General features: G+C 36.6%; 1 long non-coding RNA gene across 1 annotated transcript; it reads right to left on the reverse strand.

Moving 5' to 3' along the window:
• Window positions 1-127,038: 127,038 nt before the first annotated feature.
• LOC143594829 (uncharacterized) lies at window positions 127,039-127,311 on the reverse strand. Its single transcript, XR_013146412.1, has 2 exons — window positions 127,254-127,311; window positions 127,039-127,162 (listed from the first exon to the last, which is right to left on the reverse strand). It is a non-coding gene; the product is annotated as an uncharacterized LOC143594829 (long non-coding RNA).
• Between the last annotated feature and the right edge of the window lie 16,868 nt (window positions 127,312-144,179).

Below are 144,179 nucleotides of genomic sequence, written 5' to 3' on the forward strand. Positions count from 1 at the left end.
TCAGAGGACTCCTGGATCGGATTCAAGGCAGGAGTTAAATGTATTATACTTAAGAATTGAAATGAAAACTAACAAGGATGAAACTTACACATAGGAGCATGGAACTTCCTGTGATTGATTAACGGCTTTACCTTTGATTGATTCCAGTTAATCTTAGGCTTTCAAAGGTGTGTTTTGGCTGTGATTGAAGGGTTTTGGCCTACAATGAGTTTAGAAGAGTTCAATGAGCATAAAGGCTTTTGAACTCACAAAACAACAAAAGTGCAAACTCACGTATGATGCTTCTAGAACTCGTGACTATTTTGGACGAACTTTGGGTCATTTCTGGTCATCAAATGCACCTGGGAATTCAACCAAAATATATATTATCAAAATCCTTATATGTAGGAAAAAGAATCAACGATTTTGGAGTTCGTTTGATACCTTAAACAGGATGACGAATAAAAAGTATCACTGCAGTTTCGGTTCTTGCGCATTATTGACATATAGTCGATTTGGAGGTCGAAATCTTGATAAAACGAAGTGAGGCCGGTATGAATCTTTGAGGATGAGATTGAAGGTTATTATAGAAGAAGAATGGGGTCATTTGGTTGAGTTTGGAGTGAGATATGAGTCTTGAAAGTTGACTTTAGAATGCTAGCAGAATCTAAGAGAGAGAATAAAAGATTTTGTTGAGATTTAGAGAGATTTCTTGATTTTAGAAGATATGGGAATATATGGGGAGATTTGATGTAGGTATTTTGAGTTAACCAATATGATGTTAGAGTGTAATCTTGTACAAATAATTTGAGTTGAAAATAATATGTATACTTGTGTATGTATATGATTTGGAGTGGGAGAGAAGACAAGAGAGTGAAAGTCACTTGCTATAGGGTTGGTTCATCTTGTGTTAGTAGAGAATCTTAACAAGATATTATGGAGTTTTTATAAAATAGGTCTTCTACACTTGTGATTTATATAAAATTAGTGTAGTTAATAGATATCTTTATATTACTAAGTGATTATTTAAAATAATATGTATGCATGAGTATTTATAAGTTGTTTGGAAATTTAATCTTGAAAATAATACTATATATATACATATATACCAAATAAACACGCCCAATAACATGAGTTATTTGTACAAGTAATATGCAAGTATGTATATATTTTGATACGATTACCTAATATGATAATTATGTAGACTTGTTTTGTATTTGTTTCATGAATAAAATAAATGTTGTAAGGTAAATATTTTAAGTGGGTTTAGTAATTGTGTGGGTTTGCCCAACAGTGTGATGTTGAGTGCAACATGTTTTAAATTGTATTAATTGTTTTCCTAGTTTTTCTTCAATCTAATAGTTCTTTCTAAATCAAATACTATGTAGATAACATTAAAACAAAATTAGGCCCAAAACCAGGATTGTTACATTCTCCCATTGTTACAGAAATTTCGTCCTCGAAATTTAATCTAGGTTATTGTTTAAAATTCTTGTTTACAAATCTTGAAAAATAATGAGAACAGTTGGTCCATAGAGGAATCGAAAATTATCAACTAATATTACAAGGGATAAAATGATGAGCAGGGACTTAGGGATTTAGTTAAAGGAGGTACAAGAAGTCTTGGTGTTTATTAAGGAAAGAGTTGATGGCAGTTAACTACAACATGGATATAGTATTTTCATTGATTAGACACGTACGTGTTCGTGATGTGTATATGGGTTATACTAAAAAGAAAAGAAGAAGAAGAAAAAAAAATGTGAGCATGACTAATATTCTTGAATCTAATTGTGCTCCTATGGATGGAAGAAGAAAAAAAATGTTAACCTATACATTGAACTCTATTGAGTTCATCTCGAATATGTTATTATGGTCATGAGGTTAGGATATTGTGTTGTCACAGGATAAAAACAAAATCAACTGGTTTTAGCACTCAGATTATAACAAAAAGATAGGTTCTAAGAGACTACAATGTTAGGGCATAATAGGAAAGCTACAAGATGACTCGGAACTTTAGTTCAACGTGACATACATTGTCATTTAGGCTATTGTAGTGAGGAAGATTGTTTCAAGCAACTAATTTTATTTTTGTACGGATTTGATATACCGGTCGAGGGCTTTATCGAGCCATTCATAGTGTATGTGTACGCATACCTAATGAAGTGAAATTTTGTCCTGGAATGGAAAATACGATGTGGAATCTAGGTGAGTTGTTATTCCAATACGGGGAATAAATAAATACCAATATATAACTATAAATCATATTAATGTTGTAGAAAGCAAAGCGGCACTACTAACATGAAGTCAACAAGCTAAGCTACTAAGATACGCGGAAATATTAATCTTAAGGAGATAAGTATCTCATGAAAAATGAGCAAGGTAAGGATTAGAGTTTTGGAAGTTTTGACTCCCAACAATCTTGGAGAAAATTTTTTGGAAGTTTTGACTCCCAACAATCTTGGATGGGACTCCATATTTAAAGGTGATGAGCAGAAAGGGAATCAGAGAATAATATATTTTTGGAAGACCCAACACCAATTGAGATCACCACTTGACGTAGGAAAAATAGAATTGAAGATGGTCTCCAAAATCATGAGAGGCTAATTTACCGGTAATCATTCACGGGTGTAGAGTCTTGTAAGTGTTAGGGTTTTTCACGTCAATGAATTGAGATAATATTTATGTAATCGTTTGGTTTGAACATGAATTTTGGGACTTTTCACTACCATGAACTTATGTTGTTAAGGATTTCTTGCGCCATTGACCTCATAAGATGATAATTGCAAGTGTCCATGATATGTATTAGGGTTAATTCATGTTCTTAATCTATATTGCATATATTTGTCCAAGATTCTTTACATGAAGGTTTTCTTGCACCATTTGCTTAAGAGAGACGAGTATTGATGTTTTTTTTAGGAAATTAATGATTGATTGTAAATAACCATGGTGATTACATGAACTAATTATCACACTAAGTAACCGCAATTGCTTATAGAACTTGAACCCCGTGTGTGATTTGTTTCATAATCATTGTTTACAAATCAATTATATTTCTTAAAAATCATTACTTGATTCTATTAACTTAAAAATAATGATTTCAAATCCAAATGATATTTGGTCTATACGACTACTTAAAAAGCTTCATAATCAGTAATCAATTAAATTTAGTTCACTGACTACAAATTCTTCGTGGTTCGAACCCCCTTTTTACTATAACTAGTTTAAGGTGATTAGGAACGCACTTCTCTATATTTTTAACTGGCCTGACGATGACCGATCAAATTTCGGAGACGTTGCCAGCGAAATTGTGCACTTAGTGTTTTATTTTTAGTCGATTTTCATGATGATCTATTTAATTATTATTTAGTTATTTGTCTTTTACTTGTTTACACTAGGTGTGTTACGTGTGTTAAGCGACAGAAAGTCTGTACCTACCCGCTCGACAACAAGGAATTCACCCTTAGATTTTGAACCGGAAATCGAACATTTAGAAGACAAAACCAAAATAGACAACAAAAATTAAAACCCACATCACCCGAACCAACAAACATGAGCGACCACTCAATTCGCAATAACCATTGACCTCCCACTAATGCCCATTTAATCCAAACCACAACTATAACGAAACCTAAATTCCAATCAAAATCAAAATCAAAATCCCAATAATAACCGGAGAATCCCACAACATCAAACTTCTCCACAACAAAATCTTTTTCCCAAAAATAATAAAGAAACTGATGAAGATGAAAACATTAGTATCACACTATTATACATTACAACCGGGAGATACAAGTTATGATGATGATGAAGGCGATGGGTTTGGGTATGCAGATAATTATGGGAATGGAGATTTTGATCATGTGGAGGGGGGAATATATCATAAAGATGGGTATGAACAAAGTAAAAAATTATGGGGAGTGGAAAGGTAACGAGTTCGCGTCCTATAGGTACGGGAGCGGATATGGGGTTGATAATATCCTTCCAAACAATAATCGGAGAGGAAACCAGATCAGCATCAACAATAACAATCTTTATGACCAGGTTCGTAATCCAAATGGTTGGGGTAGAAATCAATTCCAACATGTTCCAGTCAACAATCAAGGGAGTGGGTATTTAGGCCAACCATAATTCACCAAAGAAGTCATGATATGGCACCAGTTCATGGAGTCAATGGTCGGTTTAGACCGGCTATTTCGGATAATACTTCACCAATTTCCCCACCAATCCTGAGTACAATAGCGTTTAAATCAAGACCTAATTACATAAACGTTCTTCCACATTTTCATGGCATAGCCATCGAGATCCATACACACATTTGTCCGATTTTTCCGTAATTTGTTACATAATTGTTGATCAAAACCTTGATCAAGAAGAAGCAAAATTGAGGTTGGTTTGTCACTTTACCCACCAATAGTATTCACTCATGGGATGAAATGCAATAATTGTTTTTGGATGAATATTATTCGATGGCAAAGATGTATGATGCTTGTATTGAAATCCAAACATTCCAACAACAATTGGGCGAATTACTTCGGGGCTGTTTGGTAGCCTCTTAACAGTCATTAAGAGGCTACCTCTTAATGGCCCGTAACCTCTTAATGATTAAGAGGTAACCTTAAGTCTGAATGGTTAAGAGGCTACCTCTTAGTGGTTACCTCTTAACCATTCAGACTTAAGATTACCTCTTAATCATTAAGAGGTTACGAGCCATTAAGAGGTAGCCTCTTAATGATTGTTAAGAGGCTACCAAACATCCCCTAAGTAAAGGTAAAGTATGTGATAAATTTCACATGTAAAGTAGAAAAATGAATGAATGTTTGCGTAGTTGCTAAATTAAGAATGCATGAATGCTAGCTTAATTGCTAGGGATAGGAGTATATGATGATATGAACTGTTTGATTGTCTAACTGTTAGAAGTAGAACTAGAACAAGTGGACTCACAAAAGGAAGTGTATAGGACATGGAGAGTAACATGATCAGCTAATCAGAGCTGGCCACTGTTATTACATGCAAGCCTTACTATCCATGTACTAAATGGTTCCTTAAGTGATGATGTTGTGTTTCCTTATAGAATACGTATGGCTAGAGCTAAGAAAGCTGCTGGAAGGGGAGGACGTGTGGGACTTCATGGTAGACCACGCGTTGTCCAAGAACCGTCAGTAGAGGCAACCAATAACAATGAAGGCGAAGGAAGTGCAGCTGGTCGAAATCTGAGTAACAACGAAGGGGTTCAACTGGATCCCGCAATTCAAACTGCCATTTCTCAAGTGGTAGCAGCTGCTGTGAAAAACATGAATCCCGAAAAGTCTGCTGAGAAGTCTGGGGAAAAGAGTAAGAAGGATGATGAGGAGGAGAATGAGGAATCAAGTGTGGTTAAGTCGGTAAAAGTCGATAATAGGAAAAGAGGCCGAGGCGGATGCAACTACAAGTCCTTCAAGGGCTGTGATCCCAAAGCTAACTGGCTTGGGAGACGCAATCGCTACTCTCCAATGGATAACTGTGATGAAAAAGATTATCCGAATTAGCGAGTGCCGTCCCGACCAAGCTGTGGGTTACGCTACTCAGTAATTCAGTGAAGAAGCAATGTACCGGTGGGAGTCGGTTGAGCAGAGGAAGAGTCGAGAAGAGATCAAGTCTTTGAGATGGGATGATCTGAAGGAGTTAGTGATGAGGCGATTATATGCGGATGCTGAGGTTGAAAGGGTTGAAATGAAATTTCTAACTCTGAAAGCGGGTAAGATGACACACCGCGAATACACCACTGAATTCAACCGTATGTCAAGGTTGGTGCCAGACATGGTGAACACTGAGGCCAAGCGGACCAAGTGTTACCTTAGGGGATTGCTGTAGAATGTTCGCGTCTTGGTCAAGGCTGGTAGACCAGGTACTTTTGATTCTGCTGTAGGGTTGGTAGAAATGGTTTATAATGACTTGTTGACAGAAGAGGTAGTACTGGAAGAAAGGAAGATAAGAAGTGGGTCGCACCTGCTAAACGACCCGGCACTCAGTTGTGGAACCCCAAGAATAAGCAACCGAGAGCTTGGGAGAAGAGGTCGTGCAAGACCTACGAAAAGATGCACGGTGGTGAGTGCAAGTGAGTCGGAGTTATGATGTTTGTAGCAAATGTGGAAAGGCTCATGGTGGGGAATGCAGGATGGGGTCTAATGCATGTTACAAGTGTTGGAAGGTAGGGAATTATGCCAATGAGTGCGGTAAGAAGCCAACATGTTATAAATGTGGCAAAACAGGCCATATGGCAAGAGAGTGCACCGAAGGTGAAGCGGGAGGAAGTGGAAAGAAAGATTTTGATCAAGCGAGGCCGAGGACAAGAGCCTACATGCTGACCCAAGAACAAACCAGACAGATTCCTGATGTTGTGATCGGTACGTTCTTAGTAAACGGTATTTCTGCTTCAGTATTATTTGATTCGGGTGTGAATAGAAGTTTTGTAGCTATGACATTTAGTAAACTAGATAAAATGAAATGTTGCCAAGGGTCCGAAACCTTTACAGTAGAAACCGCAAGTGATACTTCAGTTATAATAATGAAAATGGTTAACGATTGTAAGATAGAGTTAGAGGGGCATGAGTTCCCTGTTACGTCGTATGTCATGACCTTGGGAGGGTTCGATGTAGTTTTGCGAACGAATTGGCTGTCTAATTTCGAAGCTCAGATAGTGTGTAAGAGTAGGATAATAAAGCTAAAGTCCTTGGATGGTAGTGTGGTGACGGTTTATGGTGATAAAGAAAGTTCGGGGCTTAAAGTCATTTCGTTGATAAAAGCCGATGGTTTGTTTAGGCAAGGGTTTGGTGCCTATCTGGCGTATGTTGTCAATGCTACGGCCAAGATGAAAGAAATGAAAGACGTTCTTATCATGCGCGAATACCCAGAAGTATTCCCTGAGGATCTTCCGGGGTTGCCGCCGGAGCGAGAAATAGAATTCTAGATAAATTTAGTACCAGGAGCCCAGCCCGTCGCGAAAGCACCTTACCGTCTGGCGCCGTTTGAGATGAAAGAACTGATGACTCAACTGCAAGAACTCCTCGACAAAGGTTTCATAAGACCGAGTGTTTCCCCTTGTGGCGCGCTAGTGTTGTTCGCGAAGAATAAGGATGGAAGTTTGAGATTGTGCATAGACTATCGCGAGCTGAATATACTTACGGTAAAGAATAGATATCCTTCGCCAAGGATTGATGATCCGTTTAACCAACTCCAAGGTTCAAGTTGTTTCTCACGAATAGATATCAGATCAGGCTATCATCAATTGAAAGTGAAGGAAGCAGACATCCCTAAAACAGCGTTTTGGACGCGGTATGGACACTACAAGTTCCTCGTGATGTCATTTGGTCTAACAAATGCTCCTGTAGCATTTATGGATATGACGAATAGGGTATGTGGGCCGATGTTGGACAAGTCAGTTATCATATTAATCGATGATATATTGATTTACTCAAAAAGCGAGTCTGATCATGCGGAGCATCTAAGAGAAGTATTAGAGACTTTGAAGAAACAGAAGTTGTATGCTAAGTTTTCGAAATACGTGTTTTGGTTGCGAGAAGTGCAGTTTCTAGGTCATGTGATTAATCCTGAAGGGATTACCGTGGACCCAGCTAAGATCGAGACGATAACAAATTGGAAGACTCCGCAGAATCTGACTGATATACGAAGCTTCTTAAGGTTAGCTGGCTACTATAGGAGATTCATCGAAGGTTTCTCCAAGATAGCTGCACCGTTGACCAGTATGACCCGAAAGTCGATAGTATTCAGTTGCGGTAAGTTTCAAGAAGAAGCCTTGAGGAAATAAAGAAAAGACTCACGCAAGCTCCAATCCTTGCTCTACCCGATGGTGACGAGAATTTGGTTGTTTGTACTGATGCTTCGTATTGTGGGTTAGGTTGCGTGTTGATGCAACGAGGAAAAGTAATAGCCTACGAGTCTAGACAGTTGAAAGTCCATGAAAGTACTTATCCGATGCATGATTTAGAGCTAGCGGCAGTAGTGCACGCTCTTAAGATATGGAGGCATTACCTCTATGGTACTAAGTGTACCATTTACACGGAGTTTAAAGTACTTCTTCAAGCAGAAATAATTGAACATGAGGCAGAGGAGGTGGTTAGAATTGATAAAGGATTATGACTGCAATATTAAGTACTACCCTGGTAAAGCTAATGTGGTCGCCGACGCGCTAAGTCGTAAGAATGAGGAAGTCATTGCAACAGTGAAGTCATATCAGCTGATTATGAATTCAAGTCTTTTTGAAGAAATAATCAAAGTACATTCAGAAGTGCTGGTAGATGAATGATTAGTGAAGAAGGAAAGGATTTTCGGTCAGCTAGATGAGTTGATGGAAAACACTCATGGTGTTAAGACTAGGTTTAACTGTATGTGGATCCCACGTCATGGAGATCTCAGAGGTCGAATCTTAGACGAAGCCCATAAGTCAAGGTATTCGATTCATCCAGGAACTACTAAGATGTATCAAGATTTGAAAAGAGACTACTGGTGGCCAGGAATGAAGAAGGATGTGGTAGACTATTTTAGTAAGTTCTTAACTTGTTTACAAGTCAAAGCCTAACATCAAAAGCCGTATGGGAAGATGCAACCCTTGAAGGTACCAGAATGGAAATGGGAACACATCACCATGGATTTCATAACTAAACTACCTCGTACAGCTAAGCATCGTGATACCATCTGGGTGATTGTGGACCGTTTGACTATGAGTGCTCACTTTCTACCTATACGGGAGGCTATCTCGTCAGAAACGTTAGCAAGCTTGTCCATTTAAGAGGTTGTATCTAAGCATGGAGTACCGTTATCGATGGTGTCAGATAGAGATACTTGATTTACTTCTAGGTTTTGGAAGAAGTTCCATGAAGCTATGGGAACGAGATTGAACATCAGTACGGCGTATCATCCCCAAAGAGATGCATAGTCTGAAAGGACGATCCAAACCCTTGAGGATATGCTACGTGCTTGTGTTTTAGACTTTGGGGGAAGTTGGGTTGATAATCTACATCTGGCAGAGTTCTCTTATAACAACTACCATTCGAGTATTGGTATGCCACCGTTCGAGAAGATTTACGGTAGATGATGTAGAACCCCGGTATGTTGGGGAGAAATTGGTCAGAAGGATATTGGAAGTTTAGTAGTTGTGCAAGAGACTTCTTCAAAGTTCGATCAGATCAAAGTAAGGATGAAGGCTGCTCAAGACCGACAGAAGTCATATGCTGATAAGCGGCGACGACCGATTGAGTTTAACATTGGTGACAATGTGATGCTCAAGGTCTCGCCTTGGAAGGGAATTATTTGTTTTAGGAAGAGAGGAAAACTGAGTCCGAGGTACATTGGACCGTTTGAAATTTTAGATCGATAGGTGAAGTGGCTTACAAGCTAGACTTGCCAGAGGAGTTGGAAGGAATTCATACTACTTTTCATATCTCCCATCTTAGGAAATGTTTAGCTGATGACACGTCTCATGTGCCATTAAGGGACACTGAGGTTGATGAACAGTTGAACTACGTTGAGCAACCAATCGAGATAGTCGATCGCAAGGAAAAGCAGCTTCGTCGTAAGGTTATAGCCTTAGTGAAAGTGATATGGAAGAATTGCAAGGGATCAGAAGCTACATGGGAAGCTGAGGATGAGATGCGCAAGTTTTATCCGAATTTGTTTATGTAATAGTTAGGTTTCGGGGACGAAACCTCTTTAAGGAGGGAAGACTTGTAACATCCTGTTTTTCTAGTTTCGGTTAATAACTGAAAATATGAGATATTATGAGTCGGGCTAGTGTTGGGTTAAATGGATATGGGTTATGGACTTGGGTTATAAGGGAAAGAGGAAAGGACCATGGGCTTAAGCCCATGATCCACAATTATATAAACCTTAAATCACCCATTTAATTCATTTTACACATATTCCATACACCAACAATACACACACTTAAGCTTTCTCTAGTTTCTCTCCTTTTCTCTAGCTGAATCAAGATAGAAAACCGATCCTGACCTTACCAGAATGTTTCCAACATTCATTTTACACCAAAATGTATGTACAAGGTAAGGGAATGTCAGAGAATGTTGACCTTACCCTAATTCGTTAACAGAAAGTTAACGAACTAGGGGTGATTCGTCAAGTGATTCATTAATGAAATCTTAACGAATTAACCTTAGTTCGTGTCCCAAATCGCTATGGAAAAAAGATATCGAATTACCCCCGATTCTCTATGACCGTTCGTTAACGAGATAACAAATTAGAAAGTCCAGTTCGTTACCTGGACTAATTCGTTATATGGACTTATTCGTTATATGGACTTGTTCGTTATGTGGACTGATTCGGCAAGGGACCAATTCGTTATAAGGTCCAATTCGTTAAAAGGACCAGTTCGTTATGATAACCCAATTCATTAAAGAACCAAGTAACGAAGTAGAAGTTTAATGGAATTACAGAATGGTCCCTGGACTAAGAAGGAGAATGATTTACTTACAAAGAAACCCTTGAACTTTTAATTTAGCAAATTAATTAATGATACAAAATTCTAATGGAAAATGTGTTAAGACAACTCGACCCCAGCCAGGGGCTCTGCCCCTTGGACTGTGCTAGGGGCTGCCGCCCCTAGACCCCGCTGCCAGGGGCGCTGCCCCCGAACCCCCGTTAGTTGAGGGTTATAATTAAACTAGAAATACGATAATCAATAGCGATAGGGTTTCAATCAATTCTGATAAGATTAAGTGGAATGTCTTCGTTAGTGAACACCTTTTTTAATGCCTTTCAACTTAACACTCGACCAGTGGTTGGCTTAGAAGGAACCGGATTGACGAAATGCATCAAATCCTCATCAGAAATCTTTGGTTTTTCTAATTTCTTAGCCTTACACAACCTCCTCAACAGATTTCTACAATTTCACCTTTGATGCATTTGAACCATACACAACCTCCTCAAATTCATGAGTTTCACATAAAATGTGATTTAATCTTGGAATGTTCTGGTTTTTGTGCCCAACTTTAGGTTTGAATACATCCTCAATGATTAATTTATCAACATTTTCAACAAATACCTTGTTACTTTGAATATGAGGTTTTTTAGGCGAAGTTTGAACATTAACATTGTCATTTTTAACCAATTTTGGTTTTTCCTCAACAATGGTTGGTTCATTAACAATTTCCACCTTTCCCGCGAACAGATTTGGAGTATAATCATTATGAAAAGATTGTGGTACTTCAACAAAGCCCACACCTTTCTTTGAATCCTTTTGCTTACCATACACCTCAATGATTTCATATAACAAAGACGAATAATTTCGAAACTTTCCTAACTTGCTTTTCAAGTCAAGAACTTCATTTTCAGGTTCAGTTTTCTTAGTTCGATGTTTAAGAATCTCTTGAAATTGTTGATCATCGTTTGTCATTTTTATTGACAATTCAGCTTTTTAATCATGGTTACTTATAGACAGAGCTTCTATTTTCTCCCTATACCTAATTTGTGATTCTAGCGATTGTCTATATGTATCCTTGATTGAAGTAATTTTTTTACCAGTAAGTCATTATGCTTTTTCAGTGAATCAAACATAGGCTTAATCCTTCCTACTTGATGAAAGATGTTATCGGGTAATGCCATAGTCAAAGTAGAGTATGCTTTAGTCTCAATCTCTAAAGCTTTCTTTTCCTCTTGCGAGTATTGAGAAAAGGCTTTTGAAGTAAACCCATACTTTCACTACCAATCATTGGAACTGTGTAGACATCATCAAGACATCGAGAACAGTCAAGATGAACATAATTAAGATGTGCTCGAAAGCGTGGTTCCCATTTAGCAAAATCAATAAATTTCATTTAAAGAGGACATTTCGAATGAGAACCTATTTCCGCATCAAGATGTAACATTTGTTGCATTAATACGTTCTGAGAGGCCAGTGCATAATAACCAACCATTTTTAGTAAATACAAGTTCAAACTTTAATAAAATTCAAACTTAAGGGTTTAAATTGAAACTTTGATAACGAATGAGTGATAACGAATCAAGAACATTAATTAAAAGAATGACCAGTGACTATTATAATGAATGAAGTGATTTAAGGATGACGAATGAGTGAACGATTGAGTAACGAATGACTTAGACGAATGAGTGACGAATGAGAAGACGAATGGTTAACGAATCAGTGATGAATGAGAGAACAAATGGTTAACGAATCAATGACGAATGAGTAGAGAATGAGTGAGCTCGAATTACCAATTTTGAATAACGAATTAGCTACAGTGACGAATGATCAACACTAATTGATAACAAATTGATGATGAATGATTTTGTTATTCTGTTGTAACAAACTGCAAACGTGTCACGAATCAGTTAGGAACTAATAACGAATGACAAACACACGTGTAACGAATGAATGATAATATTGATAACGCGACTAAGATCTTTAAATCTTCAAACCTTCAAACTGTGATTTCCAAATTTCTGGAAAATTTCCAGATCCAAAATTTGCAAAACAACAAATTATTGTTATGTATTACTACGTCAATTGTGCACCAAATCAGCCAAATAAAGGCTCAAATTACTCGTATCAATCTCGCGAACATCCATATCTTATTCCGTAAACCTCAATTCGATCCAACGATCACCAAAATTCAATAAACCAATCACCAGAATCCCCTGTTCCGTACACAACTCAAATCCACATCAAAACCAGCTCAAACATACTTAATAACTCAATTCAGTCCTTCCAATCCTTACACAATCCAATCCGAACACAATTTCACCAAAATCAACCTCCAATTATCATTTCAGAATGATAATTTAAACAAATTCAATAAACTTAAAATTAAACCAAATATTAACGAATGAACACTGAATTCTTTATCAATTCATACCGAAATACCTTAAATCACAAGCAATCTAACCCTGGGGCTCTGATACCACATGATAAACACTGGATCCAATCAATACCAATTCATTGTATATTGATTAGATAATAGATCTAATTATGTGATATGCTTTAGATTAGGTAATAAACGATTAATATTTAAGTGAAGTGATTGAGAGAGATCAATTTGATAGAGTTTCAGTAAAACCTTAATCAATACTTAAGTTATCCAAGGCTGAACAAGCCTTATAGACAATGGGATGCCAATCGTTACACATCCCATAACGAATGGCCTCAATTCGTCATCATTTACATAAACTACCTTAAGGCATAGCGAATTGCTCATTCGCTATACCCCATTCGTCAACATTCCATGACGAATGGATCAAATACATAACGGTTGAGGTCCATTCGTTAATTGTACTTAACGAATGGACAATTACGAATAACGATTATGGTTCGTTCGTCCAACATCCTTAAAGAATGAACTGTAAATAATAGCGAATGGGCTCATTCGTTAAATATCCTTAACGAATGAGCCTTACATAACGAATAGTTTCATATTTCCATAAATATGCCTTTAACATTAAAATAATAATAAATTATAAACGATAATTACAAAGACTCGAGACGACAAAACTGTGAACTAACATAAATCAAGACTAGTTTAATTTAAATTATTTGTTTGCCTTATTTCTAAAGTATGTACTTTGTTTACATTGATTTGTTTGAATATTTAAATCAATTAAATAGATATTGTCATTTTATTTATTGCATGATAGTACCTTGAGAGATGTGAGCAATCAGCTCACGCCCTGACATTTCCGCCTGAGATTGGGTGTGATAGATTGGTATCAGAGCCGAAGGTTTAAGATAGGTCGTTAGTGGTGCCTAGTAACATGCTTAGGAGCCCCATACATGTTTATTTGTTTACCTAATGTGTTTTATTTGATTGTTTACAGCTTACGTAATTACGTGAAAGATTAGGTACTTATTAAACTACTTAGTTAATTGTTTATTTTATTGTCATGCACACACAACTCCGAAGCTATGCTTCATCATCAAAATATTTTTATTACTCCAAGACTATGTCTCATTCTCATAATATTTTATAACTCCGAGGCTATACCTCAATCCCAAAAATGTTTTTTTTATTTAAGTTTATTAGATTTCCTTTTATTCTCTAGAATTCCCTTAAGAAATTCCAAGCTTTGTTTTTGCTCTTTTTCACTTAAAACTAGGGAGTGTGACAAGATTCCTCACCAGAGTGGAAATTGTCATGCGACCGACACTTTAAGCATTTAACGTAATTTGCTAAATGGTTACACCCTTTATTCTGTTTTATTGTTTTTAAAATGTCTAGTTGGGTGTAAGACCCATGGGACGCCATGGACACGCCAACTGTACATTTGCACATTTTGTTATATTTGCGATATTTTGTTGGAATATTATCATCCGTGGTGATACATGAGATGTTTAAACTACTTATGATTGAGTTCGTTTATTCGTATCTTCGTTTGGTTGGTTAAATGGTCATGTAACGCGCACGGGCCGACAAACTCCATTGATTCGTTAATTCGTTAATTAAGTTGCGCCATTCACACATTTTTCTTGGATTTGGTACGCTAATAAGTTGGGGAAACAAAATGCCTTGCAAAGCTCATGAGATTCCCAACATACCGAAGAACATTCGTTATTTGTATTTGTTTGTTAATTTGATTTTATAGTAAACGATTTACGATTTGATTTAATTATATAATATTCAATTATCTATTATTCAATTATGCAATTAATCAATTTCTTACTTACGAAATCATTTTTTAATCAAGATCTATTGATTCGATCTATTTATACACTCAAAACATATTTATTTTCTTGATCGGATACAAGCCCTTCATTAAGACTCGGTTATCACTAGCCAGTCAAAACAATTTTCACTCTATTATAAAATTGGTTTTCACTTATTCATCTTATAGAAATTTCAAGCAATTTAAAAAATATTATTGTTAATAATAAAATGGATTTCTTATACTCATGGTATCATATACATAAACTATTAAACATATTTAAAGTATTCAACTTCAAATTTTGATTTTTTAAAACATGTCAAACTTTGATAAAACTCATTCACTCATCAAATTAACTCATTGACTTTCAATTTAGATTCTAACTTATCCTTAAATTATCAATAAACATCAGGGTAACTAAGTTTCGTTTTACATAAATAACTCATATGAAATCTACACAACTATCCAATGTTCTCATTTAAATCACATCTTTATTAATCATATAATGTTTTCCCAACATTAAACCACATCAATCATTTATTTTATATAATCGCCTCATGACCACATGATAGTCAAGCAGATAACTCATGCGTCCTCTAAAATATCAACTCAATTTCCAAAACAAAAATGCAATCAATTCAATCTTGTTCATCAACTTCATCGCTAATAAATCAAAATCATTTACCCATACTTATTCTCAGAACAACAATAATAACAAACGCAAGCCTGAACATCAACTATATGTTTTTAATCAAATTAACAACTAATCTCAACCAAAATCGTAGCGTCTCGAACAAGAAACTTTATGTCAAAATTCACCCGTCATGCTTAACTTGCCATTATTACTATTCAATTCAATCCTCATATCATTTTGTACCCAATGTAATCGTTCGGTTATCTTGATAATACTTGTCACGTACCCCAAGACGTTCCACAACTGTCTATTATGTCAAAATCTAAAACCCATGCTACGACGTTTTCTCAAATTTTATACTCTGCTACCAGTAGTTGCTACAGCTATGGAAATCCTAATCACCTACCCCATGTGTGTTCTCGATTCAATCATATTCATCAAGCTCAAAATTCTCAAACTTATTCTGTTAAATCCTACATTGAAACCTAATCAAAATATTTCAACTCAATCAACTTCGATTATTCAAATTTTTGTAAGTCTAAACAATTAAGTTATTTTAAATTAGATAAATCAAATCAATCATAATTAAGTTTATCGATGAAGTTGTTTTTGTCAATTTTATCTAAACATATTTTATCTTTCTCAATCGTAATTTATAACAAACCTTTATTCTTTTTCTTTGATTCAAACAATTTCAAATTAAATAATTTATTAATTTTAAGTGATTATGCTCATGCAATAAAATTTATTTTTGCAAAGACAACTATTTGCAATACTTTCAAAAGTTGTTTTGAAATTTTAATATTTTATTAAAACAACTTAATAAAATTCAAATCATTTTTATCAATATGTTACACAAATCAAAACGTATTAAGATTTGCTTCGTCTAAAAATCATGTTCCTCAAACGTTTTGTAACTCACACGATGGGACGAGTTATGTGGACCATCCAACTATCTAAGTAATTATGGGTCGACACGTAATTACCAAAGTCCTCGCATGGAAATCATAATCCGAAAGATTGTGTGCCATAATATAGAATCGTAAGTAGTGGAAATAATGGTACAAATGTAAAGATGATAAGGACATGGTGTATACGTCGCTGGTGCATCCTATATATAAGTGACCTTATTGTTCATTTGAAGCATTGCTTCAACGAATCAAAATTCTGTATTATGATTATTTTTTTTTAAAAAAATTATCTAAAAATTTTCCTTTCCTCAAAATATAATGGTTTTGTTATAGTATCTTTTAATTTAGGGATGGAATTCCCTAAAGTATGGGAGACTGTAACAACTCGGATTTATAAATTATTATTTTATTAAACGTTACCCGAACCGTTTTTATATTCGGGAAATTTATCCAAGAAAATTATCGTGTTATTCGAGATTATATTATTTAATTAATAATTTTATTATACTAATGTAATATATATAAAGTAACTTTAAAAATATTCAAGTTTAGCCCTCACACTAAACTTTAACCCTTTAATGTCTCCATCTCCATTCTCCAAGGACCTGATCGCAAATCCTGTGTATTATATTATTATAACCCGTTAACACATGGATATATCCATACCCGTTGACCTGTATTGGCTATCCAGATGCCCATTTATGTTTCTTGAAGCTCAATTCTCGTCTCAATCTTGGAATCAAATCATTAATCATATTATACCTTCCATTTACAGCCTACCGACACTCGTTAATTATGTTATATTGATCAAACTTATACGTATTGCTATATAATCAAGCCGTCCTTAATCAAAATTAGGATTAAAACTATATCGATCATTATATTTCAATTAATCACCACTGCATCATCCTCAAACCATCGCCGTCCAAACCATTATGATTAATTTGATTGCCGAAGCCGTTTCGTCCCCTAACAAGATCGTGTACAGGCCGTCAACTGGTCGTCATCGTTCATTGTACATACAACATCGTTTATGGTAATTATTACATGTTTCCAGTTTGTCTTTGATCAATTATCTAAATCCCCAAACTAATTTTAACAAATTTAAAACGGATTGATCGATATTGGTTTCATGGGTTTATGATCAAATTGGTTATTGATCAGTTCCATATATAATGCATCCTTTTCAGTTCATAACCAATTGAAACCCTAGCATAGATGTCTAGGGTCTATATGTTAAACCATTGAGCCGGTCATTGGCGCGGGTTCGAGTCCCGGCCATGGCAGTTTTAGATTTTATTTCTTTTTAATTGTTGTAAGTTGTTTAAAGTTCATAAAAATCAATATTAATTATTAGAATTATTAATAAAACATTATTTCATTAACGCCGACATCTTAGAGTTTATGTTTTTGGTCAAATCTCGTTAAAAGTGTTTGTTTACACGCACACATATATATATATATATATATTTACTTATATGTTTATATATATGTATATCTATACTATATTAAAATAGATATAGGATGGGCTAAAGAGTCATTTCACAAAAATTCTTAAAAATAAGAGTTTTACAAGTTCAAAGGCATAAGGTACAACTGGTGGAGCATCTCATAGAAATCCTGCTCATTAATGATTTCATGAAGGTTGGAGACATTTCAAATTTTTAATCCAGATATGCTTTTATTTCTCAAGTCTATCCAAAATTAAGAACATATTTTTTTTGCGTTTCTTTCTCTCTGGTGGTGCAAAAAAATTTGATAACTAATGTTCATCACAAATGGGAAAATGCATACCACCTCTGGCTACCACTCTCGCTCCGTCGAGCACAAATATCAAAACCTTATTATGCCAAAGGTCCGTCTAACTGTTATATTTCTCCTGTTCTATTAATTATTATTTGACCTAATTAGTCTTTTCAATTGGGGATTCCTACCCATATGCATTCGATTTGTTATCCCGTCAGCTGGTATGAGTATCGGTGTAAGAATGTCCAACACGAGTTCTAGCACCGTCAATAGCTCACCAAACAGTTAGGTGTTGCCACTGGGGAATTAAATTGCGAGGTGCTTCACCAAACTTGATTTTTAAACCGATACTGATATGGGTATGAAAGGTTTAAATTCTTAGTTATGACAGTTTATTTGCTTCTAAGGTTAAATTTGTTGATTAATTTTGCTGTTCGTTTATGTTATGTGATGGTATTTATAAAGAAGCTTCGTTAATACCTAAAGCAGAGAAGAGAAAGTTAGAATTAGATAGAACTCTCGAGGCGTTCAACAATAAACAGGTAATTTGAAACCCATGAATCTATTATATATTGTAAACGAAAACCAAAAATCTTGTGCACGAATTGCTAAGTTTCTACATATTTAACATATATTTCTTGTTATTTATATCTCCTTTTTTTTTAAGTTAAAATATGATTTTGTATATATGTTACAACTATTTTTGTCTTTATTTTGCAGCTTATAGAATTAAATATCTAACATGGTGCAAAAGGTTCCTTAGGTGGAAATGTTAGAAAGATATCTTAACTTAGGCTTGATTGTTGAATTTAGTGAGGTTGACTTAGAGAGGCAAGGCAAAAGGGTATATAGTTTAGTTGTCAACAGCAAATATATATGGTTTCCTACGCATTGATAGAAACAAGACTGGGATAAACAAAAGTGTATGTTCACCCTTTTTATTATTAGTAGTTTATAATTTATTGGAAATGATTATTATTTATTTATACATAAAATTTCATTGTTAAGGCGCATATAGAAGATGAGCCGGAAGATAAGCGACAAATGATCTATGTGACACATTTTTGGCTGTTAATTTTGTTATTGAAACTCGAGTAGAAGCAAAGGATGTAGAATATGAGCTGAAGAAAATGATACAGAGGGCTTTTCTTCTCAAGTGCAAGTTTTATTATGTGCAAAGTCAACTTGTCGGAACGATTATGCTTTTATTTATATGAAGTTTAATAAAATATTTAATTTTCAAGTTCAGGTAACTTTTTTGTTTTCAAATTTGGTTCAAAACTCTAATATCCCCATTTTCCCCAATCTGCAGGTCGAGCATCCACTTCAAAGAGCGCAATACGCTTTCTCTAATACACTCTAGTTTTAATCAAGTTATTATTATGTCATTTGTGGTTAGCATGTTTTTGCTTATGTGATTCGATTGGTTTATATTGAACCTGGCAGTTAAAAAAAGGTCCAGGGAACGATCCAGTGAGTGAGTATATACTGTCAGTTATTTACCATATACATACATATTGATTTGTGTTTGCGAAATGATGTAATTTTGGGATTTAGGTTCAGTAACTAAAGAACACAAAGAGCCGCATTGTTTTCAGTCTGAAACTCAAGCAATTCGTGAGATTAGGTATTTAAAAAAGAATACCATTAATCTTCTCATTGTTGCTGCTCCTTTGTTCGAGGTTCCCTACACTGAAGAGGTACCCTGTTTGTATTATCGTCAAAACACCTTTTTTATTTGTTACACAAAAACTAAATAATGATTATTATTTTTTCGTTTGTTAACTTAGATTATTCATCATCCACACTTTGATTTTACGGAGAGGGTACAAAACGATGTAACTCAAAGTATGAGGGGAGTTTTAGTTGATTGGCAGGTAGAGATTCGTTTATGTAATCTTTGTGGTGAATTAGTTTCGACACGTTTACTTATTAAGCTGTCCACAAACATTTACTGAAATGCCCCTGGTGCATAACGAATTTTGACTAACGAATCTATTAACAAACTATGGTAAACAGAAACTGAACTTGCTGCTTCATTAATATCACAAATCGCATTTTAAGTGCAATGAAATGACCAAAACACCCTTTTTGTTAATAAATTAAATATAAATAAACCAAAAAAGGAAAACTAAAAATCTGTTTATAAACAATTAACCCAATAGTTGATTGTAAGTTGCAAACAGGTGGCTTGAGCTGGGTTGGGTTGTGTTGTGTGACGTATGGCGGTATGGGTCTGGATATGTTGTGAGCAAAATAGACTGTTTCAAAAATGATCAACAGGCACATTAACCTCTTTTATAAAGTTTGTAGGACTGATGTATAGAATAATGTAGCATTCACCATTATATATAAATTTCCTATATTATTGACCAAGGATTGAATTGTGAAGGGTAGGCCAAACTGAATAAATGGTGTAGTGTAACATCCCGAAATTTCTAAGGATAATATTAATTATATTAATTAATATTAGTGGGAAAGTTTACTCGGGTTAGTGGGAAGACAATAAAATAAAGTAGGAGTTAATATGAGTCGGGCTTGTGTTGGGTTAAGTAATATGGGTAATGAACTTGGGTTAAAATGGAAGATAGACCATGGGCTCAAGTCCATGACCCATCATATAAATACCTTCATGATGCCTAAATCATTCATTTACCCATATTCCATACACCACCAAAACACACACTTAGCTCTCTCTCTCTCTCTCTCTCTCATCCTACTCCCTCTCTAAGCCGAAGCCAAGAAGAAGATGAAGGAGAACCGATTTTCGACCCGAGGTATTGATAGTATGATGCTGTTTGAACTCAAACCCGTTAGATCGAGTCATGAAACGACGAGCCGACACCGTTAAACTATTAAATTCACGAGATCCGGGTGGAATCGGGTATATAACGAACCTAAGATGAGCTTAGGTGTCACCTTAGCTTAGATCTGGATCGAACGGGGCGAAAAACGGTGAAAACGGTGATGGAATACGTTTTTCCGGCATGGTCGGCGCCGGAAAGGCGGCGCCGGAGGTTAAGTCACATCAAGGAATTGTCTAATGTGACATCTAACATCTGACGAACCCTAACCCTAATTCTTTACGGAACATTAACGAACTTGTCTCGATCGTTAAGCAATTCGCGTGTTAATTCGTTAGGATGATTCGTTAAGGAAAACAATGAACTAGCCTTAATTCGTTATGCAGTGCATTATGATCATTCGTTAAAGCCAATTCGGTATGATAAGTCAAGATAACGTATCAAGTGATTCGTTACTCGCTCAGTTCATTATCTTAAAATAACGAATCAGGTTATTCGTTATTCACCAGTTCGCTATGTTAAGATAACAAATCCAGCTGGGTTCTGAATAACGAATTAGAAGTTTAGAAGAACTGACGAATGAACCCCATTTTGTTAAGGGTTCAGTTCGTTTAAGGGTTCAGTTCGCTATGTAGTTCAATTAGTTAACCAAACCATACGAATGAGGTCCAATTAGTTATGATGACCAGTTCGTTATATACTCCAATTCGTTATGCAGTGCGTTATGATCATTCGTTAAAGCCAATTCGGTATAATAAGTCAAGATAACGTATCAAGTGATTTGTTACTCGCTCAGTTCATTAGGTTAAAATAAAGAATCAGGTGATTCGTTATTCACCAGTTCGCAATGTTAAGGACTGGATAACGAACTAGAAGTTTGGCAGAATGACAGAACAGACCCTGGACTTAGAAAAGAATGAGATAATTACATATTAGCCCTTGGACTTTGATAATTTATTAAATATAGCTAGCTATAAAGGATTAACAAGTAACGATTATGTAACCCGGTAATGATTCAAGGAAGTAAAACCGCCTTAGACGCGTAAGACTAATTAAGTAGCAATGAGAATGGCTGGTGTAGTATTTGATATATGTCATGATTAAACAGTTAGTCGCGCATAGCTCAAGAAGGGGATAACCGTTAACGGAAGAAGTAACTGAGTTCAGGTGAGTTTCTAGCCTCATTCCTTGTTATGTTTACGGGGCTGTGTGCATACTCGATGTGATAGTTAATACACTCACCTTTGGTGGTAAGTGTATGGCTTGTACGATTTATGTATGATGATTGTTTGATGATGCATGAATGATCTTCGGATATTGCAAGTACCGTTAAGTGATAGTTAATGGTATGATTGATGTGTATATATGATATATGAATGATTGATTTTTGTACGTGAACGATCTTTGGATATTGCGTGTAATGTCAGTTTATAAATAAAGATATAAATGTCATATGTAATGTATGGATGATGTGTGAACATTATAAGTGAACACTCGTCGGGGCGTGAACGATCTTCGGATATTGCACGTACCGAAAAGGGGTATGACGGTTAAACGAAGGATGTGAAGAACGCCTAGCGTGTTCTTATTCTACAGTGTACTTATTGTATATCTATACATGTACGTGAATGGTATGTAAGTTCTACGTCCGACATAGTAAGTTAGGACGGCAAATCACTCTAACTTCTGTTGTACATAGACTTGGCATGTGGTGGCGTAGTTAAGGACTGCGGGCCTTATACGTGAAACTGATGATAGATGTGAACGTAGATAAGGAAAGTGGGCCTTGCACGTATTATAGATAATAGACGTCAACGTAGATAAGGATTGTGGACCTTATACGTATTGGAGATAGACCCCGGCATAGGAAAGGACTGTGGACCTTTTGCGTGCTGTATTTGTGTTGTGGTAGCATAGGGGAGGACTGCGGACTTCGTACGTGCTATGGTTTAGGTTGCAACATAAGGAAGGACTGAGGACCTTGTACGTGTTGTTAATATAGGATGGTATAGGGAAGGACTGCGGACCTTGCACGTACCATAATTGGTGAACATATGTAAGGACTGCGGACCTTTTACGTGTTCACGACCTTGAGTACAGGTATAGACGGCGGACTATCAATGTACTCTCGGTTGACTGAGGTTAGTGATTGTAGATATGTATGTATGTATAGTAGTAGGGTAACTTATAAAGTATGGGTATGTATCCTCGGATATGTATGTATGTATGATATACGTATGTGTTGTATGTCGTCTGGTTAACTAGAACTCACTCAGCGTAGCTGACTTTTAGTATGCACGCGGGTGATCAGGCTAAAGAGTTAGCATGAGGATGACACGTGGCATGGATTGAACGGCTGGCATCTGAAGATGAAAGAAATGATGTTTTAAATATAATGTTTTATGTTATGGGTTAAAAGAAAAGATTAATGTTATGTACCGAATGATTAAAGTTAACGTTTCCACGAATGTTTTTAATTAACAATGATATTTAGAACTGTGTTTATGAGTAAATCCAACGTTAAAGTGAGGAACTGGGAATGGGGCCTTACATGTAGCTGCATATTATACTTCAAATACCGTGGAGTGTCTTTTTTTCTTTTTAACCATCTAGATAATTAATTATCTTATTACTTTATTGGGTTCTATCAATAGCAATGATATTAATATTTTAATTAATATGTTATCATATCTTGATTTTATACATAAATCTCCACTGCAGATTGTTTACAATGCAAAAAAACTATTAAAGTGGCATACTTGCTGCAGTTGTTTGAAGGTGCCGATGCTGATGATAGGCATAATTGTTGTAGTTGTTGGAAGTCAAGCCATAAATACCAAGACCTTTTTGATACTGGCTATAACGCGCTACATTGCTTATACTGGTGTTGTACTCACTCAACATGTGTTGTTGACAAACCTTTCTATGTTATACGCATATGCAGGTTATTGTTTAAACTAGTTGCAAGATTTGGTGAAGACGTAGTGAAAATTTAAGTTAGAAGAAATTATCAAGAATAAATCATGACTAGTTTAATTTAAATTATTTGTTTGCTTTATTTATAAAGTATGTACTTTTTTACTTGGATTTGTTTGAATATTTAAATCAAATAATATGTATTGTCCTTTTATTTATTGCATGATAGTAATTTGAGAGCTGTGAGCAATTAGCTTACGCCCCGACATTTCCGCCTTAGGTTGGGGTGTAACAGTTCGAATCCGGGTCAAGCCGTTTTTTTGTTTTTATTTTAAAAACCTTTTTCTTTTATCTTTTTATAAATCAATAAATATATCAAAAATCATTATAATTTAATAAAATTAATTTAAGTTAAATAGTATTAGTTATAAGTTATAAATCATATTTGTCACTTTTCACCTAAAAACCAACTTTTGTCACATCGTTAACTTTATAACACACTAATGTAATTGTTTTCAAGTTGAAATTTCTGTTAAAATCAATATTCCACAAACGTTATAGTTAAATAATATTAAAATAAAAATAATCGTTAAAAAATCCTTTAAAGCTTAAAATAATATTATAATATCAGATGCCATAAAATAATAAAATATATATTAAAATAGTGCAAAATATCTAAAACCAACGTTAATTAAATCCCGGTAGCTAGTCTTGGTTTTCTTTATATGTTCATTTATTGTTCGTGACATTTGACCGCTTCGGTTTCCCTTAAACTCGCTTTCGGCTTTCTTACAAGTTATCTCCAATCTCATAGATGAGTTTATCACACCATTTTTTTTATGCTTTTATACATTTTGGGTTATCATATATATTCTATCAAATCAATTATTTATTTATTCTTGTAACAAACTACAATTTGCATCATGGACTAGTGTGTGACTTGTTATTTGCTCAGAATTTCGTGCATGGTTTTCTTCGATAAGTATGATCATAAGCCACCTTTGCACGCAAGACCATGTTTCAAGTGGAAATGGGAACCCGATCCAAGTACGTTGGTTGGTACAAACAGGAAAGGACCTTCATTTATTCTTTACACTTAGGACCTTGATTCGAGTGTAAAGAACCCTTACTTGTGCTATTTTTTCACAAGTTTCATGGATTTGTATTATTTTTATGTATTTACATCTAACATGTGTGAACTCACAAACTATTCGATGAGTTGACTTTGTTTTATATGTATGTTACAGATACACTTATTAGAGGATGAAATGGCAAAGACATTAGAAATTAGGATATTTAAATAAATGGATAACTTGTTTCATTGTTTTTAGTTTTCATGTATTTCTTTAGTTTCGAACTTGTATATTTGAAGATTAAATCAATCAATGATAATAATGACACATAACTGTGTCACATGAGTTTTTAGAAATTTGTACGTCACACTTAGGTGTTTCCACTTTAGCTGCCTGTATGGCATGTGCTCAGTTTCATAAAATCTGTTGGAAAATTGAATAATGTGAATGGAAATTTAGTAAATTATTAATATTAATTTCTATTAATATTGAATTCTTCATATGGTGAAAAACTCTTGAGTAGAGCTCTTTATGTATTGAATTAGTCTTTATTAGACTTTATGTCTCTAATTGAATTTCTAGTTAAGAGATATTATTCACCATCCATAACTCTTATACATAGTAGGCTTTGTGCCTCATTTTTAGAATGCTAGAAAAAGTATTAGCTTGAAAATACCAGAAAAAAATGTATGCATACATGAAGAGTTCTTGGTGAAGAAGAAAGTTTTGAAGACCCATATGTTGAGAACTTATAGAGATGAGTTTCTATAGTCGATTCCTACACTTCATTCCTTTTGTATTTTCACAAGTTCTATCAATAACATTTACCTGATGTAACCTCGGTCGCGTGTACATCTCTGGCAGTACAAACTGTTTTGGCTGTTGTACCCTGGGAGACATACATGTTATCTTATGTATAGGCGCGGAATCTATATTAAGGGAAGCGTGTTGAACACGTGCCTCAGCCACAACGGTCAAATTTTATATTGTTCATTCTTGCAGCCAAATAGACTACCAGTTTCCATTGTTGTGGTAAAAATTGGAAATGATATTTTTAAGTTTTTGCCACGGAGATTACAAGAAGATGTTGCTGAATAACAAGTTAAAGACTCTATCATATGAAGTTATAAAGTTGAATCATTTAACATATTTTTTTATGTTTTTCTTAGTTTATTATTATTTTGTATCACGGTATTTGTAATTATTATTTTCTCATGTAAATAACGAGAGTATCGTTATTATTAATTTTAATATAAAAAGTGTCCCATATTCCTACAATCTTAAATGAGATTTCTGTGAGATTGTTATGGCAATCTTAAACCTTTTTTACTAAGGAGATTGAATTCACAAAAAATATTAAAATTATTTTGTGATTGTTGCAACAATCTTGTATATTTGTTTTTGATAATATGTATGTAGTAAAAATTGTTGTTTATGGATTTATAGAGATTTGGTAAAATCTTAAATCCTAAACCGTGAAACAAGATGTGGATATGTGTGAATGGAGTTCTATTTGAGTTAGCACCTCAATACGTGGCTTAAAATGATATCATTGAAATGATTTTAATCGGGTGATAAAGGTGTTGAAGATAATGTAACACTTTGAGATTTGATGTCTAGATGTCGTTTATTTACCCATTTGAATATTTATTAATAAAATGTGTTTTACATTTTATGTTGTAGTTTTAGGTGTATTATTATTATGTGTTCAATATCTTCGGATAACACGTGCAATTTTACAACCAAATACAACAATATTTATTGTGACGTGCAAATTATTTTATAGGATTTTTTTATTAAAATGATAAATTTAAATGGACAGTGCAAAAGGAATTTTGGTTAAGAAACAACTTGTGAGTTGTTGCTTTGACTAAAGTTTAAGAAGACATATCAAATTTATAACCACATCATTAGAGGGTCATGAAAAATGTGATGCGTGTATTAAGATGAAATACTCGAGAATGCAATATTTACCTCCATGGAAAAAAGTAAGTGTGAATTAATATATGTTGATGCGTATTTAACTTTTTGGAGATTCACAAAATGTGAATTGTTACATAATATCGTTAATGAGATATTTATTTCATTGGATATTCATCTTTGAAAATTCACCGAGAGTGAATCATAACAGATCTGTAATGTTATAATTGTAATTAAATTTATGTAAATCTTAAGAGATTTATTATAATATGCTTATATTAGCAATGAATAAATAGATGTTTCTACTGCCATCCATTTTTGAACTATGTGAAAGTTTGTCTTTCCTTTTGAGAGTGTATCTCAATAAATAGTTTCAAGAGACAACAATCAAATGTATAAATCACTTTATGCTAGTGAGAATTCAAAGAGTTTGAGTGTCAATCTAGTTAACTTTATCTCAACATAATAGTGATTGTAGACGAGTAGCGTTCAACTTGTTGGTAATAAATGTATTCATCAAAATGATTTGGGTTAAGACTCATTTTCAAAGTCCATATAAGTCAATGATGAAGCCTTGAACATCAAAGGCAAAATGTTCTATAAATGAATGGGAAAATTATGTAATGTCTATATACAATAACTTGTGAGACTTTCCTGAATAATAAGGTTTGGGGATTGTGAATAAGGCTCATGATTTTTTCTAAGCAAAAGGGTTGAGTGTTTCAAAGTGATATTTTAATGGCTGTGAAGGATCAGAATGATGCATCTTCTGTTCACATTCTAAACTATTGTAGTATAAACCATGCTAGACTAATAATTGTTAATTATTGTGCTTTACGAAGACTATTTAACGCGAAAATTTGAAGCATCAACAACACAAGAATGAATTTGTGTGTAGACAAATTTAAAGAAATTTTCAATCAGTATAAGGTAACAATATAACTTATGAGGATCTTGAGAAGACCTCAACTTTTTAGGGTTTCCTTGGAGGGTGATTTAGAATCCTTCTAAGCTGGTGATGTTTGATAACAAACTTTTGACAAGTGTTGCTTTATTAGTAAGAATTGATTAACTTATTCAAATGTGGGAGGAAGCCATTTAAGAAACTACTCTTTAAAAGTGTGTAGATATGGTAGTTGATATGATTCATCAAACTTGTGTAGAAAGGAAGAACCTCTCTTTACCCCATTATGTTATCCAATAGCACTTAAATGTGGAGGTGTCTTGCATTTGTGTTAGTGTATTTTTGTCTAATTCTAGGTCTAGTGGGCTTAATATGTCATTTTGTATTTTGTAAAAGGCTAAACTGTTATTAGATGAAACTTTGTAAATTGAAACGTATAAGTAAGAAGACGTATAAGCTTATACGCCCGTATAAGCTTATACGAAGCCTGATCTTATACGTTGTCACTAATCATCTATATATAGGACTTCTCATATTATATCCACATCAATGAACTGATGTATTTCACTTTGTACATTCAAGTCATATCAATATACTGAGTATTAAGAGTGTTTGTGTTGTGATAGCTTTATGATATATTTCCGCTATCTCATATCGTAGAGTAAAAATAATCTTTCGTTCCTATTCGTTACGATTCTACGTAGATGATGTTTAGCATGATTAGGATCACGATCTTACAAGTGGAATAAGAGCTTTTGGCTCATATTTACAACTGATTACAGCACATTCGAGATCAAATTGAAGAATTTTTGAAGTTTTCAAAGTCAACGAGCTTACCGAACACTAATTCATCAATTATTCATTGATTATTGGAAGAATTTTGCAATTCGATTGGTCAATGTGATCGTAATTACAGACTTGATGTTTCTGCAAGTTTCAGTTTCAAACATGGTCAACAGTGTCGTCTGGCGTATATCTTTTCTATTAGGAAGTTACACGTACGTATAAGTTTGAACGCATAACTTGTTACGGCGCATAAGAGGTTATCCTTTTGTGGTTACACGCTGATTTCAAGTTGATGTGTTGTAAAACAAACTTAGTTTCCGTACCTTTTTATTATGTTTTAATTGCTTCAGCGGCAGATGGTAGAAATCAGGGAGCGTCAATTCAGAATCTTGAGCGGCAGATGAGAGAGTGTAACATTCGTTACTTTTCAAACCCGAAAACCCGGCCCATTTTAAATTTTCGGTTTTGTTTCTATTTAAATTCATATACTTTAATAATATTATTAATTAATCTCAATTTTCGTTATTTGTATTTTATGTGATCATTTCTATCCAAATATACTTTTTAGTATCATCACCGTCATCATCATTATTATTACGGTAATTATCAATATGGTTATTATTAAACTTTTTTGTTATTATTATTATCGTTATTAGTAATGTCATTATTACTAGTATCATCGTCACTACTATTAATATAATAATATTTAAAGTAAAATATTTGCTTCAAACAAGTTTTTGAAACTATTTTTCATTCAATAATATTTTTATGATTAGTAATATTATTATTACTAGTATTATTATCACCACTAATAATGTAATTATTATTTCAAACCATATTTAAAGTAAATTTTTGTTTCAAAACAAGTCTTAAGCCCTATAAGGCTATTTTTCATTCAACAAGTCGGATACTTTGACGATCATTTCTTTCCTTTCTACCTAGGTCGCGGGCCAAAAGAAAACATTTGTTTTTATGTGAAAGTTTCATAAAATTTACAACTCTTAGCGATAGCTAAAAAATTTTTGCCTAAGTAAAATAGAATAAATTTTATTTTATCATGAGTTGAATAAAAAAGAAAAAGAAAAAAAATGGCATCACGATTTACAACCGATTTTTGTAAATAAAAATATATGTGACATCCATTCCTTTCTTTCCCCTTCATTAACGCCAATGAGTTTCGGCTAAGAAATCATGACACCATCTCTTACGTCAACTTTCATACCCCAAACAAACCGACACTTGAGAAGACAAATGTCGAAAGCTACATTTACTTTTCTTTAATTTCTTCTTCAGGTATGTTTCGAACTTACCCAAAGTTATTTTTATATCCACTTCTTTAGAATATTGTTTACGAAGTTATTTCGATTGTTCATTGATCTTTGATCCATATTAGTTTGTATTTTATGAAACACAAATTCGTACACCATCCTTAGTCGCATTTTGTGAATCGGTTTACGTTTGTTACCTCGGGATCTCTAACCAATTTCCTATCAATGTAATCGTTAAGTGGAAATTGGGACTATGAACATGTATGTGTACATAGTTACCTAATAGAAACCGTATTTTCATTTTTATTTCTACATTTTACTATCGGTGACCGATTCTCCCCAAACGAATCCGTTTACTTAGAACCCCGAACTGTGTCCCATGTACATGCCGAGTTTATGTTACGTTATATTTTTGCACAAATTGTTTTGTTTATTCGTGTACTTCTCTTTCCATATTGTGATATAGCATACTTCATATCTTTAAATTAATAATTTAGTAAATTAATTAATTATGTTACAAGAAGAAACAGAAATTGGTTAATCATAAATTATTATTAATATTGTTATTTAATCTTATATTAATAAGTTATAATTATTTATTTACAAATTATTCTTCAACTAATAAGCATCAAATAATTTATATAAATTTATTCATTTTTGTTAAACTCATTACAAATCCCCAAGTCCCCATTTGTCATAGGTTAATGAAATATATATATATATATATTAAAATTAATTCCTCATTCCTAAAACTAATATTATTTAATTTTATAATCCCAATAGTTAGGCTTTTTAAATTTTTTATTTCCTTTTTAATTCTAGTTCGTGACGTTCAATTGCTTCGATTTCATTTACGTACTTCCGGTTTTATTTCAAGTTTGTCTTCAACATCAAGGTGAGTTTCTCACACCCCCTTTTTACTCTTTTTAACTATTTTGGGGGTAGTATATATATCCTATCAAAAATTCAATTTATTTATTTATTATCTACAAACTACAATTCGCATCATGGACTTGTGTGTTACTTGTTACTTGCTCAATTATTACGTGCATGGATTGTTGTGATAAGTATGATCAAACGCCCCCCTTTGCACCCATGGAGTATTTGTTTCTAGTGGAAAAGGGACTCCGATCTGAGTACGCTGGTGCACAATCCCAACCGGAAAAGACCTTCATTTATTCTTTACACTCATGGACCATCGTTTCTAGTGTAAAGAACCCTTATGTGATTTTCACAAGTTTTCATGGAATTGAATGGTTTGTATATATTATTTTCAACTGTGTGAGTTTCTCACACCCCCTTTTTACTTTTTTTTTTAAACTATTTTGGGGGTAGCATATATATCCTATCAAAAATTCAATTTATTTATTTATTTTCTACAAGTTGTTACTTGCTCAATTATTACGTGCATGGATTTCTTCGATAAGTATGATCATATGCCCCCCTTTGCACCCATGGACCATTTGATTCTGGTTGAATAGGGACTCCGATATGAGTACGTTGGTGCACAATCCCAAATGGAAAAGACCTTCATTTATTCTTTACACTCATGGACCATTGTTTCTAGTGTAAAGAACCCTTATGTGATTTTCATAAGTTTTCATGGAATTGTATGGTTATTATATATTATTTTCAACTGTGTGAACTCACCAACTATTCAGTTAGTTGACTTTATTTTATATATATGCTACTGGTACTTTCATTTGAGGATGAATTGGCGAAGATACTAGAAGTTAGGTTATTTAAATAATAAACAACAAGACATTTGTTTTGTTTCTTCTTGTTTGTGTTTGTTCATTTGAAATAACTTGTGTACTTGATGCTTTGGAATGAATTAGTGATAATATTGTCACTTAATAGTGTCACGTGTGTTTTGAGCGATCTGTACTTCATACTCAGGTGTTTCCGCTTTAGCCGGGGTGTTACAGAGAGATAGCAAGTCGTCTGAATGAGAGGTCGCCAGGAAAATTCCAAGTAATATCGAAATAAATCCGAAGGCATTCGCGAAGGCTGTGAAGACGAGGAGCGGTGCAGGGGAATGTTGCGAGCCCGTGATTCAGGAGGCGACGAGAGGAGTCATTTAAGAGCCTGCGATAAATGTAGCGGAGCAGGTAGATGAGGAGATTCAGTTGGAGTCTCCACCGGAAAAGGTGCATCAGAGGAGCAGCCCAGGAAGTACAGCACAGGCCGAGATCCAGCCATTACCCAGCACACCAGCTAGAGTCCACAAACCTAGACTCCCATATCTCGGGAGAGTCCGTAGGGACAGAGACGAGGAGCAGAACTCCAAATTTCTTGATCTTTTGAAGCAGCTTCATTTAAACATTCCATTCCTTGAGGCACTCACACAAATACCCGAATATGAAAATTTCCTTAAGGATATTCTTTCGAATAAAGAGAAGTTAGCTGAAGTCTCTTCCATTCATCTGAGTATTGGTTGCTCTGCAGTCTTACAGAAAAAGTTACCAGAAAAGATGTCCGATCTTTGGAGTTTCACGATTCGCTGCATCTTGAGTGATAATACGGTTATTCATGCATTGACAGATCTTGGTGCCATTATTAATCTCATGCCGTATCCCGTGTATCGCAAGTTGGGTCTAGGCGAACCACGTCCGACCCGTATGAGTATCCAGCTTGCTGATCGTTCTGTGAAATACCCCCGAGGGGTGGTCGAGAGCATGCTTGTTCGTGTCGACAAGTTCATCTTCCCGGTGAACTTTGTTAATTTGGACATGAACGATGACGATAGTGTCCCACTAATCTTGAGCCGACCATTCCTTGCCACTGCACAGGCTTTGATCGACGTCTACGAGGGTAAGTTGAACTTAAGAGTTGGGGATGAGAACGTTACCTTTGACGTTCGACAGTTACTGAAACACCCCAAGTCTGTCGATGACTCCCTGTACTTCATTGATACCATCATGGAACATGTTGGAGAATTTTTCAGCGAAATCTGTGGAGGATCTGCCTCCGATACCCAGATTCTCGATAGGGAGATTCCAGAGATTGAGATGGTTTCCATGACTAATCAAACCTTAGTTGACGATACCAAGTCGCATATCCCAGAATCTGGCGTGTCTGCTGAGATCGTACGAGACGATCCTATGGACCGAACTTCTGTCGAGAGTCCTCTTTCTTCCTTAGAGCTTAAGGATTTGCCTGCCCACCTTGAGTATGCATTTTTAGATGAAGAGAGGAAGCTGCAGGTTATCAATGCATTTTCTTTGACGGAGGTCGAGAAGGAGAAGTTGTTGAGGGTGCTACGAGAGCACACAGAGGCTATTGCATGGATGATTATCGACATTCAGGGTATCAATCCTTCGTTTTGCACTCATAAAATCCTCATGGAGGAAAATTTCAAAACTGTCGTTCAGCCGCAACAGCGGCTTAATTCGAAAATACAAGAGTTCGTGAAGAAGGAGATCATTAAACTCCTTGATGCATGGATCATTTTCTACATTTTTGATAGTGCTTGGGTGAGTCCAGTCCAGGTGGTTCGTAAAAAGGGTGCATGACTGTCGTCACCAATGAGAGGAACGAGCTTATTCCCACCAGGACTATGTCGGCATGGCGACTCTGCATTGACTATAGCAGACTAAATGATGCCACCAGAAAAGAACACTTTCCTTTACCCTTCATTGATCAGATGTTAGAGGGTTTAGCAGGTCAGCAGTACTACTGCTACTTAGATGGTTTCTCCGGGTACTTCCAGGTTCCGATAGCTCCCGAGGACTAGGAGAAAACCACTTTCACTTGCCCATACCGAATGTTTGCCTATAAACGTATGCCGTTCGGACTTTGTAACGCTTCAGCCACATTCCAGAGGTCTTTGGTGGCCATTTTCCATGATATGATCGAGGACTCCATGTAAGTTTTCAGGAGGGATGGCAGATTCTAAGCCATTGTCATGTGGGACCGACAGGAGGTCACCACGGTGCGAGTTCGATGGCAAAGAAGGTGTTTGATTCTGGGTTCTATTGGCCTTTGATTTTCAAAAATGTTCATTTGTTCGTTAAAAGCTGTGATCGATGCCAACGTGTCGGTAATATCTCATCCCGGAATGAGATGCCGCAAAATGCGATTCAGGTATGCGAAGTTTTTGACATTTGGGGTATTGATTTTATGGGCCCGTTCCCGTCATCAAGAAGGAACAAGTACGTACTTGTGGCTGTTGATTACGTCTCCAAGTGGGTCGAGGCCAAAGCTCTACCCACTAACGACGCCCGAGTTGTGGTGAGATTTTTGAAGAATCTTTTCTCTCATTTTAGAGTCCTGAAATCCTTGATCAGCGATCGAGGTACTCACTTCTGCAATTCGCAGATGGATAAGGCGTTACAGCGCAATGGGGTCACCCATCGGCTTGCGACCGCCTACTACCCACAGACTATTGGGCAAGTGGAAGTGAGTAACCGGCGAATCAAATGAATTCTTGAGAAAACGGTTGGTTCAAATCTTCAGGATTGGTCCGACAAATTTGATGACGCTCTGTGGGCCTTCCGTACAGCCTACAAGACTCCGACTGGTTCCACACCATTTCGGATGATTTATGGGAAGGCCTGTCATCTTCCTGTTGAGTTGGAACACCACGCTTCATGGGCCCTTCAGAGGGTTAATCTTGATTTATCTGTCGCAGAGGGCAATCATTTCCACCAGTTACACGAGTTAGAGGATCTCCAGGATTATGCGTATTCACAGTCATTTAAGTATAAGGAGCGAACGAAGGAACTGAATGATAGAAAATTCAAGGGTAATAAGCAGTTTAAGTGTGGGGATAAGGTCTTACTGTATAATTGCCAGTTGTGGTTATTCCCGGGAAAGTTGAAATCCCGATGGTCGGGACCGTTCACGGTCAATGAGGTATTCTCGTATGGCACTATTGAGAAACAAGATCAGAGCGGGAAGTTTAAGGTGAATTGTCATAGGTTGACGCATTACATAGGCGAGCCAGTTGCTGATCAGACAGTCGAGGTGTTCTACCTTGACTCACTCACCGAGGCGTAGATATGTTGGATGCATCACTCGAGAGATAGCCCGAGTTGTAGAGTGTGTATTATGATTTTCTTTATTATCTGTTTTTATCTTTGTTATTTATAAACATAAAAATACAAAAAAATTAAATGTTTAATAAAAATCAAAAAAATTAAAAAAATACAAAAAAACAAAAATATGTTTATTTCTTATGTTTTTGTTTTCTGTTTTGTACGCCGCTACATGCGAGCGAGTTTGAGTTATTGCAGGTATTATTATGAGTATGGTAGCTCTGATGGCGTTTTGGAACTGGTTCTCCTAAGGTTGCAGCCGCGAATGAATTGCTATACGGTGGTTCGATTGATACACAGCTGATGAAGAATCTGCATATAAACCAGGGGAGTAACCCGTTCTCTATTTTACTTTTGCTATTTTAAGTTTTAATTTTATTTCTTTTCCTTGTTCTCATCGAGGAAGATTTCGTTCTAAGTGTGAGGATGTGAATTTACTTTACTTAGTTGTAGAAAAAAAAGTTAAAAATAAAAATAAAAAAGTTTCAAAATATAAAAGAAAGTACCAAAAAAAGTTATATATATATGTGTGTGTGTGTGTGTGTCCCTTGAAAATTGTTTTTGTTCTACGTTAAGCTGGAAATGATATTATTACCAATGTGCTAACGAACTCTCGGAACTTTTGAAATATATAATATAATAATAAAAAAAGGGATGGTTTGCATATCTGATTTGGGATGTGTCGGTAGGTCCAACTAGCTTTAATAGTCCTTTTTAGCAGTTTTTATATATATAATAATTTAAAAACGGTGAAACCGAATTTCGATTCTTAGGGAGGATTACCATAATCTGAAAACTTTGAGATGGTTATACTTAGATGAACTCAAACCAGCAGACACCACATGTCCATCTTTTTACGAGCTTAGAGTTAGTTATATATTTTAGGGTGATAAAAAAGATTGAAAAAAAAAGATGAAAAAAAGTATGTTTTGAAAGTTTGTTATGAAAGTTATGTATTGTATTATCAAAAGTTGTTCAAGAAAAGCAAATGCTTGTGAAGAAAGTTATGTATTGTAAAGTGCTAAATAAGCATTGTTTAAAGCTAGAAAAAGAGGCCAAAGATGCACATACTAGACGGGATTTAGAGTTTACGTGTTACCTTTGGGATGGTGACTCTTAGGATACACTATTGGGGCTCGAAGGTTCTTAGTCAATAAATATGAAATTAGGAATTTATAGAACAAAGTCCAATAATATTTATGAATAGCTTGTACGACCCTCACATAACCATTCATCCATCAAAATTTCACAGAGTGCATCTAATTAGTACCATCAACGAGTCCTTGGCTTATGGTGATTTGTTGAACCAATTTGCTTCGACTCTAGTATTCTAGCTCTCTTTGTATGAGATGGGGTAGGTGTAGCCTTAATATTTGGACTTAAAATGTTTAATGCAAAATGGGGGGTTTGATTGGCTAGTGGCTGGGTTTAAGTGGACAACAATATCGGCAATCGCGGTCAATATGTCAGGCTGTTTCTTGTGCTTTGGAAATGATAATAATCTGAGAGTTTGTTGTTTTTCACTTGGTTATGATCCTGTGTAGATTTCTTTTTCAGGGACGAAAAAGTCTTAAGTGTGGGGATGTTTGGTGTGTTGTAAACCACACTTACTTTCCGTACCTTATTATTATGTTTTAATTGCTTAATCTTTCAATAAATAAGAGTTTTGGATTGTTTTTGCTTAATTTTACAAAGATTTATAGTTGATTGTAGGTTTTGAGTTTTTAATGGAGAAAAAGTGTCAAATTTGAAGACTCTAGGGGCTTTAATGATCAACTTTGAATACTACAAGTCAAGGCCCGACCCAAGCCAACAAGTTACAAGCCTTACATACATATTATATTAATTAAAGAAAAAAAAGAACCCTAACATCACCATAAAATTCCGATCAGAATTTAGCAAAGAAAAAAAAAGATATAAAATACCAAGTTGTTTTGGTTTTGGTTAAATAATCACGTGGGCAGCAAACAAATTAACGAAAGAATAAAAGTATTAAAATCCCTTTGGGGTTTATTGGCGATAGGAACAGGAGGCAGCCAAGGGAAATCTTTTTTTTGAGCTTTTTGGTGGCTAGGAGGGGAAGGTGATCGTTAAGGAAGACTTGGTACAACAGCTAGGGTTCATATTCATCCATAAACTCAGCCATATTATTAAGATTACTCTCATAAACTTTGTTCTTTTAGTTCAAGATTGTTAACTAGTTACTTTGATCTTTTGCTATGAATTGTTTTGCAAGTAAAGTGAAGATTGACTTGTGTTTGATTGTGTTTGAATCTTGAATTAGTTTAATTATGTTTATGTTGATGTTTGCGATGATTAACTTAAGTATTAGCTGCTGTCCAAAACTAATGTTAGGCTAAACTAGTTAGTTCTACCTAGGTTAGATGAATATTGTTAGGCTTTAGTAAATAATTTGGATTGCTGATCATCATGACTTGAATTGTTAATGAAAAGTTTGGTTTAATATTGAATTAGGTTGTGTTTAGTGGCTGTGTTTTGATTAATAATACTCAATTACCTCTTGCTTTGATTGATTGAATCGGTTTTGGTTAACTTTAGCTTGTTTGAACTCTTTACTTTGTGTTTACAGATTGTTTGCAGGGTGATCAACCGTAGGGTTTGGTTGGGTATATTAATTAGTTAAAATCAGCTGGTAGGCACCTTGTTAGAGACCGATAGGTGATAGGAAGTAGGGTTGTCTCATAGCTTTTACTTGTTAGGATTAGGATAGCGCGAGAGCGGGTTCGGTTCTTCTCGGGTTTGGGTTTGTGAGCGACTAGTTGACCTACTTTAAGTTAAACTAAATTGTTCATGTATCCTTGGTTGTGTAGTATTTGTCTCCATTAGGTTGTTGTGTCGGTGAGACCGAGAGGAGGGTCGACATTAGAACACTTTAACAGTTCGTTACCCGGTTAGTTCTTAAAATCAACTAAGTATAAGTTAGGGTTTGTTACTGACACCGAGAGGTAATCTAGCTTTCTTGAGCGAACCTTAGTTGTGTCATCCTTAGATACCGGTGTCATGAGATTCATCAATCCATTAGCTTGTTATGCCTTCAATAGGATTCTTACCTAGGTAGACATTTTTTCCATTGATAAGTCTTATTCTCAAAGTTTCGTCTAGTTTTCTTAACTTAAGTCTTTTAAGTTAATTCAAGTAATTTAGGTTAAATAGTTAATAATTAAAAATCAATTAAAAAATATTTTATTCTTAGGTGAGTCTTGGTTAGGATTAAGTACTAAAAACGTTATCTCGTGTCCTTGTGTTCGACACTCGGACTTCCTTAGGTCTATACTATTAGTAATCGGTACACTTGCCGATTGTGTGTGGATTCGTTAGGATTTTCATTTATAAATCTAAAGCTTAGTTGTGAGTTATTTAAAAAGGGCATTCAATAAACACGCTTAGTTGTGAGTAATTTAAAAAGGGCTTTCATTAAACATTCTTTACAAGTTATACGTTGGTGTAACAAGGTTTGAAAGTTATCCGTTAAATCAAAGTTATAAGAGTAGTAAAGGTTATACAGTTCTAGGTTATACGTTGTTCCTCGTTACACGTTTGGAAAGAGTTATGCGTTTAACCAAGGATATATGGTGATTCAAGGTTATACGGACAAAGAGGGTTATACGGCTTGATTTTTACTCAAATATGGAAAATTTAAACGCGTTTGTTTCACATACTTCACCGATTATTTAGAACATTAACTTGGAAAATGAAATGGGGACTTCAAAGAAGCCCCCGAAGCTGCTTAGAATGAAAGATTATCCTAACTGGGCTAACTAGTTTGAAACATATGTTCAAGCTGTGAACTATGATGCATGGGAGGCACTTGAAGTTGAGTATATCATACCAAAGAATGAAAACAGCACATGTCATAGGTTATCACAAATTCCTGATTGAGACAAGACTAGTTTCATGCATGAGAAAAAGATGATGAACTTATTTCAGCAATCCATCAAATCAGAGATTTTTCAACTCCTGCAACATAATGGATCTTGTTATACAATATGGGAGGCTCTTATGAACAGTGATCGTGGTAATGCTGACATGAGAAAATCAAAGATGAATTTGATCAAAAAGGAGTTTGACATATTCACCATGGTTAAAGGTGAAACAATGCCTCAAATGATTTAAAGATATTGTCATCTAGTGAACGAGATGAAAAGACTAGGAATTAACAAAGAAGATTTTGAGTATATTGATAAGCTAGCTGACGATTTTCCTGATGACTGGAGTACTTTAATCATGATTCAACAATCAAATCTAGTAGCTTATGCAAGACTCACTTTGGCTCGATTCATTGAGAAATTGGAGGCACACGAACTTGAGTTGAGAAAGAAACAAAAAATGAAGAATTCATATACTGTTCAAGACATTGATCTGTATTTCAATTCTTTACAATTCGTGATTGCACAAAGTCAAAAGAGTCAAACTTCGTATGTGACTAATAGCAATTTTGGTGGAAGTTCTTCTCAAACCAACATACCTCATCTCACAAGTTCTTATGATGGTACCAATGCTTCAACCGATGTTCCAAAACAATCATTAAAGATAAAAAGTCCACCTTCTGATGTTGTACAATGCAATATCACTGTGAATATTAAAAACAATAATGGACTTACTGTGGAGAATGTTCAAGAGCACATGGCATTTTTGGGTTCTGTATTGGAGTCATATGAATGCTTAATCGCTGGTCGCATGGCGAGTGATTATAACCAGATTGACCCAGAAGAGATGGAGCTGTTGGACATCCGTTGGTGCATGGAGAGTGTGGTTTGGAGGTCTCAGAGTTTTAGCGAAATCATTGGAAAAAACTGGTTGGATGGAACTACTGCTAAGTTGGGTTTCGACAAGTCAAAGGTTAGATGCTTTAGATACAAAGAAAAAGGGCATTTTAAGAGGGAGTGTACCAATCCTGAAGTTGGTGATTCAACACTTAATCCGTTTAGCCGAGACTACAACCGACAGGCAATTTATCATCAAAGCTCACCAACACAAGCTGAAAAGAAACAAGAAGCTTCTTCTTCAAAGGTTTGTCATCCTCAACTTGAGGGATTCAACTGGAATTCGGTGGTTCACAAAGCTAATGTGGCAAAAATTGTTAGTGAATGTTCTCAAAAACAAGAGGACAAAATTGATGAAAAATTGGAGGCGTCATTGAAGGAATGAAGGATACTGAAGAAGAAATTTCTTCTAAGGAGTCTCCAAAAAGCTTTGAATCTATTGCAAATGAATTCTTTAAATCATATTTACCACCTAACATCATTGAAAGTTTCGCAGGTCGATTCAATGGCGAAGAAGTACCACAAGGGAAGATAGACTTTGGAAGTGATGATGAGCTAGAGGAAGAACATAGCGAGACTGATTTTACTTCAAGGAGTGAGTAAAGTGACAAATCTGAAAAAGATGATCAAAAAGGGATTCATGTTGGGATTGATGATTCTGTACTTCAAGCTTACATGGCCAGCCAGGTACAATTTTCTTCTGATAAAATTCAAAGCATTTGCAAGTCACATGAAGAAAAAAAAATTGTTATTAATTCGTTGATAACAGATTTCCACTTACTTATAATTGATTATAACAAAATGATTCTTGATTTTCAAAATGTGAGAGAGGCTTATGACAAGCTTCAATCATGTGAGAAAAATTTGTGGAACAAATTTTGCAAGATGAAAAAACTATTACTATGCTCACTCACACTGTTAATGACAAGCAAATTGTCATTAATAGACATGCGGATTAAAAAGCTGAATTAAAAAGAGAATTGGAATTGATTAAAATTGATGTTTAGCGTGTTGAAACAAAAATGACAAGTTATTAAGCTTCTAGATATGTTTTGGATCACATTATTCAAAAAAAATTCCAAAATATCATGTTGTTCCGCCTCCAATCTGGAGTTCTTATGTTCCAAAAGAACCCGAAGGATTTATCAAAGCGTTGAATGTGGTGTCTGATTCACCACAACATGATACATCTTATGATGAACATGGTGTTCAATCTGTTCGTAGTTCCGAGTGTGATAGTGAAGTTGGTAAGAAAACTGCTGAATTTGTGCTGGATGAATCTGAAAGTTCATCAAAACATAGTGTTAAAAGTGGTAATCAATATGAGAAAAACAAACCCAAATCAAATGGTAAAACTGGTAGATATGATAATCAAAATTCAAGATTTGCTAAAACCAGTTTTTATTATAAACGAAAGGGTATTGGTTATAAAGAGAATAATCAAAAGTCTGAAAAACCAAAAAATGGTTTTCAAAAGATTGTGTTTGTGAAAGGTGATACCTCTAAGGTTCAAAAAAAGGCTATCTTTACACAACAACCAAATGATGAGTTTTACAAACTCAAAGCTGAAAGAAAAATTCTAGAAAATCATGGTCTGCCTATTAACCAATTGGTTGATAAGGGAAAGTTTTTCTTTTGCAATGAGGAAGGACACTTGTTCTATTCGTGTGCTAAAAGATTTTGTCAAGAAGGTAAACATGTGGGAACAAAAAGCCATATGTTAAAGTTCCTGTGATTAAACCTACACTTCAATCTCTAAAATTTTAAAGCGTGTGGTAGACAAGGAATTGGTCAAAATGATCTTTGAAGTAGGTGAAACTTCTAATGTTAAGAAAAATGATAGTTTATATAGAAAGAAAGGTTCTATTGGTCAGAATTGGGTGGTAAAGGGTAAAACTAATGAACAAGTTGTTAATTCATTTGATAACCATGTTTCTGAGTCGTTAACTGATCAAGTTGATGAACAATCTGTTGAGTCTTTAAATTTGGATGTAAATCATCTTGATGAACAAGTTGTTTCATCGATTTCATGTTCGTCTGATGATTCATTGTCTGATATTGAATATGATGATTTAGAGGACGTTTTGAATGAAAAAATGAAACAACCCAAGAAGTCTTGGGTTTCCTTGTTTCACTGAACTGCTTAATTTTGTAGGGGCTCTCAAGATCCAATGATTCACGTTGGATAATGGAAAATGGAGCTTCTCGACACATGACTGGAACTCTTCATTTACTAAAGAATGTTCAGTCTATTGAAGGAGGGTATGTGGGGTTTGCAGGATATCAAGGAGGACAAATTGTTGGAGAAGGAACGTTAACAAATGGGAAAGTAATGTTTGAAAATGTGAATTTCATCACTAAGCTAGAGAACAACTTACTGAGCATTTCTCAAATTTGTGACAAAGGCTTTTCAACTCCTTTCACAAATCAAGATTGTTTGATACTCAAGCATGTGTATAAGATTCCTAAAGAATGGATATTGATTAAAGAACCAAGAGAAAATGATCTTTACTTTCTTAATATGAATGTTGCTTCATCGACACATGGCACTGTTCAATGTTTCGTAACCAAAGCATCTGAAAAGGAATCTGTTCTATGGCATCGTCGCATGGGTCACATCAATGTTCGGAAAATGAACTTTCTTGTTCACAATCATTTGGTTGATGGAGTGAATCTTAAGGGTTTTCATATCATTTGGTTGATGTTCAAATGTTTGAGTTGTAAGAAAGGAAAACAAAAGAAAAAGTCGCACCTGAATAAAGTTGTCAATACAATCAACTTACCGTTTGAGAGGGTTCATATGGACTTATTTGGGCCTGTGAATGTTAAAAGTATCACTAGGGAATTGTACTGCTTGGTGGTCACTGATTATTTTTCACGTTTCTCATGGGTAATGTTTCTTGAGTCGAAGGATGAAACGTTTGACAATTTGATGATTTTGTTTAAAAAGCTTGAAATGTTATACAACTTGCCAATCCGAAGGATTTGAAGCGACAGTGTTACTGAGTTCTGGAATAACTGAATGCTACAATACTATAATGACTGGGTTATTCTTCATGAGTTTAGCGCTTATTACATACCACAACAAAATGGTGTTTCCTGGACGAAAGAATCGTACTCTGATTGAAACGGCTAGGGCTATGCTGGCTGATTCGAAGCTACTTGTGAGTTTTTGGTCTGAAGTTGTTGCCTTAGTTTGTTACACTCTTAACCGTGTCTTGACTGTAAATAAGTATGGCAAAACCTGTTTGGAGCTACTTAATAGACGTAAGCGTACCTTGAAGTGGCTTGAGCCGTTCGGATCCCAATGCACTATTCTGGATCCTGATGGTAAATTCGGTGCAAAGTCTGTGGAAGGTTCTTCATGGGTTATACTAGTCCTTTAAGAAGAGTATTTTTACCTAGCATCAACCGTATTGTTCAAGTACAACATGTGGATTGTCCAAGATATGCAACTCCAATTCAAAGAATGGGTGATTCATGGATGTTTGAGTATGATAGTTTGTGGAGCTGTTTCTCATTTTCTGAAGAAGAAATTTCTGATGAAATGGCCACACTGTTGTTTCAACAATATTCTGGAGAAGTTTATCAAGTAAATGGTGAACAAGAAGTTCCAATCTTTAATGAAGATCCAATTCTAGATGATAATGTTCATGTTGATGATACTTCGGCAACACCTTCTTTTGACGATGATGGTGAAGATCATACTGATGTGATTGAGTCGTTGAGTCAACCAAATCCTGATTTGGTTATTCCTGATCCTGTTGCTACGGATTCTGTGCTTTCTGTTATGGAGCTTTCTGATGAATTCGTCACGAATCTTCCGAATGATGTGTTATTCCTAATGAAGTTATTCCTCAAACTTTATTATATCACCCGAAAGATAATATGATTGGAGATCTTAATTTTGGTGTTCCTACTCCAAGTCAAATTGATCAAAGCCTGAGTTGTTACGATTCTCAAGTTGCTCCTCTTTAGAATCAGTTCTCATTTAAATGTTTCATTTCTCAAATTGAACTGAAGTCATACAAACATGCGTTGACTGAGGAGAGTTGGGTCAATTCAATGCAAGAAGAATTATTGCAATTTGAAAAACTTGGGGTATGCTTGTCAATCTACCATATAACAAATGACGCGTTAATACCTAGTGGGTTTTCAAGTGCAAAAGGGTAAAAAATGGTATAATTGTCATAAACAAAGCTCGATTAGTGGTTCTGGGCTATAATCAAAGAGAATGAATTGATTTCAACTAAGTCTATGCTCCTGTTGCTAGACTTGCGACAATTAGAATTTTCTCAGCCTTTTCAACTTGTAAGGGATTCAAGGTCTACCAGTTGGATGTTAAGTCTTCTTTCCTAAACGGTAAATTAGGTGAGAAAGTTTTTGTAGGACAACCACCGAGGTTTGTCGATCCAATTTACAAGGAGAAAGTGTAATTGTTCGACAAAGCTCTTTATGGTCTAAATCAAGCCCCGAGAGCTTGGTATGACACATTGTCTCACTAGTAGAAAATCGACTTTTAGTAACATACACCCCGTCAGGTCGATGCGACACTTTCGAAGAAAGTGTCACCGTATGTATGCTTGAGAATTCCTGGAATGTTTTGGTGACGATTTCTGCGGCCTTTTGTGACTATTGCATAGAGAATCACCTCTTTAGTCACACTAAACATAGCGTATCTCACAAAATATTAGTGATGCTTAACCAGATTGTAACCAAATGTCACTATTTGGTAACGTTGTTCGTTTGTCATAAATGTAACTTTTTTTTTAAGATACCATAGATAAACATATGGTCACATATGGCAATTGTTTGTATCACTATGTAATGGAGCACATTCAGTGACATAACGTAACTGTGTGTAAATGTAATTTACAGTGACAGTAAACATTTGTTTGTGTGACGTTAAGTTTACGTTTATTAGTCACACTAATTAATTGTGTTACGATATGTTAAAGTTTATCGTGACAGTGACAATTACAATGTTTCACTAACGATAACTAATAGTCATGACAAATGTAACAAACATGTGACTAGAAGTAAAAACTGGTCAGCTTCCATTTTATTATGCGTCACTAAAATTTAAACTAACGAAATAGTTATTAATGTATAAGAAGTTTATGGTCACAGCTAGTATATGGATGTGTGACAAATTATATATTATGGTCATATTTAATGGAAAAAAACATGTGTCAGGTCCCCGATTGTAGGTAGATCTTTACAAAATCAAGTAATAACTCACACAGATAAATGTGTCGACAAGGGAGTTAATGACGGGTTGCTATTTTTAGAAAGATAGAGGTTTGTTAAAGGCGGAATCAATAACAAAAAGGGTAGTTGCTGAACAATAAAACAAAAGGTAACTAACACAATCAAGATTCACAAAAATGATTTCATTTCATATAATGTTCATCATACAAACGTTAATCGATTTATGGTTTGTTGAAGGGAAAGCTATTTCCGTACAATTCTATTCAGCCATCTATCTTTTCGTGTCTGATGTGTTTTCCGTGTCCTTAAGGTGTGACCTAATTATTCCTTTTATAGGCCTGACACCTCAGGACAGCTGTCATTCCTTCTAGAAACTGTAAATGCTAAAACGTATTCAAATTACATATTCAGAAAAAATCCTAAGTGTAAAACAAGTCTTCCGGATAGGCTCTGCAACAATATACATTTTCCGAGTAGACTGTGTGCTCTGCCATCCATCAGAACTTGTTAACATAGTAGTGAGCTCGGGATCAGTTTCCAGGTAGACTTTTCTTGAAGAGTATTTTACCATGTAAAATACTCACCGGGTAGACTTCAACCTTCTTGACTTTGCCTGACTTTGCTCGAAAAACCCTTACGAGCAACCCTGTTCTTCAATGGTCCCTTCAACTCTTTGCTAGTGAATAGCTTATTAGCAAAGTATGCTTGGTAGCACTGTTTCTTGCTTAAGTTGAACCTTGCCCGATGTTACTTAGAGATATTCCATTAAAACGTCAAGCCTACTTGGACCACTGTATTATTATAGAATACCTTGCCCGGTCTTCCAATCACTTGGCTTCATGAGCTTGGTTAGCCAAAAGCTTACTCGGGAGTGAACCTTACTTGGCTATGAACAACAGACTTGCTTGATAAAGTGATCCTTGCCCGGACTTGCATAAACTAGTGAACCTTGCCCGGTATTACACTAATTTGCAAACCCTGCCCGGATATCCACTAAAGAAGACTTTAAGAAGATAACCTTGCCCGATAGACAAAATATCGTACCCGGCTAAGTAAAAGCTTGCTCGGAAGTCTAAGGTGTTCCCGGTTCCATACTTAGTCATTTATGAGGAGGTTGAGAAGATTCCAATCTTCAATCTGATCAGTTTTGGGTCAAATCTTGACTCAACAATCTCCCCCTAGATTGGAACACCTCAGCTGTCCCAAAACATTTCTATGGTTACTTACACTTAGTCAAAATACACATCAAATTAAAGTCAAATTACATATTAAGATAACATAAACAATTACATATTCAAAAGCTGTCCGAAGACATTACAAAACAAAGCCTACTCAATGAGTCTTGTCTCTTCCTTTCGTTGTAGGCAGCTTGTCTTCTGTCAACTATTACTGATGCAACTCTTAGCTTAAAAATATCAAGGATTTGGTAGTGAGTGTGAGTTTCTGGAATGACCAAATCCCTTATATCCATCAGATCTGCAACATGCAAATAAGTCAAGTCTTCATCTCTTTTGATTATCCCCAGTACCTTTCCATCAGAGTTTCTTAGCACATAATGGTCAACATCTTCTTTATATTCAATCTCAGCTATGATACCATTCTTTTGAACTGTGTAGTTGGGGCGTGTCATTCTTCTTTGAAGACTGATGCATGTATTCATGTTTGACAAAGGATTCCTATCTCTGACATTCATCTTGTAGTTCGTTTCAGCAATGTCCATTTTCTTCAACTTTCCAGTCCTCTTAGATCCGTGAAATTGGATAGTTTTCCAGCTTCTTTTTCTTTAGGAATCTGAATCCCTTGCAAGCTTCATCTCTTAAAAACTTAGAGAGATCATTCATTTGTCTTCCAGCCATCTTATTTCTGTTTCGATAGTCATACAAATTGAGTGTGGCCATTCTTTCCAGTTGTTCTTGAGTGTACTCATAAAAATCACTTCTCACAACAATGTCTCTCAGTTGCCTACTTTCCATAGTTACTTAAGAGACTCAGTAACAGAATCATAGTAGAGTTCTCTTGGAAGATCCACATCAGATTGTTGTCTTTATGTTTTTTGGGATCCACCCCTAATGGATTAACCTCTTCCACCTCTTCCTGCTTGTGGATATCTTCTTGATTGTGGAGGCCTGACTGGAATAGACTTCATGGGTTTTCTAGGCCTCAACTTGAAAGTATTGATGTATATTGACTCTACCATTTCAGGTGGAAGATTGGCAAGTTCAACAAGATCATGTCCTGCTTGTTCATTGAGAATAAGCATCATCTTATTTATCCCACGATTGTTTGACAATCCTGTAGGCACACACTTTCAATCCACAAAGCTTCTAGGGTTCTCACCTTCCCTCAGAGCTTTTTCCCAATCAGCCTTTTGAATGTAGAAAAGATTTTTCAAATCTTCTTTTTCTAAGGCATCAAACGAGGCTTCATCCATTCCCCTCTGGTTTATCATTATTCCCCTCAATATCTTAATCTTCTCTTCATTCTCCCAAGGATTTATAGGTTCATCAGGTGTTTCAGAATTTGAGTCCTTTGGAATTGGGGTTTCAACATCAGGTGCTTCTTTTGATTTTTCTTTTTCAGTTTGAAGCTTTTGTTTCTCCCCTACAGTCATTAATTTTCTCTGTCTTTTTGGAGGTTATTGTTCACTTTCTGATTACTCAGTAGGGGGTTCAGGTTGGACCCTTTTTAATTTTTCTTTTCTTTTCAATTTGTTGTATTGATCCAACACTGATTCTCTTGATAACTTTTCTACTACCTCAGGCTTCAACCCCCTTTCTAATAGGTATCCACACATACCTCCAAACTTCTTTTTCAAGGCTTCAATCTTTTCAATATCTTCATTTTCTTTGACAAATTTTTCTTTCACTTTCTCTCTTTCACTATTGTAGAGATCTTGAAGCTTGTCATGATTAAGTGGCTCAAATCTTTTTCAGAATATCCATGCTTCCTTAGATAATCTCTGTGTTTCTGAGCATCTCTATTCTTTTGTTGTATAAGCCATTTGATAGTTTTTCTAATCTCTGCTTCAATTCATAATAACTCATAACAGCCAAAGTCTCAAAGCTTATACCAAAGCTTCTCAATTTCACAACCAGTGGATGTTTCCTTTTGGCTTCCTCAAACTCAGCTCAATGTTGCCCTTTGTTCCTCAGTCATTGTGACTTGAGGAGACACAACACTGGCAGCTTCTACACCTTTTCCATCATTGCCATTTTGATCATCAGATTCATCAGATTTATCAGACTCATCCTCCTCCTCAGTTGAGTCATTTACTGCATCTATCTTGGGCTCATCAGAAGGTGGATGATCTGGGTTTGGTTCACTTCAAATAGGCACATCCGGAACACCTTGATCTTTTTCTCCTAGTTGCAAGGTTTGCAGTGGGACTGCCCTAATTGGGCTTGCATCATTATTCGGAGTTTGTACAAAAAATTTGTTTTGATCATCCCATATTCCTTTCTTTGCAGACTCAGTTCCTTCAGATGGTATAAATGATTCTGGTTTATCCCTTTTTCTTGAGTATTTCCTTCCATACTTTGGATCATCCACAAACTCCCATTCATCTGGGTTCTGTCTAATGTCATCTTTAATCTGTTGAGCCCATTTCTTTGCAGCCATAGAGGTAATGGACTCACCAATCTCCTCTTAAGTCATCATTTTAGTATTCAAATTGGTAGGTTCAGCAGTTTTATTTGACTTTTTTTTAGGTTGGCTTTAGGGTTGAAACATACTAACCACCATAGCTAAGGAATTGTCTGCCTCATCATCACTTTTCAAATTAATCAAAGCTTCAATCACATCTTGATCAGCCTCATCTTCATTTATCATTTTAGCATTATTAGCCTGAGTGATCAGCGTTCCTCTTCTGCCAGCTCCTCTGGAGTCAAGGTTAGGGCCAAAATTTCCCTCTCCCTTGTTTCTTTCAAAATATTTTCCTGTTTTCTTCTGGCAGCAGCAGAGGATTCTTCATAATCTCTAAACAAGATGTCTTTCATAGGATTTGCCTCAACGTGCTCTTCTTCAGTGACCTTTCCCTTGCCTTTATCTATTCTTTTCTAAACATCTTCCTCATCTTCTGATTGTTGATAATCATCAATTTCTTTTTCAAGGGCCTCTAATTCTGGATCATGCTCTACTCTCTTGGAGCTTTCAGGTTGTTCAGGTTCAGTTAGTATCAACTCCTCAATAGCAGCATCTTCTTCAATCATTTCATAAGTTTGTTCTTCAGTTTGAATGTCAGTTAAGACATTAGTTGCTTCATCAGTGAGAATTAAATTTTCTTCATTTGCTATTATTTCAGCTTCAATTACATTCTCCTTATCATTCCTTTCTTCCTCATCCTCCTCACTCCATATCACATTCATTATTTCATTATTAACATCATAGTTTTCCTCTCCTACATCAGATTTATCTCCTTCATAATCAGCATCCTCCATCCTTCTTTCATCACTTTCCTCCTCATCCTCATAGGCATTCAGGATGCATGTCAAACCATTTACAGTCTTCACACCTGTATACTTTTCAGTTTCAACACTCACAATAGCATCAGTTGGCATATTTACATTCTCCCCCTGTTTTGGGGCAGCTGAGGTTTTCTCAACCTCCTGCTCCAGGGTTTGAATTCTCAGTTTTGCCTTTACCAACTGATCTAACAACATCACATTCTTCATGGTCACCTCCTCATTCCTCTTCTTTAATTCAGCAATTTCTAACATCAAGTCTAAATTTCTTTGGAATAGGTCTGTTTTAGTATGTGGGGTTGTGGATGGTGATGTAGAGAAAGGTTCATATTCAGGTTGTTCTTGGTTTATGGTGTGAGTTTGGATAATGGGTTATGGTGGTAGTTGTATTTGGGGTGGTGATTGTGTATGGGGTGGGCTTGGAAAGAATGAATCTATTTGAATTGGACTATTAGTTTGTGGTGTTTGTGGTGTTGGAGATGTATGAGTTGATGTTTCAGGATGGCTCAAGGTTAAGGTTTGGGTAGGTGATTGAGTGGTTTGGTCTTGAGGTTATGGTGATTCAGGTGGTGTTTGAATAGGTAGGTCAGTTGGTAATGGTTGGTGTGGTGGTGATTGTATTGGTTGGTCAAGTTGTACAGGTTGATTCTCCCACTGATCAACTACATTAACATCCATGGCTACTCCAGCCCCTTCATCATTTCCTTCATCATAATTATCTCCATCATCAGAATCATCATCATCACCCTCAACATCAACATCCTCTTCTTCCTCCTTTGAGCTCAACTCTGGCACCAGCATAATCTTCAAATCATGGTTCAATAACCATGGCAAAATTTCAAATGGAGTGTTGGGATTGAATCTTTTTGCACTTCCCGGTTTTTCAATTCTTTTATATGTGTTGGGATTTTGCAACATATGTGTAATGCCAATAGTAGGTAAGTCTTGTAATTCCATGTTAAAGATTATTTGTAAGAATCTGGGATATTGAAGAAATCTATCAACTTCGGCGTTCTTCAAGTTTCCAACCATGCCATCAAATATCATATTTGAAAAATTGAAAGGCTGATCATATATAATACCAACAGTGGCATTTGCTAAATCACGACTCATCAGAGTCCATGATCCTTTTCTTGGAGCAAACCCCTGTATCACGTGGTGAATTAAGAATCTGTCACATGTATTTCATGGCTTGCAACGGTTGCTTCGATTCTTTTCCCATTTATGTCATCAACAAGTCTTGTAGATCGCCAGAAATCTAGTGAATGATTTCTGTAGATGATTGGGCATTCAAGTATTCATTGGATCTAGCCATCCAAGTAATCATTCTCTCAACTGGCTCATTGTCAGGAGTGACTTGTAATAGTGCGCACATATTGTGATTTGGTTCAAAGGAATATTTAGGTTGAACTTCTTCTTCTTCTGCCATATCTAAACATCACAATCAAACACATTCAAAGAAAAATTAGCATAAAAGTTCATTACTTTAAGAAATTTCATGTTATAAATTTGAAGAAGAAAGAGAGAAATTTTTATTAAGAACCTGATATTCGACAAATTAATAACCTAAACACAAAAACAGTGTGTTAGCATATAAATACATAATCGAAGCCCATTATAGTCTAATCGTTATTGGAAAACACATTATTATTGCTTACCAAGTCGGAATTAGGGGGCTGATTAAAATTAAGGTTTGTATTAGAAACGAATATGATAAGTCGGTTTGGGTTTCTTTGAGTGTAAGAAGTTGCAGTGGAAGGAGAGACAGAGAGAGGGAAATTAATGTTGAAAATATCCCTAACTCCCTCTTATATACCTTTTAAAAGTGGGTTTTAAATGCATTTGTCATGTAGTGTGTTATTAGCTGTCAAACATAATAATGTTATCCATTTAAAAATAGTAACAGCTAAACCTTACCCGATACAATCAAGATGTCAAACTTTACTTGGTAAAATTTTCATTAGTTAAATTGATAAAGTTTGCCCGGTACCTTCCACTTACAAACGTTGATTGGTCAGATTAAGTAATTTAAAGTCAAGATAGAATGAAGAAAGCTTACTCGAAATACCAGATTTCTTGAGAACCAAATCACAAGATAGACAATCAAGTATAAACTCATCAAATAAGCAATCTTGCTAGGAATCAATTAAGATACCCATATAAATTTCTCAATTTTAAATTAAAATTCCTAACTTAGCATAAACCCTATCAGTATAAGAAACATATTCATTCAAGCATTCTTTGATGCACAGTGTGCCCGAGCAACCTTCTTAGTGTATAGTGTGCCCGAACAACCTTCTTATGCAAAGTATACATGAGTAGCCTTTCTAGAGTATAAAGTATGCCCGAAAAGATATCAAGCAGACAGTGTACCCGGAAAGTCAAATTTTTGACATTACCAAGTATATTGAGGGAACAATAGTGTACCCGGAATATAAAGTGTGTCCGGAAGACAAAGTTTGTCCGAAAACACTTGTAGTTTCAAAGAAATCATAATCAGAAACAATATATAGCATGCCTGGAAATAGATTAAACATAAAACACCTAAGTGTGTTATAGTCTAACATATCAAAGCTTGCTAGCATTAATCATATTCAAACATCAGGTATGTTTGGGAACTAAACTAAACAGTGTAGTCTACCCGAGAAACTTCAAATCCTCAAATCATACCCGAAAATGACAAACTTAGATAAAAACATCTAAGTGTGCCCGGATAGGTTAAAAAGCATAAAACCTTACCCGTAAAACATATTCAATCATAAACAGTCAGGCTTGCCCGGAAAGTGACTAATCTTAGTAAACTCTACCCAAAAAGTATGAAATACTTAAAAGCATGCCTGAAAATAGTAAACTTAGATAAAAGTATCTAAGTGTACTCGGAAAGGTTATAAAACATTAAACCTTACCCAAAAATACATATTCAACCATATTCAATCTTTTTGTGCCCGGGAATGTTAGAAAACCTCAAACCTTGCCCGAACATACATATTCAACCTATTTTAGGCCAAATGCAACATTGTTTGACTTAAACCACTTTGCAAAGACATTTCTAATTTATGTATCATTTCAGATCATAGTTTAAGAGCAAATGGTACATTTAGAGATCAAATTTCAGTTATGTTTCTCTTCAAAATAATTTCTTTTATAAACTGAAAAGATCTCAAGAATGGGATCATATTGACTAAGTAACTTTCTCAATACTTCATTCTCAGCATTATTATGACTACAAAGATAGTTTAACAGCAGGTCTAGACTTAACATGATTTTCATTTCCTTGGTGATATGATTAAGCTTCAGTTAAGTTGCAGGAAATTTAATGGATAACACGTGTTGTGTTCTGATGCTCCTTATCTATCCTCAAGGCTTATTTGGTTTTCTCCAAATCACCCCAATTTGACTTTGACCCCCTGGTTTTGGTTAAAACTTTTAATGACAGAACATATTTTGGAAAATTTATAAGATATTTCTTTTCAAATCTACAAACATATTTGAGGTTGAACGTTGGACTTACATGCCACGCAAATCAGAGTTACAGGCCTTTCATTCAGGATGTTTAAAGGACTTATATGATTGCTTCCACCCTTATAGTTCTGTAATTAACCCTCATGTTTGTATTTTCTCAATAAAAAATTTTGAACATGTATCAACTTTTGGTTGATTAAATATTTGAAATTAAAGTAGTTCACATCTGTTCTGTGTCATTCTTTAAAAGATGTTTCAATTTTGGGTAACCAAAAACCAACAGGCTTGTGTATGACTGGATAATCACTTTTCTGCCTATTATTTGAAAAAATTTATCTAGGAACATGCATAGACAACAATGTAACTCCACATAAATCATAGCATTTCCTTTATTTTTATATCACCTTAGATTTTACATATCATGAGAAAGCAACCATACATGTTAATGATTGTACCCAAGGTCCTTTTAGCTTAATATAACCATATGATTGGCTAAGTAGTCAATGTAATATCATTTCCCATTTTAAATAGTTTTAAATTCAGACACCCTAATATCTTCTGTTTGACTGGTAAATGGCTGTTCTGTTTGACCAAAAGTGGTCAGCAGGACCAAACATATATGTGAGTATTTGTCCTTTCAAATCAGAATTATTGACATAGTTCTAAGTGAATGAATAGAAAACAAGTTACAGATTGCCCCAAATGCCTTCATTTTTCCAGGTTAGTGGCTATCCTATCTGTCTGAAAACAGATGACAGGACCAACATATACATGTATATGCCTTTCCAACTTGAGCAAATGACATAATGTTCAGCAAAAGTAACTTTTGAGACTTTTCATTGAAAATCCTTTTAAGCTTCTTTAAAGCTTGAACTGAATAGTATTATCATATCTCTACACCATTAACAACTTGCTCATGTTTTGATCAAAAGTTTGTGATTATGAAAAAATTCATTTGAAAGTTCATTTGAAGGCTTTAAATTTGACATAAAGACATATTTTGACACAAACAGTTGTAACATATACAAATCTTAATCATTCTTAACATCATCAAAACAAGTAGACATTCTTAACATTCATAGTCTAACCTATCCTAATAACATCAAGATGATCAGATAACACACATATTCAAGCAATCATAATCAAGTGATTACTCATGACATCAGATAAGCATTTAATCAGTTTAATCAATCCAAGCTACTTATCATAATATCAAAAGCAGTTAACTAATAGTCAATCATTAGCATAAATGACACATAAATTGCACAGATAATCAGTTAAGCACAAAACAGTTAACATCAACCAATAACATATTCATTCAACATTCAATGTATGTGACTTCAATTTAGAATAGTCAATTAGCACATAGAGACACACACTAAGCACACATCCTCAATCAGACCTCATCTGAGTTGATCATCCCCAGTGCTTTCAAAAGAAAGTTGAATCTGGTTCTGTCAAGTGGCTTGGTGAATAGGTCAGCCAAGTTGTCACTTGTATCAACTCTTTGCATTTTAATTAAACCTTTTTCACTACAATCTCTTATGAAGTGATGCCTGATTTCAATATGCTTAGTCTTTGAATGTTACACTGGATTTTTAACAGTAAAATAAGCAGCAGTATTATCAATGAAAATAGGAGTGTTCAGAAAATTCAAACCATAATCTAGCATTTGGTTATGAATCCAGAGAACTTGGGCACAACAAGCAGATGCAGCAACATATTCAGCTTCTGCAGTTGAGATTGAGACAGTTGTTTGCTTCTTGCATTGCCATGACACTAGCCTTTCTCCCAAAAATTGACATCCACCTGAGGTTGACTTTCTGCTCATGTTGCATCCATCATAATCACTGTCTGTGTAGGGAATAAGGTCAAAAGACTGATTCTTTGGATACCAAATTCCTAAGTCTGGTTTTCCCTTCAAATATCTAAAATTTCTTTTAACAACATTCATGTGGGAGACTTTAGGACTTGCTTGGAATCTTGCACAGACACATACAACATACATAATGCCATGTCTTATAGCAGTTAGGTACATCAGGAATCCAATTTTAGCTCTATATTCATGTTCATCCACATGCTCCCCCTTTTCATCAGCAATCATCTTTTCTTTGGTGTCCATTGGAGTTGAAGCTGTTTTGTATTCGTGACATTTTAACTTGTTCAAAATGTCTTGCACATATTTAGTTTGATGAATGAAGATCTCATCAGCTTTTTGTTGAACTCGCAGTCCCAGAAAGAAGTTCATTTCTCCCATAGAGCTCATGCTGTACTTGGACTTCATTACCTCTTCAAACTCCATACACATGTATTCATTTGTTGAATCAAAGATGATATCATCCACATAGACATGTAACAGTAGCAAATCTGATCCCTTTCTTTTGTATAAGAGAGTCTTGTCAATGGCTCCTCTTTGAAAACCATTTTCAAGAAGATGATTTGACAGCTCATCATACCATGCTCTAGGAGCCTGATGCAATCCATAAAGGGCTTTATTTAACTTATACACCCTGTTTGGAAACATTGGATCCTCAAAACCTGGAGGTTGAGCAACATACACCTCTTCATAAATCTTTCAATTTAGGAATGTAGACTTAACATCAAGCTGGAACACCCTAATGTTCTTTGAGGCAGCATATGCAAGGAAAATCCTGATAGCCTCAAGTCTTGCAACTGGTGCAAAGACTTCCTCAAAGTTTTTTCCTTCTTCTTGAAGGCATCCCAGTGCCACAAGTCTAACTTTATTCTTAATCACCAAACCCCTCTCATCCCTTTTGTTTCTGAAAACCCATTTTGTGCCAATTGCTGACCTGTTTCTTGGCCTATCAGCCAGATCCCAAACATGGAGATCTCTGAACTGTGCCAGTTCCTCTTGCATTGCTTTCACCCAATTGTTGTCCTTTAGTGCTTGAACAATGTTCTTTGGTTCTATTTTGGATAGAAAGCAGGAGTATAAACAGATGTTTGCAATTTCAGAATGGCTTCTTGTAACTCTTTCATTTATACCCCAATGATATTTTTAGAGGGATGATTCTTTTCAACATATGAGGTTTGAACTATCATATCTGCAGACATATTTGTGTCAAGATTTGATTCATTGAGATCTGGTTATTCAATGATCAATTCTATTTCAGCATCATGAAACTCTGGTGCTTCTTCATTGTATTGTCTTGAGGTAGATGCACCATTGTTTCCTAAATTCATTCTTTCAAACAAATTTTGAAATCTTGCACTAGTTGTTGCTTCTTCATTTGTTTGGTTGCTTGGGTTCTCCTCAGTCTGAACTTGATCATTCTCTACTTCTTGATTGTCTTGATTGAGATCTGCATGATCTTTTTCTTGGTCAACAATGTCACTTGAGATACCCTTGATAAATGTATACTCCTTTTCTTTGCTAGCAACCTTCTTCCATAACCCTTCTAAGTCCAATGATTTCTTCTTTTTCTCTTCAAATACACTGGTCTTGTAGAATGAGTCATCAAAGTCTTCAGGATAAATCTTAAAAGACCTTATTAATTTTTCATGATCAAACAGCCATGCTGCACCATCAACTATATTGAACTGATTCTCATTTAAGATGATGTCAGCTGATACAATAACACTCATATGGTCTTTCACATATACACTGTAAGCTTTTGAGTGTGTAGAATAACCAACAAAGAAGAAATCGAAGGATTTAGTTTGAAACTTGTTCAAGTAATCCTGGTGTTCAGAAGAAAACATTTGCATCCAAAGGGCTTGAGATACTTGATATAAGGCTTTCTGTTGTTGAAAATTTCATATGGTGTCTTGTTATGCCTTTTGTTAACAAGTACCATGTTCTGAACATAGCATCCAGTATTGATGGCTTCAGTCCAGAATGTAACTGGTAGATTTTCATCTGCTATCATGGTTCTTGCAGCTTCAATAAGTGTTTTGTTTCTTCTTTCCGCAACACCATTTTGTTCAGGAGTTCTAGGAGCTGAGAATTGTTGAAATATTCCCTTTTCTGTGCAAAATTCTTCCATGACTCCATTTTTGAACTCTACACCATTGTCACTTCTCATTGTTTTAACTTTCTTATTCAGTTTGTTTTCAATCATTGTCACACAGCCCTTTATCAATTTTGCAGTCTCATCCTTTGTACTCAAAAAGTAAACCCAAGTATATCTTGAGTAGTCATCAATGATCACAAGACAATATCTTTTCTTTGCTATACTTGGCACACTCACAGGATAAAAAAGATCCATGTGCAGTAGTTCATGTACTTGATCAATTGAACTGATGAGCTTTGACTTATGAGTTGACTTGTGATGTTTGCCCTTTTGACATAAACTGCAATGTTCTTCCAGTTTGAACTCTGTTGTAGGTAAGCCAATGACATGTTCACCTTTAACAAGTTTGTTCATATTCTTCAGATTCACATGACATAGATTCATGTGCCACAATTTTGACTCATTTTCAGTGGCTTTGGAAACAAAACATGTACCACCTCTTGAAACAGCTTCCTTCATGTCGAGCTCATATAGGTTGCCATTTCTAGGTGCCATAATCATAATCATTTCAGGTGGGATTACAAATTCAGGTTTTAAGATGAAACAGTGTGAGTCATCAAAACCAAGTTTGTATCCCTTATCACACATTTGTGACATGCTTAGAAGATTGTATTGTAAACCTTCAATATGAAACACATTATCAAATGAAACCTTTCCTTTTGTCAAGATTCCTTTACCAACAATCTTTTCTCCATTTTCATCACTTCCAAATCCCATAGGACCTTCAAACTTTTCTTCATAATTAACAAGTGACCTCCTATCACAAGTCATGTGCCTAGAACATCTACTATCCATGTACCATATGTCATTCAATGGAGTGGATTGTTCCTGAGATGATGATCCAACTTCTTTCTCAATCAATGCCATAAATCCACATTTTCCCTCTTGATGTCATCTGCAATGTCTTCTTCATGATTGCTCCAATCAAAACCACCCTCATGCTGTGAGGTGACAGCCACATTTCCTTGATTTCTAGGTTGATTTTGATTGATAGGGACAAAGTTGTTTGGCATAGTTTGTAGGTTTTGATTGTTGTTTCTTTGAAAGTTTTGATTCTGAGGCACAACTTGTTGATTATTGCTCATTGGAGGCTGTTGGAAGTTGTTGAAGTTGGGGTTATAATAGTTGGAGTTGTTATTGAAGTTGTTCCTTGGCTGAGTCTGTTGAAACTGTTGATGATGATGCTAGTTTCTTGGTTGGTTTTGAAATTGGTTCACTTGATAGTTCCTTGGCATGTTGCATTCTCTAGCAAAATGACCTGGATATTGGCAGTTGTAACAGATGGCCCTTAACTTGTCAAACCCAATTTTTTCATTTGGCCCTGATAGAAGTGATCTACCAGTTCTGTTATGCAGCCTCTTACTTCTGAGTGCCAACATGGCAGCTTGCCATTTCAAATCCATTTCCTCCAAATCATCAACATCTATCTGCTCTAGATCATCTTCTACAATGCTTGTATGAACCATGTTCTTTGTAACAAAAGCATTATAAGACTCAGTGAACATTGAGAGCAAACCATGATAATCTGATCCAAGACTTCCATTACCACCAACATAGGGTCCATGTCCACTAGCCATTGAGGTTGAATCATTTTCTTCCAAGAGTTGGACATTAAACCTCTGCTGGTTTTGTGAGTTGCTTGAACTACCACCAACAGAAGCCTTAGGGGTATCAACACCATGCCCATTTGGTTCTTCAATGATGGGAGTATGTTGTTGATTTTTGGTTGACAAGTTCCCCATAGGTGCAATGAGAGCATTGGTTACTTGAAAACATGGCTTCTCTTCTTTGATCATTTCATTTTCAATCATTTCTATTTCTGCAGCCTGAAGGAATCATACCACATCATCCACCTACAAATCATTGAAATTGGGCTCTTGAAGGATGAATTTGCAGGAAGTGTACCATTCCTTAGGCATTGACTTGAGCAGCTTGGTATTCAGGTCAAAATCAGCCATGACATAATCAGTTGTTCTTAGCTCGTTCACAATAGCTAAGAATCTTTCAAGGATTGACTTCAATCTCTCTCCATCCTTGTATTTGAACCTTTCCAACTGTTGCTTCAATCTTTGTTTCTTTATATTCTTCAACTCATTATTCCCTTCATACATCTCAAGGATGGCATCATACATTGCCTTGGCAGTTTTATGATGTGCCACCTTTGTTAAAATATCCTAAGACAGTCCTAGCTTAATCATAACTAAGACCTTGTCATCAATCTTTCTCAATATTTCACGCACAGCAACAGTTGCATTTGCCTTTGCACCTTCATTGTTGTCACGTGGTCCATTCTTGATTGAATTCCACATATCCACATCATTATAGCAGACTGCTGCCTCAAATAAGACCTTCCAGTTTATGAAATTTTCCTGTCCATAGAGTCTAGGAATCTTATTAGTAGAAACCTCTTGTTCTTCGTAACCAGACATTTTGAAAAACAAAATCAGTAGATTTTTAAAAGGTTAAATTAAAAAAAATACTCAGATCTGAAAACCGATTGTTCAGATCTGATGAATCTGGAGCGAACAGAACAAAAATAAGATGTAAAGGTTTAAACTTTAATTGAAATAAGGAAGAGAAAACACCGGTAGGATGTAGATCTGTAAAGAAATGAAGAACAGAGCAGCTGACGTCACTCTTTAATGAAATAGTGTTCTGCTGACGTCATTGTTCTTCAAATCTTCAATCAGCAACGAATTCTTACTAAAATAGTAGTGACCAGCTCTGAGCCACTTGTCCGGTCCCCGATTGTAGGTAGATCTTTACAAAATCAAGTCATAACTCACACAGATAAATGTGTCGACAAGGGAGTTAATGAAGGGTTGCTATTTATAGAAAAATAGAAGTTTGTTAAAGGCGGAATCAATAACAAACAGGGTACTTGCTGAAAAATAAAACAAATGGTAACTAACACAATCAAGATTCCCTCAAAAGATTTCCATTCATATAATGTTCATCATATAAACGTTAATCGATTTAGGGTTTCTTGAAGGGAAAGCTATTTCCGTACAATTCTATTCAACTGTCTATCTTTTCGTGTCTGCTGTGTTTTCCGTGTCCTAAAGGTGTGACCAAATTATTCCTTTTATGGGCCTGACACCTCAGGACAGCTGTCATTCCTTTTAGAAACCCTAAATGCTAAAACGTATTCAAATTACATATTCAGAAATAATCCTAACTTTAAAACAAGTCTTCCAGGTAGGCTCTGCAACAATATTCATATTCCAAGTAGACTGTGTGCTCTGCCATCCTTCAGAACTTGGTAACATAGAAGTGTGTTCGGGATCAGTTTCCGGGTTGACTTTTCTTGAAGAGTATTTTACCAAGTAAAATACTCACTGGGTAGACTTCAATCTTCTTGACATTTCCTGACTTTGCCCGACAAATCCTTACGAGCAACCCTGTTCTTCAATGGTCCCTTCAACTCTTTGCTAATGAATAGCTTATTAGCAAAGTGTGCTTGCTAGCACTGTTCCTTGCTTAAGTTGAACCTTGCCCGATGTTACTTAGAGATATTCCATTAAAACGTCAAGCCTACGTGGACCACTGTATTATTAAAGAATACCTTGCCCGGTCTTCCAATCACTTGGCTTCATGAGCTTGGTTAGCCAAAAGCTTACTCGGGAGTGAACCATACCTGGCTATGAACAACAGAATTGCTTGATAAAGTGATACTTACCCGGACTTGCATAAACTAGTGAACCTTGCCCGGTAATACACTAATTTGCAAACTCTGCCCGGATATCCACAAAAGAAGACTTTAAGAAGATAACCTTCCCCGTTTGACAAAATATCATACCCGGCTAAGTAAAAGCTTGCTCGGAAGTCTAAGGTGTGCCCGGGTCCATAGTTAGTCATTTCTGAGGAGGTTGAGAAGATTCGAATCTTCAGTCAGATCAGTTTTGTGTCAAATCTTGACTCAACAACATGTGACTAGAATTGCAATTTTGTGATTGTTCACTTTATTAGGTGTGACTAACGGTTAATACTAAGAAACGTTAGTGAAGTCTAAGTAGTTTATAGTCACAGTTCATTTTAGTAGGTGTGACTAAATTTTTAATACTAAGGCAACATTATTGATGTATAAGTATTTATTTGTCATATCTCCAATTTGGAACTTTGATAAAATATATATTATGGTGAGGGTAAATACATATATTTTGTGACAAGAAGTAACATATGTTAATTGTTCACTTTGTTAGGTGTGACTAAATGTTCAATAGACAATCATCATTAGTGATGCATAATTAATTCTTGGTCACATCTCGAATATGGATGTGTGACAAATTATATATTATGGTAATGATAAATGCATACAATATCTGACTAGAAGTAACATATGTTAATTGTTCACTTTGTTAGGTGTGACTAAATGTTCCATTACTAAGGAAATATTAGTGAAGTGTAATTACTTTTTAGTCAACATGTAAACATTACATATTACATTCTTTTAAGGAAACGTTCGTGTTGTCTTTGTAGTTTATAGTCACAAAAAAATCTTTACAAAAGAGTGTGACTAAAGGTGTGTTACGGTCATGTATTTATGTAACAATGTGAAAAATCATGGGTCGTGTAGTTCCTCTCGTGAACCCGTAGTTGTCGAGAGGCATAAGCTATAACCTTCTCGAGTTGCATCAGCACACAACCGAGACCTTGTATCGATGCGTCACAATGTACCTCAAAATTCTCTGTTCCCTCGGGGAGGGCTAAAATAGGGTCGCTACAGAGTTTGGTTTTCAACAGTTGGAAAGCGGATTCTTGCGCGTCTCCCCAATTGTACTTAGTACCGTTGTGAGTCAAAGCGGTGAGGGGTTGAGCAATCTTTGAAAATCCCTCGATGAAACGCCGGTAGTAGCCGGCCAGTCCTAGGAATTGCCGCACCTCAGTCGGAGTCTTAGGTGCTTCCCAGTTTTTGATGGCCTCTACCTTACCGGGATCGACATGGATACCATTCTCATTGATCACATGTCCTAAAAAGTGAACCTCGCGAAGCCAAATATCGCATTTCGAGAGTTTAGCGTACAGTTGTTCCTTCTTCAACAATTCCAGAATTAATCTCAAGTGTTCTTCGTGGTCAGCCTCGTCCTTGGAGTAAACGAGAATATCATCAATGAAAACAATCACAAACTTGTCGAGATACGCCTTGAATACTCGATTCATGAGATCCATAAATACGGCTGGTGCGTTGGTTAAGCCAAAAGGCATAACCGAAAACTCGTAGTGACCATACCGTGTTCTGAAAGCCGTCTTTGAAATATCTTCTTCGCGTACTCTTAGTTGATGGTAACCAGACCCCAGATCGATCTTCGAGTAGTAACTCAATCCTTGGAGCTGGTCAAACAGATCATCAATTCGTGGTATAGGATAACGGTTCTTGACCGTCACCTTGTTCAACTCCCGGTAGTCGATACACATGCGGAAAGTCCCGTCCTTCTTTCGGACAAATAAGATGGGGGCTCCCCATGGCGATGAGCTAGGTCGGATAAAACCTTTATCCAATAAATCTTTCAACTGAGTGGACAGTTCCTGAAGCTCCGCCGGTGCGAGTCGATACGGGGCTCGTGCTATGGGTGCTGCACCGGGGGTCAATTCGATTTGAAACTCGACTTGTCGAATAGGAGGAAGTCCAGGCAAATCCTCCGGGAAAACTTTCGGAAAATCTCGCACAATCGGTATCCCTTCAATTTGCTTCTCTTCCGCGGGATTTTCAACAATATGCGCCAAAATTGCCGGATGACCCTTTCGTAGATACTTCTACTCCTTCATGAGGGTAATGACGCTGGTGGTCATGCCGTTTCTCACGTCCCGGATCGAAATGATCTCGCCGGAAGGGGTAGTAATGTGGACTATCTTGTCGTGACATATAATCTCCGCTCGGTTCTCGGATAACCAGTCCATGCCGACCACGACATCGAAACTACTAAGCGTAAAACGAATAAGGTCGATATCAAAAACATGACCTGACAGTTTTAACTTACATCCCGCAAGTACATGATTCGTTTCTACGGACTTTCCGTCGGCTAATTCTACTGGAAACTTAGCATCTAACGGGGTTGGAGTTAAGTCTAAGAGTTGATTAAAGGCTTTTGACACAAAACTCCTATCAGCTCCAGTGTCAAACAATACAGAAGCAAAACAATCGTTCACAGGGAACTTACCAGTCACCACGTACGGATCATTGCGGACGTGACCCGACCCAATAACAAAAGCTCTTCCTTTACCATTGCTTCCACCACCACTGCCACTTCCATTACCTCCATTGTTGTCGTTCTGTTTCAGCTTAGGGCAGTCCTTCTTAAAATGGCCCTCTTGACCACACTCAAAACATCCCTTAGTCGTCATAGGTGGTTTAGAAGCACCCTTAGCCGCAAGGTCTCCTCTACATTCCTTTGCCTGGTGACCCATCTTTCCGCATCTCAGACACTTGACACGGTCACACGGGCCAGCATGATGATAGTTGCACCTGTTGCACTTCGGATATTTCCCAGCGTATCCGCTCGAACCCTGCCCGCTACGGTTGTTATTGTTATTGTGACCCTGATTGTTGAAGCTCCGGGTGAATTCGGGCTTTCGGTAGTGTTGCTGCTGTGGGGGGTTCGAGGATGAGGATCTTGTGTTGTCAAACTTTCTCTTTTCGCTGCTCGGGTTGTTGCTGCTGTTGTCAGCACTCGGGTTGTCACGGGCTTTAGTGGTTGAACTCCTAGGTGGTAACGCACCTTGGGTCACTGCTTGATCCGTCAGTTTATGAGCTAACCGGATCGCTTGTTGAATCGTGGCTGGTCTGGAAGACGTCACCATGCCCTGAATTTGCGGTGCTAACCCATCAGTATACATTTCAATCCTCTTACTCGGCGGGTCTACCAACCGTGGACACATCACCACTAACTCGTGAGAACGGGTGGTGTAGGCTTCGATTTCTGAACCCACCATCTTCAATGACCAAAACTCTGACTCCAACTTTGCAATCTCCTCCCTAGGGCAGTACTCTTCTCGCATCATGTTTTTGAACTCCTCCCAGTTCATTGCGTTAGCCCGTTCCAATTCAAGGATCTGCACGTTTGAATTCCACCAAGTGAGGGCAGAATCTTCAAGTGTTCCAGCAGCAAATTTGACCCTACTGGTAGGGGAACAATTACACATTTCAAACGCCGATTCGGCCTTCTCAGCCCAATGCAGGAAGCCTATAGCTCCCTCAATGCCCTTAAACGTACTGGGCTTGCAGTCAAGGTAATTCTTGAAGGTACACGTTCCAATTGGACCTCCAGCTTGGTTCTGAACATGTGCGGCAAGAGCGGCCGCCGCGTGGTCGTTCAGCAGAGTTTGGAGTTCTGCTGCAGTCAAGTTGATGTTACCACGTCCGTGTCCAGCGTTTCTTCCAGACATCTAGGTGTTATCATCCTTAGATGTTATCGTCTGAGGACACCTCTGAGTGTGCCTCCTCCTCAGCCGGTTCTTCCTCCGGTTCCTCTTCGGGTTCCTCCTCGGGATCTTCCTCGGGATCCTCCTCTGGCTCCTCTTCGGGATCCTCTTCTAGTTCCTCTTCAGGCTCTGCCTCAGGTTCTGCCCCAGGTTCGGCTGCGTTCTGAGCAATTTGCAATTGTAAGACATCGCAACGCTCTAAAGCTATCTTGGTTCGAGTCCTTGCTACTTGGAGTTGCTCATGCAAGTCTATCATCTCGGCTTGCATCTTTCTCATAATCTTCATCTGTTGATCACTAGCCTCTTGCATTTCCTTCATTACCGCTGTCATGCTGGAAATTTCCTCTTTAGTTTCGGTTCCATCTTTTAACAGTCCGGATACGTTCGCTCTCGTATAGCGCATGTAACCAACATCACGCTCCAAACAAGAAACAACAGCTGCGAGCACACGCTTTATAGGTTCGGTTATAGGTGGTAGGGTGTTGGGGTAAGCAGGATGGTTCGGGTGAGGTAACGGGGGAACATGTTTGCGATAGACCATACGTCTGATCATATTAGGGTACCAATCCCAGCTAACTTCGATTTCGTACATGCCTCCGGATAAGCGGTACCTCTTCGGTGCAGGCACTTCGAGTTCCGGAACTACTCGGGGTGGCGATGCGGTAGGTATCTGCGGTTCTTTCCCATGAGCATGAGTCATCGGATCGGATGATGATGAGGGTGGCGTCGACATCCCTACAGGTAAGCCGTGTATGCGCGCGCGTATGAGTGAAAGAGGTAAAGAGATAAGATAACAAAGACTACACAAACTTATGCAGTGCGTATCATTATAACTAATGGGTCGTCGCGGTTATAGTCTAGTATGCATGCAGCTTCTAGTTCGCTATAACCAATGGCTCTGATATCAATCTGTCACACCCTCAAAATCCACTAACGGAGTTTTACAGTCAGAGGGTGTGAACTAACAGGATCGGAATCATTAGTTATAATCAAACCATAAAAACGTTTAACTGAAATTAAGTGCGGAAGCGTAAAAACCAAAAGACAAAAAGTTGCGTCACGCAGGACGACTTAAAAACCCAAGTAATAATAGTTAAAAACATGTTTGCATATCAGAATGTTAAAAAACCATGCATGATCGTATACCGCACGCCCGCCTCGGCTACCTGAGAATAACATACTAAAAGTGTCAACACAAGGTTTGTGAGTTCACAAATTTAAATAAAATAAAGCGTTTAGCGTTTTGCGTTCTGGGTTTTGCGTTCAGTGTTTTGCGTTACCAGATAGTGTTAAATCAATTATATATCGATAGGTAGCTAGCCTATACAACAAGTATTACTAAGTGTTCCACACCGAAGCTGACGGTTTATCAAGTGCCTTGTCACCAGGTCATCCAGACCATGGTACGTGTTAGCCAAAATTACACCCGCTCGACCTCCAGTCGAGTTTAGCGTTGGGTGGGGTATGTCAAACCCAGTAGTACTACTCAACAGTGACTCGCTATTCCAAATATTAACCGGTTCGATGTGTAGGACTTCAAATGTTTCGTTTGCCACTTAGCCTTTACAAGTGATATATAATTTACTAACAAAATCATATATGCATTTATCGGAGTATGTTATCTCCCCCAAGTGAAAAGCGTTTAAAACAGTTTAAAGGGGTAAGTGAAACTCACTGTTTGCGAAGAATTCCCAAAATAAATCACCAAGTGATGCGCGTCACAGAAAACTCTCTCTAGCGTTCTAAAACAACAAGGAGATTTTCTAAGTATCGGAACTAATATCGAGTCTCTAGACCCGGCACATAATTCCTAATCACAAGATACGTTTCGTGTTTGTTTGTGAATCGTGTGTGACTTAACGAGTACATTTGTGATACGATACGTGTGTGAGCAATTATTTACGTGCCATGTATTAATAATGTACATCACTAGCAATTACTCCCGTCAGGGCAATTTGGTCACACATAACAATTAACTAGCAATTATTCCCCGCAAGGGCAATTTGGTCACTTAACTAGCAATTATTCCCCGCAAGGGTAATTTGGTCAAAACACGACAATTAATTAGCAATCATTCCCCTCAAGGGCAATTTGGTCAAAACACGACAATTAATTAGCAATCACCATGTTTCATGCAACTTTTACAAAATTCAGCAACTAGTTTCTTAACGACAGAATTCTACTTGTAAAACTAGTCTATTGCACCGATCATAGCATCTCAATTAATTTACCAAAAATCATCACAAAAGCATATATGTGTTAGGTTTCCAGAACATATTTTGTTGTATTTTTATTCCATATATGTTGGGTCGGTTGAAGAGAGAAAAATTAGTTTTATAATAATGATTGATTTGAGTTAGTAATTTGTGAATGGGGATGGTATAGGAAATGTTACTGAAGTGTAAGTACTTTATAGTCACATATTCAATTACTTTTTTGTTACAAAATATATATTATGGTGATGTTAAATGCATACAATTTGTGACTAGAAGTAACATAAGCTAATTTTTCACTTTGTTAGGTGTGACTAAATGTTCATTACTAAGGAAATTTTAGTAAAGTGTAATTACTTTTTAGTCAACATGTAAACATTACATATTACATTCTTTTAAGGAAACGTTCGTGTTGTCTTAGTAGTTTATAGTCACAAAAAAATCTTTACAAAAGCGTGTGACTAAAGGTGTGTTACGGTCATGTATTTATGTAACAATGTGACTCTAAAAATAATTCCTGACTTTATAGAACGGTATTAACCAGATTATAATTTTTCATTTAATTAGGTGTGTAAAAATATTAAAAGATGATAATTTGGGCATTTTTTGTTAAAACACGATATATAAGCCGTTGTATCCAAGCACCTTTTTGTCATCCCTGTCCCTACTCCCTAATCTATTAGATAATTTTCAAAAAAAAATCAAAATCTTGGCGATATCCATCACGTTGCTATAACATAACGAAGGTATTTCATCACGTTTGATCGATTTATGAATAACCATATGCAACCATGCACGATATTTCGTCTTCCTTTCTATTTGAGTTTTGCGTATAATGAACGTGGTTATTAATACATGAACTAGGGTTATAGTTAATTATACAATCTAGTATCTGAATCCGATTTTGATTTTTTAAATTTTGATCAAAATATTAAGTATGCATGTTCTTTTGGATTTAATGAAGAAGACTACACAAACGTTCAAGGGCTGGAATACGACTACACCTATAAGAGGGTGGTTAAGGGTTCCCTCGTAAGTTATAACCCATTCTTTTATTTACTATTATAATTTCAATAAAAGATTATTGTATAATAAGTTAAAAATTTATACTTGAAATTTTGTTTTTTAATATGGAAGAAACTACCGGTTCAATTTGTCAACCGGTACAACATCCCGTTGAGGAACTTCAGATTGAAGTTCAGATTTGGTGATTATGGGGATGCTTTTGAAACAGTTGCTCGCCGAAACGATAGGTATTACCAGTCGCGTCAATACAAGGTTCGTAAATGGGACGATTTTCGGGAAGAGAACTTGATTGATGTCGGGTTGAGGGGCAGTTTCAACTGGAGTGAAGACCAATTGATGTTCATAATCTATCTTGTTAATTAGATATATTTGATTTTAACGTAAGATTATATATTTCTGAACATTAAGTTTTTTATCTACTACTTTTTAATTATATGAATGAATATTAGCTTTGATGTGGTTTTAGTTTATGTTAATGGTTGGCATGATGTAGTTTAGGTAAAATAATAATGTCCTTTATATGAAGAAAATAAGATATTATTGTCAATTAAATATTGTCTTTTATACTTCCAAGATAATTATGATATAAATCAAATTACTTAGGTTAACGTGTACATGGCTATGAATTACGGCTACTTTGCTAGCCGAAAATCATTCAATGATAATCTAGTCCCTATAACTTCCAATCACCTTTATAAATAGGTTAACATACCATATTATTTCAAATCCAAATTTAAGCAAATTTACTTAATAATTAATAATGAGATTCAACATATAATGAAAAAAATATTACATAATAATGAGGCTCAACAAATAATGAGAACATATTACATAATATATTACAACTATATTATAATAGTCTAATATTAAGTAACGATGCGAGCCAATGGTTGACGTCCGTGATAACCAAAAATGGTCCACTTGTGCTTGATACAATCAAATGTAAGTGTTAGCTACAATTGTACAAATGTACATGTTGAAAACTTAACGTTTCAAATTTAACAAATACATTAGTAGATTATCAAGAAAGAAATGCATACCTTAGTACGTATAATTAAATCCCGACCGTCATTGCAGTAATAGTCATATCGAGATTCCTTCCCCAAGTATTTTTCGTCTACAGGGGGCAATACATTTTCATTCTCATAACTAATCATCGTACTAAACTCCTCATCTTCGTATGCATGCGTATTGTCACACCCTCAAAATCCACTAACGGAGTTTTACCGTCAGAGGGTGTGAACTAACAGGATCGGAATCATTAGTTATAATCAAACCATAAAAACGTTTAACTGAAATTAAGTGCGGAAGCGTAAAAACTAAAAGACAAAAAGTTGCGTCACGCAGGACGACTTAAAAACCCAAGTAATAATAGTTAAAAACATGTTTGCATATCAGAATGTTCAAAAACCATGCATGATCCTATACCGCACGCCCGCCTCGGCTACCTGAGAATAACATACTAAAAGTGTCAACACAAGGTTGGTGAGTTCACAAGTTTAAATAAAATAAAGCGTTCAGCGTTTTGCGTTCAGCGTTTTGCGTTCAACGTTTTGCGTTACAAGATAGTGTTAAATCAATTATATATCGATAGGTAGCTAGCCTATACAAAAAGTATTACTAAGTGTTCGACACCGAAGCTGACTGTTTATCAAGTGCCTTGTCACCAGGTCATCCAGACCATGGTACGTGTTAGCCAAAATTACACCCGCTCGACCTCCATTCGAGTTTAGCGTTGGGTGGGGTTTGTCAAACCCAGTAGTACTACTCAACAGTGACTCGCTATTCCAAATATTAACCGGTTCGATGTGTAGGACTTCAAATGTTTCGTTTGCCACTTAGGTTTTACAAGTGATATATAATTTACTAACAAAATCGTAAATGCGTTTATCGGAGTATGTTATCTCCCCCAAGTGAAAAACGTTTAAAACAGTTTAAAGGAGTAAGTGAAACTCACTGTTTGCGAAGAATTCCCAAAATAAATCACCAAGTGATGCGCGTCACTGAAAACTCTCTCTAGCGTCCTAAAACAACAAGGAGATTTTCTAAGTATCGGAACTAATATCGAGTCTCTTGACCCGGCACATAATTCTTAATCACAAGATACGTTTCGTGTTTGTTTGTGAATCGTGTGTGACTTAACGAGTACATTTGTGATACGATACGTGTGTGAGCAATTATTTACGTGTCATGTATTAATAATGTACATCACTAGCAATTACTCCCATGAGGGCAATTTGGTCACACATAACAATTAACTAGCAATTATTCCCCGCAAAGGCAATTTGGTCACTTAACTAGCAATTATTCCCCGCAAGGGCAATTTGGTCAAAACACGAAAATTAATTAGCAATCATTCCCCTCAAGGGCAATTTGGTCAAAACACGACAATTAATTAGCAATCACCAAGTTTCATGCAACTTTTACAAAATTCAGCAACTAGTTTCTTAACGACAGAATTCTACTTGTAAAACTAGTCTATTCTACCGATCATAGCATCTCAATTAATTTACCAAAAATCATCACAAAAGCATATATGTGTTAAGTTTCTAGAACATATTTTGTTGTATTTTTATTCCATATATGTTTCTCACAATGACCAATTTACCACAGCAAACTCACAACAGTCAAATTTATGCGCAACAGAATGTTATTTAAAATTCCCGTTAAAAGAAAAATCCAACAAATGCAAGACCACTTAGGTTAGGTTCCTAGCTCAACAACTAAACTTCCAGAAGTGGAACCAACCCAATTGGTCTCGTAGTTCGTGAGATATAACATTTACAAAACAACATAACAGCAGGTCTAACAACTCAGCTTTGCACAACGTTTTTGTAAAATCATAAAGGTTAACTTTTACACGTCCAAAAATTGCAAATTTACATTCTTTAGAAACTAGACTCAACCTAGTTTACTATAGTATCAATTATCTCAACCAATTTTTACATTTACACCCCGTTACAATCAATTGAACATCAACAACACAATCTGTCCAGAAACTGTTTGCAACAAAACTCTAACATATTAACTATCTATGGACCATAATCCGTTCATATGACCTTATAGACACCATAATCATTATCCATGCACATCAAATACACATTACATCCATGATTAGGGTTTTACTTGAACTTAAAATCAAGAAACAAACGATTAACATGAAATAACACCAATACTAGCTATCAATTCAACAATCAATACATCTTTCAATCAAAACAAGACATATGAACATCATGTATATAATTTCCAGATTCTAGGGTTTATAATTATACCTTCCAAAGCACAAAAATAAGCAAGGGGAAGGTATAAGATGACTAGAATCGGGTGTAGGATGCTTCAATTGTGAAAACCAAGATCAAAAACCAAGCAATATGTGTGTGTGTGTGAGCCGATCGTGAAGAGAGGGGGGGGGGTAGCTGCCATCGGGTTTGGGGAGGGAGAGAAGGAGGTTAGGGTTTAGGTTAATATTACTAATAACAATATATTACACTTAAGTCCCTCAACTTTCAAATGCTACTTTTTTAGCTTAATTAACTTAGTTTGCACATTGAGTTAACGTTATATAACATGTTATCACATAACACATAAGTCTAACACATAATTATCACATAATTATTGTTTTGACGTTTTTCGTTTATTCACCAATTGTTTGCATCAACTCGTTTGCGTTTCGGTGCAATTCCCGAAAGACTACACATGTAGTAAGTGTCAAGCGTCATTTAAACCCTAGTTTAAATGTAATGAGGTGTGCGTTACAGATTCAATGATCTTAAGTTTGAATTGACGGAGTTGAGTTAACAGAGTTAACGGAGTTAACCTGAAATTGACGATTGTCACACGTATAAGTTGTTGGAGGATTCTTGATTACTATTGACTTTTTTTTATCGAGCTGGTCTGTCACATAAAAAACTTGTCGTGCATGTGAGCCCAATATGAAAGGATCATTCTTGTGTCCTAATCTACTAAGTTCAAGCAATGTGTACCCAAGGTCGTCTTTCTTTACCCTGTTTTTATTGTCAACCAAGTCACACTTGAACAACGGGATTTTTCTAAAATGGTAATCAAGTACCCATATGTCCTATAAAACCCCAATATCGCTTGTCTCGGTGTAGGTTTTAACTTCTCTAGAAATGTGCAAGTCATTTTCTACTACACTAATGTAACATCACAAAAATTTCGAAATAAAAATACCAAATTTCAAAGTCCAAGGACCAGAAGAGAAAATTTTGTTCTCCTGTCCAATCGGGATACGCGACGGATCAGAAGGAGGGCCATCGCGTACCGCGATGGGTATGTTTTCTAAACCCAAGAAATGGAAAGACGGTGATACGCGACGAACCAAAACCCAACGTTATCGCGTATCGCGATGACGAGGTCTGACATGATGAGATGACACGTGTCCCGCCACGTGTCACATGGTGGCACCATGTCCACGTGTCACCACGTGGCACCACGTCCGCCACGTGGCGACGCTACCAGTGAGTCTTCAAACCTACGTCGCGATACGCGACGGGATTTTCATCAACCATCGCGTACCGCGATGTTCGTTTTTCAACTTATAAATAGGGGTGATTGGCACCTTCATTTGCACACCAAAATCTCTCTCTCTCTATAAAAACTTTCTCTCTCTACATCGATTTTCGTGCCACCAACCCGACAAATTATAATTTCGTAATCCGCACCATATACCGACAATCCCGACGACCGGCGACCTCATTATGCGTGCCGACCTCGTAACGTGTGACGACCTCGTAAACTGTGCCGACCTCGTAACGTGTGACGACCTCGTAAACTGTGCCGACCCGACATTTTTCCTCAAAGTACGTGCACGACCTCGCGACCCTCAAACGTTACCTCGATTTGCGTACCGAGGAGTTGTTGATCAAGATTCTCGATATACGTGCAAGCGTCAAAGTGCTGCCCGAGAATCTAGAAAATAATAAGCCAAGCAAGGTAGGGTTTCTGTCCAAATAAAATATTATTATCTCAAGGCTTAGACCCTAGTCAGGGGTATAGCCTAGACCTTGATCAAATTATAACAATCAAATTTCTTTATAAGTAAGAAATACAAAATTATATAAACAAAGGTTATAACAAAAATATAATTTCTTCATGGTTAAGAAATATAAATATTCATATACATGAAAAAATAGTAAAAATAATATTTCTTCAAAAGTAAGAAAGATAAGTTTTACCTACAAGAGGTATAGTTAATATTAGTGTTTCTTTATGATTAAGAAACATGATATTTTATATACAAAATGTTATAGACAAATGACGTTTCTTCTTGAAGAAGAATCATGGCACGTGATTAGCAAATAAAGAGAAAGGATTCATGTCCAAAGTATTTTATACAAACAAATGATTAATCAAGATTTAAGCTATCAAAACTAGACTAAAGGTCTGTAGCAGGATTAAGAGACGATCCGGGTATTTATATAAACCTATTTTATTATAGGCCAATCATTCATTCATTCACAAAAGGTTTTCAAACGAGATCACCACATCATTCAGAACAGACAGTCACAGGTGAATACGTTAAACCTTTTTCAGTCAAGATAAACGGGTTGTTTATCATAAATAAAGGCAGTTAAATAAAGATTTATGGGATTGCGTGATCCCTATTAAAATACAAGATAGAATATAAAAGCAACTCAGACCGAGTACACATGTGTCTGTATCCAAACATAATCAATCTAGTCTATCAATCAAGGCTACGTGGCCACAGACTAGAGATCATAATAAAAGTTCTCCAATGGGTATCATTTCTCAATGGGCGTCAGTTCCCAATGGGCGTCAGTTCCAGGAGAACCGTAATTGTGTGTTTATGGCAAGTGGTGCAAATCCCAGAAATAAGAGACATTTCTGCTGAGGGTGTTTCATGAAAACTATCTTGTCAGTCAAAGAAATATTTATAAAATGTTTTTAGAGTCAACGATTCACCAGCATATCGCTGACCTATTTTCCCTCCCAAATATTACAGGAAATAAAGTTATACAGGTAGCATGGATTTATAGCCAACTCATGGAGAAGATGCTCGCATCGTAGAGATGGCTCAATATTTTAAATTATTAAAATATTGCAAACAATATTTAAACAAAGTTTTATAAATAAAACAAAGGTTTGAAAATCAAACTCTTGAATATTTATTATTCGAAAAGCTTTATATTAAATCAAATATTTTGTTATATTTTACAAATAAACTAATGTTTCAAAATTAATATTTTATTATAAACTAAAGACTTCCGCTAAAACTCTGATATATTTTCAAAACAGGTACCAACTATCGGTCACACGCCTAGGCCCTAAGTGAGGGTGTGACAACTAACCCCACTATACTAGTGCACTTTACCTTCTCTAGATTTTGTACAAATGTAAATTCGTTGATGTCATAGACTTCATAGCTCAATACGTTTCTATTTGGTCCATATGAAATCCACCTTACGGTCTCTAATATACTTTCTCATGATTCCGCTAACTCTCTCTCAACCTGATACATATATACTACAAGGGTGATCAAATATAATAAATATTTAACTGGTAAGGCCGTTATGTCATATGTAGTATACGTATGTACCTCATATAGTAACCACATACCAAACTTTAAGTTGTGCTCTTTCTCTAGCCATAGAAATGTGCTTTCACGAACAGATCTGAAATAAGAAACAATTTCTGATTTATTTTGCAGGACATAGAAATGTGCTTTCACGAACAAATCTGAAGAAATGTAGTCCATCGATTTGCCCGTTGATAGTGGAACTCCGTCTTTATTACTTACTCTATTCTTATTTTCAATCGAGTTCCTCGGGCTATTAGGAATACCAATAGTCTTCAAGTCATTTTTGAATAGGCTCAAGAACTCAATCGTCTCCTCAACAACATTCTGTTCAGCAATGCATCCTTCTGGCTTTGTGCACGGTTAAATGAACCATAACATCAAAAAACGTGGAGGGAAGTATTTCTCAAGAAGGCATAATTTCACAAACAAATCTGCCTCCAATTTTCCAACCTCCTCGACCTCGATCTCCTTGCAACAATTTGAGTTGAAAAAAAAAACATAACCTGAAATAAAAAAGTATACAGTCACGTAACCACATGTTGTATTCCAACATACAAAAAAATTAAGGAGTGATATGGTGATATGAAAATAAAAATAAGAACGATACCTTATTATAGCATATCTTATGGGTTATGGCATAATAGATCGTATTGCAAGGGGCAACAACTATTGCATAAGCATGTGATAGTCGAGTGATTTTTTCTGTCCTTTAGACTAACAAAACTTTCAACATTTGAACAATACCCTTGTGGGACCCATAAATTGTACAACGTGTCGCACAACTTGTCTTTTTCCTCTATTGTTAATGTGTAACTCGTAGGCGGAAGCCTAATGTTTGTGCCGTCTCTCTTAGGTTGTAACTCTGGCCTTAAGTGCATATCATCCAGATCGAGTCGAGCCTCCAATCCATCTATCGTCTTTCCCGGAATGTTTAACAGTGTTCCTATCAGACTCTTTGCCACATTCTTTTCAATATGCATAAAATCTATACAATGGTTGAAAGAATTAAACCGCCAATATCTAAGTTTCCGATGACAAAATATTAAATTTCTTCCAGTTGGATTTACCGATGTTGCCTTGATCTTTTGTATCTGATTCTTTGTTCCCCTTTGTTTTATTATTTTCCCACCTCTCCCGTTCGAAGCTAGTTACATTGCTGATGCATTGTTCTTGTGGCCCTTACCCCACATGTTTATACAATATTGCATCTTTTTATATATTTCTACCCCGTTCTTAGGTATTGGTTCACTTCGAAACTCTTGTGTTCCATCGAATCCCTTCTTTTGCTTTCGGAACGGGTGGTCATAAGGTAGATACCGTCTGTGGCCACCATAGCTTTGCTTATTTGATCTTCTTAGTTGAAGATAGTGTGTTTCCTTACCACAAACTACACAACCAAAGAAGCCACTATACCAAGGGCGGGATAATCGTTTATGGTCCATAATACAACAACATGTAGTGTAAACCTTTCTCGGGCATATGCATCGTATGTTTCTACCACCGTATCGAATAACTGTTGTAGATCTTCAATCAACGGTGCTAAAAATACATCAATATCGTTACCCGGTGTCCCCGATATCAATAACGATAGCATGATGAACTTCCTTTTCATACACAGCCGTGAAGGTTGTAAATGACAGCTAAAACTGGCCAGACACTGTGGTGTCGATTTCCTCTATTAACATCCACCCTATCAGTTGCAATGCCTAGCCGTAAACTTCTTGGATATTGTTTAATGAATTAATATCTATCATCTATTGCAGCCCATGCGGGTGAATCCGTCGGGTGACATAAAACACCGTCCTTTATTCTACTTTCTGCGTGCCATTTCAAATGTCATGCAGTCGTCGATGACTGAAAAGGTCGTTTAATCGGTGGAATTATGGCAAAGTACCATAATACTTTTGATTGAATTTTATTGTATGTTACTTTTTTAATATAATCCACCTTCCATCTTGATTTTCCACAAGTGGGACATACTTCATATTTTTCGTACAGTCCCTTGTAAAGAATGCAGTCTCTAATGCATGCATGTATTTTGTTAAAACCTGACCCCATTGCTATGTTCTCTTAACCTCATATTTACTACTATCCATTTCATTACCTTGTGGAAGCATCTTCTTAAAGACAAGAATGAATTCTGTAAAGCATTTATCTGAAACTCCGTACTTGCTCTTCGCGTTGAAAAGTTGTATCAGCGCAGAAAACTTCGTGAAGTCGGGATAGCCTTTGTAAAGTAGCTTCTCAGCATCTTCAATTAGTTTTACAAACTTTGCATAATCACGGTCATCCGTGAAGTTATCATCTGTAGCTTCAACCATATTTACTGTTGGGGCGGCATCAGTTGGTAATTCCAATGTAAAATCGCTTGTGTGTATTTCCTAGTTGTCATCCAAAACCGGATAACTAATTTGGGGCTCATCCTTTTCTCCATGCTTAGACCATATTGTCTAGTTTTGATCTATGCCATGTTTGAATAAGTGATGTTTAACATTGTCCAGACTAAGTGATATGTGGTTTAAACAAGTCTGAAATGGACACGGTATTTCTTTTATTGGCTTATTGCTCGATTTCTTTAAATGGCTAACTGCATAATTTGTAAAACTTAGAACTCCATCCATATAAACCTTTTTGTTTCTATTCATTGCCATCCAAGACTTGTCCGTCTTTCAAATCACCATTGTAAACATAATTAAACCATATAACTAATTATTCTTATCAATTAATCGAACAGCATACCTATTCTATTCATAATTAAACCAAATAAGTAATTATTCTTATCAAGTAGTCGAACAACATAATTACTCTACTAATCAAACAGAAGGAAATAATACATACCTTACTTTCTATTTCTCATAGAGGTTTAAATTTGTAACCTACGTTGTCATGTGTTTATCAATTGGGTCGAACCTACGTGAGTTGTGTTTAATTAGATTTGTGTCGAAACGGGTCATGGGTCAGAACGGGTTAGGGTCTAGGTTTTTTTTTATTTTTTATTTTATTTAACGAGGACAACGGAGGAAATGTTTCAATTTTTTTTTACTTTTTTTATTTTTGAGTTATGATTTTTTTATTACTTTTTGAATATTTTTAGTTATGATTTTTTTTATTATTTTTAAATTAAAAATTTAAGAAATCGTCCAAAAAAACATAAGAAACCAAAACCCATCTCGTTTAAATTTGTCAACCCATTTTGACCAGATTGTAGATAATAGGGTAATTCGAGATAATAGAGTAATTGGGGATAATAGAGTCCGATTGGGGATAATAAAGTCCAAATGGATATAACAAATTCCAATTGGGGATAACAGAGTCCAGCTGGACTCTGTTATACCCATTTGGACGTTGTTATTATAACATCATGTTTTCTCATTTCGGTTAATAAAATGAAAATATGAGTTTTATGAGTCGGGCTAATGTTGGGTTAAATGGATATGGTTTATGGACTTGGGTTAGGAAGGAAAGAAGAAAAAGACCATGGGCTTAAGCCCATGATCCATAATTATATAAACCTTAATTACCAAATAATCCATTCATTTACACATATTCCATACACCACCCAAAACACACACTTAAGCACTCTCTCTAGTTTCTCTCGTTTCTCTAGCTGAACCAAGAAGGAAAACCGATCCCGATCCAAGGTAATGATAATATTATATTGTATGAACTCAAACCCGCTAGATCTAGTTGCGAAACGACGAGCCGACTCCCTTAAACCGTTAAAGTCTTGATATCCGGGTGGAATCGGGTATAAACCGAACCAAATATGAGCTTAGGGGTCACCCTAGCTCAGATCTGGATCAAAAGGGACTAAAAACGGTAAAAACAGTGGTGAAATAAGCGAGATCTCACTTTTCCAGCAAGATCCCGGTTTTCAGGCGATGACGACGCCAGAAATACGTATCCTAGGATGTTAGAGAATGTTCTGACATTCTGACCTAACCCTAGTTCGTTAACGGCGAGTTAACGAACTAGAGGTAATTCGTCAGGGTGATTCCTTAATGGAAGCTTAACGAACAAGCCTTAGTTCGTATCCAAATTCGTTAAGGAAAAGATAACGAATTAACCCCTGATTCGTTACGCCAATTCGCTATGGAAGAATAACGAACTAGCTTCATTCGCTAACTAATACGTTAAGCAAATTCGTTATGTTAATTCGTTAAGTAGTTCGTTAAGGGAGAAATGACGAATGAACCTCGAGTTCGTTAAGGGTTTTGTTCGTTAAAGGTTAAGTTCGTCAAAAGGAATAGTTCGTCAGAAGGTCCAACTTGTTACCAAAGCCAGTTCATTATGATAGTGAATTCGTTGAGAACTGAGTAACGAACTGGAAGGTTAATAAAATGACAGAACAGTCCCTGAACTTATAAAAGAATGATTTAATTACAAAATAGCCCTTGAACTTTATTAATTTATAGAAGATACCTTAAAGGGATTGAGAGGTTAACAATACAACGTTAACCCTAGCCAGGGGCTCTGCCCCTTGGACCCCGATAGGGGCTCCCACCCGTAGAACCCCGCTGCCAGAGGCGCTGCCCCTGGATCCATTCGTTGAGGGTAATAATTTAACTAGAAACATTATCTGGGTAGTGATAGTTAAATTGATACGTATAATTGTTATACAGTTAGTCGTGCAAAGTTGAAGAAAGGAATAACCATAAACGCTGAACGTAACCGCATTCAGGTGAGTTTCTAGCCCCACTTCCTTGTTATGTTTTTGGGGCTTTGTGTATACTCGATGTGATAGTCAATACACTTACCTTAAGTGGTAAGTGTATGCCTTGTATGATTCATGTATGATGATTGCTTGACGGTGCGCGAACGATCTTCGGATATTGCATGTACCGCCAGGTGGTAGTTAAAGATATGATTGATATATATATGACGTATGAATGATGTATGTATGTTATATTGATGGTATGTGAACGATCTTCGGATATTGCACGTATTGTTAAGGAAAGTGTGTAAAGACATGTACGGTACTGTTGCACGAAACAAAGGGACCAGACCCTAATAATATCTGTGAGGATAGGGACAAGACCCTAATAATACCTGTGAGGTTCGGTACCAGACCCTTATAATATCTGTGAGGGTAGGGACCAGACCTTAATAATATTTGTGATGTTGGGGACGAGACCGTTATAATATTTATGAGGATAGGGACCAGATCCTAATAATATCTGTGAGGATAGGGACCAGACATTTATAATATATGTGAGGGTAGGGAACAGACCCTAATAATATCTATGATGTTGGAGACCAGACCTTTATAATATCTGTGAGGTTATAGGGCGGAAGGCTCTTTAAGTAGTATGGATTGTGATGTATGGGAATTAATTGTATGTATGTATAATAGTAGGGTAATTGGTTAGGTATGAATATATATCTTCGGATATGTATGTTTGTATGATGTGTATGTATTGTATGTTTCCTAATTAACTAGAACTAACTCAGCGTACCAGACTTTTACTATGCACGCAGGTATATATGTTTATGAAGCTAACATGAGAATGGCACATGGCATGGATTGAACGGCTGACATCTGAATATAGAAGAGAAATGACGTTTTAAATATGATGTTGTATATTATGTTTTAAAGAAAAGATCGGATGTTTTGTAATAAATGATTAAAGTTAACATTTCCGCGAAAGTTTTAATTAACTATGATATTTAGAACTGTGTTTATGAGTAAATCCAACGCACAATATAGGGCACCGGAACGGGGCCTTACAGTTATCCACAATTGGACATTGTCATCCCCAATGGGACTCTATTATCCCCAATCGGACTCTATTATCCCTAATTGGACTCTATTATCCCCAATCGGACATTGTTATCCACAATTGGACACGGTTAAATGCCCAATTGGACACTTTTATCCCAAATTGGACATTGTTATCTCCAACTGAACTATATTATACCACATTGGACTCTGTTATACCAATCGGACTCTCTTATACTTAATTGGACTTTGTTATCCCTAGTTGGACTCTATTATCCCTAATCGGACACTGTTATCCACAATTGGACACTTTTATCCCAATTGGACTCTATTATACCCAATTGGACTCTGTTATACCCAATTGGACTTCGTTATACTCGATTAGATTTTTTATCACCAATTGGACTTTGTTATACCCAATTGGACTTTTTTATCCCCAATTGGACTCTATTATCCCCAATCGGGCACTGTTATCCACAATTGGACGCTGTTATTGTCAATTGAACTATGTTATACACCATTAGAATATGTCATCCCTATTTGGACTTTGTTGTCCCAGTTTTACTCTATTATATCCAATTTGACTTTGATATCCCCAATTTGACTCTAATATCCCCAATCGGACACTGTTATACATAATTGGACAGTGTTATCCCCAATTGAACTATGTTATACCCTATTGGAATCTGTTATCCCATCCCAGAGTCTATTATCGAAATTGGACTCTAATATCCCCATTGGATTTGTTAAATGTCGATCAAATTTGGATCAGTTAAATATTGGGTCGGGTCAGGTCGGATAAGAATTGGCATTTTTTTATACTATCGGAACTTGGATTTGGGTTAATTAAATAGTTAAAGGCCATGTTTTTATTTAAAGGATCGACTTATTTTGGAATTAGATTTGGTTAAATATTTAAGTCCAACTCCTAATTATAGAACTATAAGAACTTCTGTTTTTGTTATAATTTTTTTAAAATTTAAATTTTTTAAAAAAATGTTAGCTAATATTCTTAAAAACTAAATGACAATAGGAAGATTGGGGTCGGTAATAAAAATAGATTGGGTTCGGTAATAAAAATGTATTGGTGTCGGTCAGATTTCGCTATATACATTTACATTATATATTTATATGAGTAACATTATGAAGGTAACGTTTAAAAATAATAAAAAGATAATGATAATTAATGTATTTATAAGAGTAACATAATTTTTAAGAGTAACATTATATAAATTTACATTAAGTATTTATAAGAGTAACATTTACAAATTATAAAAAGATAATGATAATTAACGACAGCTAAAACTGAATGGTCGACCATAATTTCCAATTTCTCAAAATCTTTCCCTCCATAGTTTTCAAATCTAGCTTAATAATGACTGTTTAATATTAATAAGATTTTAAAATGGCGTCGTTAATCAATGTTTAATTGAAAATTAACAAAAATTGAAAATTTTAGATTGCCGCCATGAACAAATTACACTCATATTGTTATGGAAACATGCACATAATGATTCATTCCTTATCTGTTGGCGGTTTCAGTTCTAGAATTCGATTGACGATTTTCACAAATCATCTTCTTCTACTAAGGTTTGTGACGATTTGTAAATGTTTATTTGCAATCAACAACTCTCATTTGCATGTTACTTTGTGTCATAGGTCACGGAATTGGAAGGAACATCTGAAAAGAATGATGCATTGGAAGACCAGTTTAATGAAGAATTTCATGATTATTCAAGTGACTCTGATATGAGTTCCTCTGATGACGATAACAAAGATAAAGTCAATGATGCCAAAGATAATAAGAAAAGGGGATTGACCAGACTGCCAAAAATGCAAAGTGCCTACATAAATTCTGGTGTGAAAAATCATAAAGTCAAGTTCAATGCGTTTGGCAGGTAGTGGAAAGTACAGATCTTAATTCGTGAGTTTCGTAGGAGATCTGGTCAGGGAGAATGTGAATGTCAGTGTTCTTACATGGAGGGAAGCATCCAAAGAACTAAGGGATAAGTTATGGGAAAAGATTACGGTAAAATGTTTGATCAATTATTTGTTTGCATACATTATATTCCATTATATTTGTAATTGTTATTTCAGCGTTATTACGAAGTAGACGAAGACAAAAAGAAAAGTTGTTATGACTCGTCTCGGTGTGCTCTTAAGAAGCTTTCGAAGTAGGGTGTATAAATGGGACATACACCCCAACCTAGGTAAACTAGAGAAGTTAGCTACAATTCCAAGACGGTTTCGGACAATAATCCTTTACCAAGACCAGTGGGAGAGATTTGTCGTGTATACACAATCCAAAAAATTCGAGGTATAGGTCGATCTTTTTATCATCATCAACACATATAATTTCATTATATTTCATATTTTCATATTTATAAAATTTAATTAATACTTGACATATGTGAGATTTAATTTTCTTGAAGGATTCGTCAGACATAATGAAGGAAGCTCGAGCGATGTCGCGTTACAACCACCGGTTGGGAAGAGGTGGATATGCTCCTCTTGAAGAAAAAATGGAATGTTTTATTCTTTAATAATTCCCTAAATAGATGCTTAGGACATAAAAAAAGATTATGTGATTTAATACTAATGCACTTTTCTTATAAATTATAACAAGCTTGCAAACAACAAAGTTGAGAAAGATGTACCTCCATCCCGGTGTCTGATGTGGTATAAAGCCTGTCAAAAAAAAAGATGGTGAAATAGAAGATGAGGAGGTTAAAAAGCTGGGAGAGTGATATATTGCAAAATGTTTATGTTTCCCGTGTATATTTTATTTAATATTTTAATTGTTTTTGTTCATTTTTAGTCAAGATTTGTATACTACTAACACTTTTATGTTTCGTAGGTTCCGGGAGTTGATCGTGATCAAAAAAGAAGGAAAAAGAGTTAAAAAGAGCCAAAACGCAGATGCGGAACGCGTCAGGAAGGTGCCAGAACAGAGAACCGATCAGACCGGGCCGGTCTGACCGGCCCCCTTGGTGGATCACGCCGCACCGCGGGACTGGGGAGGCCAAAGCCCGTCACGCGGCACCTAGAGGATGCTGGGTGGACTTGAATTCATTTTTGTTATTATTTGGGCCTTGTTTAGGGTATTTAAACATGTTTATCTTAAACCTAAACATAACCTGAACCCTAGGAACGATTTTAGCAGCCCCAAGACCCCTTTGCTACTGATTTGGAGAGTTCTTGAGGTTCTTGGAGGCTTAGATCGATGTGGTGAAGTGTAAGACGCATATACGCAAAGACTGCGGGTTTTATCACCTTTAATCTTTCGTTTGTTTATTTGTTTATCTTGTTTCGCTACTATGTTTTGTTTGATTTAGACTATATGATGCTATGCTAAATTTCATAAACTATATGATGTTAGGCTAAATTCCACAAACTATATGATGTTTTGCTACTTTGTTTTGTTTGATTTAGACTATATGATGCCAGGCTAAATTCCATAAACTACCTAGGTCTGTGGAAGATAAGTAATGAAAGGTCGGGCTATACTCAAGCCTCAATTATTGGTATGAAAATGTGAAAATGTTATAAGTATTATGAATTTTAAAATCTGAATATGTTATTATATGATGCTTGTGTAGGTTTAATGTTAGAGTATGCCGTGTAGCCTGTAATATTCATCTTAAACTGCTAGTTTAGTGATTTACACCTCATTGCCTTATGGTTTTATAATCTTATATCTTGTATTGACGGGATGCTTTGGGTCCGGAGACCATGGGTCTGTATGTAATCTATTCATCTGGGTATTCACAATTCCTAAGTGGGGTTGTGGATATTTAAATAAAGCAAAAAAGAGAAAACCCTCATAAGTATTTAAACATGATCACAAAAGTACAAAAGTACAAATTAACTACAGACTTGATCATCCACGCTGTTAGCCATGTGGGGTCCCATTTCTCGCGTCTCATTACCATTAAGAAACGGACCACAAGGGACAAGCTACATTTAAGCCATACAGATGAAATTTTGCATGCTCACCTATGGTGATGGGTTCGGGATATTGCTTGATAACGGGGGTATGTCATGTTGTGGGGAACACTAGCTATAAATTAATTGAACCTTAATCATATCTAATGGCTGCCTGGTAGACTTTGATGCTTAAGCTTAGGTGGATAAACAATACCCTTGATCATCTTAACTATTCATAAAAATAGAGAAACAAAAGTTTTAATTCTGCTAATTTTGAGGTTTAAGTCAAGTTGGGGTGGTCTAGTCCGGTAAGAGCTGAAAACAAACGGGTCTTAATTGTGTAAACCACTGAGTACTATTATTGTCGGATCTTATTTGTCCCGGTAAAGATTAAGGCATGAGTTTAAGTGGACAAAAATATCAGTGATCGCGGTTTTTGCATTTTTTCTGAGCTTTAAAAAATTAACCTATATGTTTGTTAAATTGTAATTTTTCGATTTTGATCCAACTGCATCAAAATTTTTCAGGGACAAAAAAAAATAAGGATAAAATGGCAAAAGACGTCTTTTATGTTTGCACGGTTTTTCAATGGACGTCCTTTGGCAAACTTAATGACAAAAAACATCCTTTACGTTTCAAAACTATATCACGTTACATCCATTGACACTAACCTAGTTAAATTTTCTCGTCAAATCTGGTCATGTGCATGGCACTTGAGAGTATATTTGTAAATTTACTAGCAAATCCCCCCAACCCTCTCTCTCTCTCTCTCTGTTCAGAATCCATATCCACCATCTTCCTTCTTAACTCTCTAACACTCAAAACCACCACCACTTGCCACCTGTTGGTACATGTATGTCAGTAGTTCATAGTCTAACGTTTGTAATCGATTCTGTATTGTAATTATGTTTTTGATTATGTTTATGCTTATGTAACGAGCGAAGTTGTCAACAAGTTCGCTCAGGCGAACTTGTTGAACAAGCGAAGTTATGGACAACTTCGCCTGAGGCGAAGTTGTCATGTTTATTTAAACTGTTCACCGCAACAGTTTGAAGAGTTCGAGAGTTCGTGAGTTCGCGAGAATGGTTAGGGTTACGTGTTTACAAGTCAGAGTCTGTAATAGTGACCGCGTGTCACGTGTTCGTGTTATCAATATAACGTGTTTCGGTTATTGCTCGTGTGTTTGATTTATACGTATTCTACGCTCGTATCTAACTACGCAGGGATTCCGCACCTGCGCAGATAGCGACATCCCATGTACGATCCGTCCAGGAGCCAACAATTGGTATCAGAGCCATCGGCTCAATTGTGAGGTTCGGGATTTCACGCGGGTGTAGAAAACGTCTCGTTTGACCTATTCACGGGACGAGTTTTTGTTCGTTTTGAGTTCTATTCACTATATACAGTCATTTTCAAGCCTTTACAACGACCGGAAACTGCAAATTCGTCGTCATCAGATCTGAATATTTTCAGTGTTCATCGGGCGAAGTTACTGTTCTTCAGGCGAAGTTGCCGTCACTGAAAGTAGGGTTTCGGCGAAGATATAAGGTTAAGCGAAGTTATTCACAACTTCGCTTGCCTCATAAGTTCGCCTAAGCGAAGTTATCCTCAACTTCGCTTTCCTGCTAAGTTCGCCTAAGCGAAGTTATCCTCAACTTCGCTTACCTGATAAGTTCGCTTACTTTAAGAAGTTATTCTCAACTTCGCCGAGTCACACGAATTTAAGAATTTTTCCAGCGAAGTTAACACTTAAGCGAAGTTATTCCTAACTTCGCCTTTAGTACTGTTTGGACAAATTTTTGAATTTTTCGGGTTTTTGAGAAGATGTCGCAAATTAACATCTCTGAATTGGTGAAAATGGAAGTCGAAGCGGGGTCAGCCACTAAGGCCCCAAGGCTGTTAAAAGGAACCAACTTTGTTGCATGGAAGGATCGGTTTATTCAGTATATTAAATACCAGGATGCAAAGATGTGGGTGTGCATCCAGGATGGATATATCCCACCGACCATGGTGTACGAAGGTCGTGATGTGGTTAAGAAGTACAGCAAGATGGATGAAGAGGAGAAGAAGATGTACGAAGCCGAAAGCAAGGCTCACGCAGCCATCACTATGGCTCTTCCACAGGAGATCCTTCATACTTTCAGAAAGTATACATCGGCTCGAGAGCTTTGGGATGCTCTTGAAAATAGATTCGAAGGGAACGTAGGCATTCGTGCCTCGAAGATTAAACTGTTGAAGACTCAGTTCTCTGTCTTCAAATATTTGAAGAACGAATCTCTTGATGATATTATCACTCGATATTATCATCTAATGACAGAGCTAAACAACTATTCGATTGCTTACAGAGAAGAGGAGATAGTTGAAAAGCTTCTCGATGCTCTCCCACCAAAGTGGGAAATGTACACAGTTCTGATGAGGGAAGACAGAGACTTTCCTAATTGTGATTTGGAGACAGCAGTAAACAAGCTCAGAACCTTTGAGCTTAATATGGTACGTAAAGAGACACCAACAGATCAGATTCAAGACCCTGGTATGTATGGTGCCAAACTTAACTCAGGCCCAAGTTCGAAGCCTGAATCTGCTGCTTACTACTCCAAAGGAGAGTCAGGTTCTAGCTCTTCTCAGGAAGGAAACGTTTCAGTAAACATGAACGGTGATGTTTGCTTCGTTGCTGGAGGTTCAAGTGCTTCGAAACCTCAAACATCCAACAGTAGTTTCTCACCCAGTGCCTCAAGCAATAACTATTCCAAGATGCCAATGAGTGTCAAATCTGCTGAAGAACAGTTTGCAGTCTATGCATCTTTTATTGCTTCATATGAGAACTACATACAAGGGAAGATTGTGGACCCTGCTGTTTTGGATGAGGATTATGACCAGATCGATGCTGATGATCTGGAGGAGATGGATTTGCAATGGCAAATGGCGATGATAGTGAGGCGAGTCAAGCGTTTCATGAATAAGACAGGGAGAAAGTTTGTTGGTGGTAGGCCCGGATTCGACAAGTCTAAAGTGAGGTGCTATAACTGTCAACAGTATGGGCACTTTGCTAAAGAATGCAGAAACGAGAGAGTTGAACGGGGTCAAGGCCGGTCTGCACAGCCTACTGGGATTAGTAAAGAAGTCAATGCTATGTTGTCTAGAGAAGCCGGTGAATACAACTGGAACCTGCATGCGAATGAAACTGGTGAGCAGGCGAATATGGCTAAGGTAGAAAATGAAGATTGTGAGAAGATGACTGGAGAGGAGAAAGCTACTGGCAAGGAGAAAGCTTTCATGGCAGATAACGATGGTCAACCCTCCGAGGTAAGTCCTAAACCTGTTTGTACAAAATGTGAGAATTTGTCTGAGCAACTTGCGACCATAACTGATCAGTATGTTCGTTTAGATGCTGAATTTAAAAATCTTAAAGAAGATCATCATTTTACTAAGGCAAGAGAAAACAGTTATAAAGTTAAAATAAAAGCATGTGAAAAAGATGTCAAAAGCTTAAAAACTAAACTTGCTGAAAAAATTGATGTAATTGACCTAAGTTATGAGGTTTTAGAAGAAAAGACTAAACTTATTGCTGAACGTGAAAAGCAGATTGCTGACCACCAGGTGAAAGTGGTGGAACTGAACCGAAAACTCGAGCAGTTCCAAAATTCCTCAGCTATTCTTGATCACCTTGTTAGTGATCAAGGTACCTCTCCAAAGAGAGGAGGAATTGGTTATCACGAGGTTCCACCACCGTATAACCATAATTACACTTTTAACCCTAGTGTACAGAAATCTGCTGAGTTTGAAGTTCCTCAGACAGTTCCCATCAAGGTTACATATAAAGAACCAACTGTTAGTAATGGCGAAACGAGTTCGCCTGTTTCTAGTGAAAATATTCCTGTTATGAGTCCAGTCTCATCGGATTCGGATAAGTTGTCCGAATCAGGTAAGACGAAAGAGAAGGTAGTGTTACCCACCGGTGGAGATAAAAATAAATCTTCTAAAAAGTGTACTCCACTCAACCCGTATGTCCCACCTTATGTGAGACGAACGGCTGGTAACACTCCCTCTACATCCAAACCAACATTTGAAAAGAAAATGGAGTATAGGTGTTGTTTTCGATGTAATAAATTAGGACATCTTGTTGCAGATTGCCCTCTGACTCCGAGATACAGAGGTGTGAGGCCAAATAAAACTGAGAATAAGCATCAGTTTGATACTGCTAAAAATGAAAACTTTTCAAAATGTCAAAATGTAACTAATTCAAGTTTTTATAAAAACAAACCTCAGTTTTTCAACCAAACCACAAGATATAATACTTTCAATTCACATAGGTTTGGAAGGCATCACACTCAATCTTCAAGAAGATTTCCTAACAGGACTTACAGGAATTATCCTGATGCTAACTTTGGAAAGCCAGGGTACGGGACGTATCGATCCAAGACCAATTGGTCTTGGGTCCCAAGATTCTAATTCTCTGTTTTATTGTGCAGGAACAGTTGAACAGGGCTGCCCACAGTCTTTGGATTGTAGATAGCGGCTGTTCCCGGCACATGACGGGCAACAAACACTTGTTGCAAGACTTAAAACCTGTTCAGGGAGCGAGAGTTAGTTTTGCTGGTGAAAGCGGAGGAAGGATTACTGGTAGAGGTACCGTGTCAAATGGAAGGATGACACTTGAGAATGTGAATTTTGTGGAGGAATTGAAGCACAATCTGCTGAGTGTGTCGCAGATTTGTGATAAAGATTACACTGTCCATTTCACAAAGAATGAAGCGATCGTGTTGAAGCCTGGTTTCCAGATACCAGACGAATGGATAGTAATGAAAGCTCCACGTGAAACAAATACATATGTGATGGATATGAGGTCTACTGAAATGGCAATGGGAGAATCTTGTTTAATGACGAAAGCAATCGAATCAGAATCTGAATTGTGGCACAGGAGAATGGGGCACATTCATCTTCGGAAGATGAACTTCATTGTCAAGAATGGGCTTGTGATGGGCGTTCCCTTAAAAAGTTTTAACTTTGAAGACAAATGTATAGCATGCAAGAAGGGAAAGCAACACAAGAAATCTCATCTCACCAAGAAGGTCAACTCTATTGCCGGTACTCTAGAACTACTTCACATGGATCTCTTCGGTCCCGTGAATGGAAAAAGTCTAGGAGGTACCTCTTATTGCTTGGTGATCACTGATGACTACTCACGATATTCGTGGGTATATTTTCTGAAATCGAAAGATGAGACGGCTCAAATGGTGAAGAATCTAATTACAAAAGTTGAGAACGTCATGAGTAAATCAGTTAAATACATCAGAAGTGACAATGGAACAGAGTTCAAGAACTTTGAAATGGAAATCTTCTGTCTTCAGAAAGGAATTGAACATCAATACAGCGCTCCGTATACTCCGCAACAGAATGGAGTGGCTGAAAGGAAGAACCGAACTTTAATTGAAGGAGCCAGAACTATGCTGGCAGATTCAAAACTTCCTGTGATATTCTGGGCTGAAGCAGTTGCTACAGCCTGCTATGTTCTGAATAGGGTGTTAACCGTTAAGAGACTTGGAAAAAACATGTTACGAGCTTATGCATGGAAGGAAGCCCAACTTGAACGGTCTTGAACCATTCGGGTCTCCTTGTTCGATTTTGAAGACTATTTCGAAATTTGGTGAAGTAGCCGATGAAGGAATCTTAGTCGGTTATGTTGTTGGGTCTCCCAACAGACGGGTCTTCAATACGTCGACTTGCAAGGTGGAGGTGGTGTGTAACACCGACATTACTAGTTACCAATCGCCAAAACCAAGCAATGGACCTGCTGAGCTTTTCGACTATGTTAAGCTGTTTAAGTCATTTAACATCCCTTATTTGGAAATTTCTGAAGAAGAAGAAAGAATTGCGTCGAAGATGATACTTGATGAGGAAGAGAATCTATTGCAACGACAGCTTATTGAGAAAAGTCAACCTTCCACATCAAACACTATTGAGACCCCTGCTGCCTTACCTGAAGATGAGTTTATCAATCCATTTCACTCTCAGCCAGAAACAACCATTGATGAGATCTCTTCAAATTTGGAAGATAATTTGCATGTCGGTGCTGTTCCGACCACGAGAATTCACAGAGATCACCCATTGGAGAATATTATAGGTGATGTGTCCTCCAGTGTACAAACCAGTGTACAAGCATTAAAGAAACGGGTATAATGAACGAATGTTTGTACTCCTGCTTTATTAGCCAGATTGAACCGAAAAATTATCAGATGGCTCTTAAGGACAGCTCGTGGGTCGAGGCCATGCAAGAAGAGTTGGCTCAATTCGAAAAGATGAAAGTCTGGACTTTGGTTGAAAAACCAAGGAATGTGCATGCTATAGGCACAAAATGGGTGTTTAAGTGCAAGAGGGATGAAAAGGGGATTATCATTAGAAACAAGGCAAGGCTGGTTGTTAAAGGTTTTAATCAGCAAGAGGGTATTGATTACAATGAGGTGTTCGCTCCTGTCGCCCGCTTGGAAGCGATAAGATTGTTTTTGGCATTTGCTGCGTTCAAGAAGATGAAGGTGTTTCAGCTAGATGTGAAGAGTGTGTTTTTAAATGGGAAAGTTGATGAGGTTGTGTATGTTGAGCAACCTCCGGGTTTTCCTGAACCAGACTTCCCAGATCACGTATTCAAGTTGAGCAAGGCGCTGTATGGATTACATCAGGCACGAGGCCTGGTATTCAACGTTATCGGACTACTTGCTCGAGAATGGTTTTGAAAGGGGTTTAATTGACAGCACACTGTTCGTGAAGAGAGAAGGAAGCGACTTCCTACTAGTTCAAGTCTACGTGGATGACATCATATTTGCTGCATCAAGAGTCTCCATGTGTCGAGATTTTGAGGATGTCATGAAGAAAAGGTTCGAAATGAGTGCTATGGGTGAACTAACTTTCTTTCTAGGATTGCAGGTTGATCAGAAGAAGGACGGGATGTTCATTCATCAGACGAAGTACGTTCATGATGTGCTCAAGCGATTCAATATGGAGGACAGTTCTCCATATGACACTCCAATCTGCGTCAATCACAAATTGGGCGCTGAATCAGATGGTGACGCAGATGTGGACCCAACTCTGTATCGGGCAATAATAGGTTCATTAATGTATTTAACTGCTTCTAGGCCTGATATAATGTTTGCTGTTTGTCTTTGTGCACGTTTTCAGGCAAATCCGAAAGAATCTCATTTGAAAGGTGCAAAGAGGATACTACGGTATCTCAAGGGCAAGCCGAAGCTAGGGTTGTGGTACCCGAAGGGAGGAGACGTGGAACTAGTTGCTTATACTGATTCTGATTATGGAGGGTGCAATCAGAGTCGGAAGTCGACAACAGGAGGATGTCAGTTTCTCGGTGGAAGACTAGTTTCCTGGCAGTGCAAGAAACAGACGTCAGTTGCAATCTCAACATGTGAAGCTGAATATATGGCAGCATCCAACTGCTGTTCACAGGTTTTGTGGATTCAGCAACAATTGCGCGACTATGGTCTGAATTTCTTACTCACTCCTATTTTAATTGGTAACACTGCAGCCATCTCAGTAATTAACAATCCCGTGAAACATAGTAAAACCAAACATATTGACATTCGTCATCATTTCATACGGGATTGTGCTGAGAAGAAACTGATTAAGATCGAAAAAGTTGATACGCTCGAGAATTTCGCTGATTTATTTACAAAAGCGTTTGATAAATCCAGATTTCAAAACCTAATTGAGCTAAACGGGATGATCAATCCCGAGTAACCATGCTTTTCTTTTGTGTCTTAAAAAAAAAATAAAAAAATAAAATAAAATAAATAAATAAATAAAATAAAATAAAAAATTTCACTATTGCTTAAAATTAGTCGGTTACCTCAGTTTGATGGACATATCCACGGATATGTTTTGGTCCTCGTTTCTACTTAGAAAATGAGGGTCGCCATTAACCAGATGACTGAAAGTGACCGGGGCAGTTATGATGTGTTTTCTTTCTGTCGCTGAAAATTAGTCGGTCATACATAGTTAGAAGGACACATACTTGTATGTGGTCGGTCCAGTTGATCCATTGGATCTTCAGGATTGCCGTTTACCTGATGACTTTGACTTGATCGGGGTGACTGAAGTCAAAATTTTTTTATGGGAAATGAAATTACTTTTCAAGTCTATTACTTCGTATGAAGTAAATGTGCTATGTTTAACAGAAAGTTGATCCAACCTTGGAAAATGATATATATACTGATTGTGTGTGCTTAACTAGTGAAGTTATTAGGCTTAAAAGACTATAGGACAGCCATTGTATGTCATGGTAATTTTTATGGTGCGTAAAAGTGTATGTGATATTAACTTAAATTACTCGATTTTACGTGGAAACTCCTTAAGAGTTTTGAATGTCTTCATGCATTTCTTTCCGAATGATAGGCAGAAAAGCGACTACCCAGTCATACACGAGCCCGTAAGTGTTCTGATTCCCGTGAAGAAAGCATTTCAAGACACTGCAGTGATCCAGATTCGGGACTTGCAGTGGTTTAGTACTCCGAAGTCTATAAGTATGTGTGTTAAAAAAAATAATAATAAAATAAAATAAAATAAAAAAAAATTTAAGTACTTATGAGTTATTGTAACAATCAAGACTTCTCAATTCTGGAGTAAGAAGAGAACGGGAAGCAGACAACGAGTATCTACAAGTTAATCAAACACTATGGGTCGAAGTCAATTCGGGGTGACTTGGGTATAGCCAAATACGCTTTGAGAATAGATAGAAGGCTTCATTATCTCTGAGTTGTTGTCCACTTAAATTTTGAGCTAAATTGAACCTTAATCCGTATCAAAGAAACGATGAAAACCATTTAAGTTATTTACATGCTTACAACCTGTTTCTCTATGTCATAATACGGCTAAACACGGATCTATATGACAGTCACGTAGTGAGTGTGATTCCTGTTAGGATCTTTTCTAAAAAACATAGTGGTCCCTGACTAGACTGAAATTTGATCCCTTATTTCGTTAAATTTTTATAAGTTCTTCTATTTTTGTTGTTGTATTATTTTATAACTGGTTACTTAGACTTGATCATTTTTGTTTAACTCTTTATGAAACTTTCAAATGTTAATTGCAAAATGTTCAAACTTAAAGGGTTGATTCTGAAAATATAGGCGAAGTTGTTGAATCAGGCGAACTTGTGCTTAACTTCGCCAAGGGGAAGTTATCCTTAACTTCGCCTGACCAACTCTGACCCTATATAAGGTGATTTTCAACAGTAAACTTCATTATATATCAACGAACTTGAGAGTTTTCCGGCGAAATTGCGAGAGCTCCGGCGAACTTGATTTTTATCTCCGATTTCGATCTTTGCTTCAAGTTTCTATTATCATTGAGGGTATGTGTTGTCGATATCTCTCACAATCTTGTTCGTTCTTGATCGTTTTTACCCGGTTCGAGACCTCGGGTCGTCGGACCTTCGAAACCGAAATCTTAAAAACTTGTGTTAACGTGTGCATGGACATCCTTTTCAACTTCAAATCCTTAATATCATGTGTATTGATGTTCTTGATCGTCGGACTTAGCCGAAAACACCGGATTTCCGGTGTTGGAATCTGGACAGTCGCCGTTAGGGTTTAGGCGAAGTTAGGGTTTAGGCGAAGTTATCCGCAACTTCGCCTGGTGCTTAATTTCGCTTGAGGCGAAGTTATACACAACTTCGCCTGAAGCTTAATTTCGCCTAACACTTATCTTCGCCTGAGGCGATGTTGTGATAAGGCGAAGTTATCTTCAACTTCGCCTAAAGCAATTTGTTTAACAGTTATTTAGACTAACTTACAGATGAAGCGAAGTTGTTCCCAACTTCGCCTCACCTTTAAGTTCGCCTATACAATTTTAATCACAACTTCGCTCATGGTATAACGCGAACTTGTGAGCTGCTTAACAGTTATCTAACTTGGTTTGTTTAAGTGCAGATATGGCTGCTGTTGGCGGTGCTGGTGGTGATGACGGTAATGATCAAAGACAGTTCTTTCCAGCACATAACCAGTACATCATGCTAGACCCAGACGCAAGTGGCGTGGAGGACTACAGGGAAATAATCACATTTCTCCTGCGCTCAAGGATCTTCCATGCGATCACGAATACCCTGCCTATTTCACTACCTAACATTGAAGACTTTTGGCAGTCGGTAGAGTATGATTGCCGGGTTGATCCCCCGGTGATGCGAGCAACCGTAAACGGTCATGTTGTGCAGTTCTCTTCAGAAGATATACGGTTGGCTTTGCAGTTTGGAGAAGAAACGAGGGATGACCCCGACGGAAGCTCCTTTTCGTGATGGGGCATATCTCAGGATGGGTTATTCAGGTCCGTTGGGGGACACGCAGAGGAGAAAAGGATTTTTGTTAGATCAGTGGCGCTTCCTAATGCACGTCTTGATCGTGTGCATGTCTGGGTGGAAGGCAGGAACTGATGGAATGGGCGCGACGATGCAGTCTGCCATGACTGCCCTGACTTACAACAGAAGATATTCATTTAGTCAGCTGATATTTTACGAGATTGATCGTCAGAGGAGGGCTGTGGCGCGTGAGCGATTTATTATGTATCCTCGATTCTTACAAATGATTCTCAATCATGTGGCTCCGTTGCTACCTCAGAGACGCCCTATTAGATACGTTGAATGTGTGACGAAGCGTATCTTTGCTCAGTGTCGCACTTCTAGCGCACGAAGCAAGCCAGAGCTGCGTCCCAGGCATACTCCACTGTTCGGGTATCTTGTCAACCCGGAGTATGTTCCTGCTGGTGGGGACGAGTTCAGAGACCCAAGACCACAACAGGCGGCAGCACCTCATGCTGTATCAGCTGCGCCTGCTGTGCCTACTGCTGAAGACGTCGACCTTGATGCTGCTTTTAGCGGCCAATGATTGTTTGATATGGATGTCGCGGGTTCTCAGGCCATGGATGTTACTAGAGCAGTTACTTCGGTAGCTGACTCCGATCTTGATGAGACATTTGCTGAAGCTAGACGTTTGCTGGTGTCTAGGGAGAGAACGCTTGGGAAGAGGATGAGAATGGTTGACGACGATGACGAGGAAGGTGATGAAGAAGAAGCAGTTCAGCTAGTGCTCAGACGCACAAGAAGAGAACGGACAGGTATGGGTTCGGGAGCTGGAGAAACTTCAAGGCTGGTACGTTTTGCTCCACCTGCCTTGTCTGGTATGTCTCTTATTCCTTCTACAGCACAGGTTACTGCCGTCCAGACGTCGACTCCAACAATTGTGTCTCTACCACCTCAATCGCTTACTCCATCGGTGGTAGTAGCACGATTTGTTGAGTCTACCGTCACTACTGCTGCAGGGTTACCAAGTGTACCACCTGCGGTCACTTCTGCTGCTGATGTCCCGCCAACTCCAACGCCTACTTCAGACTCCGAAAGGATAGCTTCACTAGAGAGGATTGTAGCTGAGCAGTCCAAGACCATTCAAAGCCTAGTGGAAGCAAACCAACTACAGGCCTCCCTCCTGGTCGAGCATGGGAAGATAATAGACGCTATGAAAGCGTTCTTGGCATCTCAGGGGGAGATGAGCTGTAGGGGAGATGAGTTGAGGACAAAACGGAGAGAAGATCATGACGATGATCCCAATGCACCGGAAGGTGCAGGTGGTGAGCTGCCAAGAACTTCTATAGCTCTTGGTACTTCCACAGCTGAGGGGGAGTCTACAAGCGCAGCTGGTGATGATGTGGTAGATATGGATGCTGGTGATGATGTTGATGATGTAATCGACGCGTTGAGAGAGCTAGATGATGATGATGATTTTATGCTTGAAGAAGATGTGCTGCCGAGTGATGAGATTGAGAAGATCGGTGAGCAAATTATTGTTGAAAGTGTGATAGAAGAAGGGGAGATAGTAGATGAAGATATTGAACACGAGATTCCAGAGGTTGAGATGCCCGATATGGGTGATGAGACAGTTGTGGAAGATACTGAATGGGAAGAGCAGCCGAATTGGAAGGAAGGTTGTGCTCAATGGTTCGTAAAGACGAAGAAACCGGCGGTCCCTAAAATGTTCAAAAAGAGTTACAATATTAAGGGATACACTGAAGCAAAGAAAGGTATTATCTGCTGGATATATGATGAGCAGCTGCGGCTCTTCGTGATCAAAAGGTATGACGGGATTCAGTACTTCAGGAGAACTTTGAGATCATTAAACACACTGCCTGAATGTGAGGTTAAAGACTTAGCCAGATTGGGGTTGATAAATCGAAGTGACAATAACATGGCTAGAGTCATCGGAAAGATCGTATGGAAAGAGAGCATTAAGGAGAAGAAGTTTGAGCTGCTGAAACCACAAAAGGGGAAACTTGTTGAAGACAAGGATAGAGGTTTGAGAGCTGATGGAAAGCCTTGGATGGTTATGAAGTATAAACCGATACGGTGCCATAAAGAAGTACCGATGAAGCTTATGCCCAAGGACGTGCTCAAAGACCTAAAATGGTGGTTCGTGGATTGTGAAACAGCGGAGGCGGTAATGGAAGATGAGGATGAACAAGAAGTGCTTAGGGTTTACGACCCGATGCATCTTGTTAATCTATCGCAAGCTGATCTGAAGATGCTCAACGAAAAGAAGATCTTCTACATTCCTGCTTGGAAGGATCAAGCAAGGAAATATCAAAGGGTGGTGTCGGTATGTGTTAGAGAAGGAGCGCACGCGTAAAGCTACAAGATTACAAGACTCAAGCTTTGAAGATCAAGATATGAAGCTACTGCCTAGGGGGAGTCTGTTGGTACATGTATGTCAGTAGTTCATAGTCTAACGTTTGTAATCGAGTCTGTAATGTAATTATGTTTTTGATTATGTTTATGCTTATGTAACGAGCGAAGTTGTCAACAAGTTCGCTCAGGCGAACTTGTTGAACAAGCGAAGTTATGGACAACTCGCCTGAGGCGAAGTTGTCATGTTTATTTAAACTGTTCACCGCAACAGTTTGAAGAGTTCGAGAGTTCGTGAGTTCGCGAGATTGGTTAGGGTTACGTGTTTACAAGTCAGAGTCTGTAATAGTGACCGCGTGTCACGTGTTCGTGTTATCAATATAACGTGTTTCGGTTATTGCTCGTGTGTTTGATTTATACGTATTCTACGCTCGTATCTAACTACGCAGGGATTCCGCACCTGCGCAGATAGCGACATCCCGTGTACGATCCGTCCAGGAGCCAATACCACCTTCACAAGCAATCACGACCACCAATTTCCACCAACAACAGAACTTTCAATTCGCCACTATGGGCTTTGAGAATCAGACCAACCATTGGCACCCACCTCACCACCGTCTACCACGATGAAGACAGCCATCTACCACGATGATGACAGCGGCACAGTATCTCCGGCCATAACTCCGGCCACCACCGTCCTCTCTCTCTAAACCATGTCACGCCACCATTTTCGGTTCTGTAAACCATCTCACGCCACCACCATTTAACCTCTCCGGAATCCCACTAAAACCCCCATATCCAAAAAAAGCCCTAACTTTGATTTCTCCAAGTTGAGTTGCCTCTGCCATTTTAAATTGACAAGAGGGTTTTTGTTCGTTAGATGATTACGACCCTATAACACACAAGCACTAACCCGATTGATGACAAATTGAAGGTGATTGGCTTGACAGGGTTCCAAATTCGAAAGATTAATGATGGATTGAAGGTGATTGGCTTGACGGATGGTGGCGACAGGTGGCTGGGAGTTGGTGGTTGTTGGTGGGATGGTGGCCGTAGTTGGTGGTGGTGGTTGCAATGTTGTAGAGAGGAATAGGGGATGAAGTTGCACGTTTGTTGTAGAGAGAGAGAGAGAGAGAGTATTTACTTTTATATATTTACTTCTTTTTTATTTTCAATTATTAAAAATAAATATGTAAAATTACAATACTACCCTCATGTGCAATGCACATGACCAAATTTAACGAGAAAAGATAACTCGGTTAGGGTCAAAGGACATACCGCGATAGAGTTTTTAAGAATAAAGGATGTTTTATGTCATTAAGTTTGCCAAACGACGACCATTGAAAAAGCGTGCAAACATAAAGGACTAGTTTTGCCATTTTGTCAATGAATAAGTGTGGGGATATTTGATATAATGCAAATTGTTTATGTTTCCCGTGTATATTTTATTTAATATTTTAATTGTTTTTGTTCGTTTTTAGTCAACATTTGTATGCTACTAACACTTTTATGTGTCGTAGGTTCCGGGAGTTGATCGTTATCAAAAAGAACGGAAAACGAGTTAAAGAGAGCCAAAAAGGAGATCCGGAACGCGTCAGAAAGGTGCCAGAACAGAGAACCGGTCAGACCGGGACGGTCTGACCGGCCCCCTTGGTGGAACACGCCGCACTGCGCGACCGAGGAGACCAAAGCCCGTCGCGCGACGCCTAGTGGATGCTGGGTGGACTTTAATTCGTTTTTGTTATATTTTGGCCCTTGTTTTGGGTATTTAACCATGTTTAAATTAAACCTAAACATAACCTGAACCCTAGGAACGATTTTAGCAGCCCCAAGAACCCTTTGCTACTGATTTGGAGAGTTCTTGAAGTTCTTGGAGGCTTAGATCGAAGTGGTGAAGTGCAAGACCCATATACGCAAAGACTACGGGTTTTATCACCTTTAATCTTTTGTTTGCTTATTTGTTTATCATGTTTTGCTACTTTGTTTTGTTTGATTTAGACTATATGATGCTAGGCTAAATTCCATAAACTACCTAGGTCTTGATGAACCATAGTTCGGTTTGATTTTGTTTGGATTGCGTTTCATTATGGATTTTATGTTCTTAGTAAACTGTTGATTTTGATTTAATTAATGCGTATGATTGCTTGGTTTTGTTTACTTGAATTTATTGTTTCACATTGCCCTTGTTGATTGTTTCATAGGATAGGGTTTTGTTAGGTCATTTACTGTGTGTTCTTGACTAGTTTGTGATTAATATCGATTAAAATCATTTAAACAATAAAATCAATTAAACAGAAAAAAGTAAGCTGCTAACCTAGAAAGCTATAAGATGATAGGCTATTGATAGATCTTTGCTTGTCGGGATTACTAGATTTAGTTATTCGTAAGGAGTCCGTCTAGATTTGATTGTTAGTTTAGTCTATTAAGTTAATTAAATCTTCTCAACTATCTTTGAATTCCACGCTGTAAGGTAGGTTTTCGTCTTAAAGATACTTAGACATAAGTTATTAAATAACCGTAAGAAAATTTAATTAATAAACTGTTAAGTCCTAAAACTTGTTAGAAATCCATAGGTGCCTTCTTGAAGTTCAAGGGTCATGTTTGGGTTTTCTGTCAAGGGTCTAATTTATGATCCCAGTTTCATAACTTGAGTTTTCCATTTAATTAATAACCGTAACTTTGGGGATTCTAGCCTAGGTAGTTATCCTTATCATTTGAATTAATCTAAGAATTCTTAATTGTTTATTAGTTTAAGTAATCAGGGTTAAGGTTTATTAATTAATTAATTAGTTTTAAGGTTATGATTATGTTTTATTATTATTATTATTATATTAATTAGGGTTAGGTTCTAATATTTTATTATTAGTTAATTGAAGTAATCATTAGTTAATCATTATTATGTTTTATTTATTAGTTAGTTATTATTTAGAGTTTTAATTAATAGTATTAAATTGCTCCTCAAGCATTATTAATAAATAGCCGTGTCTTGTATTTGAGTCTTGTTTGCTAGGTTCGTAATTTATAGATTCTCGTGGGTTCGATATCCGGACTTACTTAGCTGTACTAGAGTCGACCGGTTCACTTGCCGGTTAGTAATTTAAGTTAAGTTTAAGGGTCTAGAGTATTACTTAGTGTCTAGATTAGTATAATTTTAGTTAATAAATATTTGACTACTTTAAGCACATTAGAGAGCAACTAGCGAGTTCAGGAGACTGTCTTTAATTTATTCATATCGTATTGCTAAAGTTGATTGATTTTACATATTATTTGAACTTTAATGATTTAACATATTACTTTGTTTTGGTGGAAAATGAAAAAAAAAATCATTGCCATGACACTGGTCTTTGGCCACGAAAAACGTGGTTCCGTAAGAGGGGTAGGAACTGGAGTAATGCCTTCTATATATCTTCACGATCCATAACGAGTTAGAAGATCGACAAAAGAACAAATAAAGGAGCTTCAACTTATGGTCCAGTCTAAGAGAGACGAAAAGGAAAAAGAGAGACAAGAAAGACAGAAACAAGGGTAAGAACTTATGTTGATGAAAAATTCTATTGATAAACAACAAGCTGACATGAGAGCGTTACTATCCAGCCTTGCTATTCCGGGGATTCAGGTGGTGACAAAACCGAATCAACCGCAAGTGAATCTGTGTATAATATTTTTATAGATATAAATCAATTAAACCATTGCTAATCCATTGTACTCATGAAAATCAGTCTCCGACTCATTCAAGTGGGTCCCAAAAGAATCAAACTGCACATTTGGTGGGTAAGAATGAAGACACCGTTACTGATCATATACTTCAACTGAAACAGTCCACAAAGGTTAACATAACTCTAGTAACTTGTTATTTTATTTTATTATTATTTTTATTAATTCAATTCTATTATAACATTTTACTTTAAATATGAGTATTTGGTCAAGCCAATGAGACAGGTCCTGGAAATCAGTGTCCAAGTCAATCAGGTGGACGCCAACTGAAAAAAAACTACAAACTTGTACGGTAAGAATGACTGAGCCACTTCTGCTACAGGCAAAAGGAAACATTGTACACTTGAGAAAGTCAATCAAGTAAGTTATTATTTGAATAATTCAGTAATTTACAATTTTCATTACTTAATTGTGGGAATTATAAACTGTTATTTAGGACTCTTCCAAAACCGTCAAAAAGAACGCAGAAAGCTCACCTGTGCTAGTAAATACTCCCTCACCAAAAGGAAAACGGGTATGTACTTTTACAAATATGTCTTTGTAATTTCTTCATGATGATGTAATGACAAAAATTATTATAGATTATCAAGTGTCAACTAGCAATTGTGTCCAAGAGAAACGTTTTCGCTTTTCGTAGGATTTACTTGTCCGAAGGTCTACAAACATGTCACAATGTTCCAATCCAAGAGGACTGCTACATATTGTCGATTGACTAATCGATACAAGATGCAGCATTTTTACCTCATGAAATCCCTGATGCGCGAACAATCGGGGAAGCAGCTGACAGTTTTGTTCCTTGGCCGAAGGATCTTTGCATTATTGATGTGAGTTTCTGTAATTACTGTCAATAATGGTCTTTAACTTATTAAACTATTTCAAACAACTTAGGTGCTTTTTTCCCTTTTAAATGGTGCTGACACAGGATGATCAACAAAGTGAAAATCAAAAGGTCAAGGACTTCAAAAACGGGACAACTACTAAACATGTTGATGGTCAGCAGCGGAATCAACCGAAAGATTCAAAGGTAAAAAAAAACACCTAAAACAAAAGGAACAGTAGAATATGTCCAATTGAATAATATGAAATCGAAGTTCACCATGAGTAGTACTAATGCAGCAGCTAAGCCGGCTTAATTAATTCAACTAGTGAGATTTAGATTTGGTTGCATATTCGTAATTACCCCTGTTTAAAAATTTATATATATGTAGAAGAATTTCATTTTATTTTAATAATATTTTTGTATCATTTCATTTATATATTATCCATTATTATACTTATTTCACAATTGTCACTGAATGTGAATTGCAATAAAATTCATGTGATTAAATTATTATGTCATTAAAGGTTACATTTGGGTGATTATAAACTATATATAGTCACATTTTACTAAATAATTTGTGTCTAACATTTATATATAGTCACATTCATTAAAGATAGTGTAACTACAAGTGTCACTAAAAGGTATATATTGGTAATTTTGTGTTAACAATAGTGTGATAACTAACTACATATAAGCATTGCCTACCTCAATATTGTTGTCTACATCCAATTAACAGTCACAGTCTTTAGAAAAGACTGTGACTACAAATATGTTATAGGGTCACGTAACTACGTAATATATGTCACTAAAGAGAGATGTAACACCAAATATTCAAGGATAGTGTCTCTGAAGGATGCACAACAGTGACACTTAAAATAATAGATGTCACTAGAAGGTATGTAATAGTCACAACTAGATTAACAATTGTGTGATAACTAACTACATATAGTCATACTTTTCAAAATTATTTGTCACAAAAACTATTAAAATACTCACATTTATTTAATAATAGTGTGATAATGTGACATTCGCGACAAAACGAGGTACACTATATCCATTACGTAACAAGTAAACGATAAATCGGTTAATTCGTAGTGCTTAAACGAGTAACCGACCGATACTAATTATGACCCGTATACATATTGAGGGGTCATATACGAGTTATATATATGTTATAGAGGCTAACATATTGATATTTAGGCCCCAGTACGTTTAAAACTCTTTAAACGAAAAAGGTTTCGTTTATCGATACGCTATAAGCTTAAACGCAATCGTTAATATCAAAACAAGCATTGTAGCATCCGTTAAGCCGAAAAAGATTTATAAAACACTTATATGACATGTTCTAAGCAATCCGTGAAAATGTTTTGGAATTTTACAACGAGTCAGTACGTTTTTCTTATTTTACAAAAATAAGCTGAAAAACACTCGTTTTTGCGCTATTTCTCACACCCGAATTAATTTTCTTGCGAAAAACCGAACCCGAACTAAATTTGAAGTGGGCTTTTCATGTTTGGGCTTGTATAATTAGAGTAATGGGCCAAAACAGCCCATTAAGGGTCCCTCCAAGGTTCCGATCGCCAGCCACCAAACATCACATTTCTTTTATATATAACTTACACCTTAAGTATTCCTATTCATTCTAATTCATAACATTTGAAGTCCAAGCAGCTCCAACTTCTGCTCTATCAACCCTCCTTCAAAACTCTAGGTATCTTGATTATTTCATCATTTTTAACTTGATTTCATTAAGTATAATTAACTTATAAACATATTTTAGTTAGTTTTAAACATGTTTAACCATCCAAAAACCCTAAAAATCAAGTAAAACCATGTTTTGATGTTAAACATGTTTACAAACCAGGATCATATACTTTTTTGGTCAAAAACACGGATTAGAACATGAATACAACGTTTTTACGGTTAGAAAGTTCGGTTTGAACCCAAAACCGAAACCCTAATTATCAAGGCTGTTACATGGATGATTTATGCTTGGTTTGATGTTATATGATATTTAGATATACTGAGTTTGCAACCCGAGACCCGGAAAGTCGTTTAAGCTAGTAAAATTCATCGAAAACCAACAAGGTAAACCCGTAACACTCGTTAAGGGGCTGTTTAGTATTAGGTTGTGACGTGCTTGTTTTTAGCTTGTGAAAACTTGCAGGGACATTAGGGATCATATAAATTAGTCCCTGTTCAAATTTGGTAATTTTTCGATAAACGGAGAATATTTGGTGAATTTATTTCCGTTTATGAGCGTTTATTTGGGAAAAATAGCTAAACATATTGAAAACTTATGAAACTTTGTTTTGGAGTTTAATATGTGATGGTAAGATCACTGGTAAAGTTTGGGAATCATTGGAATTGTCTAAGTATGGTTTGTGCAATCATGGCTTAACCGAATTTTAACAGCCGAACAACGCACAAAAAGGCATTTTGTCAAAAGAGTTAGGTTCTGGAAATTTTTCAGGGGCTATGTAATAACATTGAGGCCATTTGTAAAAATTATTGGGTTTTTCGGAGGTCGTTTGATATAAACGGGCCATTTATTACACGATTATAACCTATTAAATGAATTTTTATAAATAAATAATTAATCATAAAATTTCTGAAAATATTTTTATAAAATTCTCCATGTTTTAATGTACTTTTACAAAATTTACATAATTTATATATAAGTACATATTTAGTTATGATTAATCAAAGATTTAAATTATAATTGTTTTAACAAAACCGGCAGTTTTGTGTTTAACGAACTGACTGGTATGTCAAACTGTCAAAAGTGGCCAAATATCATATTTTTGAATGATATTAATAAAAACGAACTTTTTACGAGAATTCCGAACAATTCGGGTGGATTGTGCGCGTTTTGTATAATCAAACCCGTGTGAAAACGGAAACGAACTCTGCAATCAAACCAGACACCGAAACCTTAAAATTCTTTCATAAATCAAATTATTTTATTAATCAATATATTTACTTAAGTTTTATGTGATCTTACCTAATCCCGAAACGTATAAACGATCAACTGAGTTAGGCTCGGGAAACGGTGAAACTGAGCCAAATCCAATTTTAAACATTTCATAGTATACAACGTCACAATCTAAGACTATGGTCATGTTTTGGGCCTAACAGCTATACCCAGATTATCTATACAGCCCGACTTAGCTTGAACACTGTACTAGTATTAACGAGACGATACCGTTTTTAGGAATCAGGCTATAAACGAGGCATCTGACTTATTGATACGTGATTTCTGTGCGAACTACGATAAGGTGAGTTTCACGACCCCCACTTTCTAAACTGTTTTACTAACTTTTGGGGTGAAAAGCATGTTTACATATACTGATATACTTGAAAACGTGTGATGATGTGGATTATCTAAGTACTAACACTTGACAAGTCCCCACAAACACAAGTGATTAACTTCGTGCCGGTGACGTGTGGATAGTACTATCGGTTTGACAAACCCAACTGACAGAGCCGGAGGGGTATGCCGGAACATATGTAAACCCAGGTGCACATTGTCATTATATTTTTACATACTGCTATGTGGTGTTAGACATAGTACATACTTGGGGCAAAGTGGCTGTTAAATGCCAACGGGAGTGCATGGGCAGTGGAGGCCATGTGTTTTAGCTCGTTTCGGTTTCACTTGTGGCTTAGTATAATACATCATACACAGACATATATACATACACACTGTAAACTTTACGAACTCGTGTACTGATTTCATTGAAACTCGTGAAACTTGAAACTCACCAACTAGACGTAGTTGACCCGTTTTAACATGCTTTTCAGGTAAAGCAAAAGTGGAATGATTTGCTTACATGCTTGGTGTTAGAAGGAAAGTTGAATAGCTGTGAATAGACGCTGATATAATACTGAATAAGAAGCTCGTAAACCGGTTATGTGTTTTTCACCTAGTTTGTAAACATAGTACCTACCAATGTAATATAATGTAATTTAGCTGTTGAATTTCTTTATAAACAATGTGGTTGATACCAGTGTTATCTGTTACATTCCCGTATTACGCTTCCGCAACTACCTAGTCGGGGTGTGACAGAAGTTGGTATCAGAGCCATTGGTTATAAAGAATTAGGATGTCCCTTAGGATACCCTAAGATAACCGTAGGCTCGATTAACTCTGGGAATAAAATAATATTAAATAATATACACGAATGATTCTCGTGATGAACGCGAATGGACAAGTGGGTTATTATGGTCCGGAACGTAATAACAGACTTGTTTGTACGAGGAAATTCGAGAAGAAGTCGATAAACAATCGAATAGGTAAAAACAGCAACATACGTGTATAAAATATAATAATAAATAAATATTTGTGTATATAAACAATTATTTGTGCTTATGTGTATAAATACCTACATGTATTTTACTATGATTAATATAGAAGGATATTATTCTTATCACTAACAATTGTGCAGGAATATGTCAAGATCTACTGATCGTTTACCTAATACCCTACCAACAAGGCCTGAGGAGGAGGAGGAGGATCCGGAAGAGGAAACTGAGGAGGAACCAGAGGAAATGGAAGAAGGTGCAGATGCGGTAATTCCTCACGAGGTACCCGCAGATCAACCCGACTTATCGGGTTACCGTTGTGACACCTACCCCCCTAGGGAATCCCCTAGGAATGTTGCAGGACAGGGAGCTACTAGTGCTTATCATTCACCAGTTAGAGCACCCAGATCCCCTACTCCACCTGTACAGCATACACCAGTACCCCCACCCACTATTAGAAACCGTCAGACCGCTCGCATTTCAGTGCGTCCACCTGAGCACACTTCTCTCCCACCACGATCTACGTACCATATGGGAGAAACATCACGTGTCCAGGTCACTGAGATACCTATTCCTACTTGGGGTTTACCCGCCCCGGTACCCGAGCCACCTCGTCATTCTGATTCAGCATGGTTTGGTTTAGCAACTGATCAGCTTTTAGAACAATCACATTCTATAAATAACCTAAACCTGCATAGACATGATATGCAAGATCACATGCGGTACATGCAGCAAGAAATCAGAATTGTGCAAAGATCCAGTGCTCACAGCCACGGGCGTCAGGATCGAGCGATGATACTACTGGGGGTATGCTTAGCGGTTAATGCGGCCCTAGTGGCTGCTGTTGTTTGGTTGTGGCTTCATGTTACCAAGAATGGATAGGACATAGTAGTCTAGCCGTATGTATATAGTCTTTTGATATCCCAGGCAGCATTTTGTTACAGCGTGTTGGGCTGACTTGGGAGTTGTTTGTGGTTTAGTACTATTTCAAGCACTGGCCCTTATCGGGTTAAGTCTACATGTCACTTAGTGACAAATTTTGATACGCATATACAAGCGCTGGCCTATACCAGGTTAAGCCTATGCGCTAATTTTGGATGCATATGTACAGTAATGATTATAATTAATACAAACGTGTTTCTTTGGCATAGTTATGTGTTGTGAAATTGTAATATTGTAAAGTTGTGTTGATCACAGTGAAACAATATTGATTATTATATAATTGATTATTCTATAGAATGCCCCCGAAGAAAGCAAACCCTTTGTCTGAGGCGGAAGTGGCCGCAATGATTGCTCGTCAATTACAAGCAGTGATACCAACAATTGTAACACAAGTCACTGCAGGCATACGTGCTAACAATACTGTTAATCAACCTACGAGCACCACCACGGCCACTGTTAATACACTTCCGCCGGACACTAATGTAGCCCCGGGTGTTACTACCCCGGTGAATACTGATAATGTCATAAATAATAATAACACTCTCCCAACTATGAATGTCACTGGGAACCCAGAACCTGTTGTGCACCCTGATAATATCCCAAACCCTGTACCGGTTGTTAACACAACTAATAATGATAATACTCGGACCAATACCGATAATAATAATAATAATAACCGAGAACCCCCACGTCAGGAGTACTCATACAAACAATTTACATCATGTAAACCGATTGAGTTTAAGGGTATTGAAGGACCTAGCGGACTGGTCAAATGGATAGAAAAGACCGAATCAGTAATTAATATCAGTGAGTGTCCACCGAACCGCGTGGTCAGATTTGCTACCAGTATGTTTCTAGACCAAGCGCTGATGTGGTGGAACACAGTAGTTCAAATAAGGGGACAAGATGCTATTAATCGTATGTCATGGACTGAATTAAAAACCCTCATGTTAGAGCATTTTTGTCCTAAAAGTGAGATTCAGAGGTTGGAACACGAGTTATGGAATCTGGAAATGAAAGGAGCGGACCATGTGGGATACGCGAATCATTTTAACGAACTGTCCCGCTTAGTTCCATGGTTAGTTACGCCGGAAGCGAAGCGAATTGAACGTTATATCTGGGGACTGACCCCTGCCGTGAGAAGTATAGTGAATTCAGTTGCTCACCCGACATTAGAAAGTGCTGTATCTCAAACGGGTGTCGTTACTTTTGATCTGATGAGAAGTGGAGTAATAAGGATGCCAGGTGAAACAACAAGTTTAAAACGAACTGATTATCGGACAAGAATGCAAGGAAACCCTCAAAACAAGCGGACTCGTCCGAATACCCGAAGTTATGCCATGACCAGTTCTAATGTAAAACAAGAGACCTATAAAGGGACGTTACCGAAGTGTAGAAGATGTAACTTTCATCATGTGGGTGATTGCAAACCGATCATTTGTCAAAAGTGTGGAAGAACGGGACACTATGCCCCCAACTGTAGAACCCCCACCAACACTGTTAACCGTCCACCGCAATCAACTCAACTACTTCGACCTCAACCAACCCGCCCACAACTCAACCAACAAACCCCACCTGCCACGAACCTCCGTGCCTGCTATGAATGTGGCAGTACGGAACACTTTCGGAGATACTGCCCCAATTTGAACCCGGGCGCAGTGAGAAGGCAGAACCAAGCACAACCATCAACCTCCAACGCAGCAAAGGGACGCGCGTTTGTATTAGGACCGGGTGAAGCGCGTCATGATCCGAATGTGGTGACAGGTACATTCTTAGTTTCGGGTCAGTATGCTTCAGTTTTGTTTGATACGGGCGCCGATAGAAGTTTCGTATCTGTTAATTTCTTACCTTTAGAAGATATGCCGGTTAGTGAACTAACAAAACCATATACAATAGAACTCGCTAACGGTAAGTCTATACTTGTTAACCGAATAGTCCGAGACTGTTCCCTTATCCTAAACGACCACCCATTCCTTATTGATTTACATCCAGTGGAATTGGGAAGTTTCGATATTATAGTCGGTATGGACTGGCTATCTAAGTATAAAGCTGAAATTGTCTGTAAGGATAAGACCGTTAGGATACCTCTTTCGAATGATGAAGCTATGATTGTTCAAGGTGAGAAATCTGGTACGGTACTGCCTCTCATATCTCAACTTAAGGCATTGAGATATTTACGCCAAGGCTGTACTTTATACTTGGCGAGCGTAACAGTTAAGGAACCCGAGGAAAAACGAATGAAAGACATCCCAGTGGTACACGAGTATTCAGATGTATTCCCCGATGAGTTGCCTGGTTTACCACCGCCCCGACAAGTTGAATTCCGTATTGACTTGATACCGGGAGCAGCACCCATTGCTAAGGCACCTTATAGACTTGCGCCTTCTGAAATGCAAGAACTGTCCAACCAGTTACAAGAATTACTGGACAGGGGTTTTATTCGCCCTAGTTACTCACCGTGGGGAGCACCAGTGTTATTTGTAAAGAAGAAAGATGGGAGTTTTCGAATGTGTATTGATTACCGGGAACTGAATAAAGTGACTATAAAGAATAGATACCCCTTACCTCGAATTGATGACTTGTTTGATCAGCTCCAAGGTGCGAAGTATTTTTCAAAAATTGATCTTAGATCTGGTTATCATCAAGTAAGAATTCAGGAAGAAGACGTACCAAAAATAGCCTTCCGAACTCGGTATGGTCACTATGAATTTTTGGTTATGCCGTTTGGGTTGACAAATGCACCCGCAGTGTTTATGGACCTCATGAACCGAATTTGCAAACCTTACCTTGACAAGTTCGTGATAGTGTTTATCGATGACATTTTGATATATTCGAGAAGTAAGGAGGAACACGAACAACATTTGCGGGAAATCTTAAAATTATTGAGGCAAGAGAAGTTATACGCAAAGTTGTCCAAATGTGAGTTTTGGCTACAAGAAGTACAGTTTTTGGGACACATTGTGAACCACCAAGGGATCCAAGTAGACCCAAGTAAAATTGAGGCCATTAAGAATTGGCAAGTGCCTAAGTCACCAAGAGAAATTCGTCAATTCTTAGGACTAGCCGGGTATTATAGAAGATTCATTGAAAACTTTTCCAGTATTGCACAACCTCTAACCCTCCTAACTCAAAAAGATCGAGCATATGAATGGGGAGAAGAACAAGAAATGGCCTTCCAAACGTTAAAACAGAAGTTATGTGAGGCTCCAATATTAAGCCTCCCAGATGGAACTGATGAATTGGTGGTATATTGTGACGCATCTCGTAAAGGTTTAGGATGCGTACTGATGCAAAGAAAGAAAGTAATAGCATATGCTTCCCGACAATTAAAAGTACATGAAAAGAATTATACGACCCATGATTTGGAATTGGGAGCAGTTATCTTTGCATTGAAGATTTGGAGACATTACTTGTATGGCACTAAATGTATCATCTATACTGATCACAAAAGCCTACAACACATATTCGATCAGAAAGAGCTAAACATGAGACAAAGGAGATGGGTAGAACTGTTAAATGATTATGATTGTGAGATTAAATACCATCCGGGTAAGGCCAACGTAGTAGCTGATGCTTTAAGTCGAAAAGACAGAATCAGACCATTAAGGGTACGAGCACTCGGAATGATTGTTCAAAGTAGCCTAACCGAACAAGTTCGCATTTCACAAGATGAGGCCTTGAAGGCAGATCAGCTAGAAAAAGAAGAACTACATGGAAATGAAAGGAATTTTGAGAAGAAAATTGATGAAGTATATTATTACAAAAACCGGGTCTGGATTCCAACACTTCATAAACTCCGAAAGTTGATTCTTGATGAAGCACACAAATCCAAATATTCTATTCATCCAGGTACTGATAAGATGTATAAGGATGTTAAAGAATTTTACTGGTGGCCTGGTATGAAAAAGGATATAGCCGTGTATGTAAGTAAATGTGCAACATATGCAAGGGTAAAGGCGGAATACCAAGAACCTTCGGGAATGTTACAACAACCCGAAATCCCACAATGGAAATGGGAACAAATTACCATGGACTTTGTGACACACCTTCCTAAAACCTCTCGAGGACACAACGCAATTTGGGTAATTGTGGACCGGTTAACCAAATCCGCACACTTTATTCCCATCCGTAACAACTACACCACCGAAAAACTCGCTCAAATTTACATCGATGAAATAGTATCTCGACACGGAGTACCTCTTTCGATTATTTCCGATCGAGACAGTCACTTTACTTCACATTTCTGGCAAGCAGTACAAGAAGCCTTGGGAACCCGAATCGACCTAAGTACGGCTTACCATCCCCAAACCGTTGGTCAATCCGAACGAACCATCCAAACATTAGAAGATTTACTTCGTGCTTGTGTACTGGACTTCAAAGGGAATTGGGATCAACACCTCCCGCTCATTGAATTCTCTTACAATAACAGTTATCACAGTAGTATACAAGCAGCACCTTATGAAGCTCTATACGGGCGAAAATGTAGATCACCACTATGTTGGACAGAAGTGGGTGATACTTAAATTTCAAGATCTGATTTAATTCAGGAAACCACCGATAAGATTCACCAGGTTAAACAAAAATTGAAAGCTGCCCGTGACCGACAAAAGAGTTATGCCGATGTTCGCAGAAAACCGTTATCTTTTGAAATAGGTGATAAGGTATTTTTAAAAGTATCGCCATGGAAAGGTGTTATAAGATTTGGAAAGACTGGTAAACTAGCCCCGAGATACATCGGACCTTTTGAGATTGTCGCAAAAATTGGTCCCATAGCTTACCGATTAAAACTACCCTTAGAACTGAGCACTATTCACGACGTGTTTCATGTATCGAATCTGAAAAAGTGTGTTAGTGCATGTTTTGTAACAGATGATCTTTCGTGTTTGTTAGAATTGAGAGCAACGGTCAAAGGGGAGACTGTTGGTGCATTCTGTGACCGTCGCTATGCAATTCTGACCAGCGGATCGTCACAGGCGAAGTTAGCACAACTTCGCCTAGGCGAAGTTATAACAACTTCGCCAACGGCGAAGTTGTAACAACTTCTGCCTTAGGCGAAGTTATCACAACTTCGCCCTAGGCGAAGTTATGAACAACTTCGCCTACTGAAGCCCAAGCCCGTGAAGATTGTCTATATATACATGTGTCGTGTTAGGTTATGTAGAGTGAATCCAGTAATTCAGAGAGTGTGTGTTACAGTTTGAGTGTCAAGAGAGAGCAAGAGAGTGAGAGTCGTGTGAGACGACCCGAGGTAGAGCTCACCTCGGGTCAGTCGTGTTTCTGTTTATGTTACGGTATGTAACGTGTTTTATTATTATATGAATCTGCAGATTTGATTATCCATTCTTGTATTTGTTTGTGTATTTGATCGTGTACGTGTTTGTGTTCTTCGTCTATACACCATATACGAGTCTAGGAGGATTCCGCACTCCTAGACCTCGTGCGGATCTCGTATCGATCAGCACCGGGACTAACAAGTGGTATCAGAGCCTTAGGCTCTTACGCTATGGTTCGAGATCTGCGTTTTTGGTGTTTCTGGCACGTTTCTGTGCGTTTTCGGCCGAACAGCCGCCGCAGGCGAAGTTATTGGGTTCAGGCGAAGTTGTCGCTTAAATTTTAGGGTTTAGGCGAAGTTATGGCCAGGCGAAGTTATGAACAGGCGAAGTTATGAACAGGCGAAGTTATGGCCAGGCGAAGTTATGAACAGGCGAAGTTATGGCCAGGCGAAGTTATGGCCAGGTGAAGTTAAAAAAAAAAAAAAAAAAAAAAAAAAAAAAAAAAAAAATTATTGTTTGGAGTTTTCGTCTGTATGGCCGGGTGTACACGATTATTGTGAGACCAAAGATGTTGTTCCGTCAACGAGTGATCTTGTTATCTCTTGGTCTTACGTGTGAACAAATACGTGTCAACTCTGGATTTGGAGTTGAGGTTGTGAATGGGATATTGTTTGAAACTGGATATTGACACATATTCGGGTGTTTGTGGGCAATGAAATTGTTGTTGTTCGTGGTTGACCAACCGAAGAAAGTCAAATTGAACTGAAGGTTTTCGTCATTACTGGATTGCGGTCAGAGCATATTATTTATGTTATTTTCAAGGCGTTCGAGAATTGGATCCTGAAACGTGATGCTTATTTATACGAGTGAAGATTCTGGAACAAGTTGGATTTAACCGGGAATTAAAGTGTCTATGTTCTTGATTGTTATCCCTGGTGATTGAAGATGCTTCGGATTAATTAATGGTCATGTGTTAGATTCTGTCAAGGTGGTTTTGTGATGAAACTGATCACCTGATGTTGAGTAGTTGAAGATTAAACCTTATCGTATGCCGACGAGTTGGTGAAGTTGTGGAGGAAGCCCAACTTCATGTGTTGGTGAAGTCAGATGGACTCACGTGATTGGTTGAGATGATCTATTGGCACGAGGATGCATGCATTTCAAAGACCTCAATCGTTATAGTCGGAGAAGCTTACACTGAAGGGGAGATCTGATATGGAAGACGCTGGGTGATTGGTAGATTTGTGAAGCTACAGGACAGATTCAGACACGGCTGGTTGATGAACAAAACAGAAGATCATCAGTTAAGAGGGAGTCTGTTAGTGCATGTTTTGTAACAGATAATCTTTCGTGTTTGTTAGAATTGAGAGCAACGGTCAAAGGGGAGACTGTTGGTGCATTCTGTGACCGTCGCTATGCAATTCTGACCAGCGGATCGTCACAGGCGAAGTTAGCACAACTTCGCCTAGGCGAAGTTATAACAACTTCGCCAACGGCGAAGTTGTAACAACTTCTGCCTTAGGCGAAGTTATCACAACTTCGCCCTAGGCGAAGTTATGAACAACTTCGCCTACTGAAGCCCAAGCCCGTGAAGATTGTCTATATATACATGTGTCGTGTTAGGTTATGTAGAGTGAATCCAGTAATTCAGAGAGTGTGTGTTACAGTTTGAGTGTCAAGAGAGAGCAAGAGAGTGAGAGTCGTGTGAGACGACCCGAGGTAGAGCTCACCTCGGGTCAGTCGTGTTTCTGTTTATGTTACGGTATGTAACGTGTTTTATTATTATATGAATCTGCAGATTTGATTATCCATTCTTGTATTTGTTTGTGTATTTGATCGTGTACGTGTTTGTGTTCTTCGTCTATACACCATATACGAGTCTAGGAGGATTCCGCACTCCTAGACCTCGTGCGGATCTCGTATCGATCAGCACCGGGACTAACAAAGTGTTTGACTGATTAAACGACAATAGTACCACTGGAAGATGTTCAGATCAACGAAAAGCTCAACTTCGTAGAGGAACCGGTAGAAATTGTAGACGGGAAACCAAACAGTTACGACACAACAAAATTTCATTGGTAAAAGTTCGGTGGAATTCAAAACAAGGACCCGAATATACTTGGGAACGAAAGGACGAATTCCGAAAGAAATACCCACACCTGTTCCCTAGAAAACCGATGACACATTAAAATTTCGAGGACGAACTTTCTTAACGGGGGGAGAATGTGACATTCGCGACAAAACGAGGTACACTATATCCATTACGTAACAAGTAAACGATAAATCGGTTAATTCGTAGTGCTTAAACGAGTAACCGACCGATACTAATTATGACCCGTATACATATTGAGGGGTCATATACGAGTTATATATATGTTATAGAGGCTAACATATTGATATTTAGGCCCCAGTACGTTTAAAACTCTTTAAACGAAAAAGGTTTCGTTTATCGATACGCTATAAGCTTAAACGCAATCGTTAATATCAAAACAAGCATTGTATCATCCGTTAAGCCGAAAAAGATTTATAAAACACTTATATGACATGTTCTAAGCAATCCGTGAAAATGTTTTGGAATTTTACAACGAGTCAGTACGTTTTTCTTATTTTACAAAAATAAGCTGAAAAACACTCGTTTTTGCGCTATTTCTCACACCCGAATTAATTTTCTTGCGGAAAACCGAACCCGAACTAAATTTGAAGTGGGCTTTTCATGTTTGGGCTTGTATAATTAGAGTAATGGGCCAAAACAGCCCATTAAGGGTCCCTCCAAGGTTCCGATCGCCAGCCACCAAACATCACATTTCTTTTATATATAACTTACACCTTAAGTATTCTTATTCATTCTAATTCATAAAATTTGAAGTCCAAGCAGCTCCAACTTCTGCTCTATCAACCCTCCTTCAAAACTCTAGGTATCTTGATTATTTCATCATTTTTAACTTGATTTCATTAAGTATAATTAACTTATAAACATATTTTAGTTAGTTTTAAACATGTTTAACCATCCAAAAACCCTAAAAATCAAGTAAAACCATGTTTTGATGTTAAACATGTTTACAAACCAGGAACATATACTTTTTTGGTCAAAAACACGGATTAGAACATGAATACAACGTTTTTACGGTTAGAAAGTTCGGTTTGAACCCAAAACCGAAACCCTAATTATCAAGGCTGTTACATGGATGATTTATGCTTGGTTTGATGTTATATGATATGTAGATATACTGAGTTTGCAACCCGAGACCCGGAAAGTCGTTTAAGCTAGCAAAATTCATCGAAAACCGACAAGGTAAACCCGTAACACTCGTTTAGGGGCTGTTTAGTATTAGGTTGTGACGTGCTTTTTTTTAGCTTGTGAAAACTTGCAGGGACATTATGGATCATATAAATGAGTCCCTGTTCAAATTTGGTAATTTTTCGATAAACGGAGAATATTTGGTGAATTTATTTCCGTTTATGAGCGTTTATTTGGGAAAAATAGCTAAACATATTGAAAAATTATGAAACTTGGTTTTGGAGTTTAATATGTGATGGTAAGATCACTGGTAAATTTTGGGAATCATTGGAAATGTCTAAGTATGGTTTGTGCAATCATGGCTTAACCGAATTTTAACAGCCGAAAAACGCACAAAAAGGCATTTTGTCAAAAGATTTAGGTTCTGGAAATTTTTCAGGGGCTATGTAATAACATTGAGGCCATTTGTAAAAATTATTGGCTTTTTCGGAGGTCGTTTGATATAAACGGGCCATTTATTACACGATTATAACCTATTAAATGAATTTTTATAAATAAATAATTAATCATAAAATTTCTGAAAATATTTTTATAAAATTCTCCATGTTTTAATGTACTTTTACAAAAATTTACATAATTTATATATAAGTACATATTTAGTTATGATTAATCAAAGATTTAAATTATAATTGTTTTAACGAAACCGGCAGTTTTGTGTTTAACGAACTGACTGGTATGTCAAAATGTCAAAAGTGGCCAAATATCATATTTTTGAATGATATTAATAAAAACGAACTTTTTACGAGAATTCCGGACAATTCGGGTGGATTGTGCGCGTTTTGTATAATCAAACCCGTGTGAAAACGGAAACGAACTCTGCAATCAAACCAGACACCGAAACCTTAAAATTCTTTCATAAATCAAATTATTTTATTAATCAATATATTTACTTAAGTTTTATGTGATCTTACCTAATCCCGAAACGTATAAACGATCAACTGAGTTAGGCTCGGGAAACGGTGAAACTGAGCCAAATCCAATTTTAAACATTTCATAGTATACAACGTCACAATCTAAGACTATGGTCATGTTCTGGGCCTAACAGCTATACCCAGATTATCTATACAGCCCGACTTAGCTTGAACACTGTACTAGTATTAACTATACGATACCGTTTATAGGAATCAGGCTATAAACGAGGCATCTGACTTATTGATACGTGATTTCTGTGCGAACTACGATAAGGTGAGTTTCACGACCCCCACTTTCTAAACTGTTTTACGAACTTTTGGGGTGAAAAGCATGTTTACATATACTGATATACTTGAAAACGTGTGATGATGTGGATTATCTAAGTACTAACACTTGACAAGTCCCCACAAACACAAGTGATTAACTTCGTGCCGGTGACGTGTGGATAGTACTATCGGTTTGACAAACCCAACTGACAGAGCCGGAGGGGTATGCCGGAACATATGTAAACCCAGTTGCACATTGTCATTATATTTTTACATACTGCTATGTGGTGTTAGACATAGTACATACTTGGGGCAAAGTGGCTGTTAAATGCCAACGGGAGTGCATGGGCAGTGGAGGCCATGTGTTTTAGCTCGTTTCGGTTTCACTTGTGGCTTAGTATAATACATCATACACAGACATATATACATACACACTGTAAACTTTACGAACTCGTGTACTGATTTCATTGAAACTCGTGAAACTTGAAACTCACCAACTAGACGTAGTTGACCCGTTTTAACATGCTTTTCAGGTAAAGCAAAAGTGGAATGATTTGCTTACATGCTTGGTGTTAGAAGGAAAGTTGAATAGCTGTGAATAGACGCTGATATAATACTGAATAAGAAGCTCGTAAACCGGTTATGTGTTTTTCACCTAGTTTGTAAACATAGTACCTACCAATGTAATATAATGTAATTTAGCTGTTGAATTTCTTTATAAACAATGTGGTTGATACCAGTGTTATCTGTTACATTCTCGTATTACGCTTCCGCAACTACCTAGTCGGGGTGTGACAGATAACAAGTGTGTTAGGGTCTTGTAACTACGTACTATATGTAACTAAACGGAAATGTAACAAGAAATTTTGAAAGTTAGTGTGACTAGGATACACAACAGTTACACTTAAAATAAGACAAGTTTATATTAAAGGTTTTAGGTCACATTTTCATTGGTGTTATGTCACTAGAAGGTATGTAATAGTCACAACTTAGATTAACAGTTGTGTGATAACTAACTACATACAGTCACACTATTCAAAATTATTTGTCACAAAAAATAATAAAATACTCACATTTATTTAATAATAGTGTGACAACAAGTGCGTTAGGGTCATGTAACTACATAATATATGTCACAAAATAGAAATGTAACAAAAAATTTTGAAATTTAACGTGACTAAAGGATACACAACAGTGACACTTAAAATAAGGCTAGTTTATATTAAACATTTTAGGTCACATTTTCATTGGTGTTATGTCACTAGAAGGTATGTAATAATCACAACTTAGATTAAAAATTGTGTGATAACTAACTACATATAGTCACACTGTTCAAAATTATTTATCACAAAAAATAATAAAATACTCACATTTATTTAATAATAGTGACAACAAGTGTGTTAGGGTCATGTAACTATGTACTATATGTCACTAAATGAAAATGTAACAAGAAATTTTGAAACTTAGTGTGACTAAAGGATACACAACAGTGACAATTAAAATAAGACAAGTTTATATTAAACGTTTTAGGTCACATTTTTAGTTGTGTTATGTCACTAGAAGGTATGTAATAGTCACAACTTGATCAAATACCAACCAATAGTCACACTAAACATAGTGTAATGTGACAAATTTCAAGCAAAACGTCACATTGAAAAAAAATTTCATTTGACCAATTGTTGATATATTGCCACTAACTAGAAAAACATGTGTCACTGCAAAGGGTTTATTTTGACAATATATGATAAAATTGGAACAAAAATTATTGGTCTATAGTGAAGCCGAATATGCTAGTGACATGGTAGTGTAAGAAGCAGACGACTGTGTCGCAATCCACCTGTGAAGCCGAATATGTAGCTGCCTTTAGCTGTTGTTCCCCGGTTTTGGGGATACAACAACAAATGCGTGACTACGGTTTGAATATTCTTACTACTCCTATTTTTGTAGATAATACTGCTGCCATATCCATAGCTAAAAACCTGGTAAGTCACTAGAAAAAAACATATTAACATACGGTATCACTTCATCCGTAACTGTTATGAGAAAAAGTTGATTACCGTTGATAAAATTCACACCGATGAGCAAAAAGCTGATCTTTTTACTAAAGCTTTCGATAAAAACATATTTTTGTATTTGTTGGGGCTTAATGGTATAAACTCTATGGGCGGTGGGAAAGTGAGTGATACCGAGGTTATGGATTCCGACCTTTGAGTAACCGTTCACCGAGTCAAATTTTTATTTGTAAATAGTTGCTTTAAATGGTTTTTATTTTATGGGGGGAAATAGGTTTGGGAAAAATATAAAAAGATTGTGATTTTAGTTTCCATAGAGTAAAACGAAAAACATTCAAATATAACCTCTCGTTAAAAATTATGTCAGTTTATCATATTCAAGGGACATATACTTGTATATGTTTTCACCTGATATTTACTTATAGTTATTCGGGATAGACATTTACCTGATAATGGAAAGTAACTGGGTGATTGGTAAAAAAAATTTCAAAAACATTGAAAAACGTGAAAAACACAAAAACAATAGAAAATTTCTCCTCAAAATGAGTTTGAAGAATAAAAGGAAAATGATAGTATATTGATTGTCTTGTTCCAAATCCGATAAATTGAAGAATAAAAGTCCATTGCCTAATATTCGGTGTATGGGTAGGCTTTTGAACAAACAAGTAAGGTAATAAGTGATATAAACTTAAATTGCCATGTTGAAAGATGAGTTAGTATTCTAGCAAAAGTCTAGGTAATGAAGGCAGAAATGTAATAGCCTATCATACTCAAGCCTTATGTTTCAATAGATCGCAAAAATAATTTGTTAATAAAGTGTTTTAAAGCTCTTGGTACATGGTCTACACCTCAATGGTGTATGGTTTTATGGCCTTCAATCCTGTATTGATGCGATGCATTAGGTTTTTGGAGCCATAAGGTCTTTATGCGATTTCCATCTAGGTATTCGAAAGAATATTTCAAATCCTGCTCAAGTGAGGGAACCCTTGATAAGTCATTAAACATGATCGCTATGTAAAAAAGTATAAAATTTCACTACTTGATCAAAAATGTTAGCCATACATTGTTCCTCCCTTGCGTTAGGTTTCTGGAGCCATAAGGTCTTTATGCGATTTCCATATGGGTATTCGAAAGAATATTTCAAATCCTGCTCAAGTGAGGGAACCCTTGACAAGTCATTAAACTTGATCGCTATCTAAAAAGGTATAAAATTTCACTACTTGATCAAAAATGTTAGCCATACATTGTTCCTCCCTTGCGCGCGTCTTAATAGCATTAAGAAACGGACCCTAGGGGAATACGATGTATGTAAGACGACATATGAAAACTTGTATACTCATCCTTGGCAAATGAAGCTTGGTGTGTTGCTTGATAACAAGGGTATGCCTTGTTGTGGAAAGTCATTGCTATGATTGCGAAAAGTTAAAAGTTTTAAAAGTTTTGATCTACTGGTTCAAATGTTTAAGTCAAATTGGGGTGATACGGTAGAAATCAAATTAAGCCTGTATCAAGATTAGAAACTAATCATGTTATGATATTATGTGCTTAACTGAACCTTAATCATATCACTGATGTCTTTGAATCTTTTGTTACAAAAGTTTAAGCGGACAACAATAACCATAACCGACTTAACATCAGACATAATAAAAAACTGAAAACCGTGATGGAAGAACGGATTAATTAATATGATTCATTGCTTAACTCACTGTAGGTTCCGGGATATCGCTAACAACGCAGGTGCGGAATCCCTGCGCAGGTAGTTACGAGTGTAGAGATAGAATCACACGAGCAATAAATCAACCACGTTATATTGATAACCGAACACGTGACTCACGGTCACTATTACAGAGAATAACACGTAACACCAATATGAAACACACTGAAACAAACCCTAAACGACCAACACTCAAACTGTTTCAGCGAAACAGTTTTATACACGACAACTTCGCCATTGGCGAAGTTGTCCATAACTTCGCTGATTCAACAAGTTCGCCATAGCGAACTTGTTGACAACTTCGCGAATTACAAAACAATCATAAACGAAACATAATTACATTACAGACTCGATTACAAATGCTAGACTATGAACTACTGACACACATGTACCAACAGACTCCCCCTTGGCAGTAGCTTCATATCTTGATCTTCAAATCTTGAGTCTTGTAATCTTCACCTCTACGCGTGCGCCCCTTCTCTCACACATACTGACACTACCCCTTGATATTTCCTAGCTTGATCCTTCCAAGCAGGAATGTAGAAGATCTTCTTCTCGTTGAGCACTTTCAAATCAGCCTGCGACAGATTAACAAGATGCATCGGGTCGTACACCCGAATTACTTCTTGTTCATCCTCATCTTCCATTACCGCCTCAGCTGTCTCACAATCCACGTACCACCATTTTAAATCTTTTAGGACGTTCTTGGGCATAACTTTCATCGGTACTTCTTTCAAATGACGGACTGGTTTATACTTCATAACCAACCATGGTTTGCCGTCAGCCCTCATTCCACGATCTTTATCTTCTATCAACTTTCCTTTTTGAGGCTTTAGCAGTTCAAACTTTTTGTCTTTAATGGCTTCTTTCCATACGATCTTCTCAATGATTCTTGCCATATCATCATTGCTTCTATTGATCAGCCCCAATCTCGTTAAATCTTTCACCTCACATTCTGGTAAGGAATTCAGAGATCTCAACAATCTCTTAAAGTACTGAATGCCGTCGTACCGTTTGATCACAAATAGTTTCAGCTCTTTGTCGTACAACCAGCATATGATTCCCTTCTTTGACTCTGCATAGCCCTTTATATTATAAGTCTTTCTGAACATCGTTGGCACTGCAGGCTTCTTGGTTTTAACAAACCACTGAGCACAGCCTTCTTTCCAGTTCGGCTGCTCCTCCCATACAGTCTCTTCTATCACGCTCTCATCCCCCAATTCTGATCTCCCAACAGCTGGAATCTCATGTTCCACTGAATCATCCACAATCTCACCTTCTTCTAATACATCTTCCACATTAATCTGTTCTCCAATCCTCTCAATCTCATCCATAGGCAACACGTCGTCATCATCCATCAACTCATCGTCCTCCTCCTCATCCAACTCCTTCAAAGCATCGATAACGTCTTCAACATCAGCGTCGTCATCCACAACTACAACATCATCACCAGCTGCATTTGTAGACTCCCCCTCAGTTGTGGAAGCCCCAAGAGCCTGAGAGGTTCTTGGCAGCTCATCACCTGCACCGGAAGGTGCATTGGGATCATCGTCATGATCTTCTCGTCTTTTCGACACACATGTACCAACACTCACAAAAATATGTTTCATTGTATTTGTTATTTGTTTTGATATATTTTGTCTTGATTACAAATGTTCTTTCGTTAAACCAAAAATATTTTATATTTGTGAGTTATTTTCGACTTTGGTGAAAGGTGATTCGGGTCTGGATATCCAAGAATCGGGATCGGTAGTTTGTTTTTTGACAAAACTTTTCAAAAATGGGATTTAAACGTTTTAATGAATTGATTGAGGTCATTAACTTTGACTTAGTTAAATTATAAAAATATAACAATTGATTTCAAATCCTAGGGCTCGTGTTTACTTCTGGAAACACATAAAATTGTTTTGAAAAAGATTTTTCAATGTCATTATTTTGGACTTGATCTGAATCGTATTTGTGAAAATTGTTTTGATTTAAAAAAAATTCAAAAAGTCAAATTTTGAGGTACTTATGTGGGCGTATAAGTCATTCCCTTTTATGGACGTATAAGTGTGGGTATAAAAGGATGTTATATGGTTGAGTCTCTTTATTTTGTAAGCACATAACTTTCTTGAGACTTACACGCTGATTTTGTGTTCACTTTATTTATCCGTATCCATGTGTGCTTTTTTGTTTGCTCATAATACTTGTGGTTGATTCGCATAATGCAAAGGTAGAATTTCATACTAATTTGACATATCTTAACTGGGTTTTACCGATGAATAGTGTCTGGTTGCATTTTGTTCTTAATTGGACTTAATCTGAGTTGTTTTCATAGGGGTTTGGTTTGTTTCTAATTCATGATGATATTTTGAACATACTTATCCATAATTTCTGGTATGATATTGTCTGAATTGTTCAAATGTGTTTTTGACTTAGGTTTATCTGATAAGCGTATAAGCTTGATGAACTTATACGGCGCATAAGTTTTCAACTTATACGGCGTATAAGATCAACAAACTTATCTGTTTGTATTCTTATACGATTGAAAGACTTATACAAATGTTGCATCTAACACGTTAATTGATAATATACGTTGATAGGGTTACACGTAAAAACTAGATTTATACGTGTTTGTACCATATCCGTTTGAAAATCTTATACGGTGAATGAACTTATACGTTAATAAAACTTGTACGTGTTCTGTATAAATTTGATTTTAAAATTTCTAACATGATTCTTTGATTGATAGTGTAGGTGTAGATGGTTTGGTCTAAGGATTTTGATGCAAATAATAATATTTGTGCATTCCTTGATGGTTCTGATAACAAAATGGAACCTTATCGTGTCATTCTACCATTCGTTGAGAGGTCAAGGATCCATTAGGCAATCACAGCAAATACTGTTATTATCAAGGAGCTAATTACTGAGTTCTGGAACAATGCTAAACCTGAAGAGGAGTGTATAAAGTCTGTGGTAAAGAAAAAAGAGATTATTATATCTGAACAAGTTATTCGAGATGTTCTGGAACTTGGGGATAACTCTAAGATACTGCATGTTTGGATGAAAAATTGGTGAAAGGCTGGTTGCTGAGAATGGGATATCAAAATTAGTTGAACAAAGGATTTTTGAAGACTGGGCTTTCAAGACCTTAGATGTTTTCAGTTCATGTGATTGTGCATTGCTTTGGGCACAAGAAAGGTGGATACGAGGAGATATTGGATTGTCATATGTGTATGATGACTGATCTGAGCTTGAATTTGAAGTATAACTTTTCAAAAGTTATCTTTGAAAATATGAAGATGTATTTCAACAACAACAAATGGTTGATGTATCTGAGATTTATTCAATTGATTATTGATCATCAATTTCCGGGTATTGATAAGTCTGGTGAAGTGCTGAAGCTTGCACAAATGTCAGTAACTGGGTGTGCTAAACTCAAGACTTATAAGAACAAAAATGACGATCAAATTCCAAAATTCAGATCTTTGTTTGGACATCTGTTAAGTGCTGATTATGTAGCTCCATCTAATAATCAATGGAGAAAGGATGAGAGTGATTCATATAGATAAAATGAAAACATGAAAATGCAAGAATTTGTTGCTTTAGGTGGAAAGTAGTTTGTTAAAGCCGAAGATGCTGACACTTCTGAAGGGTCTCAATAGAATAAATAGAAATGCAAACATGCAATAAAAACTGAGTTTGTTAAACCTTCAGTTTATGTTGTTGAAGAACAAGTTCAAGCTAAACAAGATCACATTGTTGAAAATTCTGGGGATGATACTGAATCTAATCGGGAAATTCCTAAGAATTTATTATCTGATGAATTATATATTCCAGAAGCGAGTCAAAATCAACTAAAGAAGAAACGACGTGTAAAACATATGTTCAAGAGGCATGTGATTGATCGCTACTTAGTTGATGATCCTTGAGCAAGATAACCAAGGGGTGTCTGTTGATAAAACTTCTAATGTACTTGAATTAACAGAATCTGGAAAATTGATTAAGAAGACATCAGATTTCGAGGTGAACTTAGATGACACCATTAATCGTTTGATGAAAACACCAAGGTTTACTCCGAAAGTCCATGAAGATGTACACCAGGAAACAACTAAAGATGATTCTATTGCTGCGGATCCTAATATGTCACATACATCTTTTTCTGATGTATTCCTACAAATAGATGGACCATCAAAAGAATATGTTGAAACTTTGAAGGAGAAAGTTGCTAATCAAGAGGTGAAAATTGATAGTTTGATTGATGAAAATACTCGTCTTCGTGCTGATAACATTGAAATAAAGAAAAGGTTGGATGAAATCGAACGAAAGGGGAAACTATCTGATGATCTGCTCGTGGAACACATGAAGTATTTTGTTATAATTGAGCAAAAGCTGGGAATACGTTTTAATACGTAAGTTGATCAAGCTGAAGCTGGTAATACGGTGGTTGAGAGAGTATATGGTGGTGATATAGGAGTTGCTGAAGCTTCATTTCGTGTTGAATATGATTTTGGTAAAGCTACTGATAAAGGCAAGTAAAAAATTGAAGAGCCTATTATTGAAAAAGTGGTAGAAGCTTCTGTGCAAGCTGATGATTCTAGCCATGTCAAGGTTAAGGTTGTTGAACAACTTGTGATACTGATGAGGGGAATGATGAGGAAAAGATGGATTTTGGTGATACTAATGATGATTTTGATGATGACGATCATACACCGCAAGGTGGTGTTGGATCGGTTGCGGGTAAGACTTAAAGGAAGTTTGAACCTACTGGTGGTGATGTTGACAAAAATGATCCACCACAGGAATCATAATCTAATAAAGAACCAACGGATAAAACCGTGGAAGAAGTTATAGAGTTGGTAACTTCTATTTTTTGAATTTCAAGTATGGTTGAGGAACTGGAAGAAGGGGAAATTCCAGTTGATAAGTCTTAATTAGCAAAGATGTTGGATGTTTCAATGTATGACTTGACATTTGACTTTGAGAAATATTTACCAGAACCTGACATTGATGCTGATTTGTTAAATACTAATGTCGAGCTTATGGATCAACCTGAAGCAGTCAAGTATATTGGTGATGAAGAAGAGTTTCATACGTTTGATGAAGTATTTGATGAGGAAATTGAGATGGAGCCGAATCCGAACAAGAAGGCCAAAAGGTTTAGCGAAGATGAAATTAAAAGTTTGTTTTACTGATCGAGTTGATATTCCTAAACAAGTTTACAAGAATCCTATGAAGTATCATAACAAGACTGGAGTTAATACTGCAATGAGGAAGTGTTTGAACATTGCTTATTTATGCAAAATCAAGAATATTGGTATTAGTAGATTATTTGGAGTACAATACTTAGATAATTTGATGGAATTGAAGAGTTTACCATGGTACGATGCGTATGACATTTGCATGCACTATGATCTGTTGTATAAACCGAAGAGTGGAACAGTGGATATCATTTGGAGATTTATGGTCAGTGAAGCGAAATGTGGTTTCAAAAAAGGGACACCTCAAAAGCCTAAGGTGTTCAAATATAGTAAACATGAAAATCCTGAGGGGGAGTTGATCAGAACTTTGAGATATACACGGCCTAATTCGCTTCGCATTATCTCATTGTACCCAATGGAACATGATTTTCATCATTGCTTCCTGTGTTGGTCTTATCTGGCGTTGATTGGTGAAGCAAGCATATATTTGGATCGAGGGAATGAAAAGTATGATGTGATAAGAGTTTATGATCCGATGTGGTTGATTAATTGCTCGTGGAAAGATATTGAGATATTACATGTCAATAAAATTCAGTGTAATGATGAGAGTGTGAAGACTCAAGCCGACCGGTTTTAGAAAGTTGTGGATTTGTGCTATGACAAGAAGATACATTCTAGTAGAGCTTGGGAGAAAAATTGGACAACGGTTAGTGATGAACAGCAGAAGATTGAAGCTGAACGTGTAGCTATGATTAATGATTGAGTTATTGAGGCTTCTTGGAACAAATTTCAATACAAAGACATGGGTGTTTCCAGGCCTACTTCTTAGAAAAATTTAACAAAGCCGTCATTCAAGGAAACTAGGAAGAAATATCGGAAGAGAGTATTTGGTATTGATTAAAGACCTAGCAATATCCAAGGGGTAGTTTGTTATAGCATTTTTCTCAAATGCTAGGTCTAGTGGGCTTAATATGTCATTTTGTATTTTGTAAAGGGCTAAACTGTCATTAGATGAAACTTCGTAAAGTGAAATGTATAAGTAAGAGGACGTATAAGCTTATACGGAGCCTGATCATATACGTTTTCACTAATCATCTCTATATCGGACTTCTCATATAATATTCACATCAGTTGAAATAGTTGTATTTCAGTTTGTACCTTCAAGTCATATCAATATACTGAGTATTAAGAGTTTTTGTGCTGTGATAGCTTTATGATATATTTTTGCTATATCATATCGTATAGTGAACATAATCTTTCGGTCCAATTCATTACGATTATACGTACATGTTGTTTAGCATGATCAGGATCACGATCTTACAATTTGAACTTGGAAGGTTAAGCAATGAGGATTATTGTAATCGAATCTAACATTGTAAACACATAACTTAGTGGAGGACAAAAAGATCGTAGTGCATAATGGAGACGTGTTTTCCTTAATGATTAGAGTATCTTACAAGACAAATTTTATAACCAGATTTAGATGGTCAATGAGGTTATTGACTTAGAAAGTTGACAATAGACAAAATTAACTTATAAGTTAAGAACAGATCATGACAATTGATCTCAACTACGCAAGTTATTTGTAGTGACTAGACGAAGTCAAAGATAATGTTATGGATCCAACAACCTGAGGTTTTAGTAGAGATCAATATCTAAAAAAAGACTAAAGCCCATCAAAAAGGGTATATAAAGGAAAACCTAACTTGGTTGACTGGAGATCCCAAAATATAAGTTCATTAGGACAACCTAATTATATATCTAAGGGTGGTCATTGTGGAGGCATAACTTATGTATAAGCTAACACATAAGCAAATATCTACATCCTCCTAAATTAAAAAAATAAAGGAGTCTAACTACTTCCTAGTCTATTCCTATAACAACAATGACATGTTGTGAGGCTAAGCATAATGTATGATTAATGATTTATAACTTTAATGCTTTTAATGATTTATGGATAATCACCTATGTGAAAGAGAAGTGTGGTTGCTTCAAATGAAATTTTGGGGTGCGCAATTCCTAGAGCTTTCACAGAACCAGGCAAGTGTTCTAGGACCATAATGGACACGACATTGATGGGATGTGCCCGGCTAGGGAGAGTATTGTGTGAAGTATTGTCGTCTACATATATTGGGGTTTGTTCAAGGACACCGCGTCTACAAACCTCTAGGAGACTAACTGTACTTCACAAAGGAAGGTTCACAGCTAACAACTACCAATCCTGCAATACTTAACTATAGAGGATACAATGGATATTTAGAGTGTTTTGATCAATCTCCATTTATGTAGGAGATTGTTGGAAAATTGAATAATGTGAATGAAAATTTATTAAATTATTAAGATTAAATTATTTTTGTCACTTGTTTATTTTATTAGAACTGGCAATCGACCTGTGCGTTACTGCGGGTCGGTGATTGTTGATATCCAATGAAAAAACAGCGCGTACATAGTATTAAGTACATTACACATTTGAATGAAGAATGTTATACATGACAGACTTTTAAATAAAAACACAATCAGGTGACATGTAAGAATCTAACTGAGAGTGTCTCCAAAGACAACATACACCTCTTCAAACCTCTTTTATGATTCATCACCAAAAGGGCTTGCGTAAAGAATTGCCTATACTGTGGGGAGACAATACACAATACACTTATTTCTTATAATAATATTACAATGAAATAAATAAATTTATATACATTATAAAACTTACCATATTTTCCTCTTGCTGTGGACTGCAATCGCTTAAGGCTTTGATTGAAATGTTGCTACATCGAATGTGAGCTTGATAACACCGTGAAGCAACACTGTCATGAGGTGACGTACATTTGAAACTTGTTAGTAACTAATCCAACCCTTGATTCAATAGTAAAACTTCAAATATATATGCATAAAAATGTATTTTTGACGATTACCTACTGAAAGAGCCTCCATTGTTATATCATAATCCACATAGGCAATCAAACAACATAAATAAACATGAAAGGTAAAGAGCACACTCCTAAATATGTGGACAAAAACTAAAATAATTATAACAAATAAATACAATTGAAGATAAGGTAAACAACCTAATGTGTAATCCTAATTATGTATATAAAAACAAAATAAACAGAGTAGACGTCAAGTGACATAATCTTCAGTACAAAGCGGGAGAGATGAATTTAAATACCTGCACAACAGAAAAAAAAGGTTGAATTCGTTGTTCTGTCCAACCTTACAACATAATTTGTTAGGAATACCAAATTAGCCTTGTAACATGTTCAAGTACCTGTTAGTAGTTGATCATGTTAGTATGTGCTGCCAAGTCTTCATAGGTGCAGAAGTTGAAGTACCGTGAAGGAAAATCATGAGTTGTTATGTCCATAAAATAGTATACTAATTATAAAAATCAAACTCATCTCATAAAAACGTAATAAGTAGAGTAAAAATTAGGTTAAACAAAGTGAAGGTTCACTTGTCAAAGACAACAAAGGACTATTTTCCAAAAAAAAAAGACCCAGAAGTTGGTTCATAGGATACAGGCCCGATAACGAAAAGCCTTGCAAGACTCTATCACCAAAACGACCTTGTTCGCTGATTTGGAAAGGTTGTATAGCTGGTTTAGGCTACCCAAGTAGTCAAGGGGTCCTTCAAAGGACAATTAACAGCTAATTAAACAATAAATCTTAAAATACTCACTGGATTGATCAATCATCAAGATGGAATCAATCATAGACATGATTTACTTAATTGATAAATCATTGATGTTTGCCTAATTATTCTCAGATTAAGTGCCTAAGATATGTCAAAAAATGATCACTAAGAGTAGCCTTGACCATAGCAAATACAAAAATTAGGGTTTCAGATGGTAACTAAAAGCAACATTTGTTGATGAAAACTTAGGGGGTGCTTGGGATTGCTTCTTTAAAATACCTTTTGCTTTTTGGAGAGGCAAAATGTCCAAAATGCCCCTCCAAAAGCACCAATTTGGTGCTTACAGGTGCTTTTGGAGGGCATTTTAGACATTTTGCCTCTCCAAAAAGCAAAAAGCATTTTAAAGAAGCAATCCCAAACATGCACTTAGTTTTGAATTATGTCCTAACTAATAGAAACATTCATCTAATTAACAACGAATTGCTAAAATAAAATCAAGATTCGATGAGCAATTTGCATAGATTAAGAAAAAAAGATTTTACCGGGCCAGGGTAGGGGTTTCCGTCGTCGATCTACTCTTCATCTACAACTGCCACCGTCTGAGAAGATGAATCAATGCCGCCACTTGAGACTGTGACCGACTCCGAACCCTAATCACTTCATCTACAACGTCCACTCAAGTACACCAAAGGTTCCGACATAAGTCACTTTGCACGTGTGAGAGGCATGAGTCACCCTCATATTTTCTCAACCTCAAGTTTATAGTAGATTAGTGAATTAAGATCGGTACAGTAAATCCCAATCTCTAAAATCACGAATTCTTGGCACCGACCAGTACCAAAAATCCCGATCTCGAAAATCACAAATTTTTGGTACATGTATAGGAATTGAAGATAAAATTCGGGACCGGTACCGGCCGAATTTGATCATCCCTTGGTGAAATCCAAGTCAAGTGAGATTGTTAATTTAATTTTTGTTTCATTTGACATGTAACAAATTATACCCAAAATTAGGCTAAAAGATACCCAATAAACATAACTATAAGAGCGATTAAAATGAAGAAAACAAAATTAAATTACAGACAATAGTGTTTCCACCTTCAAATTAGACAGTAATCCGCTGTATGCCTCCTATCACAAACGTCGTGGCTACAGTCCATGCGCCAGATTGACAACCGATTGTTCACCATCGCAGGAAGTCGTGACTGTAAACGATTTTCGTCGTTCTCTTCTGCTCAGTTTTTGATTTGGAGAGAAAATATCTCCCTGCTCTCTAACTCAACACATGACACGCTAGATCTCTCAATCTCTCGTTGCTTCAAAAACGGAAAAAAAAGTGGCCACGACATGAACACTTGGGTGAAAATCTTGATGCAACGTGGATGTTAAAGTCACATCAAATAGTGGTACAGTGTGGTTGATTGTTTGTACAATTAGCTAAAGTGTTGTCTGTGAGAGGAACATAACTTGCTTTTTAATTATATATATAATTTCTATTAATATTGAATTCTTCATTTGGTAAAAAACTCTTTAGTAAAGTTTTTTATGAATTGGATTAGTTTTTAATAGACTTTATGTCTCTAATTGAATTTCAAATTAAGAGAGATTCTTCACCATCCATAACTCTTATATATAGTAGGTCTTGTGCCTCATTTTAATAAATAATACTTTTCTTATAATGACGAAATTTTATTGTTAATTGAGATTATATTAGTTACGGTTTAGGCTAATTTTTAACCGGGTGTCACAATTTTCAATTATGAAAATTTCATGTATCATTTTGTGGGAACCATATATGACGAAAGAGTTTAGTAACATGCATATATGCCACACTTTAATCTCAATCCATACTTGTTATACTTGGTGGTTCATGTATTCTAGACATTGTAATATAGTAACATATTGTTTATTGGTGTATTGATTTTATTTTATACCTTGTATACTGAATTTGTTACTTATTATGAAATCTTATAAGCATGCATGATTAAAAGGCCCACTTATTTGAATAAAGGTAAAGGCAAGACTCCCGATAACTCATTATAAACATATGAAATTAGCTTGTAAAATTAGACCAATAAATTTTAATGACTAGATCATAACATAACTTCTCTATACCTTAATATGATGAGAAGTTCATTCATAAGAAAAATGTTGGATAAAACAATATACTTTATCACTAAATGAATAATGGTATTATTGTCAAATGAATGAGAAAGGAGGCTTGAAATAATCACAACATGAAAGTTGTGTGGTTCTAATCCATTCTATTCCCTGTAGTAAATATGATGATAAAATTACCAGTTAAAGGGTCGTGATCACGTACACAACTAAGGAAATTGTAATGAATATATAATGATCGGTGTAAAGTATGTGATCATGGTAATCGAAGAAGTTGTTGTGATGCGCATGCTAATATGAGATTAGTATGTTGCTGATTATACAATGATCATTATAAATGTCATGATCATGGTAATTAAGGAAATTTTGATAAGAGAACAACCATGTTAATTAAAGTTGACCACAAGAAGTGGCCCACTAAAAGGTTATTATATAAGAATTAAATACGGAAGACGTGTTTTAATATGAATGTTTGGAATGATATTACATTATTCTTTAGTATATCCTGTCGTGTGTTAAACAAACACGGGAAACTAAAGCATATATGATCATAACCAGAATTTTATGGATCATGATTGTTTAATATATTGGCTTGACCAGTTACTTTAACAATCGTTAATTTTCAAACCCGAAAACCCGACCCATTTTAAATTTTCGATGTGATTCGGTTAATTATACATATACTCATATGTTACATATTTCATATGTAATAGTTTTTTATTTCCCAAAGTTATTTAATAATATTAATCATTACTAATATATATAATTATAACACTCATGATTTTCTTTATTCAAATATCACATAAATAACATTATTGATGCATAACAAAAGTACATCCTTTTAATTTAGTTATGCCACATTTATTTTAACATAATGTTATATTTTTAAAACATGAAAAATATCTACCTACGTCATTCAAATTTTGGTCAAATCTTCTCCCCCAAAGCACTCTTCTAATAAATTTTATCATTAAAATATTCTTAAGAGTAACTTCATCATGTTAGTATAAATAAGAACCTAATCCCACCCCTTTCATTCTTTACACCACTCTTTGAAACGTTAAAAATAATTGTTTCTTTATTTTTACATTTCAAATGTAGGACGTTAATTATTCAAGTCTTCTTCATCTTATTTCTCTGTTTTTTTTTTCATACTAGTTAATCAAAGGGTCATATGACCATGGCCAAATCATGTCTAGGAATCGACATAACCATACACCATGGTGTATAGGGTGGATGAGACAAAGAAGACAAGGAGATGATCGAATACACGAAGGTCACACTTGAAACATTCTTACATATTTATTTTTCTATCTTGAATCATTATTTTTTACTCAAAGGACCCAAGGATTTTTGACGATATATGATCATAAATGTTATATAATTCAGAACACTTAGAGCTTCAATACGTTAAATCAATTCATACCGATTGATCTAAGGATCTAGTTATGTGATATGTTTAAGAGATTAGCTAATAGATTAAGGAACGAAGTGTTGAGAAAAATTTTTGGCAGAGTATCAGCTTGAGAGACTAATACTTAAACACTTGTTAAATTAACAGATTATAACAGTCTGTATATAGACGAATGCCATTCGTTACACATCCCGTAACGGATGGCCTCATTCGTCTTCAATACAATAAATATTCTAATGGGTATAGAGAACGACTCATTCGATATACCCCATTCGTCAACATTCCATGACTAATGGGTACAGAATAATAACGATTTGTGTCCATTCGTTAAACATCCTTAATGAATGGACATTGATAAATATGAATAGCATCATTCGTTAAAGATACTTAACGAATGAGATAATAATCTAACGAATGGGACTAGGTAAATTACCATGCTGCCCTTATATTAAAACAAAAATTAATTACATAAGATTACAAAGACTCGAGACGACCAAAACCGTGCACTAACAAACTCCCACTCGTCTCGTGCTCTGTCTTTAAATTACTTGAACTGCATTGTCTTCTAGTCAGCTCATCTATGAACTCTGAACGCGTGACAAACACAAACAACGTGTTGGAATTGCGTAGAAGGGTCATAATATTCAATGTTGGCAAAAAGAATCTCGTTCCAAAACAGCAAGTCGTTGTCGATCTCGGATAAATTAAAGAGCCACATAGGATCAATGACATGAACAAACTCCGTCTTCAAACCTGTACCCAAAACGATCACTGCTTCGCCCGTTCGGTTGTCGTCATACCACCCGTTGAATGTCTTGTAAATACTTTGCGGAAAAGTCTTCACAAGCACTCTTTTTATCATTTTTGGTGGCTTAAACATCAACACGAGATTCCACCAACCAGTTTGCGGATCAATCTCATTGATGTATTTCCTGGTAGGTACCAGCGGTTTGAAAAACTTAAACCCGTGGTTGGCCTCAAAAAGCGGATGTTGATGAAACCATCCTTCTAGTTTGAAAAACTGATGTCCGTGGTTGGCCTCAAAGCTCAATTCTGAATCATTCAACCAAGAAACAAATCACCTTTGACGGTTGTCACGGCCTTGAATGCCGTCTTTTGGTTTGCCTTTGACTGGGCGTGGACAACCATTTTGTTCTCTTTGCCAACAAAACGATAGGCTTCAATAATCTTAGATGTTTGGGATTTGCTGTGAGTCCCAAACCATCCTTCAACATCAGGATCCACTGAACTCGATCCCTTGTCAGATACTTTAACGTTCTTATTTGTTAACTTCTCCAAATGTTCTTCTGCAACTTTAATGTATTCATCAGCGAAGAGAATAATGGAACACCTTGTTCGACATTTGAACACGTGTATAAATCAGGATATTCCTCTGCCATCACATCTTCAATATCAATATCTTCAAAAATAAATGAAGTATTCCTGGGTGGAATACTCGTATTAGCTTCAATCCTGTAACATCCTAAAATTTTCATATTTAATAAAGAAAGTTACTTTTAGTGATTTCGCGTTAATAATTAATAGAGAAAAGATCATGGGCTTAGATTAATCAAGATGGAATTATGGATAAGATGGGCTTAGGGTCCATGGGCCTTAGGAGTATAAATACTCCCTTAAACCACCCTTAAACCCTAAACCCTCATTTCTTTCCATCCTATTCTCTACACACTCAAAAACACACATACATCCTACACCACTATATACGGCCGAGAGGGAGAAGCAAGATCCGAGCCAAACGAAAGTCGATTCTTGATAGATCCTTGTAGTGCAAGATAGATACAAGACCTAAAGTTCATAACCAAGCTAAACCGTAACTTTATAACACGTAAAGGTATGTCTTTATCCTTAAAGTTTACGTTTTTATGACCGGATAGCCTTGAAACTTAAACATAAAGTGAATCGGGTCTAAACAAAAGGTAAAGTAGCAAACTTGACGTTGGAAAAAAACTTAACGAACCTACGGCTATGTACGACAACATGTATTGGACGTTTTAATCTTAAAGGTCCAAACTTTATGCGTTTACGAGCCGTGTTTTATCCAAAAAATGGCCACGAGAACATTTGCGAGAATTATTATCATCTTATCAATGTATTACAGATTAAAACGGAATGATTATAGGGGTTTTGGGATGAGCCGTAGCTGCTGCTGTGTAACTTCGCCCGCAGCAAGTTCGCCCAGCATGTTCGCTAAGAAAGTTCCCCATATAAGTTCGCTTATGTCAACTTCGCCGTTGATTAAGTCCGCTGATGGTTAGGGTTCGTTTACTGACAAGTTCACTTAATATTAAGTTCACTTAATACTAAGTTCGCTTAATACTAAGTTCGCCTAAAGTTAAGTTCGCTGAGAAGTGGATTAAAACTAGTGAAAAATGCGTTAAGATAGCTTAACCCCAGCCAGGGGCTCTGCCCCTTGGACGCCGGTAGGGGCTTCCGCCCCTAAAACCCCGCTTCCAGGGGCACTTCCCACGGACCCCCGTTAGTTGTGGGTAATAATTGAACTAGAAAGACAATGTGGGTAGTGATAGTTAATTGATACGTGTAATTGTTATACAGTTAGTCGTGCACAACTCAAGAAAGGGATTACTATAAACGGTGAACGTAACCACATTCAGGTGATTTTCTAGCCCCACTTCCTTGTTATGTTTTCGGGGCTGTGTGCATACTCGATGTGATAGTTAATACACTTACCTTAAGTGGCAAGTGTATGCCCTGTATGAATTATGTATGATGATTGCTTGATGGTGCATGAACAATCTTCGGATATGGCATGGACCGTCAGGTGGTAGTTAATGATATGATCGATATATATGATGTATGAATGTTGTATGTATGAATATATAAGATGAATAAATGATGTAGAAATGATTAAGTATGATGTAAGTATGATATGTTGCCAGTACGTGAACACTCTTCGGAGATTGCACGTATTGTCAAGGGAAGTTTGTAAAGGACAGGTATGTTATAGTAGTACGAAACAAAGGGACCAGACACTAATAATATATGTGATGGTAGGGACCAGATCCTAATAATATCTGTGATGGTAGGGACCAGACCCTAATAATATCTATGATGTTGGGGACCAGACCCTTAATAATATCTGTGATGTTGGGGACCAGACCATTTATAATATCTGTGATGTTAGGGACCAGACCCTTATAATATCTGTGAGGTTATAGGGCATATGGCTCTTAAATAGGATGGATAGTTATGTATGAAGAATGAGTATGATTAAAGCACACCCCTTCGGGCACGTGTGCAAGTATTAGAACAGAATGTATGTTATATGTTTAACTAGAACTCACTCAGCGTAGCTGACTTTTAGTATGCACACAGGTGAGTAGATTGAGGCAGCTTGCATAAGAGAAAGCACATGGCATGATCTTGAAGAAGCTGGCATCTCAAGAAATGTTATGTTATTTTAAATACAATGTTTTACGTTTAAAAAATCTGAATGCCCGTTAAGACAAGAAAGGATGGTTATGTAATATATTGTTTTGAATGTTTTAATATTCTGCGAATGTTTTAATTAACTCTGATATTTAGAACTGCGTTTATGAGTAAATCCAACACTAAGGTAGGGCTACTGGGAACGGGGCTTTACAAATCCCTTCATCATTAATTACCTCCATGCCCTGTTCTGCTTCCAAAAAGCGTCCAACTCTTCATCATTTAGGCCCGATAATAAACAAGTTTAATCACGAGAAAGGGAAAAGTCCACAAACTCACCTTCCTCGATCTCATCAGCATTAGCAAAGCTCATCCCGATCCCCTTCTCATAGTCTATAAGTAGTATAGTGTTGGCTTTGATCGACTCAGTAGGAGTGACATTATTAGTATCTTGATAAACTACCATATGTTAATCATCACCAGCACCAATACCACTAGTACCCGTATCAGACGAACCTTGAGCATGTTTCGGCTCACCACCACCAGAACCAGCCGCATCAGGGTCTTTGTCTTTATCATCATTCTTAAATTTCTTTAACGCAACATCTTTACATGTTAATTGAAGAATGTTCCTCGTGTTCTTCTATTTTCGCACCTTAAACAGAAACAATCTCACGGAGATCCTTAGTCTTCTTTTAGCAGTAGGAGATGTTGCTCATCAACCGTCGTTGATTAATCAACATCTGATGTTGTGGTTGACGATCGACTGCCATCTGATTCTCATAAAGATGAATTAAACTAAGTAATATGTCCATCTATCGAGGAAGCGGCATGGTGTGAAAAGTAGGAGGTACAAGCTGCACTAGACCATGTGAGTGGGTAACCCTCATAAATGATAAAGCCGGAGGCTGCATCTGCATCGTTGTAGTAGCTGGAGAGGGCACCATTGATGTAACTGGAGATGTTGGCAATGAAGATAGCAACGATTGTGGAATCTAATCACATCTCGGGTCAGTCGATGCTGTCGTCGCGGGAGTAATGACCGGGATGCTAGCAGTAGGCGAAACCAACAGCACTTATTTAGCTGACGACCTCGAAATTTGTGGACATATCTCCACACATTTTTCCCTAGTAATACGACGATTAGGTGGTTGTTCCTTCATCACCGCCTTAACCTTCCGTTTACGTTGAGCAGCTTGGGTACTAGCTGCCTCAATCTCGACCCTTCTACCATCTCACCCGTTTCCACCGTCTCCACCATCACCATCATTACCACCATCATCACCACCAAAGTTCCCACCTGTTCCCCCTTTTCGTTCGGAATCAGAATCATCTTGGATCCAACGGTCATTAGAAGGACATTCATAGTCTGGATTCTCCAGATGACAAATCAAACGTTAGTCCTAGGACGATCCTCAGCAGACTGCATACGGAAAGTCTTCATCCGCTTTATTGTGTTGGCTGTCATGTGTTCTAGCTTCAACACATCTTCCTTCAAAGTCTGATCAATCTCGAGATCAAGTATCAACTCTGGATTAATCAGCTGGATGAATCGTGGATACATAAGAAACTTGTTCTTATGATGCTTAACCAGGCAATTCTATTTGAGATGATTGAATTTAAGCTAAAAGAAATTGAACGGTTTGTATAATATCAACGCGAAGAATGCTAATTGAAGCATAATCCTACACTTGTCGAAACCACCTATATGTCCCTCAATTCAGTGAACCCAAACATGTAGCAGATACTTGTATGGTGCACAAAAGTATGCCTTGTTAAACTTGGAATGGTCCATGTCACCCTTATAAAATAATCGCTATTATCAACAAATATGAGAACCTATTATCAACAGGGAATGTCCATATTATCGAACAAATCTGAGAACCTGACATATCACACCAGTAGTAATAGTGAAAGTCTTCTTCTATATCTCAACAACAATGTGGTTCTCAACCTCCACATAACGAGCAGTATCCCAAAACAGACGTATCACGCTAAAATGTACGGGGACATTAGCGGATATAGCATAATTAGTTTGTGAACGATGTAAAACTGCTATGATGTCACCAAACATATCTTGATCAATAAAGTTGTCTTGCAAGAACACACATATGTTGTGCTTCTTGTCATAGGCAAGATCAGGAACAACAGGTGCTTCTTGTTATAGCCTAGATCTGGATCAGATGATGTTGCTTGTTGTTGCGGTGCTTGAGGTTGTACTTGATGTTCGGCAACCTGTGATTAACAACTTGAATAATAGGATCCTCTTATACTGTAGGATACTGTTGTGCCATAGCATCTGGTATAATTTCATCTGCCATTGGTGTAATCACATAACCCGAATGTTAGTAAACCCGAACTTAAATCAAAATTCAATTTATTTTTAATGGAAATTGAAGTCTGTTTAATAATTAAAAGGATCATACGCTATCTCATTCCCTATAACAAATGGTGTCATTATTTATGACGAATGAAATGATTCACTATGCTTAAAATAACGAATGAGGTAGTAGCAAAGGAGGTATGAACGAATGAGTCCATTCGAGAATTATATAGAACGAATGAAGGTCCGTTCCTTATATATTCACACGAATGTGTTAATTCATTATGCAAGGAGAGCGAATGGGTTCATTCGACAACTGTGGATACGAATGAGCATCCATTCATTATCTGTAAGGAATCACTTCAATAATTATTCTAATTTGACTATCTATTGTCAAAGTTAAAATTAGATGGACAATAGTCTACATGCATACAAGAAATCAATTAAACTATAAAAAACAACGAATCAATACAAAACTTGTATCAACAATCTCGTAATAACATCAGCAACTGATTCAAACTCAGCAAATCTCAGACATTTATATATCAATGATGCATATGACTAGTACATTAAACTAGGTTAATAATTCAACAAATTAACCTATCAATTGATCATCAAATTCGACGAAAATCATTGCGATAGTATCGTCTATACCTTAGGATTCCTACAAAATCAACAAAAGCTGACTTTATGAAAGTTGAGATTTATGGAAAAAAATTTCAAGAGTTTCATTTTGATTTTGCTAGAAATGAGGTGAACGAATGGGTATTCGTTTACCCACTATTCAATATATAGTCCAGATTTGCACGCAAACCTACGCAAACGAATAAACTCATTTGTTATTTCAAATTTAATGAATGACTCACATTCATTATCTCATTCTTTAACCAATGTTAACGTATCAAGGATAAGTTACAACCCATAACGAATCGCCAAAATTTCGTTCTTCATTCGTTATCATTATCCATGATGAATGAGGTCATAAGTTATCAGGTGTTGCGGAAGCGAGTAGGTTAACAAATAAGTATATTCGTGATACATTTACAATACGAATGACCTTCATTCGTTATATATTATGATAGCCAATGGGTTCCATTCGTTACATTCATCGTAACAAATGGGTATTAAAAAATCTTTAAGAATTAAAAATTTTCATTTTCAATTTCCATGAATTAAATATGCATCGAAACCCGTGTCCTGATGAACTTTACCTTAAAATGTTTACCACTTCAGGTAATAGGCAATACCTTAATGTGTTTTTCGTGCAAAACACATAAGTTAAAAAAGTTAACTTAAAACCGATTGACTTAAACGAAATAAATAAAAATGTGGGAAAATCTTTTTGGTATTTTTCTTTTTCAAATTTGTACCCTTTAACTCGAAAATATAAATAAGCAAAAATCAAAATAGAAACAAAATATTTTTAAATTTGGAAATTTTCGAATAAAACTATGACAATATGAAATCTATTCTACAAAAGCAATAAATATTTTTGTGAGTTCAGCAGATAATCATATTGACCAAATCTCTCTTCCATCTTAGTATATACTTTAACGTTAATGAATTTGTACGAAGTATAGTAGTGATCAAGTTATTGACTTAGGGTTCGTTCTTAAAGCATTTGAAATATTCATATTATGAATATCCAAATAATTAACCGCATAAAGACTCACAGTCTCTAGAAACCAGATGCATCCCATAAATACAAGATTTGAGGCCATAAGACCGTACACCATTAAAGTGTTAACCATAAACTAGATGCATTTTATTTAGAACTATTGTTTTTTGTCATCAAACAAACATAAGGCTTAAGTATGACATGCTATTACATTTTTTCCTTCATTACCGAGACTTTTGAAAGTGACTGACACCTCTTAGAAATTGATAATTCATAAGTTTATATCACATATTTTACTCAAATGGTTTGTTTAAGACCTACCAATACATCAATACAATTAAGCACTAAGTCTTTTAAGTTTATTTCTTATTATACTTGGGACTAGATGATCAATGTACTATCTTTTTTTCTTTTTGCTTCAACAATCTTTTTTGAGGAGCAATTTTTTAAATGTTTTTGTATTTTAAAATTAATGGAATGTTTTTGGTTTTCATCTGTGCAAATAGAAAGCACAATATTTTTGTATTTTTCCTTTTTCTCCCCCAAAAATCAAAATATTAAAATAACCAAAATAAAACCAAAAAAAATTATACAAATTAAAGTTCATTATCCGAGCTTAAGGATATCAGCAAGAGTTTTCAATCCGTTTAAACAAGCAAAAAGTTAAAGCGTGTTTTATCAAAACTTTGGTAAACTTATCAGCTTTCTGAAAATCCGTGTGCATCTTCTCTAAATTGATTAATTTTTTTTAAAACAATCACGGATAAAATGATATCGAATATCAATATACTTCGTCTTAGAGTGCTGCACGGTGTTCTTCGTGATACAAATTGCAACTGAGTTATCAATAAATATTGGAGTAGTAAGAAACTTCAAACCGTAATCCCGCAAGTGTTGCTGGATCCAAAGAACCTGTGAACAGCAACTCGAGGCTGCCACATACTCTGCTTATGCGGTTTAAGCGGAGACCGTTGTCTGTTTCTTAAACTGACAGGAAACAAGCTGGCTTCCTAGGAATTGACAACTTGCCGTAGTTAACTTGAAGTTGATCTTGCATCCTCCATTGTCCGAATCGGAAAACACAGTGAGATCAAAGCTATCCTCATTGGGATACCATAACCCGATGTCAGGATTACCCCTCAGATAGTGAAGTATACGTTTAACCGCCTCCATATGAGTCACTAGGGGACTCTATTGGTACGTGGCACATAAACAAAAATCAAACATGATATCAAGACGAGAAGTAGTAAGAAACTCAAAGAACCTATCATAGATCGGTACATGGTAGGATCAATGGTATCCTCCAATTCGTCCAGTGACAAATTGTAACCCACTTGAAGAGGAGTTGAAGGGACTTTTCCGGCAGTTAGCATGAATCAGCTCTAGATGTCGTTCACATATTTCGTCTGATGAATGAAAATTCCATCTTCAGACTGATGAACCTTCAACCCAAATAAGAAATCCATCTCCCCCATCGAGCTCATCTCGAATTTTGTATGCATTGACTTCTCAAAATCCTTTCACAGCTTGTCGTTTGTAGAACAAAATATGATGTCTTCGACATATATCTTGACGAGGAGCAAATCTTCTCCGAAAGTCTTGTAGAAAAGTAAACAATCCACAATCCCTCGTTTGAAGCCACTATCTGAAAGATGGTCAACAAGCGTGCCGTTCCAAGCTCCCGGGGCTTGGTGGATACCATAAAAAGCCTTGTTAAAACGATAAACACGGTCAGGAAAGTCCGGATCTTCAAAACCAGGAGGCTGTTTCACGAACACCTCTTCATGAAATTCCCCACTTAGAAACGCACCCTTGTAGTGCATTTGATAAACTTTAATGTTCTTGAAAGCTGTATAGGCCAAAAATATAAGTATAGCCTCCGGTCTTGCAACAAGAGCATATACTTTCGTGTGACCTACGCATTCTTGCTAGTGAAATCCTTACACGGCCAAATTTGCTTTGTTCCTTATGATAACCCCATGATCATCCTTCTTACATTAAAGACCTATTTGGTAGGAATAGGCTTATTAACTTTGTCAGACTTATCAATAAGATCCCACATACGGAGTCGACTAAACTGTCGCAACTCTTCTTGCGTTGCTTCTACCCATGATGAATCCTCAAGAGCCGTACGAACACTTGTTGGTTCCAATTGAGAAGGAAAGCATGTGAATTTTGCGAGATTCATGATTCCCGATTAATGCATAGAGGCATACGCATATAATACAGTAGAATCATTGGCACTAGCAATCTGACGACGTGTCTGAACACCTACATCAAGATCATCAATGATGTTGTCGGGAGGATGATACGTGTGAATTCCAAAGCGTCGGATTCTCAGGTAATACTACATTATCGGTTAAATTTGTGAGATTCTCTTCAGCATCCTGAGATGATTCCCCAACCTCGTGATTATCAGTAAACATAATTGAAGAAGAATTAACAAAATGACCAGCATCCGATGAAATAGAAATGACATTAGATGTATCAGGAAGATCAACTTGTGGTACATCATCATAATTAGAAGTAGAAGCCCTTGGTGTGGAAAAAAATTGATCTTCCTAATACGCATGCACCAAGTCTTCATCAGGGAGATCAACTTTGGGAGTAAACGAGTTAAATAAACTCTCATAGTCAAACATCCAGTCAGGACCCTTGTCGGTAGGAGGTGTTGTGTAACTCCGACAATCAACATGATACCATTCCTCTAAATAACTCGAATTGAAGTTCAAGACACATTTCTTAGGTGAGTATAGCCCAAGAAGTAACATTCAATAGCCTTTTCTTATAATTTCCCCGCATCTCTTTTCAGCATCGTGCAAGGACGCCCGAAAGGTTCCAAAAACTTAAAATTAGGCTTACGGTTATTTAGAAGCTCATAACTCGTCTTACTTAGCTTCTTAATCGTCAGAACACGATTGAGCATGTAGCAAGCAGTGTTCACCACCTCATTCCAAAACTAGACATGAAGCTTTGAATCTGCAAGCATTGTTCTTGCTGCTTCAATCAGTGTTCGGTTCTTCCGTTCAGCAACACCATTCTGTTGAGGTACATATGAAGAAATATATTCTTGATGGATTCCCTTCTGAATACAAAAGAAGTTCAATATATTATTTTTGAACTCCATACTATTATCACTCAGAATACGCCTCACCTTGTGTTTGTAAAGTGATTCGATCTTCGTGATTAAATTTTAAACAAGAACTGGGGTCTGATCTTTAGAACTCATAAATAACACCCATAAGTACCTCCAATAGTCATCGGTGACAACTAGACAGTACCAAAATCCATCAATACTCGCACAATTAACATGACCAAAAAAATCCGTATAAAGTCGTTCCACTGGAGTGTCAATGAAATTAAATAACTTAGTTGGGTGTGACTTATTTTTTTGTTTGCCCTTCTTGCATGCAACACAGTGATCGATTAGCTTGAAGTGTTTCAGGGAAACCCCATCCACAAAATCATTTGCCATCAGATAGTTCATCTTTTTGACATGAATGCGACCCATACGCCTATGCCACATAATCGAGTCTTTCTCAGTTGCTTTTGAGAAAAAACACGTTTCAACAGACGTAGAAGTAGATACCTTAGTACTAATATCCAGTACATAGATATCGTTTGACCTAGGAGACCGCATAACAACCATGTCTTCTGGAATGACATATCTTGTTTTGAATATTATGCACTCCTTGTAAGTAAATACGATGGTGTACATCTACTAACAAATCTGAAATACACTCAGCAAACTGTGATTCACCTTATCACAATAATTAACCTTCTCGAATGTAATACCACCATTTGAAACATCTCCTTCATTCGTAATCGTTTCCCCAGAATTACCGGTGAACGCTACATAACCCCCTTAAATAATCTTGACATTGGTTAGTAGGTAAATATTTTCGGTAATATGAAGAGAGCATCCACTATCCATAATCCAGTTTTCACCTGATATAGTCTTGGATAAACATTGCACACAATGGTAAAATGATTAGTTCAAAAAGGCAACCCAGGCCTCATTCTTGTGCACATGTTTAATTTCAATTGAAGGTTTAATCTTGATTGAATCCAAATGTGGTTTAGCTGCTTGGGAATAAGTCACAGGCCTTTTTGACTTTCGTCTCAACTATGCAGCTTGAACTACATTTGTGTTCACATTTTGGCAAATTTTTTTTCCGTAGGAACAAAAAATTTTGGTTTTAAATTAACTGCGGTTTCATTAACATGAACCACTTTGCGTCGATTCATATTCAAAAACATGATGTGACTCTCATCATCATAAGACATGGGTCTTCTGATAATTCCTTGGTAAAAGAATGAATATTCTACACTTTCTTCATGCCACAGTTTCTTACAACATGCCCCCGATCGCCACATGAGAAGCATGTTCTCATATTAACAAACGCACGTTGTGGTTTGACAAAAACTTGTGCAACAAAAAGTTAACTAGAATCACCAGAAGCATGTACGTTGTCTAAGTCATCAAACGTAACAGATTTCTTTTTCATATAAAAATCAAGGTTTGAACAATTATAGAAACTCTGTAACGTGTCAGTTCCAGTTGAGTTAAAAATAGAACTTTCTTAACAGATTTTAACAATTGTTTAGCTTTAACCAATGGATCTGTTATGTTTGATACCATAGATTTACCAAATGCTTGCTCAACATATTGTAATTTTGAAATATCATTGTGAAAGACGTTTTCAATCAACTCAGGTTTCAATTGATTAAGAGGAATGCCTTTCTCAGTGAACACTTTGCTAAGACCTTTTAAATTAAACATACATCCCGTGTTTACATTAGCAGGAGTAGGTGATGACCGTCGTTCGAGTCATGCAAAAACCTAAATAACCTAAGTAAATAGGGTAAATAAGGTACCGTATCCACCAGGAGTATGTGGTCAATGCAAATCGTGTAAACAGTTTTAATATTATGAAGTGACAGATTTTAGTGTTGATCACACAAGCAATGATTTGAATATAGAATTAACCAAAAAACGAGTAACAAGTTTCAATCAATTAACAAAAGCAAATCACACCCGAGAATTCAAGTAAGCAATCTACAGTGATCTCATGCAACCTAACAGATTAATTATTAACGGTAAATTGTAGACTGATCAATCAGAC

This window comes from Bidens hawaiensis, unplaced genomic scaffold (assembly GCF_021521415.1).
Source record: "Bidens hawaiensis isolate Kalapana, Puna unplaced genomic scaffold, B.hawaiensis_p1.1 tig00044229_1, whole genome shotgun sequence".
In the NCBI taxonomy this organism is placed as follows: Eukaryota; Viridiplantae; Streptophyta; class Magnoliopsida; order Asterales; family Asteraceae; genus Bidens; species Bidens hawaiensis.